This window comes from Puma concolor, chromosome A3, assembly GCF_028749965.1.
Source record: "Puma concolor isolate L17-30 chromosome A3, mPumCon1.1.hap2, whole genome shotgun sequence".
Taxonomy (NCBI): Eukaryota; Metazoa; Chordata; class Mammalia; order Carnivora; family Felidae; genus Puma; species Puma concolor.
In genome coordinates, this window is record NC_141669.1 from 129430791 (window position 1) to 129539033 (window position 108243).

Genomic DNA, 108243 nt, shown 5'->3' on the forward strand with positions numbered 1-108243 from the left:
CTCCCTCCCTCTCTGCCCCTCCCTCGCTCGTGCTGTCTCTCTCTCAAAAATAAATAAACATTAAAAAAATATAGAACGAAAGAAAGAGAGAGAGAGAAAGAAAAGGAAAGAAAGAAAGAAGAAAGAAAGAAAGAAAGGGGAAACTATGGGGGCGCCTGGCTGGCTCAGTCGTTAGAGCATGTGACTCATGATCCTGGGGTCATAAGTTCAAGCCCCACGGAGAGGGCAGAGAGCTTACATTAAAAAAAAAAAAAGGGGGGGGGGCGCCTGGGTGGGTCAGTCGGTTAAGCGGCCAACTTGGGCTCAGGTCATGATCTCGCGGTCCGTGAGTTCCAGCCCCGCGTCGGGCTCTGTGCTGACAGCTCAAAGCCTGGAACCTGTTTCAGATTCTGTGTCTCCCTCTCTCTCTGCCCCTCCCCCGTTCATGCTCTGTCTCTCTCTGTCTCAAAAATAAATAAACGTTAAAAAAAAAATTAAAAAAAAAAGAAAAAGAAAGAAAGAAAAGAAGAAGAAACTATAATGAGAGTGTCATGGGTCAAAACTCATGATATCCTCAAAGCAGATTTTCAAAACAAAGTAATAATCCTGGATGTTTATATCAGCCAAAAAGAAAGAAAGAAATATACATGTAGGCGTATTGTCAAACAGGTCACCCCTGTGGGAAGCTTGCGCTTAGCCCCACTGGGGAGCTCTGCTTAGAACACACATTTCAGGGGCGCCTGGGCTGGCTCGGTCAGAAGAGTGTGCAACTCTTGATCTCGGGGTCATGAGTTCGAGCCCCACAGTGGGTGTAGAGATTACTTAAATATATGAATAAACTTTATTTTTTTAAAGTTTATTTCTTTATTTTGAGAGAGAGAGAGAATCCCAAGCAGGCTCCATGCTGTCAGCACAGAGCCTGAGGAGGCTTGATCTCATGAACAGTGAGATTGTGTCCTGAGGTAAAATCAAGAGTCAAGATTCTTTTTTTTTTTAAATTTTTTAATGTTTATTCATTTTTGAGAGAGACAGAGACAGAGTGCCCGTGGGGGAGGGGAAAGAGAGAGAGGGAGACACAGAATCCGAAGCAGGATCCAGGCTCCGAGCTGTCAGCACAGAGCCCGACGTGGGGCTCGAACCCACAGACTGTGAGATCATGACCTGAGCCAAAGTCGGACACTTAACTGACTGAGCCATCCAGGTGCCCCAAGAGTAAGATTCTTAGCTGACTTAACTGACACCCAGGTGTCCCAATAAATACACTTAAGAAAATAAATACATAAATAAACTTAGAAAACAAAAAAAGAAAAAACCCCGCACATTTCAGACTTGTCTCACCCAGTGGGTGACAGAGGGGGGACATTTATCCTCCACTTGTGCCAATCATTGGTTGAGGGCTGCTCTGGGAGCATTCACTCCCCGGCACAGCTGGCTTGTGCTGTGCTGAGAGGAAGCCTCTAAGAGGTTATGAACAGGCATCAGCACAGTCTGCTAGGGGAGAGAGCCAGAAAGAAATTCAGAGTCCCAGGCCCCATACCTGGGACCCAGAAGGTCAGTAATAGGTCTGGACTCTATTTTTTCACAAACCCTCTCAGAAGTTGCACCTGATACCACTGAATTCTACAAGCCCAACTGTTTCATTGCTGCCTAGTAATTCTAGGACCTGTGACCTGCTCTGTGGCCAGGGCCAGATTAAAATATTCAAGTTCACAGGCATTAAAGAATTATACCAACTCATATGTAAATCTATGTGAGACAATACTAAATAATAAACGTGAAGGGAAGGTCAACACAGATTGTGTTTTCCCCGTGGTGTTGGTAAGCAGAATAAAGTCCCCCCCCCCAAAGATGCTCACGCGCTAACCCCTGGATTCTGCAGTATGTTATATTACATGACAAGGGGGAATTAGGGTTGCTAATCAGTTGACCTTGAGATGGGGAGATCATTCTGGATTATCCAGAGGGGCTCAATGGAAAGAAGGAAGGAGAGTCAGAGCCAGAGAAGATGACCAAAGCAGTGGTTGGACTGAAAAACTGAGACTAAAACAAATAGGGAAAAATAACTAGGGGAAACAGAAACTGTGCAAGAGAAAAAAAAAAAAAATCAAGACGGTGGAAGGGGCCACAAGCCATGGGCCAGCAGCCTCTAGAAGCTGGAAAAGGCAAAAAAGCAGATTCTCCCCTACAGCCTCCAGAAGGAACGCAGCCCTAGCAACCCGTTGAACTTAGCCCTACAACACTTCTAACCTACAGAACACAAAGACGATAAATTTGTGTTGCAGGGTAAGGGTTCAAGAAATGTTAGAAGAGGTAAGGAATGGAAGAAAGACAGAAGAGAGAGACAATCTCCTGCCAGGGAGCTTATATCCTAAGAGAGGAAACAAGATGATCAACTCAGGAAGAAAAAAAGAAGGAAGGAAGAAGGACAAAAATATATATATATCTGATAGTGATAAGTACCTCAGAAACACTGACGTTTAGGACTTTATATCAGGGGTCAGCAACCCTGGGAGGGGCAAATCCAGCCTGCCACCTGCTTTCATATGGCTCATGAGCTAAGAATAGTTTCCGCATTTTCAAATGGTTGAAAACAAGTATTATGAAAATGACAAGAAATTCAAATTTCGATATCCATAAAGTTTTGTTGGAACAAAGCTGCACATATTTAAATCATCTGTGGTTTCTTTCCCACTGCAACAGCAGAGTTGACTCATAGCAGCAGGGATTTGAATGCCCACAAAACCTAAAATATTTACAGTGTGGCTCTTGACAGAAAAAGTTTGCTGGCCGCTGCTTTAGACGGAGTGGTCAGGGAAGTCCTCCCTGAGGAGGTGATCTTTAAGCTGAGACCAGAATGGCAAGAAAGAGGAAGCTTGGGGGGGTAGGGAGGACAGAAAGAACAGAGAACTAAGGCAAGAGCTTTCTCTCTAATTCTATAAGAACCTTCCCAAGAAGGGCTCTGGCAAAAACCATGATGGGACCCTGAGGTTCTGAGGGTGCAGTGGTGTCCCAGGGTCACAGAGCCGTGGGTCCTCAGTTGGGATAGGGAGCCAGGACTGCATGCCTTGTTCCAGCCTCTTTTAAGCCTGGCACAGCACAGGAGTCTAGGAACTGCATGTTGAACGGCTTTATTTGCCTTCCTGGGGGTAATGACCGGGAAATTTAGATGAGTTCCCAGGAATAGGTGAGAAGGGCCTGGGATTTGACCTCAGGCCTAAGAGCAGGTGTTTTATGGCCTCCTGCTTGGTGGCAGGCCCAGGATGGTCACAAAATCCCAAAGTGGCCCTGACAACAAGATGTGGCAAGGACAGTGTGTGGAACAGCAGGTAGAATGGGGCAGCCCTCAGAGAATTCAGGAATTCTCTTTCATCCTGAGTAGCCCACAGCTAGCAGCTCAATACAAAAAGATCTCCGCACCCCCAGTCACAGGGCCCCGGCTCCAGCCAGGTGGGGTTTTCTGAGGCTGGAAGAGGAATAACAGCCTCAAGCTCTCAGGCCCTAAGTGTGGCTCAGAGAGAACCCCACTCTCCATCTTTTATGGGCCAGTTCCTCTCTGCCAGGCTCTGTGCTAAAGGAGAGAAATAGACTGTTAGCCCCATCTTAGAACCAGAAAAATTAAGGCAGCAGAGGGCAACAAGGAAGAGCAGTGTGGCAATAACAAGTCTGTGGTGGCAAAAACACAGACTCTGCGCCTGAATCCCAGCCTCAACAGTTCCAGCTGTGTGACTTTAGGTAAGTGGCTTAACTTCTCTGTGCTTCAGGTTATAGAAATGCCTTGAAGAAGAAGAAGAAGAAGAAGAAGAAGAAGAAGAAGAAGAAGAAGAAGAAGAAGGAGGAGGAGGAGGAGAAGGAGGAGGAGGAGAAGGAGGAGGAGGAGGAGGAGGAGGAGGAGGAGGAGGAGGAGAGGAGGAGGGGAGAGGGGGAGGGGGAGGGGGAGAGGGAGGGGGAGGAAGAGAAGAAGGAGAAGGAGGAGAAGGAGAAGGAGAAGGAGAAGGAGAAGGAGAAGGAGAAGGAGAAGAAGAAAAGAATTAAGGAAACAATAGCTGAGCACCACACCTACAGGAAGAACTCAATAAACGTTGGCTGGTCCTAAGCATATTCTCTCAGCTTTGTCAACAGCCCTAAGAGGTTTTGGAGTGGCAGGGGACTTTGGGTGTAAGCCAGACAGCTCTCTTCTCTACCTAGTTCTTCAGGACCAAAACCTTGAAGTCATCCTTGACTCCCTGCTTTCTTTTACACACCACAGTCCCTCAGCAAAACCCGCCTTCAATATGTACCCAGAATCCAATCCTTCCTGTCATCTCTAGCACATCACCTTAATCCAAACCACCATCAACTCTCACCCTGGTTAGTGCAAAAGCCTCCTAGCTGGCCAGAGGCCTGTCATCCACCCAACTCCTCACAGGCAGGCAAAGTTGTCCCGATAAAAGTCAGGTCAGAGCACTCCTCTTCTTGAAACCCTTCTGTTTCCTAACACATCTAGAGTTAACTTCTTCACTCCTTTATTTATTTGATGATCCTTTATTATTGAGCACCTACTGTATGCTAGGTGCTGTTCTGGAGATGAAACAACAGAGCAGACAAAAACCTCTGCACTCAGGAAGTTTACATCCTTGTGGAGGAAAATGCTTTGGGGAAAAATAACTCGGGGAAGGAGAGGGGGGTTGGGTTTTAAACAGGGTGGTCAGCGAAGTCAGGATAAGGAAGGTAAGCATTAAACAAAAAGCCTAAAACGGGGAAAAGGTGACATCCAAGGGACAACCCACAAGTGGAGTATTCTAGACAAAGGGCTGAGCAAGTACACCAGTAAGTACCTGGTGTGTTCCCAGTTCACACAGAAGCCATTGTGACCACAGTGGAAAATGTGCGGGAGGGGGGTGCCTGGGTGGCTCAGTCGGTTGAGTGTCCGACTTCGGCTCAGGTCACGATCTCACGGTTCGTGAGTTTGAGCCCCGCGTCGGGCTCTGGGCTGATGGCTCAGAGCCTGGAGCCTGCTTCCGATTCTGTGTCTCCCTCTCTCTCTGCCCCTCCCCCGTTCATGCTCTGTCTCTCTCTGTCTCAAAAATAAATAAACTTAAAAAAAAAAAAAGAAAAAAAAAAAAAAAGAAAATGTGCAGGAGGGAGTGAGTCCATCCACCTCTGAGGGGTAAATGGGGCAGGGTTGAGTCTTGTGAGTTTTCTAACTCTTTTTTCCTTTGACTCAGATTGGAAGCCAGTGGAGGTTCCAATTTAAGCAGGGCAATGACTAGAGGTGTTTTGTTTTGTTTTAATTTATTTAAAAAAAAATTTTTATGTTTTATTTATTTTTGAGATAGTGAGAGTGTGAGTGAGAGAGGGGAAGAGAGAGAGGGAGACACAGAAGCCAAAGCAGGCGTTGAGCTGTCAGCACAGAGCCCGACGTGGGGCTCGAACCTGCAAACCGTGAGATCGTGACCTGAGGAGAAGTTGGACGCTCAACCAACTGAGCCACCTAGGCACCCCTTGTCTTTAAATTCAAGTTAGTTAGCATACCGTGTAGTATTGGTTTCAGGAGTAGACTCAGTGATTCATCACTCACGTATAACACCCAGTGCTCCTCCCAGCAAGTGCCCTCCTATTTAATGTCCACCACCCATTCAGCCCATCCCTCCACCCACCTCCCCTTCAGCAACCCCCAGTTTGTTCTCTGTATTTAAGAGTCTCTTACAGTGTGCCTCCCTCTCTGTTTTTATCTTTCTTCCTTCCCTTCCCCTGTGTTCATCTGTTTGGTTTCTTAAATTCCACATACGAGTGAAACCACGTATTTGTCTTTCCCTGACTTATTTTGCTGAGCACAATACACCCTAGTTCCATCCGCATTGTTGCAAATGGCAAGATTTCTTTCTTCATGATCACCAAGTAACATTCCACTGTAAATGACTGAAGTTTTAAAGGATCACTGGAGGGGGGAGGGTCTGGCTGGCTGAGTCCCAGGAGCAGGCAACTCTTGATCTTGGGGTTGGGTGTAGAGATTGTTTAAATAAATAAATAACTCAAAAATGTTTTCCAAGGATCGCTGGAGCCCGTGGTGCAGAAGGCCGTGAGGAACAACAGCAGAGCCAGAGACAAGTTTACGGTTCAGGCAGCTACTACAGCTGCCATGAGATATGACGTCTTGGACCTGGAAGGAGGTGGCAACAGCACAGGTGGTGTCCTATCCAAAGACCTTACACAAAGGTACCAGGAGGAGGAGGGCCCTCTTCCCCCTCCTGACGGGGTCCCTCTTACCCCTACAACCCTGCCTCGTTCCTTCCTGATATGCTCAACCCTACAGACCACCGCTAGGCACATGCAGTCGACTCCACGAACAAATTAATGAAAGACCCAGGACCAGATCGTCATCACCTATTTGAATGATAGGCGTATAGTCAGAACTCAGTAATTGTTTACAGATAGAATACTGCACGATTCTGCGAGGCCCAAGTGGCTAGTCCTCTCTCTACAGCGAGGAAAACTGGGGCTCAGATCGGGGAAGTGTACCCCTGGGGACCCTCTGCACAGCCTCGGTTAGACGTTTCCTTCTCAACTTTCGGAACGCAGTCCTCCACACTGGATGGAGAGTGCTTGCTCTCAGGGTGAGTCACAACGACCTCACAGGAGCTTCCCTCAAAACGTCCCCGCCCTGGGATGAAGAAAGGCCAAAACTTCATGGGGCCAGAAGGTCACCAGACGCAGGGCAGTCAGGCGTCCTAAAAGTGCCCTGGCAGGGTCCTCCCACCTTCAGGCCACAGAGACGAAGGGACAGAAGGGCCGCCCTCGCGCGGCCGAGGCCCCGCCCTCCGCTCCTCCGCCAGCCCGCGCCTCCAGCGGAAGCCGGAAGCAAAAGCAGTCCCTGCTAGCCCCCGGCTCCGAACTCGGTGGTCTTGGAGGCTCCGCAGGATGGGGGAGAAGATGGCGGAAGAGGAGTGAGTGGGCATTTCCCGGGCGGCGGAGGCGGCAGGGCTGGGCCCCGGCGGGTGTGACAGCGAGCGCCTCAGGCCGCCCTCCGGCCCTGAAAGGCGGAGCTCCTTGTGCCGGTTGGCCAGGACGAAGCATGCCGGCGCCAGCGAGGAGGGCGGGAGGGATGGGCCTGGGCCCAGCCCGGCCCTTAAGCCTCCTGGAGGTCAGATCCTCGTGCAGGGAATCGACAGCCCAGGGCAGGCCTCGAAAGCCGTCTGGCCGAAACCGCAACCCAGATTTCATTTTCCCATTTTTCGGTCTTCTGAATATTGGGGAGAGCTCCGCCGCCTCCTCCAGCAAGTCCCCTACCCCCCTACTTAGCCAGTCGCCTCTTCCATTGTAACGGTCATTTTTCTCTTCTGTCTCCTCCACCGAGATTCATTCATTCATTCATTAACTGTTGGCCATTTACTCTATTCCAGGCCCTGGGCACATAGTAGTGAAGGAGGCCGACCAGGAGCCGCCCTCAGGTAGTTTACATTTTAGTGGGAATAGACCATCAATAGGCAAGATGATTTCAGCGCTCTAAAAGGAAATGGAAGTGTTAGGGCGGGCGTCCCTGCAGGAAGACGTGACATGCCAGCTGAAACTTTAAAGACAAGAAGGAGGGATAGGAGAGGGAACAAGCAAGTGCAAATGGCTGGAAGCAAGAAAGGGCTTAGTGTCTTTTAGGGACAGAAAGAAAGGCAGGATGGCTGGAATAGAAAGAGTGAGGGGCTAGCTGAGATGAGATAGAGATGTGTGAGGCGTCCAGTGTCCTCCAGGTACTTCTGGGGGAAGGACCACTCTTTAGTCTGTCTCCGCACGTGCCGGGCACAATCTATTGCATGTTACAGATGCCCTACCTATGTGGAAGGGTAGGTAGAAATTAAGAAGGAACCCCCATGGTTGAAATCTGACTCCCTCACCTGACATCTTTTCAGATACGTCTCTTCAGCTGGGTGGTCGTTTCATCTTGGCAGCTTATTTACCCAGTGTGTGCTCTATTGCAGACACTGAACTGGGCCTCAGCAGCGCAAGGCAAAAGAGGTGGAAGGGCCCCAGTGATTTCAAGTTTGGTCTCAAAGCTTGATTCTGCCGCCGGCTGGCTGAGATATTGGCCACGTTATGCAGCCTCTCTGAGTTTCAGTTATTCATGCGTAAAAAAGGGAAAGTAATAGTCCCCATCTCAGGCATGGTATGCCTATGAAATGAGAGGTTGTGATGTTACCTAGTCTCTGGCATGAAGCATTACTCAATAAACACTAGCTGTTATAATCACAGTTGCAATGATTATTATATGAATATTGCCCTATTTAACAATCCCACCCCAGAGCAAGGAGAGCACTGAGAAACGGGGCAGATGCCGTATTACAGGGGACGTTACATTTGAGCCTTTGGAAATCTGAGAAGGATTTTGTCAAGTGGGGTAAGGTGTTCCAACCAGATCAACAGTTGGGTAAATTCAGGTGGCTTCGTCAACTTGTGGCTATAATTCAAGGAAAAGAATGTAAACTGGAGAAACAAAGGCGCCATGTAAATAATGTTGGATCTTGGAATGTGATGACAGTCCAGTGTGCCTCCGTTTGAATCCCTTATTAAATGCCAAAGAGCAGGCAGCATTTTATTTCTACGCTGGCCCTAATTCCCCCCTTGTTTCTGTCCCATAAGCGGCTGAGTTCAGAGCACCTGAAGCCACTGGTACTCTCCTGCTGTGGCAGGCAGGAACTTTCTGAGAATCAGTTTGGTTCTAAGACTTGTGAATCCATCATCCTCTTTGCCAGATTCCCCTTCTGCGTGTGTGCGCGTGCGCATGTGTTGGTACTCAGGGCCCATTTCCCTTTATCTAATACTGCTGCTTTTTGTGTCCAACAGGTTCCCTAATACAACTCATGAAGGTTTCAATGTCACTCTCCACACTACCTTGGTTGTCACTACGAAACTGGTGCTCCCGACCCCTGCCAAGCCCATTCTGCCCGTGCAAACGGGGGAGCAGGCTCAGCAGGAGGAACAGTCAAGCGGCATGACCATTTTCTTCAGCCTCCTCGTCCTAGGTGAATGTGGAGACACCCTCGTCTGCCATCTTGAGTGTCTGTGTGTGTTGTCCGTAAGGTCCACCCTATCTAAGCCACCATTTACTTGACGTCAAGTCTTCCTTCCATTTGGTTTTTGCGCTTCAGACACTGAGGGACGATGATCAGTTCATAACATAACAGGGTACTCCTTTTTCTTCGTAAAATCGCCGAGCTTAGCAATTCTGAAGAGCTCTTTCTATAATGTCTTAGATATCATTTGGAAGAAAGGAAGGATTTTTGACCTAGAAAGAACCTTGAGCATCTTCTAGTATAGTGGATTTCAGGCTGTGCTCATGAGTGTGTATGCTTGTGTAGATGGTGGTGATAATGGAGGCGGGGTAAGTCAAATGGGAGGGCATCTGCCTTTTTGACCAGAGACAGCATTTTGTCACTTTGCTCTCAGGTTTCCATGTAAATTTTATTTAATTAAAGGTTTTGCCGCTGAGTAAAAGATCAGACACCCTTGCCCTAGCACACTTTTTTCCTTCCCCTTTAACTTTCCCATTAACTGTGGTTGTGACTTTTACCATATCTGTGTACCACCTGTGCTGTTATTTACTTACGTAATATTTTTCTTTGAACAGATTCACTCATTTTGTTCAACCTCCTCCTGTAACGGGTGAGAAAATTGAGGTCCAGAGAGATGAAGTGATTGACTTGCCTGGTTTTGGGGAGACTAGAGATTAAAATTTGGGTTGCCAGACATCAGTCAAGAAGTTTAGGTAATAGGTGATAGTTTAGATGCCTCCCGGAGACCGTAGAGAACTGTTTTAGACAAAAACAAAAAACAAAAAAACCAAACAGATGAAACTACGTAACCACTTTGGACTAGCTGACTAAGGAAGAAATAGCTTGGAATTTGACCCAAATCCACACTCTATTTTGAAGAGTGAAGTTGGCATATTTATATTTTCTGGTTAATGGTCAGATAGTTTTAATATAATAATTTTGTTTGAAATCCCAGGACTCGAGGTGCCTGGCTGGCTCAGTCAGAAGAGCATTCAACTCTTGATCTCAGGGTCATGAGTTCGAGCCCCACGTTGGGTGTAGAGATTACTTAAAAAGAAAATCTTTAAAAAAATAAATAAAATCTCAGGTTTTCAGCCTGAGGTTTCAGCCTTATCTCTCATAGGTTCCAAAAAAACTTAAAAAAAATAAACTTTTTATGTTTATTTATTTTTGAGAGAAAGAGAGAGACAGAGTACGAGCAGGGGAGGGGCAGAGACAGAGGGAGACACACAATCCGAAGCGGGCTCCAGGCTCTGAGCTGTCAGCACAGAGTCCGGCTCAGGGCTTGAACCCACGGACACGAGATCAAAGTCGACCGACTGAGCCACCCAGGTGTCCTAAAAAACCTTTTAAATAGAATACAGAAAAAGTACACAAACCACAGGCATTCATTGTCCCGTATGGACCTGATAGGCCCAGATAATTTTTTACCTTGTGAATGTAGTTGAATTTTGTTTCTGTTTCTAGCGGATGACTTCAACAATCAAGGACTCTTGCTTCTCCTTTTTGCTCTGTGATGGTAGTTGAATGTAAAGAAAAACAGTTCTTGGTCAAGAAATCTTTAGTACTTGAATCCGTAATCTTGAAGGACGAGTATTCTTAGTCTCTTTACATTGTTGTCAGCTTCATAATGGCAGAGAACATAAAAGGCAGAGCAGGAAGAAAACTTTGGTTTGTAGTCTCCTTTTTTCATGGGAAGATAAAAAGAATAAGTCAGACTTTCAAAGTAATTTTCAGGGTGTGGAGCATTTAAGGTTGGTTTGTGCCTGAGACCACAAAACGGGGTTATAGTGCTTTTAATCCCGGCCAAACCCAGCACAGTGGTAACACATCTTTGGGGCCAGAAAGGTCTAAACTATTTACTAGTGTTGTGTATTTTACTTGGATATCTTTTCAAACAGATGGTAAACCTGGACTTCACAGTCACACTAGTGTCAGGTGCGTTTTGTTTTCACCTAATCAGACTGTTGGCAGTCTAGGAATTGGTGTCTCCATTTTTTATGTATAGGTCAGCATGCATTAGCAGAGTGGAATGCTTTCTTTTTAAATAAATTTGAAGACATTTTTTCTCTTGTATATTATCAACAAAATATGTATCTTGTATATTGATTCCTGATTAGATGTCCAAACATATAAATCTGATAAAAAATTGGAGTTCATAGGTATTTTGCTGGGGCGCCTGGGTGGCTCAGTGAGTTAAGCCTCCAACTTCAGCTCAGGTCATGATCTCACAGTCCGTGAGTTTGAGCCCCGTGTCGGACTCTGTGCTGGCAGCTCAGAGCCTGGAGCCTGCTTCAGATTCTGTGTCTCCCTCTCTCTCTCTGCCCCTCCCCTGCTCGCACTCTTGTCTCCCTCTCTCTCTCAAAAATAAATGAAGATTAGGGGCGCCTGGGTGGCGCAGTCGGTTAAGCGTCCGACTTCAGCCGGGTTACGATCTCGCGGTCCGTGAGTTCAAGCCCCGCATCAGGCTCTGGGCTGTTGGCTCAGAGCCTGGAGCCTGTTTCTGAGTCTGTGTCTCCCTCTCTCTCTGCCCCTCCCCCGTTCATGCTCTGTCTCTCTCTGTCCCAAAAATAAATAAACGTTAAAAAAATAAATAAAAATTAAAAAAAAAAAAATAAATGAAGATTAAAAGAAAAAATTTTTTTAAATAGGTATCTTGCTAACTCACTGAGTACATGAACTGTAGTGAATTGAGGGAAATTGGGGTCCATGATTTATTCTAGACTTCAGGAACTCTTAACCTGGAACACATTTAACCACTTTTGTTTACTGTTTTAGTCAAGTCAAATGAAATTGTAACTTTTATGTCCTTTAAGCCCTTTAAGCTTGTCAAAGGATTACAGTGTGTTCCCCTTTTTTGAGAAAGGATGCCAAAACTCTAGTTACTTTTGACTTTAGAAGCTTGAAATGAGTTGACTTACATTTAACCCTTGCTGATCTTGGACTCTGCAGAAACAATGGTGAGTCATTTTTATTGACCTACTAGAGTTAACAATTAGCATCATTTGGCACATACATTTTATATAACTCCATTATGCACATGCATTTTATTTAACTCCATTAAACTTAATGGAGTTACTAAAATTGATATGCCTGTTTTGATGAAGTTTCCATAATGATTACTTCAGGCATGAATGTTTAGAAACTTTAACTTGTGGTATACCTACCCTCCATACCTCACAGAAACCTTTGCCTCTTGCTCTGTTTTTTCCAAGGTTACTTGAAAACATGTACTTGTGTGTGTATATACATATATACATTCATATGCACATTCATTTGTAAAGGCACATAGAGCTTAGATTTTGTTTGTTTTAATACAAACAGGATTCAGTAACTTGCTTTTTCATCTCACAGATGCCTTGGAAATCCTTTTATGTTCTATTTTTTTATATCTGCTTTTTTTTGAAGAATGTGTGTTAAAGTAAACATAAAATATATACCATTTTATCTAAAGTGTACGATTCGGTATCATCGAGGACTCTCACAATGCCGATGCAACGATCAGCATTATCTAGTTTCAGAACATTTTCATCACCCCAAAAGGAAACTCAGTATCCATCGAAAGCCGTCACTCCCCATCTTCCCCTACCCCCGGTCTTTACTAAACACTATTTTGCATTCTATCCCTAGGAATTTGCCTACTCAGAATATTTCAGACACAACTAGAATCATGCAATATGTGGTCTTTTATGTCTGGCTTCTTTCACTTAGCATCATGTCTTCGAGGTTCATCCGTGTCGTAGCGTGTCTTAGAAGTACATTCATTTTTATGGCTGAGTAATAATTTCCTTTATAGATATTCCACATTATGTTTATTCGCCAATTGACAGACATTTGGATTGTTTCTGTGTTTTGGCTATTGTGAATAGGGCTGCTGTCGACATTTGTGTATAGGTTTTTGCGTAGATGTATGTTTTTATTTCTCTTTGATACATACATACATACAGGAGTGGAGCTGCTGGGTTAAATGGTTGCTCTATGTGTAACTTTCTCAGGAGCTCATACTTTGCACAGAGGCCGTACCATATTTCGTGCCCACCAGCAATGGCCTAGAGTTCCGGTGTCTCTGCGTCCTTGCCAACACTTGTTATTTTCCATTGTGTTTTGTTTTATTTTTTAATTATCACCATCTCTTACTCATTGGTCGGTGTGAAGTTGCATCTTGTGGTCTTGATTTGCATTTCTCCAAAGACAAATGAGGTTGAGCATCTTTTCATGTGCTAATTGGCCGTTTGTTTGTTTGGAGGGATGTCTAGTCTGGTTCTTTGTCCATTTTCAAATTTCATTGTTTGTCTTTTTGTTATTGAGTTGTAAGAGTTCATATGTATTCTGGTTGCTAGACCTGTATCAGATTAATGATTTACAAATATTTTCATCCATTCTTTGGGCCATCTTTTCAGATCTCATTCTTTTAAATGGTTGAAGACCATTCCCTGGCATTGCTGGACCTCCTACGTAGCACTCTCTGTTGATAGATGGTTTTCCCCTTTGCCTTAAAGGGGCAAATTGTTGTTTGATTTACAAGAATAAACTATTTATTTTTAAACTTTGAAGTTTTTTTTTTAAATTTTTTAATGATTATTTTTGTGAGAGACAGAGAGACAGAGCGTGAGCAAGGGGGGGGGGCATAGAAAGAGAAACAGAACCTAAAGCAGGCTCCAGGCTCTGAGCTGTCAGCACAGCGCCTGACACGGGGCTCAAACTCACAAACTGCGAGATCATGACCTGAGCTGAAGTTGGACGCTTAACCGACTGAGCCACTCAGGTGCCCCTAAACTTTGAAGTTTTTTTGTTTAGGTTTATGTTTATTTATTTTTGAGAGAGAGCAAGAGTGCGTAGGGTAGGGCCAGAGGAGGGTGGACAGAGGATCTGAAGCAGGCTCCGTGCTGATGGCAGAGAGCCCAACACAGGACTCAAACTCACGAACCATGAGATCATGACCCGAGCCAAAGTCAGGAGGCTTAACCGACTGAGCCACCCAGGCACCCCGAGAATAAACTTTTTCAATTAATTTTTTCATCTAGCTTGGTGCAAAGAAAGATCAGAAACTGAGTGAACTCCCTAGATCTATATTCAGCCCACTTATGTACCTGCCTTTTTAGACAGTAGGCCTGCTCACTAGTCACATGTTGTGCTTACGCATTAGAACATTTTTCTTGCTCTTGGTATTTAATGTAGGATTTTTCTAACTAGGTTAAATATTTATAATAAAGTAACACCACAGATTGATAGTTGAAAGCACAGAATGCAAGAAGGACAAAATTTCTATATTTACAACTGTTTCCTTTTTCTGGCCACCTGGTGCTTTTTGGTGGGCCTAACAATATCTAGTCTGTCAGTGCAGGCTCTGAGGGTGGCCATTTAACCACTATGCGGATTGTTTAAACATTTCCTTTTACAAAAAAGGCAACAGTTATACTTAGTACTGTTAAGATAGTCCTGTGATTGATGAGATGCTATCCCACCTAGGTGCATAATAAAAGAAAGAGATACGCACACTTGCATTTGGGCCGTGAAATTACATTTAGGAATTATTTATGTGAAAATATACTCGTATGGGGGGGAGGGTCCAGAGATACTTATCTCTTTCAGTTTTACATTCTTTTGTTTCTTTTCGTGACCGCCCCACTGTGAGCAAAATTAAACATGACTCCTGTTTTGGTGACTGAGGAATGAAGACAGGCGGAAGGGAGGTGGTGGATGCCTATGGCTAAAGGCACAGGGTTGGGGGGCCCGGGGGGCTCAGTCAGTTAAGTCTCCAACTCTTGATTTCGATTCAGGTCATGATCTCACAGTTTCTTGAGTTTGAGGCCTGCATGGGCCTCTGCACTTGCACGCTCTCTCTCTCTCAAAATAAATAAATAAAACTTAAAAACAAAAACATAAAGGCACAGGGTTGGAATCGGGCTCAACCCTGCAGCACCTACAGTGACATGACCTCTTGAAGCCTGTTTTTGTGCCTATAATCAAAGGAGATTATGGTCATAATAGCTAATTAAGAGGGGTGTTGGGGGCTAAATGAGACTGTGTTTGAGAAGTACTCAGTGCAGTGCCTGGCCATGGGGAGCCCTCAACTAGTGGGAGCCCCAGTACCTAGCTGAGGAGCAGGCACCCCACCTTTAGGTCTCTGATGTTCTCCCACCAGACCACAGTTTTGACTTCGTTCTCTGTGGACTATACTCTCACTTCATTCTCTGTGAAAAGAGAACCAATCCCATGGTGGCAAAACACTTTGTGGCAACATATTCTGTTGCAGTTATATTTGATTAAAGGGATTGATTTCACTGACTTCCTCCTCCCATTTCAGATTTTCCAGGTGATTACTTCCAAAAAGTTGAAGACCATTTCTCAGAATTAGATATTTGAATACATGATTGTATAAGGTTTATGCGGTTAGGGGAAAAGATTAGATGTCCGTTGCTCTTTCAGCAACCACTGGAAAATAAACTAGTTCAGGCATATAAAAAATCTGGAGACAATGTTATAAAACACTGTGAATCTCCTTCCAGGTTAAGAAATAAGAGATTGGAAAAAGAACTGAAGTTTCCCATGTCATTGTCTGCTGTCCGTTTTCCTTAGCAGCAGCACCCCCCCCCCCAGAAGTAACCATTGCTTTGAACTTGGTGTTTATTATTTGAAATTGTGCTGTTTTAACAGTGTCTTATTTTTTCCCACAGCTATCTGCATCATATTGGTGCATTTACTGATCCGATACAGATTACATTTCTTGCCAGAGAGTGTTGCTGTTGTTTCTTTAGGTAAGTGCTTGTCAGTGATCCTATAATAAAAGCAGTAACAGTACGATTTTTTGAGTGCCTTCCTAGTGCCAGAAACAGCATGAGATGTGGTACATGCCCGATTTCATTTAATCCTCACTGCAACCTGCCACAAGGGTGTTATGATCCCATTTTACAGATGAGGACACCGCGACTCAGGAGTGATGACCTCCTAAAGGTCACATAGAAGCTCCCCCCCCCCCCCCCCCGTTACTAGGTTATGCAGACACCCAAGTCTACTAAGGCAAGTAATGGACACTTAATTCATAGGGTCACTGAATTTTACAGCCAGAAGGAACTCTCACTTCATGGTCTAAGAAGGAGAAATGGCTCACTCTAATGTCAGACAGAATGAGATCTAAGGTGTTCAGGAGTATTCCATTCTACCTCACTTGCATGTCTTTCTTGTTTCCTGTGGCAATAAATTGTTAAGATAACTAGCCTCTGTATGTCAACTGTACTTCAGTAAGATTAAAAAAGGGGGAAAAAAGGTAATCAGCTCCTATTTAGAGGGAATGAATCAGTGTAATAATAGATGTGAGCTCACATGAAAGTTAATTGAAATGGTTAATGAAGGAAGAAACAGGGACCTTACTTCTCAGGAAGTATTAAAATCAAGACAAAAATGTGTTTGGGGGTGCTTAAGGCATGGTAAATAAGGTTTCACGGAGACCCGCTAAGGCATTTATCAGTTTGTGATATTGTGTTGCTTTTACTAGTTTTCACTTGCCTACCAATGAGATTTAATTTTCCCTTATCACCACCGATGCTCTCTGTAAGTTAATTTTCTTTGCCTTACAGGTTTGGTTGAGTAATATTTTTATAATACATTGATGGTTTAGCTTAGCTTTGGAAATGAATGTTCAGACTTTGATTCCCCGTCCCCTGTCATCATCTGCATTCCTACTAAGCTGGTTCAGCCACTCCTGTGTTTTCCCTGGGCTTCACATTACCCCTCTAAGTGGTGCCTAGTTCTCGCCTATGAGCTTTTGCATTGCCACCTCACGTGAGCCTTGTAACCCCCAGTGATGCCATATCTTAAGGAAGAAACACCAGTGGATAGTACTGATCTTCAGTCAAGAGTTGGAAAACAGTTTTACTTAGAGTTCCTATTCTCTGTTTAGCAGGCTCTTGAGCTGCACATCCCGGCAGATTCTAACAGCCTTAGCTAACGAGATAGAAAGCCTTCAAGGTCTAAGAATGGTATGATCATCCCTTTTCTGCTATCAGGACACTGAAAATAACCTACACAACTAACACCTCTTCTGGGACATTCAGTAAAGACTTAAAACACCACTCCAAGGAATGTACAGTTTTGCAGTCACCTTTCATAGTTTCTTAGAATAAGAACTGTAGCTGATGTGTGTTTAGTTATTGTGCCATGGAAACGATGGTTCTTATAATTTGGTTTGGAATGTCATGTTCTTCACTCTTTGAATGTTTGGGTCACTGTAGGTCAGTGAACACCAGTGCTTGTACTAGGAGTTATAGCAGACGCTGTCGGTTGCCTACCCAAGGGCCACTGCCCCCTTCCTTGAAAATAGAACCCTAATTTTGATCAGGTATCTTGCCACAGTGCACTCAAGGAAGGTGTGCCCCTCCAAGTCAAGACTGGTCTTTGCCATCGTGATAATTCCACTCTCCTTTGCCATTCATTGATTGGTTGAATGAGGTGAAGGCAGCGAGGCAGTGTGAAACCCCATCCTGGCCGGTGAGACCACGGGGAAGAGTGTGGAGGTGGAGTGTGCCTTATCCTCTCTGGTGAAAAGTTTCCCATACCTTTGATTCAGTTGTGTGACGATCTGATGCCTGGAGCATTGGGAGACATCTTGCCATCACTGTGGCTCAAAGACAAAAGCCAGAATGCTAAGGGTTGCCAAGGAGACAGATGAGAAAGCCAGATTCTTGACTGCATTATTGTTTTGTTGAATTGATAGCCCTGGAGCTGCCTGTTGTGTGAAATAAGAAACATCTGTTGTTGAAGCCATTTTTAAGCAGGTGTTCTTTTACTTGCAGCTAAGAGCATCTTAACGAACATAGGGCTCTTTCCATTCAAGGGAAAATCGGTTCAAATTGATTCAAAGAAAAGTTGGCAGGGGTGGAGTTGCACACCCATTGGCCTGTGGAACCAAAAAACCTACCAGTGACACTGGCCTCAGACTCAGGTGGATCAAGTCTCCTGGACTTCATTTTTCTCCGCTTCTCAACAGTGCTTCCCTTTGTTTTGGCTTCAGCCTCAGGCAGGCTCCCTCCGTGTGATAAGCCGTTCCAGCTTCAGGCCTCCTACCCTTACAGGAGCAGTCACAGTGGGAAAAAGTGGCCTCCTCTTCCCCCCCCCCCCCCCCCCCCCGGTTTCCACCAGAGGTTGTAGGATGAACTCTGACCTCCTGGCTTCCCCATTCTGGACACAGGGTGGAATGGTGTTGGGGACTGGCCAAGGCTCTCCATCCACAGGGTTCATTTCTTCACTGATGTAGCAGAAATAACTGTAGCCTGGAGGGCCAGGTCGTGGGAGGGTTGATGGCAAGTAAATCTTGCTTTCAAAACTTTTGTTAGTTAACTCAGGTGATTGGAATGCTAAGGGTAATTCCAAGAAGAGTGCTGGGGTCCGGAAGGTGTTTTTTATTATGTTAGAAGACATTTGGTTAGAATTTAGAAATGCTGACAAAGCTATCAAAATAGTTTTATATTTCATAAAGCTATGTAAATTGAAGGAAAGCTTTTTTTTCTCTTACTGGAGCAAAGTGTAACAAAATATTGAGCTATCCACCATTTCAAGAATTTCCAGCTTTTGTGCCAACGAAGAATCTAGATGAAGCTGCCAGAGAAAATAGAGTTTTCATTCTTTAGGGATAAACTCTCCCAGCCTACCTCTTCTAGCCCAAAGTCACTTTTCAGACTGCAGTCATTGAGAGACGTGATTGGCCTTTCGTGTTACAGTTAAACATTCAGGGTACCTAAGAAACTATTGGTATAGAAAAGGACTATCTACACTTTAAAAGCACATTTTCCCCCTTCTATTGTCTTGTAATTTCAAATGAGCCTCCAGACTTTTCTCATTCTTTCTAGAAAAAAAGGTATCAACATGAAATTCTAAAAATATTTTCTTGACCCTTCTTCAGAGCTTTTGGATACTTTCTGTACTTAGGGAATTTTGTAGCTTAGGCCTTTAGAAAAAAAATTTTTTTTTTTTTTTTGCACAAAGAGCTAGACAGAAAAAGAACAATCCTTTTCATTGACAACTTCAGCTATTTTCATTCTGCTTCATTCCCTTCCAAACCATATGTAGATTCAATGACTTTACTTGGTTTGAATTTGTATCATTTTTTGTGTTCTTTCCTTTTTACTAGTCTTTTCATTAAAGTTCACATATTTACTTCTGTCAGTGCTGATTCACTCTATATTTAGGACTGAAATTTACAAGGAATAAAAAGGAAATAATTGTACTGCCCACTATCCTGTGTCACGTATAGCGAAACAGGAGATTTTCCCTCCCACAATCATACTTTATTTCAGAGAGAGGAAAGGGTTCAGAGAAGGGGTTAAGTAAGAGCTGGAAATTTGCCCTTTCAAATGCCAAGGCCTAGCCTGAATACTACTGATAATTAGAAACACTGGATTTGATTGAATCATTGGTAGGATACACAAAAGTGCTTCCTTGTCATAACTTTCTTAACTATGTGCCTTTAGTATTATTGACTCGTTCTTGTTCTGACTAAAGGATTTCAATTTTTTTTTTTTTTTTTTTTTTTTTTCAGTAGGAGAATAGTGCTCTTTGTGGGGCATCTGGACGGCTCAGTTGAGTGTCTGCCTTTGGCTCAGGCCATGATCTCACACTTCGTGAGTTTGAGCCCCACATCAGGCTCTCTGCTGTCAGTGCAGAGCCTGCTTCAGATCCTCTGTCCCCCTCTGTCTGCCCTTCTCCCCCTCGTGCATGCACTCTAATTTACATTAAAAAAATTTTTTTTAATATCCATTTATTTTTGAGACAGAGACAGAGCATGAGTGGGGGAGGAGGGGCAGAGAGAGAGGGAGACCCAGAATGCGAAGCAGACTCCAGGTTCTGAGCTGTCAGCACAGAGCTTGACGCAGGGCTCGAACCCACAGACCGCGAGATCATGACCTGAGCTGAAGTCGGACGCTTAACCCAGTGGGCCACCCAGGCGCCCCCTTCTCTCTAAAACAAACATTAAAAAAAAAAAAAAAGAATAATGCTCCTTGTGTCCGTGGGTGTTTTGAGTGGAAAGTGATGAGAAATCACTCAATTCCTGAGTTACTAACTAAAGGTAATTCCAGAAAAAGCAGATGTAGTAATGATATTTTAAAATTTTTTTTTAATGTTCATTTATTTTTGAGAGAAAGAGACAGAGAGAGAGACAGAGTGTGAGTGGGGGAGGGGCAGAGAGAGAGGGAGACACAGAATCCCAAGCAGGCTGCAGGCCCCGAACTGTCAGCACAGAGCTCCATAGGGCGAACTCACAAACTGAGATCATGATCTGAGCCGAAGTCAGACGCTTAACCAATGGAGCCACCCAGGCGCCCCTGTAGTAATGACATTCTAATTGTACTTAAGTTCTTAAAATTTTTTTTTAATTTTAAGACAAAGGGAGAATCCTAGCTGTAACTGTAACAGCTTTTGTTACTCTTTAGACTGTTAAAGTCTAATGCTGACATAGCTTACAGTGTCTCCCAGGAAACTCCTCGAATCTGAGGTGCTTTGATTTTTATTAGAGAAGAAACAGGCATTCATTTGTTGGTATTAGAGTAGCTGTCTTAGAGGCAGAGGCCAGAATTGGTTGTCAAACTGACAAAATGATCACGTTAGACTCTCAGGATTTTCGAGGCTGTGCTCGAGGCAGGGAGGAGTGCCAGCACAGACTCAGTTTCTAGATACACGGGTCAGAGGGGACTATGTTCTTGGCACATCTTGTTGCTGTTCTACTGCCATGAACTAAATGTGTGCCCTCGGCGTGGAATAAGTTCCTCCTTTTTCCTGGAGTCCTGCCTTGACTTAACTAGTTTTATGGTCATCTCCTCTTGGCTAAGCCTTTTATCATCCATAGGTTAGATTTTATACTCAAATCTTCCAGTTACACCAAAATAGATCGTCTAAATTTTAAAAATAATAAATAAATAATAACTTAAATAATTGTATTCTGAAAGTTGCTACATTGGGGCTGATTTCTCTGATTTCCTCTTGTACCACATAAATGTTCTCCTCTGTGCTTGAAAAAGGAAAAACATTGCTCTGAAAGGGTGAGCTGCTTTAAAAACGAAACATTTGGACATCCTCTCCCCCCAGAAAACAAACTGCCCTGAGGGATGGATTCTCATTTTAGAGTCTCTTTGGGGTAACTACTGTAGGTAGCAGAGTCAAGGACTGGATTTTCAAACTTACCTTACCAGAGTATAACTTGGTTCTATAATTACAGCTGACAAAATGTGCTAAAAATATATTAAAGTATTTTCAAAAAATCATCTGTGGTTAAAAGAGGATTATGTAAGTAAGTATATCCCTTTTTGCCTCATTATATAGTAGCAGACCTGTCTCCTCATGATGATCAGGGTCAGTCATCCCTGCCAGTATCGGTAAGCCTTTTCTAGGCCTGCTGGTCTGTTGACTCAAAGAGCCCCAAGGGACCAGGCAGCAGCCATTGTAACGCCTACTGTGTGAACCCTGGTGGAAAGGTCACCTTCTGGGAGCCAGGACCTTTCGACCCCCTGAGCCTGTAGTTTCAGGCTATGGGAGCAGAAGGTCTCCAAGTGGGAATCCCTACTCCCAAGTGAGTCTCTGAGAGTGATGTTGAATGGGGCCACTCCTACAGTAAGCAAGTGCTGTGCCCCGCTTACTCTTAGGGACGTACTGCCCTATAATGGCCATTGGCTTAAGGAGTCAGTCGCATCCTGGGGGGGAGCTCCAGTCTTCGTAGGATGTCCTCTCTGAGCTGGTGCCTCAGCTTCTTTATGAGACCCTCTTACCACTCTGGCTGGCTGGCGGCTTCTGGATGGGGTGGCGTATTAGTGTAGGACCATGTGGGGTCCATAGTCGCACACCCACTGCTGCACCTCCCTTGCCATAAAGTGAGTCTCTTGGTTTGACACGCTGTTGGGCAGTGTCCCGCTTTAGTGGACCAGACACTTGTGAGCCCTGGGACAGCGGTGCGATCCAAAAGACATACCCGCCGGCATACTTGTCCATCTCAGAATGAACTACCAGGGTGGAAGGGGTCTGATACAATCGAGTGGCCATCATTCCGCTAGCTGGTCTTCACAAGGGATGGAACCACATCAGGTGCTGGGTGTTGGTCCGTGGGCTGTCCAGTCACCCATTCACCAACAGCAGTAGCTAGAACAGCCATGGTGGGAGGGAGTCCACGCTGTTGGACTTGTGCACAACTCCCGTCTCTGCCATCATAGCTGCTGTGTTCATGAGCCCGTTGCATAAACACTGAAGCGGCCAAGGTGAGAGGCTGACTGAGTCACCCGTGAACCAAGCTGGTCATGGGGAACTCCCAGCGAGGCCATATGTAGGAACGGAGGGAGAGGTGTTGATGTCACAGCTGTAGAGGACGCAGAGGCCCGGGGCACCTGTTCATGCAGCGTGCTTGTGCCCGCCGGACCTGGCCAAACCTGATCTGTAATGTAACACCTGGACCTTACAACACACTGCTGCTGGGCCCACCCAGCCTTATAACTGGGTGGTTATGGCAACGCCACTTAGGAAGCACAGTTCTGGGCACATGAGCACTTAACACCCCATGCTCAGACACTCTGTCTCTACCAGAGCCCAGTAACATGCCAGGAGCTATTTGGGTTTTTTCCTCCCGTGTTTTTCGAATGCCGTGTAGTTCTCTGCTGCAAATGGCATGACCTTGTTCCAGAACCCTAGGGACCTGTGCTGAGGAGCCCTCCTATTGAGGCTTGCCCGAGACGTCACACACCATCCCTTTCTACCCCAGATACTTCCGGTGCCAGGGGGTCTGCCAGACGGTATGGCAGAAGCGGCAGGCTGCTTGAACTGCAGCGGGGCCCTTTCTTGTGGTCCCCACTCAGAACGCTCAACCTCCCACAAACCAGTAAATGGGTCAAAGTAGTCTTCTCAAGTGTGGAATATATAGCCTCTAAGCCTGGAGGAGGCCTACCCAGCATAGCGCTTCTTCTTAGTGGTGGGAGGTGGAAGGTGCAAATCTTGTCTTTTACTTGAAGGCAGTGTCTTGTCATGTTTCAGACCACTTGACCCCTACCTTCCCAGATGAGCGGTCCCCTGAAACTTTCTGTCATCTGAAGCCTAGGTGTCTTATCAAGACATCCACTTGCCACTTCTTGCTTGTTGTGTCAGATTAGCATGCTGTCCACCTAGTCTAGTGGACCCCGGTGTTGTCCTGGGCAGTGTCCATATGGTCTAGGTCCTTTGGGACTATGTTAATGACAGAGAGCAAGAGCTAACATAAGGTGCCTGCCTTATTTGGACTTCTGTGTAATCTTGAAACAGCCTGAGGAGGTCTTTATGCCAGCAGGGAGGTGGGGGCACTTCAGCTGGCCCAGAGGGTCCACAGGAATCTGGAGATTGAAGGTGCTCATGTAAATCTCCCCCAGATGACCCTCCGCCACGTCTCAGAGTCGCCCATCTTCCTTAGCAGGGCCCGGCAGGAGAGGACGTACGTAGCTTTACCCTCTTGAGCTCAACTTTCTCAAGATCTGCCATTCTTGGAGTTAAGTCCTGTGCCTGATCTTCTCTCTAGAAGCCCTCCAGCTGCAGCAGGTGAGGGCCTGCTTACATGTTGCCAAGGAGGCCCTCCGACTCCCACTTTGCTCTAAGTTGGTGATTGTCTGAGCCTGTCCTTCTCTCTTTTCAAAACCTTGGCGGGGGGGGGGGGGGGGCAGGGGGCGCACCTGGGTGGCTCAGTCAGTTGAGCGTCCGACTTCGGCTCAGGTCATGATCCCACAGCTCGTGAGGGAGCCCTTCATCGGGCCCTGTGCTGACAGCTCAGAGCCTGGAGCCTGCTTCGAATTCTGCGTCTCCCTCTCTCTCTCTGCTCCTTCCCCGCTCCTGCTCTGTCTCTCTCCTTCAAAAATAAATAAGAACATAAAACAAAAAACCTTGGCGGCCCTCCGCAAAACCACACCATTCCACTGTTCTCATTATTTCCCCCATAACCTGTCCAACACCACACATGCTGCCTGAGCCACTGCCTCCCACCCCGTGTCCCAACCCAGTCACCACGAGGGAGTCTTAGCAGTGGCACTGCTACCCCAGCTGAGGGACTACCAGTGCTTTCCCACCAGTGCCGGGGTCCTCACTGCCAGCCGGCTGCTGAGTGATCCACCTCCCTCCTCGGGGAGCATCCTTCGAGTGTGCTTCCTGGAACCACTCCGCTCCTGGAACCAGTTGTCTTAAGTTGGGAGCCTAAAAGCAGAGTCTTGAGACAGGAGGTTGGGACATGTAATTTATCGAGGGATGCTCTTCATGAATAAATCTGTGAGGACACGAGACTAGGGGAGGAGAAGGAGCCAAACACCGGCAGGGATCTCAGTTTAAGCCCAGCCTGAGCCTCAGTAGGAGGGCTCTGGGGCAAGAACCCACACTGGTTGTCCCTCTTTAAAGCGAAGGGGCTGGACTCCTAACGCCCTGTTAGCCATTGGCTGTGAACTGGTGCAGGGTGGGCACAGCTTCCTGATAAGGTGCCTCTCGGCAGCTGACGACACTCTTCTGGAGAAGGGGACAGGTGTGAGCACTCAGCTCGGCCTTCTCAGCGGCTCACACAGATGGGCTGTGTGAAGACAGCTGGGCAGGCCTTGCAGCGTGAGAATTAAAAATGCCTGTAGCCTTGATCCACCCATCCCTCTTTCAGGGGTTTTTCCTCTGGATGCCCCCGCACACGTGGGAAATCATGTATTTACTCAGGTGGGAAGGGCAGCGATAGCAAAAACCTAGAAAAAAAAAAGCCTGGAGACTCAAGTTTTCACTGAATACTCTTTGGTACCTTTAAAAATTTTGTACCGTGTGCGTCTGCTATATAGTCAAATAAAGATAAAATAATTCACTTTTAAACAATTCTGTATCTGCTATTTACTAGGTAAGTGATGCCGGGCGTTAGCCTCAGTTTCCTTATCTGTAAACTGCAGGTGATAGTGCCTTCACGTCCTAGAATTGCAGATATTAAACATGGTAATGCATAGAAATCACTTAGTATAATGCCTGCCTGCTGAGTAATCAGTAACTATTAGCTGCTGCTATTAATATTATCATCTGTGTTATCATGGTTTATTGCCTTGCAGGGTAATTGTGGGCATGAACTAAAATAATGTGTATTTTATACATCAGCACAGTGCCTGGCACATAGGAGGTGTGTGTGTTTCTTTTTCACACAGGGCAAATAAATATATGTATATATATACACACACATACACACACACGTATACATACATGTATATTATGTGTGTGTGTGTATATATATATATATATATGTACCAGTTCAAATATATATATGTATATGTTTATATATGTGCATCTTTTTTAAGGGAATTGGGATCAGGTTTTGCAACCTGATTTTCTTCCTTAAAACATTTTAAATGTTTTTCCTGTAACATTAATTATCAGGATCGTTGCACAGTGATGCTGGTAGAGCAGCATTGCACCCTGGGAGGGAGGTGAGGGTTCATGGGTTGTAAAGGCAGGTGTAGTCTGCCTGTGTCTTGGCGTCATGAACTGGTAGGATGTCGAGTCCCTTGCTAGCTCTGAGCCATTAGACTGGCTACTTCAACTCCGAGCCTTCATACCTGAAGCATTCTCTGGAGGATTAGAAATAACTTAAAGCGACAAATCCTAGGGGCGCCTGGGTAGCTCGGTCAGTTAAGCATCCGACTTCAGCTCAGTCATGATCTCACGGTTCGTGAGTTCGAGCCCCATGTCGGGCTCTGTGCCTACACCTCAGAGCCTGGAGCCTGCTTCAGATTCTGTGTCTCCTTGTCTCTGCTCCTCCCCTGCTCATGCTCTGTCTCTGTCTCTCTCTCTTTCTCTCTCTCTCTCTCTCTCTCCCTCTCTCCCTCTCAAAAGTACATAAACATTAAAAAAAATTAAAGAGAATTGCTCAAGTAGTAATAGTAACAGTAGTGATAATATCACATCATATTTTACAAAGCTTTCCAATGCCTCATAAATAATAATATAGAAACAAGCTTACGCAATAGAATTATGATTATAATCAATAGATGTAATAATAATTATGAATAATTATTTTTCAAATGCAGCTGCTCCATATGTAATTACAAAAGCATTAACCATGGTATTAAAGTTTGGTATACATTTACAAGGGAAAGAGAAAGTTGAGGTTTTAGTAGAGCAGAAAAGCGCTAGCTTTGAAAATGAAATCGGAAACCAGGAAAAGAGGTTCAACTTCCCCAGTAATCAGGAGTGATTACTGAATGTAGATTAACTGTCAAATGCAAAGTGAAACAGTGCAATGCAACTTCTCGCCCATCATATTGGCAACAGTGTTATTCGGATGATTATCCAGGGTTCGTGAGAATGTGGGAGCGCTCTGGTGCCCAGTGTGAATTGGTGCAGCACTTGGGAGGACAATTTGGCAACATTCTCAGGAGATAAAAATGTGCTATGCCATGCATCGTCTCTGGATCTGCCCTAGGGCAACACGCTTCCACAAAGAGGCGTGAACTGACAGGTTCATTGCCAAGTCCGCTGTGAGCAGCACACGATGGGAGACAGCGATCATCTGGGGACTGATTTAAAAAATTGTGACTCTTGAAAAAATTAAAATGTAATTCACATACTGTAAACTTCACAGTTTTACGGTGTACAGTTCAGTGTTTTCAGTATGCTCACAGGGCTGCGCGACATCACCGCTGTCTAATTACAGAACGTTTTCATCGCTGCAAAAAGAAACCCTCTACCTACCTACTAGCAGTCACTTCCCATTTCCTCCTTTCCTCCTACCCTGGCAACCTCCGTCCTGCTTCCTGTCTCTGTAGATTTGCCTAATTCCACACGTTTTGTATCAGTGGACTTGTACAATCTGTAGCCTCTCTTTTAATGTAACAGGTTTATTGAGATATATAATTCACGTATGAGTTACCCATTTAAAATGTACTCTCCAATGGGTTTTAGTATATTTGCAGAGTTGTGCAACCGTCGCCACAATCGATTGTAGACATTTTCATCACCCCAAAAAGAAACCCTATTCCCTTTAGCTATCACCACCAAGCCCCTCTTCCCCAGCCCAAGACAATCATTTCTATCTCTATAAATTTGCCTGCCCTGCATATTTCATATAAATGTGTCATAAAATACATGTCTTTTGTGCCTGGCTTCTTTCACTTAGCATTTTTTTTTTAATTTTTTTTTTTAACTTTTATTCATTTTTGACAGACAGAAAGAGACAGAGCACGAGGAGGGAAAGGGCAGAGGGAGGGAGACACAGAATCCAAGCTGTCAGCACAGAGCCCGATGCAGGGCTCGAACCCACGAACCGTGAGATCATGACCTGAGCCGAAGTTGGACACAACCGACTGAGCCACCCAAACGCCCCAAATGTTTATTTTTGAGAGAGGGAGACACAGAGTGTGAGCAAGGGAGGGGCAGAAGGAGGAAGACACAGAATCTGAAGCAGGCTCCAGGCTCTGAGCCGTCAACACAGAGCCCAACGCGGGGCTTGAACTCACGGACTGTGAGATCATGACCTGAGCCGAAGTCGGATGCTCAACCGACTGAGCCACCCAGGTGCCCCATCACTTAGCATGTTTTCAAGACTCATCCACCTTGTAGCATGGATCTCTCTGTCTCTCTGTCTCTCTGTCTCTCTCTCAAAAACAAACGTTAAAAAAAGAAGTCCTTAAAATGTATACAAAATTTGGAAAGATAAGAAATAAAAAGCAGCTGGGGAACCCTGGAGAGGTTAGAATGAGTGCTTTCATGCCACCCGGAAAGTTGAATTGGGCAACTTGTGTTTTGAAAATAAGTTCATTGGCTCCCTTTACAGCTCAGACCTATTTTGTCTTCGTCTATCTTTTGAAGTAATTTTGTTACTGTCTTAATAATATGTACCAGTTCAAATAGTAGAGAGGCTGATAAAGTTAAAGTTGCTTATCTCCTCTCTTCACCTGAAACCCCTCCCCCACAGCAATGAGTGTTAGTGCAATTCCTTTTCCCGATAAACTTCTCTGTTTAGTATTGTCTTCTCGCCCCACCTCACAAAGTGTGTTTCTTCAGCTTTCTGTTGTCGACGTGGAAAAGCTCCTTCCTCTGCAGGGGGAAGTAGGTCTTTGTCTTTAAGCGTGGACAGTGGTCTTCAGGCTTGCTTCTACCAGAGATTGTGATTTAGGAGGTCTGGAGTGCTGCTCAGGTGTCTTTTTTATAAAAAGCTCCCATGGTGATTCTAGGGAGTCGACAGGGTTAAAAATCATTTGTCTAGTGAGTAACAGAGCAATCTTAAATTGTACCCGTGATGCTTCTTTGAGAATTATTTTTGGTAGGTTCTTTATGAGAGAGTAATGAGCCTGTCAGCCTTAAGGAAACACGCCTGAACTTAGATGGTCTGTTGTGTTCCAGGAATTTCACAGAATTTTTGCTTTAGGTTATTTTTAGCATCGGGGTTTTATCTCTAACGAAATGCTCTACATAGAGCTGCCATCTGAGTCTAAGAAAGTGATCTGGGATTCTTTTTTGAAAATGGTAGGAAAAACAGCATAAGGCAAACTTAGCATGTAAGCTTTGGGTCGTTTCACATTGAAAATGGGGGGATGTAGCAAACCGACAGGCGGAAGGACTGTCCTTGGGTCTGGTTTTGTCAAGCTTTCCGTTTCCCCAGCTGCACCCCCGCCCCTAGATTGTCCTTGACTTCATTACGGTATGTTTACCTGAGATGCAAATGAGAGAAACTTGTGACTGAGAACATCACACTGATTTCCATTCTTATGTTTTCAGACATAAAAGTTGCAGAAATCCATAAAAGCTATTTAAAGACATAATAATCAGATTCTCTAGGATGATAATAAACCTGAGTAATCTTTCTCATATCTTAAATTATGTTCAACTTTACATTTTCTCTTCCAGGTATTCTCATGGGAGCAGTTATAAAAATTATAGAGTTTAAAAAATTGGCAAATTGGAAGGTAGGTTTACCCAACTTACGATTTTTATTGATTATCTTTAATTTTAGTAACACTGATGGTTAGTTACGGTGGCTTATCATTGCTTCACTATGAGGGAAGTTTACATTGTCCCATGAATTTTTTAACGTTCTGTTGGATTAGGATTGATATCATTACATCGGACTTCTCTGAAAAAGTATAAATCTCACAGTTTCAAGTTAACATAGGAGCACTCAGTGTCAGATTTTGTTATTTATTTGCATTTTTATAACCTTAGACTAACCTGCTCTCTGGGGGAAAGTCTCTAATTAGCATAAAACGTTTATCAGTGGTTACCGCTGACAGTGGAAGATAAAATGTATTTGTCCAGCACCAGAGTTTACAGTATGCTTTATACACTGTAGCTCATGTTGTCCTCATGACAACCACATGATGTAGATGACCACATTCTGTCATCACTCTGGTATTACAGATAAAGAAAGCGACCACAGAGAGGTTGAGACACGTCCAACATCACAGAGCTAGAAAGTAGTTGAGCCTTCTGTCCAGCCCCGCTGGCCCTGTGTGTTCTCTGTTCTCCGCCATACTGTGCTGTCCTCAGGGTGTGGGTGTTCATACCCTCGTGTTCACACAGTGGGTAGAGCGTGAGCATCATCTTGTGGTACAAGGACTAAGTGAAACCCGAACTTAAATGTGTGTACATCCATATTAAGTACTGAGATTAAAAAGTATGTGACGGAATTGATTTTGAGGAGGGGAATAAGGTTCATTTGAAAAGATTAAAGAGTTATGTGGCTCCACTTCATCACATTCAAACTCTTCCTATTTTGATTCTGCTTCTAGGTGCTAGGATTCATTTACCTGTGAAACTGTAGAGTGTAAAATGTGCAAAACAAGTCGCACACTCTGACCTAACACACAATTTGAAACTGTTATAAATAATACTTAGGAAATATTGTATGTATTAAATGGAATCTCAAAATCTATGTTGAGCTCCTGCTATTACAGAACTGCCCTGAGCTGGGGAAGGGACTGGGCAGGCCTCACTAGAGCCCACTGCGAATCACATCTCTGCCCTCCTACAACTGGTTAAATTGAGTCACCCTCACAGTGGCTCATTCTAGGGCAGGGGACACAGACTGTAACCCTTACCCTACTCCTAGATACCACCTGATGTGTTTTGATTGTGTTTGATTTAAAATCAGTTGCTCAAAATTGGAATTGACTTTTAAACAATTAAAAAGCATTAGTTTTATTTTAAAATATTTTCTATCTATATAACTTACTGGGAATTTCACATAGAAACCTGAATCTCGAGCTTCTCTTGAAGAAGCAGAAACTTTTTTTTTTTTTTTTTTGGAACTTATATCTGTTATTTAAATTTATTTTATGTTTAATACATTTATTTAAATTCAAGTTAGTTAACATACAGTGTAGTACTGGTTTCAGGAGTAGAACCCAGAGATTCATCACTTACATAGAACACCCAGTGCTCCTCCCAGCAAGTGGCCTCCTTAATGCCCATCACCCATCCAGCCCCATCCCCCAACCCGCCTCCAGAAACTCTCTTAGCACCAGGCCCACATTCCACCCTGCAGAGATCCGGCAGCTGCCCCTTCCGGGAGTGCTGTGTGGCCAGGGAGGCCTGGGAGATGGTGGCCCCTGTTCGGAGTGGTGGGAACAGAGGTGGTGGGGGGAGATCGTCTTCCACTTTTGAGTTTTATATGCTTCGGTTTTGTTGAATTTATTGTTCAATAGATGTTACTTTTCAAGTTAAATAATAGTAATATATTTAATAGTACAGGCAAGTGAACTAGAGTTGGGTAGTGAAGGTAATGGAGTGCCTAAAGGGCCTTCCAGGCAGCCTGGGCTTGACCTCAGAGAAGGGGTATGTCAGGCCCTCTGATAGATGGGGCAGGCTTCCTGGAGGAACAGGTGTTTGTGGAAAGCCAAAGCAGGAAGCAGGACACCTGTTTGGAAACCAGGTGCTGCCGGGAGCAAGATAAGAAAAACAAGGAGCTTGGTGTTCATTCCGTGGAGTTCTTTTGCCAGACTGTCCTGCTGGGCCTGCCTTCCGCCTGTGTTATCGTGTACTTACATATTTATTTCTTGAAAGCAACTTGCTTTTTTTATGTGTATACATTTTCTTTTTTTTTTTTTTTTAATTTTTTTTTTTCAACGTTTATTTATTTTTGGGACAGAGAGAGACAGAGCATGAACGGGCGAGGGGCAGAGAGAGAGGGAGACACAGAATCGGAAACAGGCTCCAGGCTCCGAGCCATCAGCCCAGAGCCTGACGCGGGGCTTGAACTCACGGACCGCGAGATCGTGACCTGGCTGAAGTCGGACGCTTAACCGACTGCGCCACCCAGGCGCCCCTACATTTTCTTGTAGTAGTTTTTTTTTAAGGCTTTTGCTGTGGTAAAATATACATAACATAGGGGTGCCCAAGTGGCTCAGTATGTTAAGTGGTTAACCTACTGACTCTTGATCTCTCACAGTTTGGTTAGTGGGATTGAGCCCCAAGCCCCCTAGGCTCTGCGCTGACAGCTGGAGCCTGCTTGGGAGTCTTTCTCTCTCTCTGCCCCTCCCTGTCTCTCTCTGTCTCTGTCTCTCTGTCTCTCTCTCTCCCTCCCTCTCAAAATAATAAATAAGCATTTAAAACTATATATATATACATAACGTAAAATAGCGTTTTAGTTATTTTTAAGTGTACATTTCACTGGGGTTAAATACCATTCACAGTGTTGTATACTCATCGCATTATCTATTTCCAGAACTGTTTCATCATCCCAGACAGAAACTCGACCCAGTAAACAGCTCCCCAGTCCCCCCGCCCCACAGTCTGTTCTGGTTTCTGTTTTTTTTCGTATTTTCTGTTGTTTTCGTAGCCCCCTATTCTACTTTCTGGCTTTATGAATTGACCGATTCTAGGTACTTTATATAAGTGGAATCATACATTTGTCCTTTTGTGTCTGGTTTATTTTACTTAGTGTGATGTTTTGAAGATTCATTCATACTGTAGTTTGTGTCAGAATTTCCTTCCTTTTTGTGGCTGAATAATATAGACGGCTCTTTGTCAATCCATTCATCTGTTGATGGACCGTTGGCTTGTTTCTCCCTTTTGGCTCCTGTGAATAATGTTGTGAATACTGGTGTGCTACATATGTTTATCTTAAAGGAAACATTATAATGCTGTGGAAACCAATATTTTTATAAATAAATATGATAAAAACAAAGGAGTAGAGATGCCTGCTGAAGCCCCTGAGATCAAGCCCGTTCTGTCAGAAAGGGAGATCAGCACATTGGAGAGAGGCTTTACTGCCTATGACACCAAACTGTGGTGTCTTTGACTTAATTGAGACCAGAAAATGAATCAAAAAGAGCGGACTTTCTCAGTCTGGGGGGATCAGTGGTATATGGCATACACTGCCCAAGTATCACCTAAAATCACCTTATACCATTTGCGGGGACGAGTTGCCAAAAAGAACCTGCGATCTTTCTGTAACACTATTCACTGCACGCCGGTACATGCATTTCCTGTGGCTACGATAACAAATGACCAAAACTGGTTGGCTTAAGACCCCAGAGAGTTATTCTCTCAGAGTTGTAGAGGCCAGAAATCTGAAATCAGGATGTTGGCAGGGCCGTGTTCCCTCTGGGAGCAAATCCAGGTGGTAGGAGAGAATCCTTCATTGGCTTTGTAGCTTCTGGTGGTCCCAAGTATTCCTTGGCTATGGCAACATAACCCCTTTCTCCTCTGTCTTCACATGTCCTTTGTGTCTGTGTGTCCTTTCCTGTCTCTTATAAGGACACTCTCATTGGGTTTAGGGCCCACCCATCCAGTGTGATCTCATCTGGATTCTTCCCTTAATTGCATCTGCAAGGACCCTCTTTGCAAAGAAAGTCACATTCTGGGGTTCCAGGTGGACATGAATTAAGGCTGGAGGACCCTGTGCAACCCACTGCAGGTGGGTTCTATACAGTGGTCCCCTGCGCAGATCCTGAGAATAGGTTGCCCCACAAAACACAGATCGGCCCATTTCTTTTCACATGGTCCCAGTCTGAGGCATGAGCTTGTTGCACAGGCAGCTATTTTAAGACTTAATAAGGCATTTTCAGCAGCCATCATTTGCTTCTAGTTTGAGCCTTTGAATGTTGTTTTAGGCTTTATGGCCACAGCTGTACATTTGTAAGAATACACTTAACCATTCTTCTGAATAGGGATTTTGACAAGAAATCAGACTGTCAAGACTGTAGCATGAAATTTTCCTATGAGAAAGGGCCTAATTTTGCAGTGTTAAGGAGACTCTGTATTACATGCAGTCATTTCGGATTTGAAGACCAATATGGGTTTTCCCCCTGATACACCAACAATTAGAGATGTTAATATAGAACATGAAATTATGATGTCATTCCTCCCAAGATGGCCGTATTCTAGAAATACCTTTCATAGTGACACTTAATATTTGAATCTGGAAGCATAGCAAGGGGCTGACTTTATAGCCATGTCCCCAGTCACAAGGTCATCAGATGGCCATTATTTCATCACAGCCAGGTTTAGGAAAGTGGCACAGTTGTCTGTGACAGGCAGAGAAAAGGCCAGGGCAATTTTAAACGTGTATAGGGTTTAGTCTTCCTCCAAGTGGATTGTTCTAAGGCTTACTGTTAACTTTTTTTCTGGAGGATTTCATTTTGTGGACTTGTGTTTGTAAGCGTTCTGTTTGCATTGAAATGTCTTCTGTATTAATACTAACTTCCTTTCCTAAGTAAAGAATAAAAAGCATACAGGGTGTGTTTGGAAGCACTTCATTCTTATTTATTTTGCTGGTCACCTTTAAAATCACTTGTCCTACATTTATTAGTGCAGGTTTTGTGGTGTCTTTGGTTTCTTCTGCTGCTTGGTTCTATCATCAGGTTCTTTTTTAAACATTAAATATTTCCACAGGGCCTACGAGGACAATTACTTTGGCTCTTCACTGACGGATTTTATTTCTTAATATATAAATTCCATGCTTCTGAGAATACCCATTTTACATTTACAGGAAGAAGAAATGTTTCGTCCAAATATGTTTTTCCTTCTCCTGCTTCCTCCTATTATATTTGAGTCAGGATATTCGTTACACAAGGTAAGGCCCAGGCATGCACTGGTGCTTTTGGTCCAGGTGGCTGCCCAAGTCGGTGAGACCAGCTCCTTAAGAGCTTGGGTGTTGACCTAGCAGCGGTGGCTCTGTGTGAGCACCCCGGGGGTGCGCTGCCTGAGGGAGAGGGGCGCGCGTAGCAGTTAGTGGGTCGCTTTAATGGTTTCAGGCAGTGTGGCTTATTAAACTAGTATTTTCCACAGAGGGTTACTTTTCCTAGGAAGTGATGGCCAAAGTGATTTTTAAGTGTACACGGGCAATATATTGACTCTTCTTTTTGGACACAGACTGACACATGTTAAGAGGACAGTGTGTCCCAAGCCTTTTGATTCTCAGCTTCCCATGTGCGGCTTTTGTCCCTCCTTCGGCCTCTCCATCCTTCAGTGTCTCCCCTCTCAGTGTCCTGCCCTAGCTCCCCCTCTGATATCCCCTTATCCCCGGACTCCTTTTCTTTCCGCCATCTCCCTGGCCCAGCTTCTCCTTACCAGACTGGAGCCTCATCCTTCCCCAGCCCTCCAGCTCCTTCTGACCCATCACCTAGTCTAGTCCCACAGTTACTCTGCTCATTCTTGGCTCCTCAGCCTAGAGAGCGGCCTCACGGGCCCTTGCCCACTTCCCCGCCTTGCCCCAGCATTTCTGGTCTCTGCCCTCCAGCTTCCAGTGGGACTCATTCTGCCTGGGCGGGAGCTTCTCACTTTTAAGCCAGTTTGTGTGTATGTGGGGGGTGGGGGAGGGGTGTCTTTTTCTTGACGTTTTAAGTTTATTTATTTATTTTTGAGACAGAGAGGGAGAGCGCACGCGTGCACGCCCACACCTGTGCGAGAGCAGGGGGGAGGCAGAGAGAGATGGGGTGGGGGGAATCCCAAGCAGGCTCCATGCTGTCAGCACAGAGCCCAGTGTGGGGCTTGATCCTGTGCACTGTGAGATCATGACCTGAGCCAAATCAAGAGTCAGATGCTCAACTAACTGAGCCACCCAGGTGCCCCTCTTTAAATGTACTTAAGTTTTAGGGGCGCCTGGGTGGCTCAGTCGGTTGGGCTTCCGACTTCAGCTCTGGTCATGATCTCGTGGTTCGTGAGTTCAAGCCCCGCGTTGGGGTCTGTGCTGACGGCTTGGAGCTTGGAGCCTGCTTCAGATTCTGTCTCTGTCTCTCTGTCCCTCCCCTACTCGCTCTCTGTCTCTCTGTCTCTCTCTCAAATGTAGTAAATAAATAAATAAATAAATAAATAAATAAATAAATAAATGTACTTCAGTTTTAAAATAAAAAAGTGACTCAACTTAAAATGTTAGTAATACATCAGTTATTTTGTGAATGTGATTAAAAATTGTGAAGGTTGGAAAGTTTGGCCTACCCTTGGACAGAGGAAAAGAGCCTGGACTTTAGAGCCAGAGAGACAGAGGTCTAATCATGCACTGCCTCCTACAGGTGTCTTTTGGGTAGAGTCAAAATTAAAAACAAAAAAAATCCCCCAAACCCTACCTGCTGGGTTGTTTGAAGGTTTGCACAAAATGAAAGAATGTATGCAGAGCATGACCCACCACATTAAATAATCGATGGTGTTCCTTGTTGTTGTTAACATCATCTATTATTAATATGACCACTGTCATTATTGATAACTTAGTAAATGAGTTAAATTTAGTCATGAGAGTTTTGTTAAAACATACTAATTAAATCTTTAGTTTTCCACCTGGATACTAAAACATAAATATTTTAAACTGTTCAGTCCAGGGGCGCCTGGGGGGCTCAGTCAGTTGAGCGTCCGACTTCGGCTCAGGTCATGATCTCACGGTCTGTGAGTTCGAGCCCCACATCAGGCTCTGTGCTGACAGCTCAGAGCCTGGTGCCTGTTTCAGATTCTGTGTCTCCCTCTCTCTCTGACCCTCCCCTGTTCATGCTCTTTCTCGGTCTCAAAAATAAATAAACGTTAAAAAAAATTTTTTTTTTTTAAAAAGGAACAGGCAAGAAGAAATTAAAAGTCAGTGTCTTTCACACTTTCATTTTATAAACAAATCTTAAAAGAACTATACGCAGATAAAAGAAAATATTTCAAAACAATGTGAAGTGGGAGTGCCCGGGTGGCTCAGTCAGTTAAGTATCCTACTCTTGATTTCCACTCAGGTCATGGCGTCAGCCATGAGATTGCGTCGGGCTCCGTGCTGACAGCCGGAGCCTGCTTGGGATTCTCTCTCTCTCTCTCTCTCTCTCTCTCTCTCAGAATAAATAAACATTTTTTTAAATAAAATTTTTTTTTAATTTAAAAAACAATGCTGAGGAAGTTGAGTTGATCTTTGCTTAAAAACATGACACTGTGATATTATATTAGAGCATATAAAATTTTTATTTTCTAATTTTTTGGAGGGAGGGAGATAAACTTGTTCAAAATTTGAGGAAAATAATAGTTTCTTAGAAAGACATTTGTTTGAAGATGGCTTTCCAGCAGGAAATGTGACAATTTATGTGAAATGGACTAATGTGAGTTAGAAATGTGAATTCAGAGACTTCTGTTCACTTCTGTCCTCCCCAAAGAAGATAGGAAGTCAACTTTGAATGTTTTTAGTATTGCTGTATTTGTTGATGTAAATTTGAACTTGGAATAAAAATTTCAGTAAGATTCCCATCAGTTAATATGCATTAGATAGGCAGCTATTGGTTCTTTAAAATTATTAATATCATATAAAGAATAGGACATTAGTTATGTCAAAGAGAAACAGATAAATTTGCTCGGTGTAACAAAGGGAAGTTCTTTTAGTGTGGTAACTTGAATTTGGGTAAATTTTCAATATCCAGATTAATATTAACCAGCTACGTAAATTATATTAGCATTAGATTCCTATAAACAGATCAAGACTTAATTTAATCTATTTTAATCTATTTTTAACAACAAAAATAAATTAGCTCTTTGCAGAGAAAACTCCTAGATGAAAGCCTTTGATTTAGAAAAAACAAATCATTGTGTTTGCCCTGAATATTTTAAAGTTTTTTGTGTGCTAAAGATTGATAAACCAGACAAAATAATTGAATGTTAGATTATGGGCAGCCAAATCAAAATTGCAACAAAAGAAGCAAAAAAGCTTCCTGAAGGAGATAGGCTTGGTGGGGCCGTTGGTGTTGAGGTGAGGACATAACTTTGGAAGTGAGCTTTAAAATAGCAGTTCCTGGGGCGCCTGGGTGGCGCAGTCGCTTAAGCGTCCGACTTCAGCTCAGGTCACGGTCTCACAGTCCGTGAGTTCAAGCCCTGCGTCTGGCTCCACACCGCCTGTGCGGACGCCGCTTGGGATTCTCGCTCTCCCCTCTCTCTCTCTGCCCCTCCCCCGTTCGTGCTTTTTCTCTCTCTCAAAATGAATAAATAAACTTTAGGGGCGCCTGGGTGGCACAGTCGGTTAAGCGTCCGACTTCAGCCAGGTCACGATCTCGCGGTCCGTGAGTTCGAGCCCCACGTCGGGCTCTGGGCTGATGGCTCGGAGCCTGGAGCCTGTTTCCGATTCTGTGTCTCCCTCTCTCTCTGCCCCTCCCCCGTTCATGCTCTGTCTCTCTCTGTCCCAAAAATAAATAAACGTTGAAAAAAAAAATTTAAAAAAAAAATAATAAATAAAATAGCAGTTCCTGTTGTCTGTGGCTGGACAGTTAAGTAGAAAATGGGATTCCTTGTCTATGCCCACAATCAGGTATCGAGGTTCCTCGGTGTTGTTCCTAAGTGGAGTCCACAGGATTCTAATAAGTAGCTTAATTTTTTTAACTTTACGGAAATTTGAAAGATTTACCATGCTACCAGGACGTAAATATATTCTCTTAAATGCTGTGAAGTATAGATGGAAATATTTTTTATCCGTCGTCTTTGATGAGGATACTAATAGAGTAAAATAAAGTTATTTAAGGGGCACCTGGCTGGCTCAGTCAGAGGGGCGTACGACTCCTGATCTTGGGGTCTTGAGTTCAAGTCTCACGTTGCATGTAGAAATTACTTAAATAAGTAAACTTTACATAGATAGACAGATGGATAGATAGCAAGCCCTGGACAGCAAACAGGAGTTTTTGATCATATAACGTATTATCTTGACATACTTTGTAATAATTCACCTTTTCTGGGGCGCCTGGCTGCCTCAGTTGGTGGAGTGCACAACTCTTGGTCTCACAGTTGTCTGTTCAAGCCCACATTGGGTATAGAGATTACTTTAAAATCTTTAAAAAGAATTAGGCACCTTTTCTTAATTAATTAAAAAATTATAGTTGTATAAATTTTGGACTTTGATCAGATGTGAAACACAGTTAATTCCTTCAGTACCTATTAATTATCTTCTATCTGATGGGCATTATGCCAGTAACTATGTTACATAACAGCAGACCAGGTCACTGCCTCCTCCACTGAGCTTATAGCTTAGTGGGACAGACAGACCTCAGTCAAATAGTTACATAAATGAATATAAGATTTTGGGCATGGGGCACCTGGGTGGCTCAGTCGGTTAAGGCGTCTGACTTCGGCTCAGACCATGATCTCATGGTTCATGAGTTGGAGCCCCCCATCGGGCCCTGTGCTGATGACTCAGAGCCTGGATTCTGTGTCTTCCTCTCTCTTTGCCCCTCCCCTGCTCGCTCTCTCTCTCTCCCTCTCTCAAAAATAAATAAGCATTAAAAAAAATAATAATAAAAAAAAAAAGATTTTGGCCATGTACCAGGAGAGGGTCATTGTGCACTGAGAGCATAGGATAGGATTTGCCCTGGCTAAAAGATCAGAGCAGGCCTCCTTCAGGAAGAGTCAAGCTATCCTCAGATCTTAAGATGATTCGGGTTCACCAAGCAAGGAGAAAGGAAGAGTGGTCCAAGCCCAGGAAGCATAATATGTTCTAAGAACCATAAGCTACCAGTGTGACCAGAACCCAGAGAACAAAGGGGAGGTGTGAGGCCTTCACAGTGGGTAGAACCATCCAGGCTTTGGTTGGGTTTTGAGTGGAAGTGGGAGGTCAGGGTGGAGGCATCATAATCAGGCTTGGCTTTTCCAAAGCTCATTCTGGAAGCCCTTGAAGAGCTAGAGGGGGAGGGGCCCCACTGGTTCGGGCAGTTCCTAGCAGCAGTCCAGGGTGAGGTGATGGCGGCTTGCACGAGGGCCCCATCGATGTGAATGACTCGGGGAAGGTCACAGCATGACACCTGGCTCCCCGTTAGGCGTGGGGGTGAGGGAGGACTGCCAGGTCTCCAGCCAAACCAGGTAGGCGGCGGTGTCCTTTGCAGAGAATCAGAGGGCTGGGTGGGGGATGAGTGCCTTCACTGACTGGACCGGCTTCCCTAATCAGTCCTCTCATTTCTGCTTTTTCAAACAGGGTAACTTCTTTCAAAATATTGGTTCCATCACCCTGTTTGCTGTCTTCGGTACGGCAATTTCCGCTTTTGTAGTAGGTGGAGGAATTTATTTTCTGGGTCAGGTAAGAAAAACATCTTTGAAAAATCCTGAAAATCTTACGTTCTTAGAGATAGTGCAGGGGGATGGGGTAGGGACAGACACCTCGTGGGGCCTGTGTTTCATGTTCAAGGTAAACACTGTCCTGGAAGGAAATCCAAACTCATATGAGGCACAGTAAAAGCATGCTGAAATTGTTTCTAAGTGTCCTCGAAGAGCTTTGGTGTCTGGAATTGAGTGGATCTTCTCCATCATACCCAAAAGTATTTGATCTTACCTGCAAACCAATAATTTAAGACCTAATACTAAAATTAAAGCAGAATATATACCATCAAGGTCTTTAGATTATAACAGTATCAGTTGTGTTCTCAGGTAAATGGAATCAAAGTTAAATGCTGTGTCTCAGTAAACATTTGCATTTTAAAAATCAAACTCGATTCTGAATATGTTCACTCAATTCTAAGCTGTCCACCTATAGAATTGTATACTCCGGATTTTCCACTATTGCTAAACCAATTCCCAGTGTCATCAATTGGATGTTCTGTACTTTGAGTTCAAATTAATTTGAATTAATTTAAACCAAACCTACCCAGAAAGGTAATATGTATACTTTTGTACTCTGCATGTGTATGCACGTCATAGTTCTTTTCTTTTATGGTTACTTGCACAAAGTTTGCCTGCCCCCATTCTGTGGACTGAGGGTCAGAGTCGGGCATCTGGGTGACCAGCAGGCCTCTCGTGTGTGTCAGATGTGTTTGCTTCTGTTGGTGGCTGTCGGCCAAAGCCCACTGCATCTGATTGTCCCCTGAACTGCTGCCACAGTGGCACCAGAATAGATCTGTCTGTCATGCAACCTTCATTGCTCAGCTTCTAGTAGCAAATGGGAATAAACTTCAGAAAACTATACTTAATTTGGCTTGAAAATGTAGCATTCTTTTCTGTACTTTTGTTGTATAATGATTGAATGCATGCTTAAACTAAAACTTAGGAGTTTTCTTTATGTTTCAAGTGGTTTGGGGACTGAAGATTAATGTCCTTATTAGTTTCTAATAAAGCACTAATGGACATTTTAATCTTCTTGGCTGTTCTCCAGGGGTTTTTTTTTTGTGTGTCTATGTGTTTGTGTGTTTTATTTTACAGGCTGATGTAATCTCTAAACTCAACATGACAGACAGGTAAATCTTTCATACTGTCACCCCCGTGTGACTACTTTTCAAACTGGGGATAGTTTTCTCCACCTTGATTCCTGGGTGCGGTATTTCTCTATTCTGTCTTTTTGTTTTGAGGATGATTTCTGCTGAATTAACTTGTGGCTCAGAAATTAATCACAACCATATTGTGGAATTTTGAATATCTCTAGTCAGAGCATTGCTGATTGGAATAATTGATTTATTTTAAGCCTTGGAGGGAATATCTCTGGTCAGTTAACTGCACCCTGTCCCACCACTCACTGCATCTTGCATTATCCAGAATCATCTTCACCTAATTTCTGAGTCTTTTCAGTGGCCACAGTGAAAAGTTGTCCTCTTGATAGATTCGGGATGGAGGGGGGAGTGAGGTGTGTATCTTTACTCTGGGGTTCCCACCAAGCCAGGCGTGGGGTAGGGTGCGGGGAGCAGGCAGGGCCAAGGTCTCCACTGTGCATATCTTCCTCAGTCTGAAGCTACTCCAGTGAGCACTCAGAGTTGCCAAGAGCCCAGCTCAGGAATTTCCTTCATCAATTTAGCAAGAAGCAACTGAGGCCTCTGTCTCCTGGATGGTACCAGATCCAGTGCTAAGAAAGTGCACAAGCAGAGTGAGGCCTGGTTTCGTCCCCTCGCTGGGAAGTCTGGCGAATGTACAGCCTTGGTCTGTGTTTCTGCACCATGAGTGCTTGCCTTTGTGGCCTGGCTCGGGGCTAGGAAGCAGGGCTCAGGTGTCCGCCCCAGCTCTCTCCTGTCAGGCCGGTCAGAGCCATCAGTCTTCAGCAACTTGGGGACTAGAATCTCGAAGCCATTTTCGCGGGAAGTGTGCCTCTGAGAACAGCCAGTGCAATCTCCTCTTCCCCCAGGGACATAAATTTTGGAGCTTTTGTTGTAAGATAGTCTTGTTATATAAACAAGTAGCAAAAATCACATTCTTATTCTATAAGGAGCTAGAAATAAAGCAGCACTGAGGCCCCGCATTTTGTAAGTATTTTGCAAGTGAAGAGAACTGCCCTGTACCTAGTCATACAAAGGAAGATGTCACAGCATTCAGTCCTTCAACCTGTTCTGGGGCAACTGGTTAGAGATACAGAAATGCTTGATAAATTCTTGTGAAACAGAATTAAACCGATGTTTGTTGGGAGGTTCAGGGAGAGAGGAGTAAAAGAATTGTCCCTTAGACAAGCAGAATAAGCCAGGTAGGGATTCTCTCTCGATGTGCAGGCACTTCCTTTCCTGTTAGAAAGTGACCTTCCCGCAGACTGGGAGTGCTCTGGGGAAAATTAGCCAGCAGTTGCAAACCTGCAGCCACAGGGCCTGGCCAAGCACTTACCAGAGGGAACTTCCAGGTGTCTGGGGGTGGCCGCGGTGGGGATTTGAAGTGTGCACCCTGTCTGAAAGGGACAGCCACTTCTCAGCTCTACCTGGTCATCGCCATGTGGGAATGCAGGCACAGAATTACTGGAGATTAACATTTTTTTTTTTTTTTTTTTCAAAAGAGGCCAGGTTTCCAGATTTTAATTAGGGAATTTCCTACTTTTTTTTTTTAATTTTTTTAATACTTATTTATTTCTGAGACAGAGAGAGACAGAGCACAAGTAGGGGAGGGGCAGAGAGAGAGAGGGAGACACAGAATCCGAAGCAGGCTCCAGGCTCCGAGCTGTCAGCACAGGGCCCGACGCGGGGCTCGAACTCACAGACCGTGAGATCATTACCTGAGCTGAAGTCAGACGCTTAACCGACTGAGCCACCCGGGCACCCCAGGAATTTCCTAGCTTTTAAATGTTAACAACTTACTTTTTTTTTAAGTTTATTTATTTATTTTGAGAGAGAGAGAGAACACACGTGTGCATGAGAGGGGCAGAGAGAAAGAGAGAGGGAGAGAGAGAGAATTCCAAGCAGGCCGCGTGCTGTCAGTGTGCCGAGCCCAACACGGGGCTCGAACTAACTCACAAACCTGCGAGATCCTGACCCAAGCCAAAGCCAAGGGTCAGACACCCAACTGACTGAGCCACCCAGGTGCCCCAAAAGCTGACAACTTATAATCAGTTTTTCAAAACACCACTTAGGTCAAACATAAGACCCACAGACCTCTGCACAATAGAAAACATAAAAATAACTTTGTTAAACAGAGGATTGTATTGTAGAGACGTTTCTGCTGGAGAGAGATGTCACTTGAAGATACATCTGAGTCCCTTCACTTCAGTCTGTTTCCTTTTCGCTTGGTTGGTGTTGCTGTCTCTTTTGAGATGATAGAATAAATCAAGAAAACACACTTCTCAGTTAAACTTGTAGCTACTGACCTTTTAGAGGACGAGCCACGAAAGAGGGTGAGGCAGCAACTCACGCCACAGCGAAATGACTCCTTAGAGTCCGACCTCTCAATGAATCAGGCTGTTCATACTTCAGTACTCCAGGAAAACTCTGCCCCAGTACAGATCCCCAGCCCAAGCTGAGTGTGTTAGATGATTTCTGCAAAGCATTGCCCCCCAACTGTTTATATGAAAATTCCAAACACACAGAAAAGGTAAAGCATGTGCAGTTCACGCCCAAAAGACCACCAGCTGGGTTCTACGATGACTGTGTCACTGAATTTGCTTTAGCACAGATCTTTCCATCCGTCCATCCCTCTGCCCATTCATCAGTTGGTCTTTTAGCTCCTGCTCTGGCTTCAGTTCAGGTTCCCACAGGGACCGTGACAAAGAACATCAACCAGGCCTCTTTTAGCAAAACTGACACCCAACACAACTAGTTTTAGCAAAAAACCAAAAAACAAAAAAGGTTGTTGACTTATAGAACTGAAGGGTCCTGGAGTGATGGCTTCTGGCCTGACAGCCTCCAGGACTCTCTCACTGTGTCTCCGTCCGTTCTTCCTGACGGGCTTCATCCTCGGACACACTTGCCCCGCGTGGCAGCACTGGTGGCTCTGGGCTCACCCCCCCCCCCCCTCGCTTTAGCATCGCTGCCCAAGGGGCCAACCTGATTCCCAGTGGCCTGGTAAAATGCCCGGTGATGGCCCTCTCTGACCAAACTCGGGTCCCCTGCCCACTCCTAGAGCCCCACGCAACTATACGGGTGGAGGGTTGGAGAGGTGTGGCTCCCCAAATGGAAGTTGGGGTGCTTGTTACCAAAACCGGGGGTGTGGATGCTGAGCACAGAGAACCATAGCTGCTTGGCCGCACTGTCCTCAGAAATGGAGGAAAGGGACCAACCGAGCCGCACAAAGTCGGCACCCGACACAGGAGCCACCAAAGGCTCCCAGGTTCCTCCTCTGTCACCTCCCTCTCTCCTTCAGAGTATCCTTTTCAGATGTTGTTTTTCCTGAGGCCCGTGGCGATTTACCCCAGGGTGAGGAGAGGGAATCAAAGACAAAGGAAGAGACCAGCTCTGTGTCCGGGCTGCAACAGGAGGGCCTCAAGGCCGGGCTGCCCACAGAACAGGGCCCCTCGGGTTGGCAGCCGTTCGGTGGTGTTGCCTGTCCTTCTCTCCCTGGCCTTCCTCTTCCCTCCCTCCCTCCCTCCCGCCTGCCTTCCACAAATTCCTCTGGGTCGTGCTCAGTACAGATCCTGAGAATATACCCATGACTAAAACATAGTGCCCACCTGCTTGGCACTCAGAGTGAGGGCAAGAGGCAGGTGACATGTGTCAGCCTCGGTGAGAACAGGGCAAGTCTCGAACTGAGCTCTGGACTGGGACTGTCTTTCGGGGTCCGCCCCTCAGCTTGGGACCCAGCTGTCCTTGAGGTGAACAGGCTGTCCCGCACGAGTCCGCATTAATTCAACACAGGGAGCTGCCCGGGAAACCAGCATGCCAGATGACCGACTTACAAAGCAGGCTGCGGCTGGCAAGGCAGCCAGGCAGCTCGTCCCCCCGGCTCTGCTCACCCCGAGCCTGGGCTCACGTGACTGTGCAGAGCGGCTGAGCGTGGGTAGGCCCACCGCCACGCTGGGCGAGTAGCTCCCCCTTCCCTTCCAGGCTGCGAGCTTGGTGAGGGCATGAAACAGAGGCGGATGGTCTCTGGCTTACATCTCTCTCCGGGTCTGTCCCCTTGAGAGCCCCTGTTTTGTCTTACGTGGTGGAAGGGGGCAGACCTAATCTGTCTGCTGATCTAGAAAGGAAGAGCCAGGCACGGCATGTGGCATTGAGGGGATCGCAAGGCCTGCAAGGACTCCCAAAGGGTAGAAAGAAACAGGCGGAGAGGATAGGTCATCCAGACTCCTGGGGAGGCCCACGGGGCCCTGCCTCACTTGCCAGCCTCTGACATCTGCCGCTGCCTCTCACGGGGCCGCTGCCACACTCACAGGCTTCTCGGGCCGCCAAGAGTGCCCCCACCTCAGAGGGAGCTTGCTGCTGTCTCTGTCCCCAGATCCTGACTTGGCCATCTGCTTCCTGTCATGTAGGCCCTTGTTTAAGTAAGTGTCATCTCTTCAGAGAAGCCTTTTCTGACCATCCGCTGTGAGTGGCCCACCCCCTGCCACCCACCAGATCACTCTGATCTCCCGTGTAACGCTTGCCATTTTTCCAAACTGGCCTTAGTCTCTGGATGTTGCTGTAACCAGCGTCTCGGTGAGGAGCACGGACTTGGGGCCAGGCGGCCCGTGTTTGGATCCTGGGTCTTGCCACTTCTCAGCTGTCTGACCTCGGGCAAGTTGCTTACCCTCATTGTCCCTCCACCTGCGCTATGTAACCGTGGTGGTAATGGTACCACCTCACGTGGTTGCCGTGTGGAGCGCTGAGTTCCTAGACGTCAAGGGCTCGGAACAGTGCCTGGGACGCGGCAAGCGCCGCACGAAGGTTTGCTGTCATTACGGCCTCGGTGCCTGCAACATGCCAGGCAACTAATACCTCTTTGTCGGAGGTAGTTACAGCTTCCTGGGCACTGTTGGGGAAGCCCCTGGCCCGGAGGGAGGCAGCCCTGGTGTTGGTGTCCCCCAGCCCAGCCACCCATCCCCTCGAGGCACGGCAGAGTTGCCGCCGACTTCGGCACTTTCTTAGATGCCGCAAGTCTGAGTAGAGGCTGTGGTCGGTCACAGGGGGCACTCTGGTGGCCTGGTGGCAAGGGGAGAAGCAGAGGTCACACCCAGGAGTTCGTGGGGCCTGTGGGTGAGGCCCCCCCCTGAGCCATCATGCTTCCAGCTGCTCTGACAAAGAGCTAGGCTGGGATGTCTGTAACGTCCATCTATCTGTCACCGGTCAGATAAAGTCTTGGTACTTCGGTGGAAAACCAGGCCGTTTCTGACAAAGGCTTGTGGAGCGGGCCTTTCACCGCCCCACCCACAGTGTCAACCAGCAGATGTTACAAGTGGGGAAAATACACCACCTTCTGGAGTTACTTCAGCCCCAGTGTGTATTAGTACGTTAGACACATGCAGTCTTGGCTTGGATGTTTTATATGTGGACTATGTGACAAGCATTGCAGAATCACCCCTTCTTTTTCTCTTCTTTGCAGCTTTGCATTTGGCTCCCTGATTTCTGCTGTGGATCCAGTGGCCACTATTGCTATTTTCAATGCGCTTCATGTGGACCCAGTGCTCAACATGCTGGTGTTTGGAGAGAGTATTCTCAACGACGCCGTCTCCATTGTCCTGACCAAGTGAGTGTCCTTTCTTCAAGGACGGCACTGAAGGTCCTTGTAGCAAAGGGACAGGTATTTCCATGCAGTCCTTGTCGTCTGGGTGATGGGTTCACTCGCTTCTCTGTCTTCTGTCCTGAGAAGCCCTGTCACCCCCGGCAGGACTGTCAAGGTCCCGGCTGATTCGAGGAGGGCCTGCCTTCTAGGACCTACCTGGCAGCAGTGGTTTCAAGTCCACCTTCTTGTCGGCACCCCTGGGGGTGCTTATTAGCCAGAGCCCTCCCAGGCCCCACCCTCACAGCTTCTGATTCATTTGTTTTGGGGTAGGTCCCAAGAACTTAGGCTTTTGGGAGTTTGTTTTGTTTTGTCTTAGAGAGAGAAGGCTCGAGTGAGCAAGGGGGCAGAGAGAGAGAGAGAGAGAGAGAACCCCATGAGGGGCAGAGAGAGGTGGGGAAAGAGAAACCCACCCAAGCTCCTCACTGTGAGCTCGGAGCCCAGAGCGGGGCTCGAGCTCAGGATGAGGGAGCAGCCAGTTGAGGGATGGGTGTTGGGACAGCTTTGGTGCAGACGAAAGCAGTAAACGGAGGCCCTGCTCTCCCACTTAGGAGCTGTCGCAGGTCACCTTCCCGGTTCACAGCCGTAAAATAAGCTAGTGATACTGACAGGCGTGTCCCACCTCGAGATGCTGTTGTGTGAAAGCTACCTGGGAAACTGTAAATTTTTTTCACATGTTCATTGGCATTACTGCCCTTGTTGATAGGACCTGAGAAATTATAGATGAATCATAAAATGTCAAGAAGCCATTGAGAAAGAGAAATGAAACGAACTTAAGACCGTCTCAGATGCATTTATCGGACTCAGGGCTGTTTTTCTTGAACTCTGTCTTTTGTGGCGTTCATTAGCACGTATGGGCAGGAGACCCAAACAGTTTTACCAAAAACAGAGAAGGCACAAAGCGGTTGGAGAAAAGAGCCCTGGACAGTGTTTCCCAGACGAGCTAAGAGAATTTTAGGAGTCCGTCCGTGTTCCGCTCAAGAATAGAATCTCCGTTATCTGAACACTGGCTTGTTTCCTTTGTTAAGGGATTCCTTGCTAAGCACAACCACTCTGTAGTAGTTAGCATTTTCTTGAAAGCTTTATTAGAGGTTACATTTAGAATTTTTACGTTAGAATAAAATGACATTTTTATAGTGGAAGGAACCCAGGGTTTGGAATCAGGCTGACCCGGGTTCAAGCCCCAGTGATGCCACTGATAGCCGTGCGACCCTGAGCCACTCTCTCTGAGCTACATGTGTCTCAGCAGTAAAGCGAGGGTGATAATGCCCCAGCCCAAGGTTAGGTTTGAGGATTGAATAACTACAATCCTGCGTGAAAAGCATTGGACATCAGTGAATGTGAGACCCTTTCCTCTTCTACACCTGTCCCCCAGGCACGGTTTCTTGTCTTTGTCCTAGTTTTGTCCTACTTTTGCAGGAAAAACTTTTTCAAACGTTACTTAATTAATTGCAAGAGGTGCTTAGCAGACCTTAAACAAAACCAAAAAAAAAACCCAAACTTTAAAATATTTTGTTATCCTGAAGGTAATACCTTTATTCTTTATATAAAAGTTAGAAAACACAGAGAGAGAGATTACGTGCGATACTATTACCCAGAGGTAATTACAGTTAACAATTTGGTGGGAGTATACATACATTTTATTGAGATGGGCTTATATCCCGTATACTGTATTGTAACTTTTCCACTGAGCAGAGTTGAAAAATAATGTCACATAACATCATTTTACTTGTTACAGAGTATTCCTTTCTACAGATGTACTACGATCTGTTTAGCAAGTTCCCCCATTATTGGCTTTTTCACATTTCTCTTGGCAAAAATTTCTATGGCTTTATTAGGAAATTCTCAGACATCATGCTGTAGATAAGACCTTTAAAAAATCTGATGGCAATATTTTTTTCTTGTTTAGGATCTACTCTCAAAGCCTTTTAGCTTTTGGGTTTTAACTTTGGTTCCGTGTCTTGACTACACATACAGAACATTCGTGATAAAGTATTTTGTCCAAATTGGAGGTGACATCATGAGTTATTTTTACACATTGGGAGCTCAACTCAGCTGCTTTATGTCTAATTTATTTTGCTTTTAAAAATCTGTCAGAAGGAGGATCTCTTCTGAGCTTTTCCAAGAGGAAAGAAAAGGTTAAAGGTTTTCTGTTAAAGACTTTGACAGAAGGGTAAAGATGAGAAGATACTTTCTTTTGAAAATGAGAGATGATGGAGTCGCTGTAACTAGCCAAAGTTTCTTCCTGGAAAAGTGCTTTTTTGAAGGCCAAGATCGCCTGTGATGGCAGTTCCCAAAACTGGCTCCGTGCGCCACAAGCGTGTGTAGCTTCCAGCCCCCGCCCCCCCTCACCACTGCTGGTATCCGGCCCGGGGTGGAACACGCTCAAGGCCGGCCGTCCACCCCCAGCGTGTGGCGAGGGCCCTCCATGTGCCAGACGTCACTCAGAGACCCGCTGGACTAGACGGAGCTCAATCCAAGGTGGGGGAAAGCTGCTCACGGAAAAGTGAGCCCAGTGCCTTGAGTACGAGAGACAGACAGCCATGCTGAGGGGTTCGAGTGAGGCTTCTCAGCCAAGTTGTCCGTGAGCCGGTCGGCATATTCAGGTTGAAGAGGAGAGAGAGGGGAGGGTCGGGGAGCAGTACAGGAGAGGACCGCTTCAGCTTTCCTTGGTTATAGGGTGGAATCACGTCTTGTTTCAGAGTGGGCTTCACAGATGATTGCTTTCAAAGTGACCTGACACGTGTGTCTTTGCAGCTGAATATCTGAATGAATTACCCCTTTTTTTGAGGTTTTCACTTTCAAAAGTTCCAGAAAGCTATCTTCTGCTTCTTCGGGGGTTTTTTAAATTTTTTCTTTTTAATATTTATTTATTTTTGAGAGAAAGACAGAGTGCGAGCAGGGGAGGGGCAGAGAGAGAGGGAGACACAGAATGCGAAGCAGGCTGCAGGCTCTGAGCTGTCAGCACAGAACCCAACACCGGGCTTGAACCCACGAACCACGAGACCATGACCTGAGCCAAAAACGGACACTTAACCGACTGAGCCACCCAGGCGCCCCTTCGTTAATTTTAATTAAATTATTTTTAGCTTTGATTTGTTAGTATGACGATTTATTCTTACAATAATTGCTGTGGAGGAAACCTTCTTGCGCTCTCCGGCCGCAGCGTAAGCTCACAGAATGGATCCTGAAGCAGCCTTGTCTCGTATTCTTCAAAGTGTGAGAAAAGGACCTGAAAAACAAAAATGTAGAAATTTACCAGGTCAGAAAGAGTCCAAATTCTAATTTCATTTATGTTGAGAAATTGTTGGCCTCTGTCCTGGGTCTCCTGTCAACCCTTGGTGTGACCTCACCAGTGAGTCACTTCCGTGGGGCCTCCGCATGAACGGAAAGCAAGGCTCCAACCAGCGTACCAGCCGTGGCCACGATATGGGGGTCGGGGCCGGGCACTGTGTGCAGGTGGCCTGCAGATCCGTTTGGGAACTGTGGGTGAGCACTTGCCCGGTGAGAACCCCTGCTGGCTCTCAGCACTCCCCAAGGTGGGGCGTTGACCTGTGGTCTGCTGGGAAAGAAAGGGGTGGGGGAGTTGTGCATTCAGGTCCCTTTGGAAACTTGTGCGAGAAAAGTTAGATTGCTTTTTTGCAGGAGTTTTCAGAACCTTTGTTATGTTACACTGTGCTGCGAATCACTACTGAAAACTTCCTGAGGTTATTTGACCAAGCTACCCTTTTATCAGAGATTATCCCACTTTAAAATGATAGCAATTCATGAAACACTGATTCATGAAACTGAGTATTTCTATTGACAAGTCTTTGTTTTGTTTACGGATTCAGCAGAAATCTACTGAGTGTCTTTGTATACTAGGCTCTGCCTTAGGCCCTGGATATGTGGCAGTGAACGAGATGGATGCAGGCATGGGCTTCATGAATGACTCATGACTTTGGCACTTGCTGTGAAGAAGTAAGGGACCAGGAGAGCCTGTAATATGTGAAGGGGTCAGGGCGGCTGGCCCTGAGGGAGTGACATTGGCCCTCGGTTCTGAGGAACAAACTGGGGAGTTAGCTGGGGGCAGGGAACAGTGAAAGATGACCTACAGAGAGGTGCCCATGACAGTGGGGTCCTTTCTGAATGAGGAGATGGGGTCATGAGGGCAGAGGAGTCACCTCATGCATAGACAGACTGGCCTTCCTCCTGAAAAGCAGCAGGAAACTGTTGCTGGGTTTGAACCGGCCAGTAACCCGATCAGATTGTGTATTTTAAAGGGATCATCCAGGCCAGTGAGTGGAGAATGGGTCGGTCCCTTAGGAAGACAAGGATGTTTGGACAGAGTGATGGAGCACAAGGCCCGGAACAGAGGATGGTAAGGGACGGAAGGAGAGAAGTGGATGGGCTTGAGAGTAGTCTAAGGGTAGAATCCGTTAGGAGGAGGGTCTTTAATGACAGAATAACTTCGTTGTAATGGTATAATGGTTTTCCCTTTGGGGAGAAAACCGTTCATTGAATTTAATGGCTTCTGACATTTTACTTTGTTCTGTTAGCCTAAAAGGAAAGTTCTTTTAATTCTCCCTAATGCCTCCTAAATCCACTCTCTCAGCCTGTACCCAGTGACACTTCTTTTTTTTTTTTTTTTTTTGTAATTTAAGTTTAAGTTTATTTATTTATTTTGAGAGAGAGAGAGAAAGAGCCTGAGCAAGAGAGGGACAGAGAGAGAGGGAGAGAGAATCCCAAGCGGTTAGCGCAGAGCCTGATGCGGGGCTCGAACTCATGAACCGTGAGATCATGACCTGAGCTGAAACCAGGAGTCGGACAGTTAACCCACTGAGCCACCCAGGCGCCCTCCCAGGTCGCCCCATTCTCATCTGATTTCCTGCCATGGCTTCAATGATTCCCCCCCAGCAGGATCCCCCCCCCCCAGGATCCCCCCCACCACCACCAGACTGGAAACACTGCCCATGGCTCCCTCGTGCCTTTGGGATGAACTACAATCTCCTTAGCTTAGTTCATCAAAAGCCTTTCACACGTCTGCCATGGCTGCTGGTCTTGCCTTTTCTCTTGCCACTGTTCTCTGCACTGGCACCCCCGCCCCTGTCCCGTTTCTGTGTTCTGTCCCTGCTAATCTATGAAATTGAAGCTTCCGGAATGTGCTGTGCATTCTTGGGCTCCTTGCCTCTGCACATGCTGTTCCCCCGGCCCCGGGCACTTTTCTAACTCTAAACCTGGCTCACGTGTCATGAGGAACCTTCCTTGACCACCACCAGGCTGAGTTAGATGCCCACCCTGTGTTTCTGCACCCTGTGCCCTTCCCCGAGTGGTCATTTGTTCCCGTCTTGTTTGTCTTCCTCACCAGACTGAAGGAGCCCTTCCAGGGCAGGGACTCTGCTCTCTCATCTCTGAACCCCCTGAAACTAACACCATGCCTGCAACAAAGTAGGCGAACAAATAAGTGACCCAACCCAATGATGGAATGAGCGAATAAGCGCCTAAGCAAGAATCAAGTTTTGAGTTTTAGTTAACTTCTAATAACTTTGTCTATAACATTTTAACTTCTTCCTGTTTTTCTTTTATTTCCTAGCACAGCTGAAGGTTTAACAAGGAAAAATATGTCAGATGTCAGTGGGTGGCAAACATTTTTACAAGCCCTTGGCTACTTCCTCAAAATGTTCTTTGGCTCAGCAGCACTCGGCACCCTCACTGGCTTAATCTCTGCACTAATATCCTTTTAATATGATGAGCACACATGTCCGAGAAGATTTTCTTAATTACATTCATCTACATTCAGCCATTTTCTCCCCTTCCTTATGGAGGCCGGGGGCCAGTTTTAGTCTTAAGGTTGAGTTTGAAGAAGGATCTTTATTTACTTTGGGTTTGAGGATCACTTTAATTGAAAATCAAGGATTTTTAGATTTAACATGTTAAGATTTAGGACGTCACTGTTCAAAGCGTCAGATCTCAGTTGGATCTGATTTCAGGGGAGCTTCTCAGTTCAGAAGATTTTCAGTTTCTACTGCCTCACTTTTCACATTCAGAGAACTGGAAATTAATTTCCTCTGAAAATACCAGCTTGACTAAGTCTTTACCCCACTGAAAGTGTTTATCTGGAAGACCAGAAAAGAGACTTTTAAAATGAGCTCCATCCAAGTTATTCGCACTGATTGCATTGTTTAACAGCCCATAAGCTTTTCCAGCCGGAGGAGGAAAAGGCTCGTTAAGGCCAATGACACCTTCATTGCTGTAGAAAATTTGTCCTGTTTAAAATAGGAACAGGCACCAGACCATTTCTGTGGGAGCCTAAGCCTGTGTCTCAGGGAGTTGGCCGCCTGGCCCTCGTCCACGAGCAGTTTGTTCCACAGATGGCCGGGAGAGCCACCCCTGCCTGGACAGCCATGCTTGTCTGCCGTCCTGTTGAATTTTGCCTTCACCTCCTTTGTCCAGAAGTCTAAAGGCTCTATTGTTGGCTGACAGCGTCTCATATTGTACCAATAAACGGGATGGAAAGGAGAACTTTTTCTAGTTCAGCGTTTTCCTCCATATTCATCTCGGGGGCCAGGGGGGCGGGAATCATCGGCTGTGATGGAGCCAAGTAGATGGGTGCTGTGAGCCCAGCATAGGCACGTGGGCTGTATTTGAATACAGAGAAGATTCTCCTTCCACAAGGGCGTAGGTTTAGAAGTCTCCAGGAATAGGAAGGAGGGTCCTTCTGCGGGGCCTTTTACCCTGGAGTTCTGGGCACCCCGTTAGCGGTCTCCTCTGACGTTGGAGGAGGGGTGAAAGAGTGACTCGGCCCTGGAAGGGACCTGCCATTGTGGGCTGTCCTCAGTCTGGCTGCGGCCCCAGCTCTGCCCCCACAGCCCCAGCATACTGCCAGCCTTCCGAGTCAGCATTTTTTAAACATGTTGACTTAGGTTGGTTTTAATTTTTCCCCCACCATTTGTCTTAGGAATTTACAGCTCTTAGTGTTTTGTCAGCTTCCCTTTCGTAAAACAACTGTCTCCCTGCAAAGAAGAAAAAAAAAAATCCATAATGACAGGTTTTCATGTGTTACCTTGGAATGTCCCAAACTCTTTTGTGTTCGTTGTTTACCATATGTATTTGGAAGGCAGCGGTTTTGTGACTTTTCTACATCTCCCGTCAACTGTCCCTTGGTTCTTTTTCCTTGACAACTGTTATTTACGTGCTAAAGCATATTGACTTGAGGAAAACGCCTTCCTTGGAGTTTGGCATGATGATCATCTTTGCTTATCTTCCTTATGGGCTCGCTGAAGGAATCTCGCTCTCGGGTAAGTGACAGAAACGTGAAATGCTGGGGTTGACGGCGGTCCTGCCTGGTGAAAGAGGTTATGTCAGTGGGGTCACTTTCAATCCCAAGAGACAGTCACAACTCAGAAGAGCTTAAGCAATGAAGGGGATTTACCGGCCCTGTAAGGACACCTCTGAATTTAGACCTGGCTGGATTCAGGGGCTCAGTGTCATGGGCACACTTTCCCTTCACCCACCATCCTGTAGTGGAGACCAGAATATCACTTCCAGTGCTGCTGCTTTCCCAGAACAAGGCCTCTGAGGGGCCTTCACTCAAAGGATGGGGTCAGCCTGCCAAGGGCAGTGAATCCTCTAGCCTGGCCCCAGACCCTGGTGCCCACTGATGTGCTATATTCTATCATTACAGTGTTGCCTTTTCTAGAATGCCGTACAAATGAAACCATGTAGTACGTAGACTTTTGTGTCTCCTTTCTTTCAGTCATCATAATGCTGAGAGACATCCATGCTTTGGCATGTATCAGTAGTTTATATATACATTCTTACAGCACCACATTTCATCCATTCGCCATTTGAAGGACATTTGGGTTTTTTCAGATTTTATAGCTATGAATATTTGTGCCTATTTTCAAATATCTTGGATAAATACCTAAGGGTGGGGTCGCTGGGTCATATAGTAAGTATATATTTTATGTTATTAGAGACTGCCAAGTGTTTTCCAGAACGATGGGACCATTTGGCATCCCCACCAGAATGTTAAGAGAGAGTTCCAGTTGTTTCACGTCCTCATCAACACTCACTCTAATGTTTAAAACTTTAGCCATTCAGATATGTGTGCGGCAACTTGATTCTGATGTGTTTTGGAGTAATTCTCTTTCTATTCTGCTTGGGGTTCATGGAGCTTCATGGGTTTATAGTTTATGAGGTTATAGCTCTTCACCAAATTGGGTAAATTTTTACCCATTTCTTTAAATGACTTCCTTCTGTTCTCCCATCTCTTCCCCTGTTGGGAGCCCAGTTACTTAAATTATGATAGACAGCATGCTATCATCCCATAATACACTTTGCTTTTCTAATTTTTTTCAATCTTTTTCTTTTTTTCTTTCTAAGCTTTACTTTGCTTCGGCCAGTTTCTGTTTCTGTGTCTCTGTGGTTTGGATCTTCTGCCTGCCCATTATCCTGTCGGTCCCGTCCAGTGTATCTTTCATTTCAAATATTGTGTTATTCATCTTACAGAAGTTCCCTTTGGGTCATTTTTATATCATTGATTTCTCTCCTCACGTTCACGATTGTCTCTACATTCTTGAGTATATGGAATACATTTATTTATTTAAAAAATTTTTAATGTTTATTTTTGAGAGAGAGAGAGTGTGTGAGTGGAGGAGGGGCAGAGAGAGAGGGAGACACAGAGTCTGAAGAAGGTTTCAGGCTCCAAGCTGTTAGCACAGAGCCCAACGTGAGGCTCGAATTCATGAACCGCGAGATCATGACCTGAGCCGAAGTTGGACGCTTAACTGACTGAGCCACCAGGCGCCCCGTGGAGTACATTTATAAGAGCTGCTGTAATGTCCTTGTTCGCCAGTTCCATCCTCTCTGTCCATTCTAGGACTCTTTCTGTCAGTTAACTTTTCTTCTGCCTCTAAGTCATATTTTCCTGCTCTTTGCTTGCCTATTAATTTTGTATTGAATGCCGGTCATTGTAAACTTTATTATGTCGTTGACTACTAGATTTTCTCGTATTCTTCATAGAGTTCTGGATTTTCTTCTGCCGAGTCTCTAAGTTTCTTGGAATCCATATAATCCTTTTGAAGTTTACTTTTAAACTTTGTCAGCAGGTCCAGACTAGCACTAGGAAGTAATGCAGTGCCCTTCTGAGGACTCTGCCTCCTGTCTCATGTATTACAAGGCCACCCCACTCTGGCCTGCAGGAACGCAAACTTGCCAGCCTTATGTCTCCTTCAGGTTTGTTGGCCTATTGCTTTTAACAGTCCAGGATTCAGGGGGCCACTCTTGCAGTTCTCTGGAGCTCTCTTTCTGTGCAGCCCCTCCTCTCGGGTATCCTGGCTGCTTTGGGTCCCCCTCTTCTCAGCTACACTGACTGTGCTGGGCTCAATTTGGAGTTCCCTTCCCCGAGCCTCAGCCTAGAAACTATGTCAGGGCAGTAAAGTGGGCTGGGGCCTGGAGCAGGAATGGCCACTTTGTTTGTTTCCCTGTCAGTAATGTTTCCCTCCTGACAGTCCTACCCTGCGGTGCCCAATGCCAGAAGACAGTTTCATTTCATATCTTTTATCAGGTCTTCTACTTGTTTATGGCAGGACGGCAGTTTTCACAGCAGTTATTTCTTCTGGGCAAAGTGGAAGGCCCCAGTGGTTTTTAATGACTGTTGAGCAGAATTCTCCCCACAGATCACTCTCTGGAATTACACGTGGGAACTCTGTGAGCAGATCTTGCCAAGGAGGACGCAGAGAGGACTCTGGCCATTTTCAATGGAGAACTCTTTGTAAGCCTCGTGGGGTTTTTTTTGTTTGTTTGTTTTTAATTTGATTTGTGCCCAAGCCAGTTCTCTTGGATAATTTTGTCTCAGTATCTGCCATCAAGTTCCTTCTCTTCTCTTTCCTGAATTTTGCCACTTACATAAACATTACCTGTGAGTCATTGGCTGTAGCCTGGCTATTTTTACCTCTGTTTTTCTAAATTGCTCCCCACCCCTTTGAGATGAACATTGAGTACCTGCTGGCAAAGATAAATTTCATGCCTCTGTTTGGAATTTGTGATTAAAACAGAGGAGTGTGTTTCTTGTTTCCAGAGAAGCAGTATGAGTTCTGTGACTAGGGTTTTGTTTCTTTGAGGACCTTGGCTGCACACGCCAGTAGGGCCGAAGACAGCACGTGCAAGCCAAGAGCACACACGGCCACCTCTCGACAGTTGGCCTGGCCGTGCCCACATTAGTCTTCGGGAATCTGTCACACAGGGTTTTCAGAGAAGGCTAGGATGGCCCTGATGTGTTGTGAGGACCTTCTAGTCCGTCGGAAAAGGAGCACATCAGGAAAGGTGATGTTTGCTGTCCCTCCTTCCTTTCCACGCTGTGCTTTCCCTGTCACAAAGGCTTGAGCGAGCAGTTGCCAAGAACACGGAGCAGGATGCTGCCTCCAAATCACACACCTAAATCACATGTTTGGAACACAGCAGTTAAGGACACCAGGCAGACCTGGGTATGAATCCCAGCCCCGCCTCTCGTTAGCTGTGTAACCTCACACGGCCCATGTAACCACTCTGAGCATCCACTTCCTCTTCATGAAATGGGGCCACCCCGAGGCTTGTGGTGAGGATTAAAGGGAGCGATGCAAGGAAAAATCCTGACCGAGGGCATCAGTGTGTGTTATTAATAGGGTGACCGCACATCCTGGTGGCCCTAACATGTAAATTAATCACTCTCAAAAATATCCTGGTTTCAACAGCCAATTAAATAGTCCCCCTAATTATGAGTTAGTGTTAGCTATTCTCAGAATCTTTGTTTTAATTCTATCAGTGTTAGTTATTCTATTCATTTAGGCCAGTTTTGAGGGCCACTTTACCCTCTAAGGACTGAAGGATGAATAGACCCCCACCTTTGTCAGTTTAACCAACTGTGGGCTGAGGGAGGGGGATTGGGGCAGAGCGACACTCTGTCATGATGGGTCACAGAGGATGGAACTTTTGGGGTTGAAGGATGAGCTTGCAAAATTGACCAGGACGTAACACGTTCTGCAAAAGGTTGGGAAGATGTGGGCCAAAGGTGGAATGTGTTGTGCAGCCCTCACGTGCACAGGTGCATATCCAGGGAATTCCTTTGCAGCACTACCTGTGAGAGAGAACATTGGTGTGTTGGAAGCAACCAAATGTTCACCAGTCATAGGAAATTAAGGAAGTTTGGGTCTGTTCTCAAAATGGAATCCTGTGCAGCCGCTGAATAAATGAATTTGACCTATTTGTGCTGCCACAGAAAGAACTCCAAGATGTATTGTTAAATTTTAAGAAAGAAAATTGGAACACCGTGTATTCATCCTTTCTACAAATATTTATTAAATGCCTAGCCTGTGCCGAGAACTGTCCTTGGTACTGGGGATGCAGTAGTCAGCAAGACAAGAGCAGAAGAAAGACAGTTCTTTCGTAAACCCATACGGTAACTTCAGGTAGTGAGAAGTGACAGGAAGGAGAGAAATCAGAGCCATGTAATAGTGGCGTGGGGGGGGCAGACACATCATGCCTTAGGGGATCAGGAAGGTCTCCTCAAACAGGTGGCACCCAAGCTAAGACCTGCATGGTGAGAAGGGAGTCAGCCAAGGAAGGGTCTGGGGCAGGAATGCTGAGCAGTGCTAAGTGTCCCAGATCAACATGAGGGAACTTGACGCCCTCCAGGAAGAGCAGGAAGTACAGCAGGCTGAGGCACAGGGGTAAGGACCCCAGCCCACGGGGTTCTTAGGCCCGAGAAGGAGTTGGGATTCTGTTATATGTGCAAAGGCAGGTCAGTGTCGGGAGGCCTTTTAAAGATCCCTCTGCTGGTGATAACATGCCGTGTACCTAATGCAATCCTATTTATTGCTTTTTAAAGATAGATAAGCTTTATAATGGCATAGGAAAAGAACTGGCAATCTGTATAGGGAACTGTTAACAGTAGTTACCTCTCTAGGCGAGGTGATGTGAATGGAGATTCTCTTGTTTTACTCTGTACCTCGGAGTCTGGATGTTTTAAAGCAAACTATGTTTATTTTGAGGTAATTAGCAAAGAAAACTGACTATGGTCTGATCCAGACTTCAGGAAGTTCATCATATTTTACCTACAGTAAGGCACAGTACACTGGAAGTCGTACCACATGACACGTTTCACCTTCTGCCTTTGGACTTGAATCTCTATTCATCACCATTCTTCATTATGTTTAAAATAGTGGGTTTAACTGAGACTAGAAATAGATTTCCCCTCTCCCTCCCTCCCCCTTTCCTTCCTTCTTTCCTTCCTTCCAAGAAGCTGACCTTTTTACTGCACTGTTATTTACATCCCTAAATGATTTTGCCTTCTAGAAGAAGTACACGTGTCAGAAATTCTTACAGGGCATTTTTTTTTTAATGTTTATTTTTGAGAGAGAGAGACAGCGTGAGCAGGGCAGGGGCAAAGAGAGAGGGAGACACAGAATCTGAGCTGTCAGCGCAGAGCCCGATGCAGGGCTCGAACTCACAGACCGCGAGATTATGACCTGAGCCAAAGTCAATGCTCAACTGACCTAGCCACCCAGGCGCCCCAAGGGCATTTTTTAAAATACCCAGGCCCTTTGTCTCTGTAAGTGAGCCCATTTGCGCCATTTTCCCTGTGGTGTTTTTACAGCATGTGTGGAGGGCACCTGCAGGGGGTGAAGGTGGTCTGGGTGGCGGAAAAGCTACCTGCGCTTAGGGAGCACTCAGGGCAGACACTTGAGCTGCCCCTTGGGCTTTTGCACCCTCTGCTGACGCTGACTCTTCCCTTTCCCCAGAACTCGAGAGATGTCCCCACCTCAGACTAGCCTGGGGTAACGGCGGTGGCTGGCTGTTCACTCTTGCATTGGACAGAGGGCTCGTTTTCATATGGTCCAAATTCAGCCTCCAGATGGGGTTTGTTTATCTATACGGAAAAGTTGTTAATATTTGAGTTGGTTGTCGTCATTAGAAGCTGGGAGATTTCCCATAAGAAACAGATTTCTGGCATTTCTCAAAAAGCCAGAAGGGAGACTGGTCAGCACTTAGGCCCCCCACCCACAGGGCTGCCATCAGAACTTTGTAGGTGGGCTTGTGTCTTCTTCGCCCACGTGCTGGTCACCCTTTTTTTATTTTTATTTTTATTGTCTGGCCTCTAGAGATTCTGTTTCCAAACCCTGGCCTAGGGCACCAGACTGAGCAAGCCAGCCAGACCCCTTCTGGGCTATGCTTGTCCCCTTGCTGCAGAGCGCTGAAGCAGGACGGGCCCGAGGGTGGGCAGGAAAGGTCCCTGGGGCTCTGGCAGCGGGAGCTAGCATTCAGTCCCAAGGCAGCTCCCACATTCTGCTGTCACGTCTGACTTCCCAGAGCCTTTGGCTTTCTTGGAGTTGTCATTTAATGTTGGGACTCCAGCGGGTGGTGATGACCTCTGTGGGTGGGACAACAATGCCGGTGGAAGGCCACTCGTGTCACAACCCACACGTGACTCAGGCTCCTCTGGGGCTGACCTTTACTTCAAGGTGAGCACTGCAAGGTCTCAGCTTTGCCAGTGAGTTGATAACCCTTCTTGAAGCAGACTGGTGAAACAAAACCCCTTGGAAGCCCAGAAGCTAGGAACTTTTTGCCACTGGACTGTGATGCTAAGGCTCAAGTCCGTAAAAACTGAAGTGTGTCTGTGCCTCTGTTCGTGATTGAGCCTCAGTTTTCTCATCTGGACATTGGGACTGACAGCACCCACTCACGGAACCATCAGGGGCTAGTGAGGACAAGCCGCGTCCAGTGCCCGTCACAGAACCAGGGCTGAACAGGTGTGGGCAGTCTCTCAGCTGTTCAATGGAGTCCCACACCCAGCCTCTGGTCTCTCCCCTTTTTCACGTTGCTTTGCCTTCCCTGTATTTTGTTGCAGCGTCAGAAAGGGTCAGCAGTCTGGAAGGTCACCTGCAGGAGCGGACTGGGAAAACAGCCGGAGGCTTTCTTGTGTGTGTTTTATCTAGCGGAGCAGTGGTTCAGAGCGACTCTTGACCTGCAGAGTCCTCTCGGTGCCCTTGAGGAGCAAGGAACGCTGTCGCCCGTCCTCTCCTTTCCCTGTCCCATCTTGCCAGGTGTGCCTTATGGGAAACATTGCTGGAATTTTCCTGCCCAGCCTCCTCTGTAGGAAAGAATGAAAGAGCAAAGGAATTTGCTGTTTCCCAAGAGGACTGGGAGATAACCTGGCTCTGCCTCGGCTCTCCCTCAGGCCAGCAGTGCCTGGTGTGCCGCACACAGAGGGGGCCTGCCTGTATTTGGAGGGTATTGTTTAGACCACAGGCTGAGCCCTTGAAATGTCTCCGATGTAGTTCTGTGATCACCCTTTTCCAAATGGAGAGTCAGCCAGTAATCCCTGTCTGTCTGCAGAGTGGCAGGAGTGAGTTAAAATTTTGCGTATAAATTTTGACTTGTAATTCATATATTTGGGCACCTTATTTAATGCCTTTGTAAAAGTCTCAGCTTCCTTACATGAAGACGAGACCCCCTTTCTGCTGCTGAGGCAGAGGGCAGCACTGAGAGGTAACCCAAGCACAGAGCTTTGGGAGTAGTTAGGGGCAGTGGGCAGATGCAGAGATCAGTCCTGAGTGACCAGTAGAAGGGGTGGACTCTCTTGTGGAGCTTTAGACAAAGGACACAGGGGCGCCTGGGTGGCTCAGTTGGCTGAGCGTCCCACTTCAGCTCAGATCATGATCGCACGGTTCATGTGTTCGAGCCCGTGTCGGGCTCTGGACTGACAGCTTGGAGCCTGGAGCCTGCTTCGGATTCTGTGTCTCTCTCTCGCTCTCTGCCCCTCTCCCACTCACACTCTGTCTCTGTCAAAAATGAATAAATGTTCAAAAAAAAAATTTTTTTTTTTAAGAAAAGCACATTGGGGCGCCTGGGTGGCGCAGTCGGTTAAGCGTCCGACTTCAGCCAGGTCACGATCTCGCAGTCCGTGAGTTCGAGCCCCGCGTCGGGCTCTGGGCTGATGGCTCAGAGCCTGGAGCCTGTTTCCGATTCTGTGTCTCCCTCTCTCTCTGCCCCTCCCCCGTTCATGCTCCGTGTCTCTCTCTGTCCCAAAAATAAATAAACGTTGAAAAAAAAAAATTAAAAAAAAAAAAAAAGACACATAGCCTTTTATTGTCATTCTTCTCTGTTTATATTTTAGGAGTAACTCCTGGTGATTATGGGAAAATTAAAAATTAAATAAAAATCCACCCATTCTCCACATCCATTCTCATGCTCCCTTTCTTCCCCAAGAGTGGTTCACCTGCACCCCTTCTCTCCATGGGTGATGCAGACAGCTCACGCCTGTTCAGCCCTGGTCCTGTGATGGGCACTGTACGTGGCTTGTCCCCATTCCCCTCTGACAGCTCCATGAGTGGGTGGTGTTAATCCCACTGTCCAGATGAGAAGACTGGGGCTTGGAGAGGGGAAGAAGCTTGGCCTGAGGTCACCCAGCCTCGGGAAGGAAGCTGCCAGGGAGGGGGGCCTTTAGCATTTCTCTACAACCTCTGGGAGGCCCCAGCTATTCTATTTTTCGCCTTTTTTTTTTTTTTTCTGAAAACATGTAATCCCAGAGGGTCCAGTGACTTGTAGAAAAGTGTGATATTATTTGCGTATCACGTAGCAGGTGCTTTTCTGCTCTCCTCATGTCTGCTTTGCCTCTTGCTCCCTCGCTAGGCATCATGGCCATCCTGTTCTCGGGCATCGTGATGTCCCACTACACGCACCATAACCTGTCCCCGGTCACCCAGATCCTCATGCAGCAAACCCTGCGGACCGTGGCCTTCCTGTGCGGTGAGTTCTGCTCTGTGTGGTTCTGCGCAGGCCTGCCCACAGCTCACTGCTCTGCCACACCCTGCTGCGGGAGGCCTCAGATTCTCCCTCTCAGGAGAGACGACAGAATTCCTCAGAGCCACATACTGCACTCCCTTATCTTTTGTTTGTTACCCTGGCTTTCAGATTCCATAATGTAAACCTAACTCCTGAGAACTTTCTGGAACATTTGATGGCCTACAATTTTAAGACTAAAAATAATGAGACGCATATGTTTATAATGTTTTAAAGTGACAGTCCCAAAAATGTGTTCCTTGGCACTGGCATTGGTGAGGGTTAGGTGGGAAAAGACTTCCCAGTCCGACAAGAGTCTGGAAAATCCTGGGGAAAATACAGTTTCAGCTTGTGAGCTGCAGGAGCATCTTGAGTTACTGAGGAGGGGGGTGGGGAGTATAGTTAGAGCATTTCCCCAACCTGTCCACAGGCCCCTTTTCCGCTAGAGCGGCTTGAAGGACACGATCCGGGAGCTCGTACACTGATGCTCTCACTGTCGGGCGGGGCCTGCTCTGAGGACTGTTTCTGTCAAACAGTTTCAATGTGAGCTCTTGCTCCCCCACGCTCTGTACCTCCCTGCCTCCTCCCTAGTTAAGAGCCGGCAGCAAAGGACACACGCTCACACGGTCCCTCCCCTCCGGCTTCCCGGGTGGCAGGGCCCTGGCATCATCGCCGGCATCTGCCTGGCACTGCGGCGGGGTTCGTCTCATTTCCGAGCACAGGCGCCACACCGTCATGTGCTGGGAGGCAGGGCCAGGCCGTGCAGAGGCTTCCTTCTGCAGCCCAGGGGGTTCACATGCCCAGAGGTCAGATGACCTGCCCGCGGTTAAGAATTGATTCTGGAATCCAGGTCTGTCTCTTCCTGGTCCGGGGGGGTCTTTTTTCCACAACGTCCGACTCACAAAGTCCTAGCCAGGGACGCTGAGCCTGACTCTCACAATTCAAGTAATATAAAGCAAAACACCCATCTATTTTGTACCCACCGGACTGGCATATCTTTAGTTTGCTAATACCCACTTCCACCGTGGGCATATGGAACACAGGCCCCACTGACATGCGTGGGCACTGATGCCATCTTCTGTGGAGAATCATTACAGCATCAGGCTGGGTTTCAGAGCCGTATGCTCTTTGACCCAGCAACGCTCCCATCAGGAATTTAGCCTGGACATTTGTCATAACTGGTAACAGCAGAAACAGAAACAGCTTAAGTATCTATTGGTGGAGGCTTTGTGAAATGAGCCATGACATACCGACATAATGGAATGTGTGCTGCCAGGGAAAAGCGTAACATAGATCGGAGTAGGTTCTAAATGAGCTTATTTGGAAAGATCACAAAAATGTTTATTAGATAAGAAGAAAATTCAGGGAGAAGGGTGGGAGCAGCTTGTGCACTTGCTTTAAAAAGAGACACGTTTGGAGGAAAAACGTGGCTGAAATGTTTTAAAACAGCCTCTGTTGTAGGATGTTCAGCTGTTTTAAAGTGCAGTCTTTGTCTCCCTGATTATTAGACTATTCTGGGGGACATCACCAGTTGAGCAGGGAGACTAGTGCTGGAAATTCGTACGATGCTTTTTCTTGGGATAGACAAGTGCCTGCTTGCACAGCCAGTAGGTGTCAGACTCTTTCTGACTCTTGTGGGGTGAAGCCAAGAGTTGGAAATACCCTCCTTGCTGCAGACCCTGCGGGCGTAAGCCATCTTCCCAACCCTGTGGCGGCATTAACTACACGGAGTCGAGCATTTAGCTTAGTCCGCCCCAGCAAGGAAGTCAGCAGAGGGCCCCTTCCACATTAGTTATGTGGTGTCTGCGGCCATTTGCTCCGAATTTTTGCCGCTCTGCTGTAGTCGTGATCCTTGCTAATCACAGTGTTCGACAAATAGACAGGTTCATGTGTTCATCATCTTCCCGGGTGGGAGAGTATTGATTTGCATGCGTTTGACAGTGGACCCACTGCCTGGGGAGATTCTGAACAAGCACGGGTTGTGTGTGTGAGAGGGAAGAACGGAAGACGCCAGGCACACGTTCCACCAGGATCTCGGCTGCAGGATTTTCCAGAAAATAAGCAGAGTGTTACAGTGGGCTCTCACTCGCCGTGAAATGTTTGCTTGCTTAACAATTTAGTACTGTGTTAGAAGAAAATAGTTGGGGCTGAATAATCCATTCTTTGGTTTGTTTCAGAAACATGTGTGTTTGCATTTCTTGGCCTGTCCATTTTTAGTTTCCCTCACAAGTTTGAAATTTCCTTTGTCATCTGGTGCATAGTAAGTATTTTCCTTGTTTTTTATTTAATTACTTATTTGTAGATCAATAACCACATGTTCTGGATTCATTTATGTAACTGTTAACTGTTCAAGGTCAACAGCTACATAGACACTCTTCTGTTTAAAGTTTCTTTTGTTAAAAAATCACAAACATACAATAACAGGAAAAGGGATGGAATTAAGTGAATGAATATCCCTGGGAATGAATTTTTACTTCTTTTTAAATTACAAACGGCCTTGAATTTATGGTCTTGTCTAAAAAGTAAAAGTTTATCTGTTTTCTCTGGTGGTAAAAGCAGATCTCAGAATTGGAACACATAATTGATCATAACCATGTAAAAACGTCATGCATAGAAACAAAAACCATGTTAAAAGATATAGCTCAATGTTCACAGTGGTTATAGAATTGGGGATGATTTTCTTTTCTGCTTTTTCTGGATAATTTATAACGCATATATTTACTTATTACTGTAATTTTCTTCCAATGTGTCCATTTTGGAACGTGACCTTGGACACTTGTATGAAGTAAAGATTACCAGGCCCTTACCTCCCCGGAGGTTCACCCAGAACAGTCGTCCCAGGTGATTCTTACCATTCAGAAGGTTTGGGAAACTTATCAGTGGATTCGAGGCGGCAGGAGGAGACAAATTAAAATATACCTTTAAAAAGGGAAAAGAAAAGTTCACAGTAGAATAAAATCTTTTGGAGAATGGAGTCGGGGAGAATAAATGTTTAGCATTTAAAACAAAGGTCCAGCTCCCTCGGGCGTCTGATGGAAGTGACATGAATGGCTTCTAACATGTGGGCATTTAGCCTGGCGCTCCCAGGCCCGCCTTCCCTTGGTGTGAGCTCACCTCCCATAGGCCCGCCTGCTGATTCATACTGTAATCCCTAATTTCATCTTTGTTGTCCTTTTAGATCCACCGTTAATTTAAGACATGTGAGAACACACCTTGTTGTTGCTGAATTATCATAATTCATCTTCGGTTAGCTTTTATTACCAATGCCACTTAACAAAACCCAGCTGTTGAGAGGCAGGCTTTTTTTTAGCACTTTCACCTACCATGTGCAAACCAGTGAGGCCTACCTGTTTGGCATGGGGGGAAACTGAGGCACAGAGAAGCTAAAGAACCCTGAGGAAAAGTGTTTCTCCTTGCAGCAAGAGCCCTTTGCTTTTGTCACTGTTATCTGTCCTCCGAACTCAGGTTTCAGGACAAAGAGAACAGCAGCAAGAGCTATTTACAGAAAGTCTAGCAGCCTTCAGTGTGGTCCCTGGGTCAAAGGGGCCACATGTGGTCAAACCCGAAACTCAAGTGCGGGAATGAAAGATCAGATTTCATTGGGTGAAACGAGATGGCTCTCTCGGCCGTGGGCTGCGAGCAAAGGGAAAAAGGGAAGGTGCTCCGGAGGGGGAGCTGGGGCTCCCCCACCGTTGCCGGAGGCTTCCCCGTGCTATTCAGACGGGTCACCTTCCGCTTACTCAGTGGTCAAGGGCACGGGCTGTCGGGGCTGACCAGGTTTGGGACATGGCTCCACAACGTCCTGCCTGGGTCAGCTTGGACCTGTTACTTAACTTCTCTGTCTCCGCTTACTCCTGAAATGGAGACAGTAATACCTGCTTCATAAGCATATTGCAGGGATCTGAACTGAACAAGATAGAATGCATAGAAAATGCTTAGCACAGTGTCTGACATAGAAATGTTACATGATTGGGAGCCATTGTTATTAACTCGGCCATCCGAGGCACACAGTCCAAAGCAGGCTCAGTTTGTGCTTGTTAAAAGAATAAACTTAGAGTCTACCGAATGTACACGTGTGTATCATATGTATGTTATTTTAAGTTAGTTTAGTGAGAACCAACATGAAAACAAAGAGAGCAAATTAACAGTAGTGCTAGGTATCCACTCAGACAAGATTTAAACCTTATCTAAAGCTGTATTTTGTTAAGACTGACTTTGGAGATGGTTAGGAGCCAAAAGCCATGGCAAGCAACTGACCAGACAGGGTGTGTGTGACCTCCTTCTAGAACATACCTACACATTCCTTTTGCTTGGAGAGCAGCATTTACGAGAAGCATCACGTGGGCCCTTCTCAGTGATCCCTCCTTTCCCTGAGGAGTGGGGCACCCACGGGAGGGTGAGGAGCGCCTTGTCTGTCCCTCCAGAGCTAGCCCGTTGGGAACGATTAGCGCAGGCCCGTCCCATGGCGGAGCACCTTGGGAGGAGTGAGATTGCCCCTAAATTAATCTCTGGATAGTTTGGCATGGCCTCTTGCCATTCAGTTTTGTTCTGCTCTCATAACGAAAGCCGGCTTGGATGCCTTGTCAGTCGTCTCTTTCTGGCGACGGAAACATGACGTACAAAGTGCTCTTCTTTCCCAGACTCCTAGACACTAGCGTCTAGAGCAGCACGCCCCAGCTGGCTCTCTGCCTAGCACTGTCATTCATGTCTCTCATGGCCAAGGGGAAGGCTGTGTTTATTACGGGTGTGTCACAAGATCTGTGTTAGCTTCAACAAGCTTGAACTTGGAAGACCAGAGGTTTCTGAGACTCAGTTGGTTGTTATTCACAGGTACTTGTACTGTTTGCCAGAGCGGTGAACATTTTCCCTCTTTCCTACCTCCTGAATTTCTTCCGTGATCATAAAATCACACCGAAGATGATGTTCATCATGTGGTTTAGTGGTAAGTCCAACGCTGAATGAACAGTGGAAGCAAAATACGTCGTATAAAGGCACACGTCGTGTAGAGAGAGCCCTTTGACGATGAGCAGGCCTCAGAAGGCAAAAACCATACGAGCTCCCGCTTAACAAGCACCGACTGTAACCCAGGCCCCGGGCGAGTCCCTTGCAGACAGGACCCCTCACAGCCTCGGTGCCATGAGTAAATGGGTAGAGTGCACATCTCCTCCACACGTGAGGAGGCTCAGGCTCGAGGGCAAAGGCCTTGACTGGAGTCGGGGGACGACAGGAGGCAGAGCCAGTATTTCCTGTCTCTCTGTCCCTGCTCCTCTGGACAGACAGGGCCGCCCGGGGGAGATGCGAGGCACAGCTCTCACCTGCCTGCAAGTAACGAAGGGCTCAAAATAAAAAAGGTCTGTTTAAACTTTTTTGCCAGTACAGGCTGGGTTTGGATATTTTTTTAATTTAGTCACTGAGTTCTGAGAGTCGATTGGAACATTTTAGTTTCTGTGCAAATTCCTCCACCTTTTAAAGGATGGGAATGATTTCCTATTTGGTACCTAATGAACTGGCTCCTTAGGCATCTTTAAATTTGTTTTTGAGCAATGTGTCCAGCTCTTTGTACTTTCTTATTTAAATAATATAATTTAAATATTCCACTTGGGTCGGGGTATAGCAACATGCCTTATAAGCTGTTCTCTACTCAACAGCATTATCTATAATTCCTCACAGATTTCTCTCCTCTTTCAAAAGGCCTCGTTTAAAATATTTATGTGTGTCTGTGCGAGGTATGTGTGTATGCAGAGCAAGAGAAACTTTTTTCTCAATCTTTCTTGCCAGTGAGAAAAAAGTTTTTGTAAAGTAGTTAGTTGATTTCAAAGAACATCTAAGAGATGTTGTATCAGATATTTTACATGTTATGTGAGCTTTGTGGGAGAGGGGCGCAGGCTAAGAGACCTCTGTGGCACGGGGCGTGCTGCTTTAAACAGTGAGGACTGTTGACCCCAGTGATTTTCTGAGCCCCTTCCCCACAGATTTTCACCCTCTCTTTGCTGGATCCTCAACCTCTGTCTCTACTGAAGCATCATCATTGAAACTCTTGAAGATTCTTCTCTTTGCCTCCAAAACCGCAGCAACTTCAACCCAGATCCCTCCCACACACCCCCTCCAGCTGCTTCCCGTCTCCCATCGCAGCCAGACCTCTTTAAGCGGGCTGTCCTCACCTGTTTTCTTCACTCTGTCACCCCCCATTCACGGGGCTGAACTTGGCCTTGCCCAGGTCACCAGCGACCTTCTGCAGCCAGACCTGGTGGGCACTGGGTAGCCCTGGTCCAGCCCAGCTCCATGGCTTTGAGCTCCTTCTTCCCACCGACCTGCTTTCTGCCCGGAGACTCTCTTCCCTGGGCCTCCGGGCCATGCTCCTGGTTGCCCTCTTTTCCCTTTGGGGTCTCCACAGTTTCCCTCCTCCTTTATAGACCCCTCAGTATTGGCTTCCTCAGGACTCAGCCGCAGACCTGCTGCTGCTCTTGTGTTCCCACAAGCTCACTCATCCTGCGGCAGTTCCCATACTCCCAGAGCTGTTTGCTCTTAGATCCTGACTCCTGTGTCTAAATCCTCCTTCAGTGCTATGGAGACACTGCGATCTCATTGTCTAGGACTGAACTTACCTTTCTGCCCAACCTGCTTCTTTTCCAGCATCCCCTTTCCATGGAAAACAATAATGTGTATTACAACAAACGTGTGGCTAACTCAGTGTTTGCTGTGTCTACACCTGTCCTGTTCCAAGACATTTTATCCTCAGGCCACCCACCTGGCAGGCCCTGTTTTTAGTCCCGTGTGACAGGTTGAGAGGTTGAGTTGAGTCTCTCGCTTTAACCTGAGAGGCCTGGGGGAAAGCAGCGCATTAGGGGGTAAATCCAGGAGCTGGACTCCAGACCCTGTGCCTAGACCACTCCTAGGATGCCCCACCATCGTCCGTGCCCTTCCCTTCCTCGGCCACCCCACCTCCCGCTCGCCCCTGTGGCCTGTTGCTTCCACTCTCCATGTCTCTCTTAATGCCATCCCCCTGCTGTGTCCCCATCTTGGGTCTACACTGCTCCTGTGGTCACACCCCCATCATGCTGTGATGCTCCAGCCTCCGTGTCCGGACCAGATCCTTCACTGTGTGCGCCCCCCCCCCCATTCCCCCTTCTTCTGGCGCTCACCATCTCACGGGTCCTTGTCTGAGGTCTCCCCTCCCTGGGACCTCCCCTCTCTGGCACCAGGCAAGCCAGGAATTTTCCCAGGAAGTGCTGTTTTCCAGCTCAGTGTAGCCCTTCAGCCCAGCTAGCAGCCTTGCGGGGGACCACACCAGGAAGGAAGAAGGGAAGAGTTCATGAAGCAGTTCCCAGCAGCCTCTGGCCAGCAGCAGAGCAGCCCCGAGCCTGTCAGGAGCTGTGCAAGGGCAGCATCTTCAGAAACCAGGGGCTGCTGGCCAAATTGCCTTCTTTGTGTGGCCCCGGGAGGACATGTCTTTCTCAGTCTCAGTTCCATATCTATCTATCTATCTATCTATCTATCTATCTATCTATCTATCTATCATGAAGAAATGGAGGATCAGCTTTACCGGCTCTCCTGTGAAGGCCCAGCGAGATTGTGTGCGCAGAGCCCTTAGCACAGGGCCTGGCACACACACGGGGAGTGTGAGCCCTAGGCTGGATAATTCTCACGCATGCACATCTGGGGCTTTGTGGCCCGGACAGGTCACCTCCTGTGAGCTGCTTGGCCACCTTGTGAAGTGGGAGTGGCATGAGCTCAGGTCCCACTTCTCTGCAGCCTGCTCTCCTCACACCCCTGAGCCTCACGGGAGGACCTCGCACTCGGCAGTGGGGTGCGTTAGAATGTGCGGCCGGCCTGAAACGGGGCCGTCCCCGGATTGCCAGGGCGCCCGGTCGGTGACGCAGCTCCCTCCTCCCTGTGCGTCTCCTCTGACCCCCTTCCCTGCCCCCAGGCCTGCGGGGGGCCATCCCCTACGCGCTGAGCCTGCACCTGGACCTGGAGCCCATGGAGAAGCGGCAGCTCATCGGCACCACCACCATCATCATCGTGCTCTTCACCATCCTGCTGCTGGGCGGCAGCACCATGCCCCTCATCCGCCTCATGGACATCGAGGACGCCAAGGCGCGCCGCAGGAACAAGAAGGACGTCAACCTCAGCAAGACGGAGAAGATGGTGAGTGCCGCGTGGGCCGGGTCAGGGGCAGGGGCTTGGTCTCCACCGCAGCTGGGAAAGGGGGAAACGAGACACGATTTGAGGACCTGAGCACCTACGCACGCACGCGTGCACGCACGCAGAACCAGAATTCCGAGGGGGAGCCTGGGGGGCCCAGCGTTTTGTGGATTCCCAAGCCCTCCCGGTGATGCTGATGCGGCCGGAGTTTGAGAACCACCGACCGCCTCACAGCATCCACATGCCCTCCCCGCCCCTCCCCCCTCCCGCACCCGCACCACTGCCCAGGCCCGCCAGCGCAGGCCACGTGGCTGTGGCTTCAGAGCCACTCCTCCAGCAGAGCAGCAGATGCCACATTCATACTCTGGTGGCCTTTGGTCATCCCTGCGGAGGGTGGGCCCGTCCTGGGCCTGGGGCCTGGAGCGGTGCTGACCTAGATCCAGTGACCTGACACCGCCTCCCCCTCCAGACCGGCCCTGCCACGCTACTTGTTCTCATTGCCCTCCAGTTCCCACCAGGACCGTTCCCCGCCCCCCACGCCGACCAGGAGACGCCGGCCCAGGGCAGAAGCACAGCTGGTGCAGCTATGGGCAGAAATGACAAAAGAGCCTCCCTTGTTCCGTTTTCTGGGAATGAAATAACCTAGGTGGCAGTTCCCAGTCCTGCCTGCACATTAGAATCACCCTGGAAAGCTTACAGACCAAACCCCAGCCCACACATAAATTCTGGTTTATTCATAATTCTGGTTCATCCCTGGGTATCCATCATGTTTTCACAAACCTTCCCGCCTCCCCGTGGGCTCCCAGGAGGCGCTTTGCTGGCCACAGACACCCCGCACTGATGCGAAAGCACAGTTAGGGCTGGGGACGCTGGTGGCCGGAAGTGAAGGGCCGCTGGATGGGCCGGGTGGTGTGGGGCCCCCCAGGAAGACGCCCGCTGATGACCCCCAGACTCCCTCCCCTCCCCCCACAGGGCAACACCATCGAGTCGGAGCACTTGTCAGAGCTCACAGAGGAGGAGTATGAAGCCCACTACATCAGGCGGCAGGACCTCAAAGGCTTCGTGTGGCTGGACGCCAAGTACCTGAACCCCTTTTTCACGCGGCGGCTAACTCAGGAGGTGGGACACTGGCCCGCGCCCCCCAGCTGAGGGTCCCTCCCCTTCCTCCCTCAGGACCTGCCGTGGCCAGAAGCGGGTGGGCAGCGGGGAGCCGGCCGGGCCAGCTCCCCCCTACTCGGCCCTCTCCCCAGGCCGGCAGCTGGATGCGCTGTGGAACTCAGCATCTGCTGTTTTTCCTTCACTGCCATTTTTAGCGCTAGTTTAATAATAGACTCGTCAACAGTTTGGTTTTCCTGGATGATAGACTCAGGACATTGATCGGCTACTGTGTCTGAGCTGAAAATTTCAAACATGCGGGGCCTCAGGCATTGGTTTAGGGCTCTTGTTCCATCCCCCTGGGCACAGCTGTCCTCTGGGTGACAGTGACACAGACTCCTGGGGACCAGCCTGGGCCTGCTTTGCCGAAACTGCCATCCGGCCCCACCTTGTTTCTGAGCCATTTTCCCTCGCCGGCGGTCATGATCGCCGTCAGCGAGGGAGCTCTTGCCGAGCCGGGTGTTGTGCCAGATGTTAATCATTGTAGCTGCGTTTCATCCTCCCGACATCTTGTGTCATGGCTGCAGCTGCTCTTTGACTAGACACTGGGGAGACTGAGGCCTAGAGAGGTGAACTAACCACCCGGGGTCACACAGCTAATACATGGCAGAGGTGGAAGCAGAGCCCAAGTGTGTCTGATTCCAGAAGCCATGTTTTTTAACATCACGCCATCCTGCCGCCTACTCCAGCTTCTGAGTGACACCCCCTGTTAATCTTACCCCTACAGAGAAAAATCCCAGCTTCAGTTAGTCGGTTAAGACTTTGAAATTGCCCGTGGCCATGTACCCTGCCTCCCTGAGGTATAAAGCAGCCCCTCCCCTCCCCCCCCCCCCCCCCCCCGCCTTCCTCAGCCCTAACCCTGACCTGACCCAGACCCACTGATGAGGGCTTGGCTGTGTCTTCTGCCCCAGGACCTCCACCACGGACGTATCCAGATGAAAACCCTCACCAACAAGTGGTACGAGGAGGTGCGCCAGGGCCCCTCTGGCTCTGAAGACGACGAGCAGGAGCTGCTGTGATGGAGCAGGGCGCCCGGTCGGGCCCCCCCCACGGCTCCCGGGACAGACACTCCGCGAAGGCCCCCGGTGCTGCTTGCATCGGGCGGCCTCCTCAGGGCAGATGGAGGCGGGGTGAAGCAAAGGCCACGGTCCTCTTAAACCCGGCGTCCCCGGCCCTTGGAGCCAGCTGTCTGCTTCGGAAACAGTCATCCCCCCAGGCCTCACTGAGCCGGACCTCTGCTCGTCATGTTGCTTCTCAGCTCGCAGATCAGAGGGACCACGTGTCCAGGTAAATTCTCCTTCTCTTCTGCACCCAGGGCGAGTAGTCCTCTGCCGAGCTGCGGCGCGTGAGGAGAGAAATGGCGCTGCGGAGCCCGGCCGTGACCGGGGCGGCCAGGGAGCGCCGGCTCGCAGCTTCCGCCGTTCCCAGCCACGGCCTTCGTCCCGGGAGCACCTGCTGAGGCCGGGATGGGTGTCTGTTCTAGCGGGGCGAGGAGCCAGCCGTTTCCCCTTGGTCATCGAGGTGCCTCCGGCCTCAGCAGCAGCAATTCTGACCTAAGTGCTGGGCTCCGAAATCTGGAAAATGTCGCACTCCCCTCTGTGATGTTGCTTGCACTCCTTGAGAAAGAAAAACCGAGTGACAAACTTCGTTACCTATGATTGGCCCCTCGCGGGCTGTCTCCCTGTGTGGCAGGCGGTAGCTGCCCTTCTCTGGGAATACGGTGAATGTTCACGCCGGTATGGAGCAGGGGCACATGGGCCCTTCTCTAAAGCCCCATTGGAAGCTTGGGTTTTGGGGGTGAGGAAGCCTAGTCTGTGGGGTCAGAGCGCCCTCTGGAGGGAGAGGCTAGCGTTACAGGGCTTATGCAGGCCGGCATCTGCTGTCTTCTAATTGAGTTTAAATTCATGCACTTTTACGAAGTAGTGAGAGCCTAGCAGTTACCTCCCTCACTCGGTGGACCTTATTGTCCCTAGGCCCCATTTCCTGGGCTCCACGCAGTCTGCCCCCGTTTAGCTGCTACCACCTTCCTTCCCTCTCCCAGTTCTTTTCCATCTTGGGTCCCAGCTCGCCCAAGAACTGGAGCAGGGGCCAGAGCGGCAGCCCCCTGTGCTCCTCCCTGCTGCCCCCACCCAGGACTCGCCCACGTGCACACACCCTGCCCTGTCCCCGCGTCTAGCAGGGACCGTCTAGCAGGGGGAGCTGCCCATCACGTCCAGATGAAGTGGTCACTGACTTACACATCCGCGCCTCACACCTGCTAGCCTTCACCCATCTGTGGGCCAGTGGCAGATCCCCTATGTGGCTCAGGGTCCCTGCCTTGGGACTCGGCACCCTCTGGCATGGTTTACTTCATCATGTGCGGTCCTTGGTTCTCTGTGGGGACACCGTGGGCCAGCACGGACCCTGGGCTGGCAGCACGTATGTTTCCATCTCTTCTGCCTCAGGCGGCAGGGCTCTGGACGTTAGCAAGGACTGAACTCTCCAGGTCTCTGCTGCCCAGCCCACCAGGCCAGGCCCCTGCCCAGACGCCTTCCCCTTTCCCGAAAGAGTGAGGCCTGTCAGGCTGGAAGCATATGGTTTCCTCTTTGTGCATGAAAAGTAAATCTGTACTTGATAGGGTTAAAACATGGCCATTTCTCTTTTTGTAACCTCCTACTTTAACCCCTTAATTTAAGCCAAACAGGAGCATTTTACTCCACCTCATACCTTCACTGGAGGAGTAATGCCATCGTAATTCTGGCCTCCATCATGTCCTACTTGCTTTTAGGGGAAAAGTAAAAGAAGAGGTCAAAGAGGGAGGGGACCTTGTCCACCCCTGGAGGGAGGTAGGCAGGGATCCCCGACTAGAGTGTTCTCTCATTCCCAAACCCATAAGTAATCTTTCTTCCTTGAAATTCATGGTGTGATCTCAGAAGTGCAACTTGCATTGCAAACTCAATAGTTTACCAGAAAATTTAGTGGGGAGGGGGCTGTGAGTTCATAGATAATAGCAGTGAAAACAGGATCTCCTCTATTCAGACTGCCCCTTGTCACTAGGTCCCATCTGGCCTCCCACTTTTAGCTGAGACCTGAAAACGACACTGAAGTAGAGAAGGGTCCCCAGGGTGGAAAGTCCCCAGGGCCTGGCTCAGTGGGCAGGGGGCACCTTTCCTGGCAGTTACCAGCACCAGCTTGGGTCTCCTGTGATGGGTCTTCTGCCCCCCGCTGGCTAAGGGAGGTTTGGCAGGCTGGAGAGCATTCCCAGGAGGACAGGTGTGCCCTATGTACCTCAGGTCAGTCCCTTTGCCTTTGCCACACGCAAAGCTCATGGAGATGGGTTTTCCTGGTGGATTTTTAAAAGTGTCTTTGCCTGAGAATCAGAAATGTGCTGTTGGCTACCTTTAGCATACCTAATAATTCTATTGGGGGCAATAAATGCCTAGTCGATTAAAAAAAATATCCAGCATAACTCCAATTTCCCACAAATTTACTTCGTTCTGGGTCTAAGCCGTGGGACAGGGAAGCCACAGCACATAGACAAGGTCACACTTTAGGGTGAGGTGAAGGCTGTAAAGTCAGTGAGGGCCTCTGGGGAAGCTGGCCAGTCAGCAAGTTAGCCAGTGAACTAGAAGACGTGCTTGCCTTGGGGAGCCATGTGGCAGCAAGCACCCCCCCCAAAAGCGCCCCCCCCCTCCACAGCAGGCCTAGCAATTTTGAACTCTTGAAATAAGTCACATGGCCTGTCGTTGTAGGACTCCTGGGAACAACCGTACCCCAAAGCTTGTGGTATGGGTGTTACAGGGAAAGGAGGCAGCTTGCCCTAGGTCCCCCAGAGATCACGTTTTGGGCTAGGCTAAGCCAGGGCCAGGCAGGAGGAAGGTGGCACAGTTCCACAGTGTGGTGCTCACTCAGCCCAGCAGCTGAACCAGAAGCACAAACCTCCCACACCCAGGCCAGCTACCTGTCTTCACAGTGGAAATGCTGGCCAGGCCTTGGCTGATATAAGGCCAAGGGGCAGGGCCTGGCCCATAATGTCGGTGATCCCAGAGGACCCTAAGTCAGCCTAGGGGGGGTCCTGGTTTGCCTGCAGATTCCTTTGTGTGCCATGGAATGTGGAGAGATTCGTGAGTGGGGCTCCTCCTCCCCTCGGAACCTATGTCAGAGCTACAGACTTGGCCTCTGGCCTCGGGGGGTCTCGGTTCCACATTCCCACAGGGGCCTGCACATTTGGCAGAGTCCTCAGCGGGGTGGCCACAGCCGGGATCCCACTTCTGCTTTGGTGGGGAGACTGAGCGTGGGGCAGGGTGGCGGCCAGCTTCTCCTTGTCCGAGTTACGGATGTCAAAGGTGCAGGCCTTAGAACTGGTCCCTGATTCAAGTGCAAGGAGGAATCAGCATCAATGATCTGCCATTAATTAGGACTTTAAATGCAAAAAAGAGAGAGAGAGAGAAAAAAGGCACCCTGATCCTCCCCTATTCCCTCCAGAACACGTACCCCTGTTTCTCCTGCTGGTTGACGTGTAGGAAACCAAATCTGAACCGTTCCCGAAACAGTAGCCAGAATCATTAAGAAGCTGCTGTACCAGGAACTCCGTCTCCAAAGCCCTAGGCGATACGTCTGAAATGCAAACACCCCTGTGAGAGGAAAGCCTTAAACAGAGCCAAGTAGCCACCCTGCCTTCCGTTTGGGTTCCTGCGATTTCTCACGCAGATGGAGTCAGACATTCAAGAGCTTCTGTTGCTGTTGGCCACGTGACAGAAGAAGGATGACTTTATGTTTCCCCTGGGCCGTCCCATCCCACTGCCCACCCCATTTTTTCACTTTCCCGCCCCAGCCCACGTGGTCCCGGAGGGAGAAAACGTACTTGGCCTCTCTCACCGGCGAGTCGGTCTCCCAGGCAGCTCTGCGCGGACGGATGGGCCCGACTTGGGGTGAGAACACCACGTGCCCTCAGGAGCAGCTGCAGGAGCCTGGGCCGCGTGACCGGACGGGGAACGTGCAGACGGTTGCTCGGGTGGGGAAGGTCACCCGTCACCTTCGCGGGCCTGTGCTCCCAGGAGCCTGGCAGCCACGTGGAAGAGCCACATCAGCACGTTCTTGGCGCTCCCTTCTCGAAGCCCCGGCCCTGCTCTGAGGAGCCTTCCCGCCACAGGCCCGGGAAGGCTTGTCACTCGCTTCGGGGCTTTGAGGTTGGTGGCTCACCCGAGGCTTTAATGTTTTCTCCAGCACAGCCTGTGCCAAGCTCGAGTTGTTCTCAAGGTTAATCAGAAGTTTGAACTCTTTTGAGTAACTTTCTCTGTAAAAACGAAGGAATGTTTACAGTGCTGCTTTTTTATTTGTTTTGAGACCTTGGTGAAGGTCAGGCTCATCCTTCGTCCTACCCCATGCCACGTAAGTCGTAAGAGGTATCTGTCAGGTCCTGGTTCCTGAGAAAGGATTTGCTGCTCCTGTCGAGATTGGGGGGGGGGGGGCGGTGGGGAAGGTCAGAGATGGGGGCGCCTGTAGCTGCTCTGCCGGAGCCCCTGCTTCACCTCACTGGACTCTTTAAAGAATTCAGAAGCGGATGGCAAACAGTAATGTCACTGGATACTTATTTAGAAATAAAAACGAACGCTGCTGAATCAGAGCCAGTTTCTGTGTTCGTGTTCAGGTGGCTTCGCAAATACATGGGACTCAGCTGTGTCACCACCTACCAAACTCGGGGGCCAGCAGCAGACGTGTCGCAGACCCGGGCCTGATTCCTGCCCCCGGCCCTTAGCGAGGACCCCGGAGGCCTAGCCTCCCGCCGGCCCACGGCTGCTCCTCCCCGTGGGGGCTAGGGACCCATCCTCCCCAGGGCTCCCTGGGCTGCCGGTCTCCTGGCGCCTGGGACAGCAGATCAGCCCCCGTGGGCCTCTGCCGGGCGGTGAAACCAGGAACACGCGGGTACGTCCTCCAGGGTCTCGATCCACACACACAGCTGGAGGAGGCTCTGTGGAAGGTGGTGGCGTTAACCTGTGGGAAGCCTGGAGCTTCCATTTGTTTTTACCCCCCCACCCTTCCAAAAGGCCTCCAAAGCTGCTTATGGCAACAGGCGCAGACACAAACCATGTAGTAGTGAAAGCAGGCGGGATGGCCTGTCCTGATCCCAGGCACTTCACCAGAGAGTCAAGAATGGTTTTGAACATCTTCAAGTAGTTGAAAAAAAATTTACAAGAGTATTTCATGACATGAAAATGATAGGAAATTCAAATTTCAATACCCATACAATAAAGCTTTGCATTTTTTAGTTAAAAATTCATGGGCTGGGGGATGCCTGGGAGGCTCAGTCGGTTGAGCATCCAACTTCGGCTCAGGTCATGACCTCGCTGTTCGTGGGTTCGAGCCCCGTGTCAGGCTCCGTGCTGACAGCTCAGAGCCTGGAGCCTCCTTTGGATTCTGTGTCTCCCTCTCTCTCTCTGCCCCTTCTCCCCGCTTGCACTCTGTCTCTCTCTCTTTCTCGCTCAAAAATAAATAAGCATTAAAAAAATTTTTTTCATGGGGGTGCCTGGGTGGCTCAGTCGGTTAAGCGGCCGACATCGGCTCAGGTCATGATCTCGCGGTTCGTGGGTTTGAGCCCCGCGTCGGGCTCTATGCTGACAGCTCGGAGCCTGGAGCCTGCTTCAGATTCTGTGCCTCCCTCTCTCTCTGCCTCTCTCCCACTCACACTCTGGCTCTCGTTCTTTCAAGAATAAGTCAATATTAAAAAAATTCACGGAGGGGCACCTGGCAATGTTAAAAAAAATTAAAAAAATTCATGGAGGGGCACGCAGGTAGAGCATGCGACTCTGGATCTCAGGACCATGAGTTCAGGCCCCACGATGGGCATAAAATTCAGTTTTTAAAAAATTATGGAAATTTTTTCTCTCTCGTTACATAAGTACTGACGTTAACTTTTTTTTTTTTTTGGCCTCTTGGCTCCCAAAGCTGAAAATATTCACTTCCCAGCCATTTACAGAAAAGCCTGCCCTAGAGAAATTCTTACACACTCTTGCCCCGGGAGACACCTGTAAGAATATTTGCAATAGCACATGATTAGAAACAAGCTAAATGTTTCTCTCCAGGATAAGCTGTGGCAGTCACGCAAGGTATTCTGTGCAGCGGTGAAAAAGGATGGATGAACAAGTGAAACTAGCATGAACGTATCAGCACAGATAAATCTCAGAACAGTGGGAGGAGGGGACAGCAAGCTGCTGGCGAGCACAGTATGACGAGCACGTATAAAACCACGCAAAACGATGTGACATGAGGTGCTTAAGGATGTGGACAAGTGTGGTGAAAGTGTAAAGGCTGGGAAGGTTGACACTGGGAGCAGGGGCTCATCTGGGGCAGGGAAGGGAAGGTACAGAACTGCATTTGAACCGCATTCCCCCCACTCCGGCTTCACCTATCTCTGATGTCTCATTTACTAATGGAACCATGGGCAGCCAGGAGTGAACCCTACCTGTGAAGTTGCAAACCAGAGCCTCTGTCATGCCCCACTCAGTAGAGGGGAGGGGTGTGTAACTGAGACTCGCTCCAAGGGGCCACCCCACACCATGACTCCCTCCTCTCAGTCAACATTAGGTCTCGTCATAGGTGGCGAAATTAAAATCCGTGATGGCTTTCCTGGAGTCCCTGAGAACCAGGATTCTTAGCATGGGGAAAACAGACTGATGAGGTTAAGTAAAAATCCTATAGTCCTGAATTTTAATTTAAAGTAGAAGTGTGATCTTATGACATATTTTGTTCTGGAAAGAACGTAAACTCTGCTCATAAAAAAGACCAAGAAGCAATGACTAGCCCAGTGGCAGTGAGCATCCCTAGCTCTCAGACCGTGGTCTCCAAATGTCACTTCACAGTGACAGGACCCCTCTCTGGAGAAACGTGATTCCAGGACCTGGGGAGGAAATGTGCAAGATGAACTTGGAGCACCCTGTCCTACCAGAGAGTGGAAGCAATCAAAGGTTTCAGGGTCAAGTCAAAAGGATTCAGGAAGGACTGGAAGAGGTCCCTACTGGCCAAACACAGGCATCTGAGCACCAATAACAATAATGTATAGGACTGAAATATTTAAAACATACTGAAATCAGTGAGTTCATACTTTAAAAAAATCAGTCGCTGTTGGGGGATTCTAAGGCATCAGCTCATTAAGTAAAAATAAGGCAAAGAGGGGCACTTGGCTGGCCCATGACTTGACTTTTGATCTCAGGGTCATCACTTCAAGCTCCACGCTGGGCCTTAAGCTTACTAAAAAAATGGTAATAATTGGGGCGCCTGGGTGGCTCAGTCGGTTGAGCGTCCGACTTCGGCTCAGGTCACGATCTCACGGTCTGTGGGTTTGAGCCCCGCGTCGGGCTCTGTGCTGACAGCTCAGAGCCTGGAGCCTGTTTTAGATTCTGTGTCTCCCTCTTCCTCTGACCCTCCCCTGTTCATGCTCTCTCTCTCTCTCTCTCTGTCTCAAGAATAAATAAATGTTAAAAAAAAAATGGTAATAAAGGCAAATAATTAAGCGTTGATCTCGCTTAAACTAGACTACTGGTAGTCAAATACTGGCTGAAAGAAGTTTCATTTTCTTTTTAAAAAAATGATCATAAATTTACAGGAAGTTGTGAAACAATAATACTAAAAGGTCCCAGTACCCTGCACCCAGTTTCCTCAGTGGTGACATCTTGCACAACTGCAGAACAGTATCACAATGAGAAAACTAACATTGGAGCAAGCCACACATCTTGTTCACACTGTACCAGTTTTACATGCACTAGTGTGAGAGTGTGTGTATTTAGTTCTATACAATTTTATCACACATGTAGATTCACACCACCACAAGGAAGTTTCTTTTTATAGAAGTATCCCAGTTGCCAAACAAAGAAGGGATACTAGCATGGGAATATCTACATTTTGCAACTTCCAATGAAATGACTGGTCTGAGGACGAAACAGTCCTAATGGCTGTTACTCTCCCAAAGGGAGAGAATTCAACATCATGTGCCTCCTGATGAAAGAATACAACATCCCCAAAACTCACACCAAATCTGAGCAAGCCTCAAAAGTCAACTACCATGAGATATGCCACATTAATAGAATGGAAGACAAAAAAAGTCACCTCAGTCGATGCAGAGAAAAAGCATTTAACAAAATTCAAAACACTTTCATGATAAAAATACTCAACAAAGTAGGAATAGTAAGAAATTGCCTCAACATAATAAAGGCTACATATGAAAACCTATGTGTCTGGGTCGCCTGGGTGGTTCAGTCGGTTCAGCATCCGACTTTAGCTCAGGTCATGATCTCACAGTTTGTGAGTTCGAGCCCTGCTTCGGGCTCTGTGCTGACTGCTCAGAGTCTGGAGCCTGCTTCAGGTTCTGTGTCTCCCTTTCTCTCTGCCCCTCCCCTGCTCGCACTCTCTCTCTCTCAAATATAAACATTAAAAAATTGTTTTAATTAAAAAAAAAAAGAAAACCTATGTGTCCCAGTGAACATCATACCCAATGGTAAAAGACAGAAAGCTTTTCCTCTAATATCAGGAACAAGACAAGGATGCCTACTCTTGCCACTTGAGTTCAACACAGTGCTGGAAGTCAGCCAGAGCAATTAGGTAAGAAAAAGAAATAAAAGGCATCCCAATTGGAAAGAAACAAATAAAATTGCATCTATTCTCAGATAACAAGATCTTCTATGTAGAAAACCCTAAAGATTTCACACACACACACACACACACACACATGAAACCTGTTAGAATAAATGAATTCAACCAAGTTGCAGGATACAAAACTAGCACATTAAAAAAAAAATCAGTTGCCTTCTATACATACACAATGAGAAATCTGAAAATGAAATTATAAAAACAATCCCATTCACAGCATCAAAAAGAATACAATCATTAGGAATAAACTCAAGCAAGGAAGTGAAAGATTTGTACCCTGAAAACTATAAAACGTTACTGGAAGGAATTAAAGAAGACACAAATAAATGGAAAGATATTTTGTGTTCATGGGTTGGAAGACTTCATATTATAACAGTGTCCATACTACCCAAAGCAACCTACTGGTTCCATGCAATCCCTGTCAAAATCCCAATGGCATTTTTGCAGAGCTAGAAAAAAATGGTCCTAAAATTTATACTGGATCTTGGGAATGCAAGCTGGTGCAGCCACTCTGGAAAACAGTGTGGAGGTTCTCAAAAAACTAAAAATAGAACTACCCTATGACCCAGCAATTGCACTACTAGGCATTTATCCAAGGGATACAGGTGTGCTGTTTTCAAAGGAAACATGCACCCCAATGTTTATAGCAGCACTTTCAGCAATAACCAAATTATGGAAAGAGCCCAAATGGCCATCGATGGATGAATGGATAAAGAAGATGTGGTGTGTATACACACACACACACACACACACACACACACACACACACACACAATGGAGTATTACTCAGCAGTAAAAAAAAATGAAATCTTTTGCAACTACATGGATGGAACTAGAGGGTATTATGCTAAGTGAAATTAGTCAGAGAAAGGCAAATATCCTATGACTTCACTCATACGAGGACTTTAAGACACAGAACAGATGAACATAAGGGAAGGGAAGCAAAAATAATATAAAAACGGAGGGGAACAAAACATGAGACTCTTAAATATGGAGAACAAACAGAGGGTTACTGGAGGGGTTATGGGAGAGGGGATGGGCTAAATGGGTGAGGGGCACTAAGGAATCTACTCCTGAAATCATTGTTGCACTATATGCTAACTAACTTGGATGTAAATTTTAAAAAATAATAAAATTTAAAAAGAAAAAGCTGGTGGGGGGAGAGGAACTCCTCCTCTTCCCTGAGAAATTGCTTTTCACAACTTGTCACAGGCTTGTCACAGTATGACCACAGAGCTGATATGAAGATGTTGGAAGAAAATGAAATATTATTTATCTGTATTGTGAGCTGGAGAAGAAAGTAGAGAGTGGGGCCATCATGCACCAACCAGATCGTCCATGATTCTCCCAGAGTAGCAGCTGGGTCTGGGACCACTGGCCTTGGACTTTCAGACCATAGGTCAGGGAACATTTTCTATAAAGGGACTGATAACAAATATTTCCAGCTTTGAGGGCCACACAACTGTTCAACTCTGCTGCTGTAACCTGAAAGCAGCCACAGATATGAGCATGGCTAGGTTCCAACAAAGCTTTATTTATGGACATTGAAACTTGAACTTCATGTAATTTCCACATGTCATGAAATATTGTTCTTCTTTTGCTTTTTTTCCCACAGTTTAAAAAGGCAAAAAAAAAAAAAAAAATTATACTGGATCTCAAGGGGGTACCCTGAATAGTTGAAACAGTCTTCCTGATTTCAAAACATATTATATACAAAGCTACAGTAATCAAAATACTGTAGTACTGGGGGGCGCCTGGGGGGCTCAGTTCGGTTAAGTGTCTGACTTCGGCTCAGGTCATGATCTTGCAGTGCGTTCAAGCCCCGCGTTGGGCTCTGTGCTGCCAGCTCGGAGCCTGGAGCCTGCTTCGGATTCTGTGTCTCCTTCTCTCTCTGCCCCTCCTCCGTTCACACTCTGTCTCTGTCTCTCAAAAATAAATAAACACTTAAAAAAATAAATAAAAAAAAAAACTGTAGTACTGGCATAAAGATAGACTTAAAGACCAATGGAACAGAATAGAGCCCAATAAACCCTCGCATATATGATCAAATGAGCTTCAACAAGGGTACCAAGAACATACAATAGGGCAAGGACAGTCTCAACAAATGGTGGTGGGGAAACTGGAGATCCAAACGCAAAAGACTGAAGTTAGACCTTACCTTACGCCACATATAAAACTTAACTCAAAACGGATTAAAGGCCTAAATGTGAGATCTAAAACTATAGAACTCCTAGAAGAAAACACAGCGAAAAGTTTCATGACAGTGAATCTGGCAATGATTTCCTGGATGTGACACCAAAAGCACGGGTAACAGAAGCAAAAGTACACAAATGGGACCACAGCAAACGAAGACTGCCTTCAAAGGGAAGCCACTTCTGCCGCTCAGGCACCCTCGCCCACACTCCTCGCCCCGGCACCTTCCTCGGCCTCGGTAAGGGGCTCCCCACAGTCAGCTGAAGGCTGCCCCAGAGAGTCCTAAACGCGGTTGTCCAGACACTGGACTTCTCAGAAACAAGGCGTTCTCCTACGAGGGAATTTCAGTTTCTCTTTCCTTCTCGGCACAAGTCCAGGGAAGGGACTCGTCGGATGCCCTTTCTCTGCGGCTCAGGCGGCCAGCCTCACCCACACCCACGTGCTCACCTGCTTCAGCGACTAGCTCCGCCTACTTAGGCTTTTTCAGGCCCAGTGGAGATTCCAATTTCCACTTGCCTTTTCACTTTACATACATCAGCTGGGATTGCCCAGCGAGCCTGGCTAAAAGCGGAGCCATGCGGCCGGGGAAGCAGTCGAGATCGGGCCATGGCTCCAGCTTGGGTTGTGGTGCTGGTGACCGCGGTGCTGGGCTTGACCAGCGCGGGCCCTGTCCCCACTTCCAGGCCCCCCGCAACCAGGAGGGGCTGCCACGTGGGCAAGTTCCCATCTCTGTCGCCGAGGGAGCTAGAAGCCTTCAAGAAGGCCAGGGACGCCTTAGAAGAGTCACTCCCGCTGAAGAACTGGAGCTGTGGCTCTCGCCTCTTCCCCAGGACCAGGGACCTGATTCGACTGCAGGCCTGGGAGCGCCCTGCGGCCCTGGAGGCTGAACTAGACTTGACGCTGAAGGTCCTGGGGAACATGACCGACTCATCCCTGGGCGTCGTCCTGGACCAGCCCCTTCGTGTGCTGCGCCACATCCGCTCCGAGCTCCAGGCCTGTGTCCGGGCTCAGCCCACGGCAGGACCCAGACCCCGTGGCCGCCTGCACCACTGGCTGCACCGGCTCCAGAGGGCCCCAGAGGAGTCCCGGGGATGCCTCGAGGCCTCCGTCACGTTCAACCTCTTCCGCCTCCTCACGCGGGACCTGAAGTGTGTCACCGGTGGAGACCTGTGCGTCTGAAAACCTGGACCCGACCCCAGCCCGTCCGGGACCCAGACCTTCTGTATGCACCAGGCCTCATCCTTCCTTAAGTTATTTCCTTTCAATTCCTTATTTATGGACCTGCAGCCCCGCTCCATAGCCATAAGAAATGTTTATTTTTTTACTTTTGTGCAATGTGCAGCAAATAAACAGTAAGGAAGAGAGAAAAAAAAAAGAGCCACCTACTCTGGAGATGGAGAGAACAGAGGAACATGTTAAACAACAGTGGGAGCTGCAATCGGCAAAGTGCAGACTCTAGCGAACTCTAAAGGACTAAAAATCCAGCTTGACAAAAACATTTCAAGGAAAAAAAAGAGAAAGATAGGGTCCCTATACTCTACAGGAACAGCTTTGAGGGTAACGGTGATTTAAAGGTCTATCCACGAAATGCAATGTGGAGGAGACCTTATTTGAGCCCTGATACAAACTGTTTTTAAAATATGAATTTAGGGGCACCTGGGTGGCTCAGTCGGTCAAGCGTCCAACTTCGGCTCAGGTCATGATCTTGCAGTTCGTGAGTTCGAGCCCCGCGTCGGGCTCTGTGCTGACAGCTCGGAGCCTGGAGCCTGCTTCGGATTCTGGGTCTCCCTCTCTCTGCCCCTTCCCCGCTCATGCTCCGTCTCTCTCTGTCTCTCAAAGATGAATAAACGTTAAAAAACAATTTTTTAATATGAATTTATACAACTGGACATCAGAACATTGACTGCCTATCGCTATTAAAGAATTATAAAAATTTAGATGTGATAATGGTATGGTGTTTTAAAAGTCCCTTGTCGGGGCGCCTGGGTGGCGCAGTCGGTTAAGCGTCCGACTTCAGCCAGGTCACGATCTCGCAGTCCGTGAGTTCGAGCCCCGCGTCGGGCTCTGGGCTGATGGCTCAGAGCCTGGAGCCTGTTTCCGATTCTGTGTCTCCCTCTCTCTCTGCCCCTCCCCCGTTCATGCTCTGTCTCTCTCTGTCCCAAAAATAAATAAACGTTGGAAAAAAAAAAAAAAAGTCCCCTGTCTTTTAGAGACACATACGGAAATATTCCACTGAAGCAGATGTCTGGAATTTCCTTCAAAGGAATTTAGGAGGGAAGTGGATGGACAGGTAAAAAGGAAACCAGGTTGGCCACAAGTTGGTAGCTGTTAAATCATGGAAGCTGGGTTCATTTGTACCTCTTTTGTAAATAAGATGGTTTCTTAAATGAGAATATGGGCCGGGGGAGGGGGGTGGCGTTTAAGCAAGATAATGGCTCATTCCTCTCTTACATAAAAACTCTGGAGGTAGGCAGGGCAGGCTGGCTATGATGGCGGCTTCTTAAGCATCAGGGACCCAGCCGCTCCCAACCACCCCTCCCTCATCACTTGGCTTCCGCCTCAGAGTCTCACTGGGCCGCTCCATTCCAACCAGGAAGGAGGCTCGGGTGGGAAGAAGAAAAGATCCTTCAAAGACATGTCTGAGAAGCCACACGAACCACTTCTCCGTCCCACTGCCCAGGCACGGCCACATGACCACGCCTGGCTGCAGGAGCGGCTGGGGAAGGCAGTCTTTACCCTGGATGGCCATGTGCCTAAAAATCGGGGCTTCTATTACCAAGGGAGAAAGGGTGGGAGGAGACAGGGGTTCAACTCAAAGCGTCTGCCACAGCTCTTCTCTCTCTCTCTGAGACTGGTAATCGGGCGGGCGGGGTGCCACAGATCGGTGCTCGAAGCGGGCAGCAGGGCTACTGGGCAGCGGGCGGGCACGATGATGTTAAACATGCTTGTCGTTTACATACACAGATTAAGCAATCTGCTCTGAAGCCACCACTCTGCTCCGGGCGCAGCAGCAAGTGTCTGGCTTCCTCCGCTCTCCCAGGCTAGGTGCGCGTCTCTAGGAAGCCGCTCTTCCTGGCGGTGCCATTTCCTGGGCTGCAGCTAAAACCCAACCCAGCTCTTGGGCCTCGGTCTGGCCCGAGGCCTGGATTATTTGTTCACCGGCGCACGAAATGGAGAAACCTGCTATTCTCTGACCGCTGAGGGGCCTTGTAGGGGCCGACCCAGCAGTGGTCACCGTCATGCAGAGACCCTGCTGCTACCAAAAGCCAGGATGTCCCAGGGCGCCTGGGTGGCTCAGTCAGCTAAGTGTCCAACTTCGTCTCAGGTCATGATCTCACGGTTCGTGGGTTCGAGCCCCACGTCGGGCTCTGTGCTGACAGCTCGGAGCCTGGAACCTGCTTCGGGTTCTGTGTCTCCCTCTCTCTCTGCCCCTCCCCCCCCTCAAAAATAAACAAACATTAAAAAAAAAAATTTAAGAAGCCAGGATGTCCCAAATCACAGCTGCTCTTCTACCACCCTCAAGATCTTTGCCATGTGTCTTGCAAACCCTCCTTTTGAAAAACACTTAAGTTGATTTTTAAAGTGATCTCTTGTCATTGCTGTAGATGGAAAAGCAGTACGGCCTGCTCCAGACAGAAGGTAACGGAACGCCTAGCTAAGACTCTGCCTAAGGCTCCGAGCCTAACACCTGCTTCCTCTTTGGTAAAGACAAGCTAGCATTAAATGGACTTTCTCCTTAAGGCATTTAAACGGATTGAAAGAAAAACATAATTAATTTTTTTCATAATGTCCTTCAATGTTATTTAATGCCTGTCAGTCACCACCATCATTTCTCCTGGAGTATGTAGTCCCACTCCTAAGAAACATGGCTGAACTTGGCACACCTCAGTTTCCCCATCTTACAGGTGGGGATCGTAACACTACCTAGTTTACAGGATGACGGAGACTATTCTGTGGAATCACGCATGTGAAGAGTCAGCATGCAAAGTACCTGGCTCACAGAGTAAGCACTCGAAAGCGGGGCTCTCATCAAGTTATCAGTTTTGTGGGAGAGAAAATGAGAGTCCTGTCATCAGAGGATACAGCTTGAGCAAAACAAACAAACCATCCAAGCAGCCCAAACTTCAAAAGCAGCAGGGAGGGAGGGACATAAAACTCCAAACACTTTAATAATGGAAGACACTTTATTATTTTTTTGAGTCATCTCTCAACATTTCAACTCTTGATAGAAATCAATCGCAAAACATCTTTTTAAATTAGCATGTATTTACCCATCTCAATCACAGCAACCTCATACAGTAAGGTACACGCCAAGGACACGGTCAGAGATCTCCTATTCCAGTCTATAAACACGGTATCTCCATGATGACATGTGTGCCGGACTTTCTCTCCCAGGACGAGGTGGGCACTCCTGCTCCTGCCCACCAGTAGAAGCTACCTGGCCTCACAGTTGCTTAAAAGTTCCTGTAGTGCTGGAGCGATCTGGGAACGGAAAACTAGAAAACTAGAGCTCTCAGGAGTAAAACAGGCATCGACACTTCTGAAACGTGGGAAGGAAGAACATCAAAGATGATGACCCCAGAATGGGCTGGTCTTAGTAATAAAGGTGTTGAAACTCAGCTGTATATACACATTGAGTATCTACATGTGCTCTACTAGATATATAAAAAAGAGCCACAGAAGATTTGGAAAACCTTAAAATCACTCCACTGCATTGGAAGAACATCAGCAAATTCACAGTGGCCTCAGGATTCAGCCAGAGCTAAATGTGTTCGAGAGCCAAACACCTCCTTTCTACCAGAAAACCCACTGCACGTAAATTCCTATATTCTGTACATCACAAACACGTATGGCTAAAATATGTTAGTTCACAAGGAAGCGGTTTTTAGTTTCAAACTCTTGCCCCACTCCTGCTCTGCACCCCAAAAGCAACATCCAGGGGTCATTCACAGGAGGAGTTTAAGGGGCCTTCAGGTTTGGAAGCGCTTAGGCTCAGCTGAGCATCTCAGGAGACGTCCGTCTGATGGGCACACGCTGACTCGGGCCCACTTTTAGTGCAAAAAGATCACTGACGTGGCAGAGGAGTCCTGGAAACAGGCGAAGAAGGCCGAGATGGAGGGGCGGGGAGATCCCAAATGACGTTCCTTCTCAAACGAGACTCAAGAAGTTCGGAGTGCAGGTTCACACGCGGCAAATGGCAAAGACCAGGCTGTAGGTCCGCAGGGTGAGGTTCCTGAAGGGTCACTAGGGTATCACAGTCCGCAGGTGCACAGAACTCCCGGCCCGCACTAGCCCCCTAAGTGTATGCTGGAGGTAGGTATATAGAGATTTATTGGAGGGAAGACAGTGGCTCGCCACCAATTCTGGGACATCGTCTGTTCCTCCTCTGCCCCCACACTCTCTGCTCTACCCTTGGGCTGTGGTGTGTGTAGGATACAACACGGAAGGGGAGGAGACCCTCCCTTGGAAGACTAAAGAACCCAGGCCATTTGTATAAATAGCTACATGATCAATGTTTTAACCACTGTGAAACACACGGCAAGTTGAATATTTATTTAAAAATAAATCTCAAAAATATCTATTTACAGTACAGTAAGAGGGGCATGTGCAAACAACAGAAAGGGGGAGAAGTCCATCCTGCCGTGGACGGTCCACGCTTCAGTGCGTCGGAGCAAAGTGCACAAACGCCACGGGCTGAACTGAGCTGTGGTGGCAACAGGATGCCGTTCGGTGAATACCGGACTCAGTCCACCTTTGAAACCCAGACGGGTGGAAGTCAGGGGCGGGGAGTCCAGGAGGGGATCCTTGTGTCCGGGAAGGGGGTGGCCAAGGGATGAGCCACTGGAAGAGGCCCGGTGTGGCAGGAGGGCTCATTTCACAAGCCAACAGGCCTCTAGCTCGGCGCTCCAGGTGGGCGTTTGGAGGGGACCTGGAGGGCCCTTCCCAGTCCAAGTTGGCTTTGCAGTGGGAGGGGTGGGTGTGGCAAGAGTCTCAGAGACAGAAATCTTCAAAAACAAACAATGGAATAGGGAGTGGAGAGATTAGCAAGAATGAATCTGAACGGAAGTGCCACCCTCTCCCTTGTCAGGTGACAAAGCAGCCATCAAAGGAAATATCTGGGTCGCCAGGTGAACGCACGTGGTGCGGGCGACCCCACGATCCCCTGACACCTACACGGTCAAATGCAGGCCTCTGCTTCCGAGATCAATACGTGAACACTTCTTCCCTGGGGGAACCCAGAAAGTCGGTGGTGTAGCCCTTGGAGCAGGGGGGTGCAAGGTCGAGTCTATCTGTACACGAGATGGGAGAGCTGGGTGGACTTGTAGTTCAGCTGGTTGTTGGGCATGAACTTGTGCAGCTCACTCTTTTTGCAGCAGGGGTCATAATGGTAGGCGCCGAGACAGGTGTCGCAGGAGACTTTTGAACACTGGGTGCAGGTGTTGGCGGCACCCGGGCGGTTACAGAAGCCACAGCGGGAGGTGGCTGTGGCCGAGGGCTTGGGTTTTGGGTGGAGGTGCGGCAGCCGGTCGAGGGCCTGAGTCTGGCCCGCGTACTTGTCCCGCAGAGACGACCCGTGGGCCAGGCTGTCGTGGGCAGAGGCCTTGCTGGGGAAGGCGCCGGGCCTGGGGGCCGGGGGACCGGCAAGCAGGCCGTCGCAGCGCTGGCAGAGGGAGGAGCTGCAGGACAGACCGCAGTTTTGGCACTTGGACAGGGCGGACTCTTTGGCGGGGGGCGAGCGCTTGTGGTAGGGGGCGTGGGCATCATTTCTGAGCACCCACACGTCCGGCCGCAGGGCGTCCTGCCTCCGGGACGCGGCCCTCGGCTCCGAGTCCGTGTACAGATCCACGTCATCCTGAGCGGAGAAGTACGTGCCACGCAGCGGGCCCAGACCGTTGTTCGGCGAGGGGGGCGGCAGGTCATCCGGGCTTCCGTGGGCGGAGCTGGACACGGCCAGGAGCGAGGGGGACGGGCGGATGATCTCGTCCTTGAGGCCATCGCCCAGGTCTGCAGCCACCGGCTCCTTCCGCAGGCTCAGCGAGGCCTTCAGGGGCGGCTTCCGGCTCTCCCAGTAGCTGTCATAGGCGTCCACCGACCTCGAGGGCTTGGTCACCCGTGGCTTGTAGTAGTCCTTGGCCGCCCGCTCGCTGGCTGACTTCTGCAGCGCCACGCGGGCCATGGAGGCCGTCAGGTGCTCCCGGCCCTCAGCCCGGCGCCGCAGGGCCTCCGAGCAGCCCCGCACGTCCTCTGCGCTGCTCTTGCGCTCGCTCACCACGTCTAGCTCGGAGTAGCCCTTGTCCTTGACTTGTGAGTGGATTTCCAGCATCTGCTCACACTCCACCTTGGCCAGAAAGAGCTCAAAGGAGACCATCTTCACCTGGAGGGTCTCCACAAGCTCTTTGAGTTTGTACGCAGTCCCTAACTCGGGCACGTAGCCCATGTAATGCAGGATGGCTCGGATGTCCTCTTCCAGCAACGACGACTTGACATAATAAACGAAGGGGCCTGTGTAGGTCTAGGAGAAGGAAGGGGACAGAAAAAGGTGGGATTTGCTGAGGCACACGTGGTCTGAGCACACCCAAGTGTGGGTGGGGGGGGAGGAGAGAGGAGGGAAAGATCTCAGCAGCAATCCCCCCCCCCCCCCCCCCCCCCCCCCCCGCCGTGTAGCAGACAGAGGCCAGCTGGGCACACGGCGCGAGGGGAGCTGCACGGCACCGCCTTGAGCGGGAGGACACAAAGCCACGAGCTCCCCAAATGAGCTTCCGCGGCTCTGCGCCATTTGAGGAAACAGGGCAAACGTGGTGAAGAGAGGGGATCAGAGCCGAGGCGGAAGGCCCAATGAGCAGGAAGAATATTCCTTTCTGGATTTCTGCGGAGTTCTGAAGAACAAAAGCCTGGCTTTGTGGAAACTCTCCTGAGCCATCGCTGCCTTCGGAACGATTCAGAATTCTCTCGCTCTCTTAAATCCATCCTCCACTCTCCTGTCTCTTCCCACTTAGTCCGAACCGCCTCTCAGGGGACCCCGGCGTCTGCAGCAGCCTCCTAACTGGTCTCCTTCCCATAGAACAGAATGCTTTCCAAATGTAAACCCGATCCGGGCCTGCCTTGCCTCCCAGCCTACTTAGGGCAAATTCAAGCCCTTTGCCCTGGGCTTGGAGGTCCTGCGTAACCAGGGTGCTGCCTGCCTTTCCAACTTCACAGCTTCAGACGGGAGTTGCCAGGGGCAGGGACTCAGTAGAGAGGACACTGGACAGACAGGCAAGGTGGGGAACAGAAGGGGGTACTTCTAGTTGTTGGACCAAAGGCGGTGGGCAAGATACCGGACGGGTCTGCAGGCAGAGGAGGGATGTACCTGGCACAAGCCCTCTCAGGTCGGACTGGGAGGGGCAAGAAGGGAGACCGGTATGCACGGCCCTTCCCCAGACCTTACCTTGATGCTTCTGAATTCCTTCTTCCACGGGTAGAGGAAGAGGTTGACACCGACCGTTTCCAGCACACTGAAGGCGCAGGCCAAAGCCCGCAGGCTGGAGGAGCTCAGCGAGCGCAGGGAGCTCTCCACCACCTCATAGAACTGGATCAGCCGGAATCGATAAAAGGGATCCACCTTGTGCAGGCTGAGCAGGGTCGAGGCTGCGACCCGCAGGTACTCATCGTTGCCAGGCCGCTGCTTGCTGGGGGTGGCATCCACTTTGCCCTCGTGGAACTGCACGTACTTCCGAAATAAATCATCCTTGTATTTTGTATCCATTGAACTGGGCTTCCCCATCCGATCCAGGGACCGGGGGGCTACCTTATCTCCTCCATGGCTTCTGGGTTCGAGGCAGTGACATCGCTAAAAGCACTGACATGTTGCCCACCTGGACTAGGGGCATGCTCTGGAAGGGGAAGAACAAGAAGCACATCATTCCTCGAACGGGTCCACGTACCAGCTCGTGGCTGCCGAGGCAAAACGAAAGTCAGAACTGGCCTGAGCTACAACTGGGCACCACCAGCCCCGGGCCCCTCTCTGCGCATCCATGCAACACATTTAACTGAACACGTACTATGTTGCAAAGTTGTGGTAGAAACAAGACAGGTAGGTCCTTGACTTTGCTGAACTCATAAATGAAGAATGTGATTAGGAGCACCCAACCTGGTTTTGTAGGGAGGAGGAGAAAGTTTAAAAAATCCCCCCCACCCCCTGGAACCAGAGCGTATTATGCTAAGTGAAATAAGTCAGAGAAAGACAAATATCCTATGATTTCACTCATATGTGGAATTTAAGAACCAAAACAGATGAACATAGGGGAAGGGAAGGAAAAATAAAAACAGGGAGGTAAACCATAAGAGACTCTTCAATACCGAGAACAAACTGAGGGTTGCTGGAGGGGAGGTGGGTGGGGGGATGGGCTAAATGGGGGATGGGCATTAAGGAGGGCACTTGTTGGGACGAGCACTGGGTGTCATATGTAAGTGAGGAATCGCTAACTGGGTTCTACTCCTACACTGTATTAACTAACTTGAATTTAAATAAATAAATAGATATCTCCCTACCCCCACCCCAGGCAATGAAGGTTAGACTTGAAGGATGAGGAGTTTGCCAGGCCAAGAGGTGGGAGGGGAATGTAACATCAGAGGCGTCCCTAGGGAGGAAGGCCCTGAGCTAATGCTGCCAGGCACTCATGCACACTAATGCCCTTCATCTTGTTAAACCACCCTAGGAGACACAGGCACTACTACTCTGATCCCCGTTTTACAGGTGCAAAAGCCAAGACAGAGAAATGTAAAGAACGTGCCCAAAGTTACAGAACCACGAAGAGGCAGGGCTGAGACGAGAGCCCTGGCAGCTGGGCTCCAAGGTCGACGCCCTTACCCACCACTCCCTGCTTTCCTGAGGCAGGAAGGAGCTTGGCGAACACAAAGAAGGCCAGGATGGCTGAAGCGGCCAGGGGGAGGGAAGGGAGTGACCAGAGATGAAGCCGCAGGCACCAGCAGGGCAGGATCCTGTGCCTCGAGGCTAAGAGAGCAGAGCGTGTGAAGAACTGTGTATTTTATTCCAAGAGGCATGTGAAGCCCCAGAAGAGCTCAAAGCAAGGCAGGGAGGGCCGGGATCACATCTGCAACTTTAAAGAAAGACCACACTGGCTGCTGCCCCCTGGAGGATCTCTGACAGCCTGATACCTTAGGAAAGGTTTACAGTTCTCCAATACCTATAGCTTATTCCCCTATACTTAGGAGAGGTTTACAGTTCCAATGGACAGGACAGAACATTCTGAGTTGGGGCACACCAAATTTGTACTTTTTTTTTAAATTTATTTATTTTAAGAGAGAGAAAATGAGTGCACATGTGCACGAGCCTGGGGGGGGGGGGGGGCGGTGGCGGTGGTTAGAGAATCCCAAGCATGTTCTGACTCGAAGCTCGAATTCATGAACCGTAAGCTCATGACCTGAGCCAGAATCAAGTTAACTGACTCAACTGCTGGGCCACTCAGGCGCCCGAATCTGAACACTTGCTGTCTGCGGGGCCACTGGTTAGAACACACACAGAGTAACCAGCATGGTCGGTGCCACAATGCTGGGAGCAAACCTGCATTCATCCAGGGTACTGCCGGGGCCACAGGAGGCAGCACAGCACAGATCTGATCTATGAACAGATCCAGAAGCCTGACTGCCTAAGTGTGAATCCTCGATCTGCTTCTCTGGGCCAGTCAGATAAATTGCTCAGCCTCTCTGGGCTTGTTTTCTCATCTGACAGTGGGGGTTGATCATAGTACCTAGAGTTCAGAGTCGGTGTAAGGATGATGATCAGTATATAAAGGTCTTCACAGAGGGCTGGCTCGAAATACGCCCTTGAAAAACACGAACAGCTATTCCTGGTATCTGAAGGTGCTATACCCCTGCCAAAATGCCAGGCATTTTATTTTTTTCTTGAGAGAGAGACAGAGCAAAAGCAGGGGAGGGGCAGAGAGAAGGAGACACAGAATCTGAAGCAGGCTCCAGGTTCTGAGCTGTCAACACAGGACCCGACACAGGGCTCGAACTCGTGAACAGTGAGATCATGACCTGAGCCAAAGTCGGACACCTAACCGACTGAGCCACCCAGGCACCCCTAAAATGCCAAGCATTTTCAAGAAGGTAAGGTGAGCATGGGCAAGTAGCTCCAGCCAGGTGAGGGATGTGCATTTTCACAGTCGCCCATCCTGACCACAAGCTCCACGGGTGCAAGGACCCTGACTGAATTACTCAGTAAGGTAACTAAGCACAGAACCAGAGGCGGGCAGGGTACGTGCTTCAGAAACACCTGCTAGCTAAGTGGAGGAGGCTCCTGCTGGCTGTGGAGACCACATGGGACTGAGAAGGAAGCTACAGTGAGAAGGGACAGGCCCAGCAGTCCTTCAGATCTGAGTTCAGCTCAGGAAGTGCTAAGGGCCCACAAACCTGGCAACGATCATGAGGTCAATAAAATCATCCACTCTCAATGAGCCACTCACCTGGCTTCTTCACAGTTTTGGGGAGGCTCCAAGGATCTTAACCAGGACGTGAGGGGTGAGATGTGCAGGAGAACTGGGGACAGAGAGGCCACTTTCTCCCAACCACTGCCCTCCCAAGGGAGCCCCGTGCTTCAAGAACACATACACCCAAGGAGCACAGGAGGCACATGAAAATCCATTAGGATAAAATTCTACCTCCTGACCAAGGCCAAAGGCTTCTCACGGTCTACCCCTGCTCATCTCTCATAGCTGTCCTCCCCTTCCAAGTTCCACCCACACAAACCTTTCTGTTGTTCCTCAAACACACAAAGCTCACTTCTGTCTCAGGACCTTTGCCCGCGTTGTTCCTTCTGCATGTTCTTCCTCTGATTCTTCCCGTAGCTGGCTCACATTCGTTTTTCGGGCCTTAGCTCCAATGTCACCCCTCAGAGGCCTCGCTGACAACCCCAGCTCAGTGACTCCCACTTTCCTAGTCCCTCATTACCCCATTATCCTGGGGTAATCACCAGCTGAAAGTGTCGTTATTCATTTACTAACTTCCCCTCTTTGTGCCCCCACCGTAACCCAGCATGCTTCACAAAGGCAAGGACCACATCTGTTTCATTCACCACTGTGCCTGGAACACAGCTTCGCACACAGTAGGTGTTTGATAAAGCAGGAGAAATGAAAGAGGCATTCGTGATGCCATGCCTCCAGTTTCTCATTGAGCTCTCCCAAGATTCCAGGGAGGTCAGCTCCATGACAGGACATGCTGTTAAGTAGCCAGAACTACTGGACCCAAGATTCCAAGCCTGACCTTTTGAGGCACCGTGTTCCTCCCATACCTCCAGGCTCCTGGGCTCAACAAGTATTTATGCAGCACCTATCTCATGCCAGGCCCTCGGATGGGTGCAGTGCGGGGATAATGGGGGGGGGGGGGGGGGAGGGAGCTGCAGTTGGGAAGCCACAGCCCTGCCCTCAATCCTACTTACAAGAGGTCACTATCAATGTACGTATCGCAAGCCGAGAGAAGACATCACTGTCCTTACCAATAAAAACCGGTATGTATTTCCTATTTTGTATTTACAAGAGAAACTTCCATCCTGCCTCTGGTCCCAGGGACTATTTTTTTGGTACATCTGAGAAAAATGTAAACAAAGGGACATGAAGCCTCCTAAATGCGGCTGTGATTTTTCTCTGACGAAGTCAGCGCTGAGCCTACAGAGGCTGATTTTTTTTTTTTTTTTTTTTTACAAAGTCAGCCACTCTCAAGCTCAGTGTCTGCTGCTCTGTAATCACATCACAGTCCACACCCGTGTTTGTTGCTGGCACACGATAAACAAGGAAAAGGGATCCAAATAGCCCAATCGGTGTTGGTGTTCCAAATCCTCAAGTCAAGGATGGGAAACCCATCTATGATGAATCTTGAGTCAACCTAGGTAGGTGAGGAAAAAGGTGAAAGAAAATGAACGCTAAGAGGTAATTAAAGAAAAGGAGACGGGAATGAATCATCACTGAGGTCCTACTACTCACTCAGCACTGAGTCTTCTGCTTTACCTGCATCATCCCATTTAATCCTCATACCAAAGTTCAGCCATGAAACAACCAGCCCAACAGAGCTCCCAAGGGTCCGAGCTGGAATTTGAACTTGGGTTGGCAGGCCCTGAGGCCTGGGTTTTTTCCCCGTTTCCCCCACTCATTTATTGCTACAATCTACCATTCACTAAGGGATCAGTACATGAGGGCCCTCTGCTAAGTGCTCAATGAAAATCAGTGAAAGCCACAGGACAGCCCCAAGGTTAAAGAGGAAACTGAGGCTCAGCGAGGCCAAATCACTTGTCCTGAATCACAGGGAAGGAAGAAGGAGGATCTGAGGTCCGCACCAAGGTCCGATGCCCAAACCCTGACTCAAGCTCTATGCTGCTTCTGGGCTGCACCTGCCGGACAGCTCTACTTGAAAGGGCTAGGCTAAGTTAGAACATCCCATGGCAGGGCAAGCAGACTTGAGTTCTAAAAATTGCTATAGTAGCAAAATTCCCATCTTCCCACACCGAAGGGGGCTGGAAGAGCTGCAAATCTCTTTAAGATGTAAGCTCAAGGGCCAAGGGAAGAGGCTGGCCAGAGACCGGCCAGTGGTAAAGCAGCTGACATCATCCCTCCTGAATACATTTTCTGAGAATACAGGCTGCATTGTAGCTGGTCATAGCTGGTGTCTTTTCTGAGCATAGAGCCAGCAATTTATTCCCAGCACTCTGCAAGAACAACAAAAAAACACACTCTCTGCAAAAACAGCGTGGTTACAGGAGACTAGACAGCGCAATGACAGAAGCCGTTAATTTCTCCAAGCAACCCAAGGATTGGAGCGCCATGACGTGCCAGTCTGGTGGGGGGGGGGGGGGGGGGGCGGGAAATGGCACTGTGAACATCCCTAACAGCGTCAGGCGGGTGCCCAGAGCCAAGAGGCCTGGTCAGCACTCCCTGCACCCACAATCTGGACTCCCTTGGAAAAGCAACTCAATGAAGAGAGAAGATGTTACATATACACTCAGGGAGGTGGTGGTTTTTTCATGACGATGATAATTTTTTTAATGGTTTTGTTTTTGTTTTTGTTTTTTTAATAATAATGTCAAAGGAAAGCTGTATCTGTTTCAAACCCCACTGAAAGGAACTGAAATGATTTGGGGTAGCAAAGCATTAGCTTGGCTTTACGTTAGCTGGCCCATTCAAGCAGAAACATCCCCCAAGCAGCATCTGAAGGAGCCCCCTCCCTGCACAGACATAGGCTATTTAGGACGCATCATTGCCCCAGTCCACAGGTTTACAGATCTCTGGTCTAGCTTCAGCCAGCTCAGAGTTCCCTCGGCCTCCTAACAGCAGCAAGAGGAGAGCAAGCCATTCAACCTCTTCCACCTCCGTACCCCACTTTTTTGCACTCATTCCAAACCCGAGGTTCCTGAGACACATCCAAGGCACCTTGCACTGCCTGTGAAACACCAGAGGGCCCCCATACCCCAATCAGATTCCAGAGAGATTCAGAGAGAGGTCTTGCAAACCTCTGAAAATAACACCAGCTATAACCTGCTGAAAACGGGCTTCCCTACTGGCAGCTGCCTCTCAGAGAAGCTCTGAAGGAAGCAGTTTCCACTCCCTGCTGGGGACAGGAGCTGGCGGCTGCTATTCCCAAGCTGGTTAATTCCTACAGTCTCTGAGGGCCGTTATCAGTTGTAAAAAAACACCCCAGTCCCAAACTCAGGCCCCATCTGGCTTTGTGAATGAATTCACTGCAGCTATCACTTATTGGACGCCAGCTGTATGCCAGAGACCGTGCTTCACAAGCATTATCTCATTTCATCCCCACTACGGCCCTAGCAGGCAGGTTCACTCCCATTTAAGTAATTAGGCAAATGAGGCTCAGAAAATGAAATGACTTGGCCAAGGTCACACAATAAGTACAAACCCAGATCGGCTGACAGACACTGGGCTGGGGACCACTGCGCGGTAACTGCCTCGCGGTGGGGTCGGGTGGCCTCCTACTTGGTTAGTCGCCGAAGAGGGGGTGTTCCTCCTGAGCTGCCCTGAGCCACCCATGGCCGGTCCCAGGAATCTGCGAGGCAGTCTCCGGGGGAGTGGGGATCCTGAGGACAAGCTGGGCCCTCGGGACGCAGAAAAGGCGGGCCCGCCTGCCGCCCCCGCCGGCCGCGAAGGGACCCCGCTCTCGGGTTGGCCGAGCCCCGCCGAATCGGGCGCCCCCCTCTGCCCTGGGAAGCGCCGGAGGCCGTTTCCGCTCGCGGCCGCCCCGCACTCACCCGGCACTGCCGCCAAGGACGCCCCGGCCGAGGGTATCCAGAAGGAGCCGCGGCCGCCGCCGGAGCCGGCCCCCGCTGGGCTCTCGCCGCTCCGGCCGGCTGCAAGGGGCCGAAGCCAGTACCCCGACACCAGCGGCGACCCGGAAACACTAGGCCAGGAAGTGACGCCTCTCGGAGGCGGGTCCAAAGGGAGGCTGGGCCGCGGCTGCGCGTCGTACCGGAGCGAGGCCGATGGCCGCGGGCGACGGAGGGAGAAGCGGGAGGTAGAAGAACGAGCGGAGGAGTCGCGGAATCCGGCTCTGGGGCTTGCAGGGCCGCCGCCTCGGCTCGGACTAGCCCCGGAAACAAACGAGCCGGACGTGACGCACGCCAGCCCCGGGATGGTGGCTGGCCGGGTTGTCATGGGAACCGGTGTGGAGCGGGGCGGTGGAGGCTAGGAGCTGCGAGCGCGGACTGAGTGATCCCCGGCCTCCGCCTCCCGGACTCGTCCCTTGTCCAGATGATCTGCGAGCAGCTCTCCCGACTGAGCCTGAGCAGGAGCTGACAGCTGGAGTCCTCACCCCATTTTACAGACACAAATACCGAGGCTTAAAGAGAGCAAGTGAGGTGCCAGGATCACGCGAGATGGAATCCGGCCTTGAGAGGACTGTCTTTAAGAACGGGGCTCCCAGCTTTGCCTTTGCCACTTACTAGGGGCGTGACCTTGGGCAAGTTACCTCGCCTATACGAGCCTCAGCTTTTTCACTTGACTTTCATATTGCCTCCTTGCTTTGCGACTTTTCAGCAAACACCTTAGTACCAGCATGGTCTACACTGGCTTCAATCATGGTGTGGCTTGGACTTGTCTATACTCCCACCAAACATATTGACCGTGAGCTCACCGAGGACTCAGTTTTTGTGGTTCACCATTCCACTGAATCCTTAGTGATTGTCTAACACGTATCCAAGACTTTGTCAGACATATTTGCGATTGGACCATGATTCTGTCTCTCAAACTTAACCCCAGACATTTATTGAAGTCTCGGAGCCCACTCCATGCCCTGTTCTCTTCCTCCATCATGCTCTTCTACCCTTCTGGCCTCTGTGCCTCTATATGCTGTTCCCTCAGTGTAAATGTTTTTCCCCCCTCACCTCTTTCCTTCCCAAGATAGATAAGTAGATAGATAGATAGATACATAGATAGATAGATAGAATCACTTTAAACCTGACACCCCCACAAAACCTGGAGCTCCTTACTCATCTGTGTTTCCCCTGAGCTCTGCATGTGTCTGATCTGGATGTGCCCAACAGATGTTCCTTGATTGCAGGATTCTCTCTCTCAGTCTTAGTGTCGCCAGCTAAAGCCACTGGGTCTTGTCTCAGAGGAGCCAATGACAAAATACACAGGGAAACATTTGGAGAACCAGCAACCCGCTATTCAAACAGCAGTGATGACTATATCTGTTGCTATCTGAACACCACTCAAGGTCTTTGTGTACTTCAACCTTTATCAGCTCAGGTTTAGGCTCCTCTCTTAATTGCAAAGTGATAGTGAGAAAAACTGTCCCACAGAACTCTCTGCCTTTGCAACAACTCAAAACTTTCCTTTGGAAACTGTTACAAGACTGCACAATGGTGGCTAAGAAGTCCCTTACAGCTCTGTGGTTCTGGGGCTGCCAAAAGGGAAACAGATTTTTAAGGAGGCTTTACTAGTAGGAAACCCTGGTCATTGAGATGCAGTGACATTTTATATCAGAAAGGACCCAAAGTCTCCCCAAGGGAGTCATGTTTCTCATCTTTTAGACAGGGTTGAAGGCCTGAGACTTCTCTGCTTGGTGATGTGGAATGATAGAAGCATCCTTTTCAGATTTCATTACATAACGATTAGCAGATTATATAATAGACATGTGACAATGATTAGGCACCTCTACTTCCTCAGAGCCAACAACACGAAAAATCTACCTACTTCTTTCTATTTTTTACTTTTTTATCACAAAACAATAATGCATGAATTTCGATGATACAGATGTGTTCAGAACAGAAAAGGAAAGCAACCCTATGACCCAGCAATTTGATTTATTGGAATCTACCAGAGAACCAAGCAGAAGTACACAGACCTGTTGCATCCTTGTTTGTATTGCAAAAGCAAAAACCAAAAACATGCTAAATGCCCATCAATAGGGAAATGAAGTATCCGTCCTAATGAATACTATGTATCACTTAAAAAAGATCATGTAGGGGCACCTGGGTGGCGCAGTCGGTTAAGCGTCCGACTTCAGCCAGGTCACGATCTCACGGTCTGTGAGTTCGAGCCCCGCGTCGGGCTCTGGGCTGATGGCTCGGAGCCTGGAGCCTGTTTCCGATTCTGTGTCTCCCTCTCTCTCTGCCCCTCCCCCGTTCATGCTCTGTCTCTCTCTGTCCCAAAAATAAATAAAAAACGCTGAAAAAAAAAAATTAAAAAAAAAAAAAAAGATCATGTAAACCTACCTTACTCTGCAGTACATTTTGGGGAATGAAAAAAGAAAGACATCCCCCGAAATGGAATACAAGACATCAACCAATATTATATATGTTCTAAAGGTATGTGTATATGTATAAAGTCAACAGGAGACAATAATGCAACTATCAATCATTTGTTTTTTAAATCATTCTACAAATACATATTATATGATTTTTATTAATATCTCCCCCCCAAAAAAAGTAAGCTCCATGAGGACGTAACTATACCTATTTTTCTCACAATTATATCAACAGTATCCCCCATACATATACTACCCCACGCAAAATAGGAGGTTCAACGGTATTCGTGTGTTTGTTTTTCAAGCAAGGCTCCACATCCAAAGTGGGGCTCGAACTCATGACTCTGAGCTCAAGAGTCCCAGGCTCTACTGACTGAGCCAGCCAGGCGTCCCAACAGTATTTGTTTCTGATGGAAATTTTCATTGAAGGCCGGGTTTGATGTTAAGATTTCAGGGGCATGACTATGAACAAGATGGACACAGCCCCTGCCTCAAGGAATGTATAGTCTCCTTACCAGAAAGAGAATATTAATAAGACTAGGTTCCTATTGTCCAAATCTTATTGTCCAAATCTGGGACAATCTGAACATCAAAATAAGCAATGATACTGATGAATTATAATACTTCGGAGGGAGGGGAAGAAACCATGATCCCGTACTAATACTAAACATAAAAACACGAAATGCTGTGTTTGTCAGAGGAACATGCCCCAGGGCTACATGTGGCCCTGGGTGCCAGGTCTGACCCCCGCACTAAGGGTGGATGAGAAGCAACAAGTTAGTTCATCTAGTTAGAGAGATGAATGCACGAGGCAAGCCGAGAATGTGTTGATAGAAGGGCAGCCCAGTCTCTGAGGACCTCAAATGTCAGGCCAAGAGTCTGGGTTTGCCCCAGTGAGCACCAGGGAACCACTGAAAGTCTGTGAGCAGGAAGGATGGTGGTTACAGCCCTTGCTCTCCAGACCAGGTGTTTGGTGCTTGGTAGACAAGAAATCAGCACGTAAGGCCCCTAGAAACATGGCGCAATGGAATAGAAATGACTCTGAGGCCAGTGGACCTGGGTTCAAGTCTCTGGTACTGCATTTAGTAGCCCCATGAGTTGGACAAGCCACTCAGTCTCTCTTAGCCCCTCTACAAGCCTGGACTCTGGAACCAGAATGCCTAGATTGGACTTTGCTGCTTCCTTGAGAAAGATAAATATAAATATATACAAATATATATAAATATAATATATATATTAATATAAAACAAACACAGCAAAATAGGAACATCCAGGAATGTGGGTGAAGGAAGGGTATATACCAAGGTTCATTGTATTACTCTTGCACCTTTCCTCCAAGTTAAAATTAAAAAAAAAAAAAGAAAAGGTTGAGAAAAGCAAGTATCAAAATAAACTGAAGAACATACTCTCAGTTGGCCATATCACAAAAATGTGAACCGAGATTTATTTAATTTTTTCAAAATGTTTATTTATTTTGAGAGAGAGAGAGAGAAAGCACACACGCTCATGTGCAAGCAGTCGAGGGGCAGAAAGAGGGAGAGAGAGAATCCCAAGCAGGCTCCACGCTGTCGGCACAGAGCCGGATGCGGGGCTTGATCTCACCAACCCAACTATGAGATCATGACCTAAGATGAAATCGAGAGTCAGCAACCCAACCGACTGAGCCACCCAGGCACCCAGCTATGTTACTTTAAATGTAATTATGCTGGAGTGCAAATAGGCAAGTGCAAATATCATCTGAAAAGACATGTTTCTTTTTCTCTTGCTTAGAAGTATATAACTGCGTCCGACTTCAGCCAGGTCACGATCTCGCGGTCCGTGAGTTCGAGCCCCGCGTCAGGCTCTGGGCTGATGGCTCAGAGCCTGGAGCCTGTTTCCGATTCTGTGTCTCCCTCTCTCTCTGCCCCTCCCCCGTTCATGCTCTGTCTCTCTCTGTCCCAAAAATTAAAAAAAAAAAAACGTTGAAAAAAAAAAAAAGAAGTATATAACTTAAAATTTTTGATAATAGGAGATAATTCTCATTAAATGTTAATATTTGCTAGCCTTTGTAGTAAATTCTTTACATGCATTAAGTTTTTTGTCTTTTAATTTTTATTTTGAGTTATAATTGCACAGATCTTAACAAGTTATAATTCACTGAGTTTTGACAAATGCACTCACCATTTCTTTTAAAATATAGAACATTTCCAGGGCGCCTGGGAGGCTCCGTCAGTTAAGCAGCCGACTTTGGCTCAGGTCATGATCTCACAGTTCGTGAACTCCAGCCCCACGGCAGGCTCTGTGATGACCATTCGGAGTCTGGAGCCTGCTTTGGATTCTGTGTCTCCCTCTCTCTCTCTGCTCCTCCCCTGCTCGCACTCTGTCTCTTGCAAAAATAAACATAAAAAAAAACCAATAATAATTGAAAATAAATTAATTAATTAATAAAATAAAATAAAATATAAAACATTTCCAAAACCCCAGAAAGTTCCTTCACGTCCTTTCCAGTTAAGTCCACACGCAGAGACAATCACTGTTCTTATTTCTTTCACCATGATTAGTTTAATCTGGAATGTCATGTAAGTATAATCATTGGGGTCTGGCTACTCTCAGCATCTGTTTGGGGGACTCATCCACATTATAAGTATAACATGTTAATAGTTTGTTCCATTTTCTTACTGAGTGGTATTCTATTGTATGAAGATGCCACAACTTATTTACCCATTCACATGTTGATTTACTTTTGGGGTATTTCCAGGTTAGATCTATTTGAACATTCTCTTACAAGCTACTATGAGCATTCTCATACAAATCAAATCTTTTTTTTAAATTTTTTTTAATGTTTATTTATTTATGAGACAGAGAGAGACACAGCATGAGCAGGGAAGGGGCAGAGAGAGAGGGAGACACAGAATCCGAAGCAGGCTCCAGGCTCTGAGCTGTCAGCATAGAGCCTGATGTGGGGCTCGAACTCACGAACTGTGAGATCATGACCTGAGCCGAAGTCGGACGCTTAACCAACTGAGCCACCCAGCCGCCCCTCTCGTACAAATCTTTTAATGGACATATGTTTATATATCTTTTGGGTAAAAATTTGTGAATTTTACTTAAATTTTTTCTTCAGGGAAAATTGGAGTCACAGAGTGACCATAAATGGTGTTGGAACAACTGGATAGCCATCGAGAAAAGCTAATGTTGGATCCACCCGTCACACCACATACAAAAATTAATTTGAGACAGATCATAGATCTAAATATAAAGGCTAAACCCACAAAACTTCTAAATGAACATGTTGGAGACTATCTTTGGGCAGATAAGGATTTTTTTTAGGACACAAAGCCTTAACAATAAAAGCGGGGGCGGGGGGGGGGAGACCTTATCGAAATTAGAATTTTCTGCTCATCAAAAGACAATTAAATTTGCTTCAAAATAATGCAGGTGGTGGGTGAAGGGAGGAACTGAGGAGGGTATAGAACAAATAAAACTTCATAAGTTGATAATTAATAAAGCTGGGCAATAGGTACATGTAAATTTATCATTCCATTCAATTTACTTTTATATATGTTTAAAATTCTCCGTAATAAGTTTTACAATGCGACATATATGTAAAAAAGACGCAGTTAAGAATATAAATAGGCAAGCCACAGACTGAGAAAAAATATTTGCAATACATATATCTGGTAAAGGATTTGTATCTGGAATTTACAAGGTGTCCAAAAATTTGGTAGGGTTCTAAGAGTTAGGCCTTAAATAGCTTTAAAGTATGTAAAGCTCAAAATTGCTTGTGTGCCACATGTGTGGGTAGGTCTATAGCAGCACTGCCCACAGAACTTTCTGTGGTGATGGAGATGTTCCATATCTGCTGTATCCAATACATAGCCACTAGCTATAGGTGGCTATTGAGCTCTAGAAATATGACTTGTGAGACAGAGGAAATGAATCTTTAGTTTTGTTTTTAATTTATTTAAATTAAAAAAATTTTTTTGATGTTTGTTTTTGAGAGAGAGAGAAACAGAACACAAGCAGGGGAGGGACAGAGAGAGAGGGAGACACAGGATCTGAAGCAGGCTCCAGGCTCTGAGCTGTCAGCACAGAGCCCGACGCAGGACTCAAACCCATGAACCATGAGATCGTGACCTGAGCCAAAGTTGGACACTGAACCCACTGAGTCACCCAGGAGCCCCTAATTTATTTACATTTAAATAAACATAATATTGGATGGTTCAGGTCTATGGGATAAAGTCCTGAAAATAGAAGACATAAATCAAAGGGTACATGCTCTTATAACTTAGATAATTATAGGGAAATGGCCCACAAAGGAGATTATATTGTCCATCACTGCATAACAAATGACCACAAACTTAGTGGCTTAAGCAATACATGTAGATTATCTCACAGTTTCTGTGGGTGAGGAGCATGGGCATGGCATGACTCGTTCACCCCAAGCTACAGAAGACAGATCTCCTTCAGATCTCCTTAGGATCATTATTTAGCTGAATAACTTTTTAAAGGATCTGCCCCCACCCACCTACCTCACTGCCCATTAGAGACCCCATATTTCTTCCCTGAACCTTGCAGAAGGCCTGGCACACAAGAGACCCTCAGGGACTCTTTGTTGCCTGAATGAATGAGTCTACGTTGGTGGCAAAAATCGAGCCTGCCAAGGAGCGCCTGAGTGGCTCAAGTGGATTAAATATCTGACTCTTGATTTTGGCTCAGGTCATGATCTCACAGTTTGTGAGTCTGAGCCCCGCATCGGGCCCTGAACTAACAGTGCAGAGCCTGCTTGGGATTCCCTCTGTGTGTGTGTCTCTCTCTCTCTTAAAATAAATGAATAAAAAAAACTTAAAAAAAAAAAATCAAGTCTGTGAAGTCTTTGAGTAGGACCGACACCCCCACTCCAGGCTCACAGAAGATCTTAGATGATGTGGGCAGCCTGAGAGAGGCTGACAAGGGCTCCAGGGAGGAAGAGACTGTTGTGGGAAATGGTTTCCTTGAGGACATTAAGAAGGGAAGGTTCGTTGATTTAACACACATTATTAGGTTGATTGTGGTTTGAAAAACAGCGAGTATGAGTGTGGAGGTGAGAACTGGCAACGCATTTGCAAGCTGAGAAGGGATAGGGAAGAAATTCTCACTGGGGATGCTTAGGAAAAACAGGAAGTGATGTAGCACATTCAAGCTAGTCTCAGCACTGATGGGAGGAGGGGAGGATAGTGTAGGCTAGCGGTTCTCAAAGCATGGCCCCTAGTCCAGCAGCAGCAGGCCTCACCTGGAAAACTGTTGTAAATCCTTGGCCCTACCTCCACTGGCCTGCTGCATCCGGAACGCTCAAGGTTGGCTTCAGCAATTGGTGGTTTAAGGAGCCTTCCAGGTGACTGATACTCTTAAGTGCACAGGTCCCGAAGCCAGACTGCATGTGTTCAAATCCTGAGTACCATTTTCCATCTGTGTTAAAAGGTAATTTCATTTCTTTCTGCTTCAATTTGCATAGCTGTAAAATGGGGATAGTGGAACCTAAGTCATAGGCTGCAATGAGGATTTATGTAAAATGCCTAGAATGATAAGCACAAAAAAAGTTCACTATTAATATTTCAATCCTGTCCTTTTGTCTCTGTGACCACGTGTATAAGCTCGTGGTAAGTTCATCTCAAGAGCCCAAACTGGAGGCGGTCAAACTGAAGCCCAGGTCTGGGGCTCCCCTGCCAGGGTCTGGCGGCAGCTACAAGGCTAACAGAGAGTGTTGTAAATCCCTACAGCACGTCTCTGCCTCTGCCAAGGCAACCCCATCCCTGGAGGGGAGACAAGGCATATTTGGCTGGAAAGAGATCAGATGCATGGATGCCTGCCATAGGAACAGGAAAAAGAAACAGTAAAGTGTAAACATGGTCCCCCTTGGGCTGCTGCATATACGTGCCAAGTTATTTATTGGTGAAAAGATGCTCACGTGGATGGCTAAAAATAATCCTCTTGCATTCAATTAACCTGGTTAACAAACAGGATTTATTTGTCCTGTGTAGTCTACAGACTGTGAGGCCTCAGTGGCCTTTCAGAGTGGAAGTGTAATTGATCAATGATTATCCTGGTTAAGAAAACCTGGTGAGAATTGTTAGGGAGCCTGCCTTTTAACAAGATGTATCTTTTGGTAAATGGGCTGGCCATAAGAGCCAATTTGGTGCAGTAGAAAGTGGAGAAAGTTGGAATTCAAAACATCTGGGCTGCAGGTCTGCCGCCTTCTTGTGAGATTCAGGTCTCAACTATCTCAGGAAGCCTCAGCTTCCCTGTCTACACAGAGCAGGAGTTGGGCCCCATCACCAGGGCCAGGAAGTGTGTGTACACAACACTGAAAAACGGTGACTTCCTCAGGGAGCCGAGCCTCCCATTTCTGCTTTCACTGGGCCAGTTCAGGGTGGCCGTGGCCTGTCTTCAACGCCTCTTGTCATCACTACTTTCCCTTCTTAGCGTCAGCATGAATTAATGATTCTGTCTTGTTTCCACTGTACTTTTAAGGTGCTCTTAGAAATAAGGCAGATTTTTTTTGGAATGTAAGCTGGTGCAGCCACTCTGGAAAACAGTATGGAGTTTCTTCAAAAAACTAAAAATAGAACTACCCTATGACCCAGCAATTGCGCTGCTAGGCATTTATCCAAGGGGTACAGGTGTGCTGTTTCGAAGGGACACATGCACCCCCATGTTTATAGCAGCTCTATTGACAATAGCCAAAGTATGGAAAAAGCCCAAATGTCCATCGATGGACATTACTCATTCATTACACCCAAAAGAATGAAATCTTGCCATTTGCAACTATGTGGATGGAACTAGAGGGTGTTATGCTAAGTGAAATTAGTCAGAGAAAGACAAACATCATATGACTTCACTCATATGAGGACTTTAAGAGACGAAACAGATGAACATAAGGGAAGGGAAACAAAAATAATCTAAAAACAGGGAGGGGGACAAAACAGAAGAAACTCATAAATATGGAGAACAAACACAGGGTTACTGGAGGGGTTGTGGGAGGGGGGATGGTCTAAATGGGTAAGAGGCACTAAGGAATCTATTCCTGAAATCATTGTTGCACTGTATACTAACTAATTTGGAAGGCAGCTATGCTCACCACTATACCACCAATGCTATACTAATTTGGATGTAAATTAAAAAAATAAATAAATAAAATAAAAAAATAATGGGGCGCCTGGGTGGCGCAGTCGGTTAAGCGTCCGACTTCAGCCAGGTCACGATCTCGCGGTCCGTGAGTTCGAGCCCCGCGTCAGGCTCTGGCCTGATGGCTCGGAGCCTGGAGCCTGTTTCTGATTCTGTGTCTCCCTCTCTCTCTGCCCCTCCCCCGTTCATGCTCTGTCTCTCTCTGTCCCAA

At 47.7% G+C, this 108243-nt stretch overlaps 3 protein-coding genes and 1 long non-coding RNA gene across 11 annotated transcripts; 2 read left to right on the forward strand and 2 right to left on the reverse strand.

The window, feature by feature from the left end:
• The first annotated feature begins 6777 nt into the window (after positions 1 to 6777).
• On the forward strand, positions 6778 to 76929 carry SLC9A8 (solute carrier family 9 member A8). Of its 6 annotated transcripts, XM_086702462.1 has the most exons (17): positions 6783 to 6902; positions 7359 to 7406; positions 8791 to 8969; positions 15677 to 15757; positions 28845 to 28903; positions 33928 to 34011; positions 39340 to 39441; positions 40557 to 40591; positions 46050 to 46193; positions 51799 to 51937; positions 53398 to 53503; positions 61875 to 61991; positions 64202 to 64284; positions 66855 to 66966; positions 69952 to 70172; positions 71142 to 71288; positions 72236 to 76929. In XM_086702462.1, the coding sequence occupies exons 1-17, from the start codon at positions 6877 to 6879 to the stop codon at positions 72341 to 72343; spliced, it is 1791 nt and encodes a 596-aa protein (XP_086558588.1). In that variant the 5' UTR covers positions 6783 to 6876; the 3' UTR covers positions 72344 to 76929. The 6 variants fall into 6 exon arrangements, with proteins under 6 accessions (XP_086558583.1, XP_086558586.1, XP_086558584.1 ...); XM_086702457.1 differs by lacking the exon at positions 7359 to 7406 and having other exon boundaries at positions 6778 to 6902; XM_086702458.1 differs by lacking the exon at positions 33928 to 34011 and having other exon boundaries at positions 6781 to 6902.
• Positions 47768 to 69969, reverse strand: LOC147582788 (uncharacterized). Its single transcript, XR_015249516.1, has 3 exons — positions 68773 to 69969; positions 64877 to 64943; positions 47768 to 49458 (listed from the first exon to the last, which is right to left on the reverse strand). It is a non-coding gene; the product is annotated as an uncharacterized LOC147582788 (long non-coding RNA).
• A 5851-nt stretch (positions 76930 to 82780) lies between the features above and the next one.
• On the forward strand, positions 82781 to 85014 carry LOC112869255 (interferon lambda-1-like). Its single transcript, XM_086699871.1, has one exon. It carries the CDS (start codon positions 83745 to 83747, stop codon positions 84315 to 84317), a length of 573 nt encoding a protein of 190 aa, XP_086555997.1. The 5' UTR covers positions 82781 to 83744; the 3' UTR covers positions 84318 to 85014.
• A 2289-nt stretch (positions 85015 to 87303) lies between these two features.
• SPATA2 (spermatogenesis associated 2) lies at positions 87304 to 98550 on the reverse strand. 3 transcript variants are annotated; one of them, XM_086702464.1, is made up of 3 exons: positions 98392 to 98550; positions 91567 to 92011; positions 87304 to 90651 (listed from the first exon to the last, which is right to left on the reverse strand). In XM_086702464.1, the coding sequence occupies exons 2-3, from the start codon at positions 91900 to 91902 to the stop codon at positions 89425 to 89427; spliced, it is 1563 nt and encodes a 520-aa protein (XP_086558590.1). In that variant the 5' UTR covers positions 91903 to 92011; positions 98392 to 98550; the 3' UTR covers positions 87304 to 89424. The 3 variants fall into 3 exon arrangements, with proteins under 3 accessions (XP_086558590.1, XP_086558591.1, XP_086558592.1); XM_086702465.1 differs by lacking the exon at positions 98392 to 98550 and adding an exon at positions 98043 to 98246; XM_086702466.1 differs by lacking the exon at positions 98392 to 98550 and adding an exon at positions 94607 to 95403.
• Positions 98551 to 108243: the final 9693 nt, after the last annotated feature.

Bases quoted from the DNA above. Each gene is read 5' to 3' on its own strand.
- SLC9A8 (XM_086702462.1), top strand. From the start codon at position 6,877: ATGGGGGAGAAGATGGCGGAAGAGGA. The intron at 34,012-39,339 runs GTAAGGCCCAGG...TTTTTCAAACAG, and splicing joins CAGGATATTCGTTACACAAG to GGTAACTTCTTTCAAAATAT. The intron at 70,173-71,141 runs GTGAGTGCCGCG...CTCCCCCCACAG, and splicing joins TCAGCAAGACGGAGAAGATG to GGCAACACCATCGAGTCGGA.
- LOC112869255 (XM_086699871.1), top strand. From the start codon at position 83,745: ATGGCTCCAGCTTGGGTTGTGGTGCTGGTGACCGCGGTGCTGGGCTTG.
- SPATA2 (XM_086702464.1), bottom strand. From the start codon at position 91,902: ATGGGGAAGCCCAGTTCAATGGATACAAAATACAAGGATGATTTATTT. The intron at 90,652-91,566 runs GTAAGGTCTGGG...TCCTTCTCCTAG, and splicing joins AGGAATTCAGAAGCATCAAG to ACCTACACAGGCCCCTTCGT.